Source organism: Ranitomeya imitator, chromosome 4, assembly GCF_032444005.1.
Source record: "Ranitomeya imitator isolate aRanImi1 chromosome 4, aRanImi1.pri, whole genome shotgun sequence".
Classification (NCBI taxonomy): domain Eukaryota; kingdom Metazoa; phylum Chordata; class Amphibia; order Anura; family Dendrobatidae; genus Ranitomeya; species Ranitomeya imitator.
The window spans coordinates 23,784,155-23,928,333 of record NC_091285.1 but is presented as its reverse complement, the minus strand read 5'-3'; the positions used below and the strand labels follow the sequence as shown (position 1 = coordinate 23,928,333).

General features: G+C 46.2%; 5 protein-coding genes and 1 long non-coding RNA gene across 10 annotated transcripts in view; 2 read left to right on the top strand and 4 right to left on the bottom strand.

The window, feature by feature from the left end:
* Positions 1–35,786, bottom strand: part of SCUBE1 (signal peptide, CUB domain and EGF like domain containing 1) — a 224,751-nt gene extending 188,965 nt beyond the window's left edge. For all 4 annotated transcript variants that reach the window (XM_069763370.1, XM_069763371.1, XM_069763373.1 and 1 more), the window contains exons 1-2: positions 35,645–35,786; positions 27,232–27,354 (exon numbers count right to left, since the gene is read on the bottom strand). In XM_069763370.1, the coding sequence (XP_069619471.1) occupies positions 27,232–27,354; positions 35,645–35,735 (214 nt within the window). In that variant the 5' untranslated portion in view covers positions 35,736–35,786. The remainder of the gene's footprint in view (positions 1–27,231; positions 27,355–35,644) is intronic.
* A 40,934-nt stretch (positions 35,787–76,720) lies between these two features.
* On the bottom strand, positions 76,721–79,741 carry LOC138673912 (uncharacterized). 2 transcript variants are annotated; one of them, XR_011320368.1, is made up of 2 exons: positions 79,640–79,741; positions 76,721–77,318 (listed from the first exon to the last, which is right to left on the bottom strand). It is a non-coding gene; the product is annotated as an uncharacterized lncRNA (long non-coding RNA). The 2 variants fall into 2 exon arrangements; XR_011320367.1 differs by having other exon boundaries at positions 79,636–79,729.
* A 10,755-nt stretch (positions 79,742–90,496) lies between these two features.
* Positions 90,497–122,538, top strand: TTLL12 (tubulin tyrosine ligase like 12). Its single transcript, XM_069763366.1, has 14 exons — positions 90,497–90,673; positions 98,125–98,306; positions 98,782–98,980; positions 99,818–99,977; positions 100,065–100,198; positions 100,408–100,484; positions 101,213–101,329; positions 102,231–102,425; positions 104,812–104,923; positions 106,295–106,446; positions 107,767–107,848; positions 108,186–108,254; positions 108,682–108,820; positions 121,402–122,538. Exons 1-14 carry the CDS (start codon positions 90,512–90,514, stop codon positions 121,551–121,553), a joined length of 1,932 nt encoding a protein of 643 aa, XP_069619467.1. The 5' UTR covers positions 90,497–90,511; the 3' UTR covers positions 121,554–122,538.
* Positions 122,539–124,063: 1,525 nt separating this feature from the next.
* On the bottom strand, positions 124,064–128,374 carry LOC138675277 (translocator protein-like). The gene is made up of 4 exons (XM_069763364.1): positions 128,230–128,374; positions 127,547–127,742; positions 126,279–126,417; positions 124,064–124,625 (listed from the first exon to the last, which is right to left on the bottom strand). Exons 1-4 carry the CDS (start codon positions 128,255–128,257, stop codon positions 124,455–124,457), a joined length of 534 nt encoding a protein of 177 aa, XP_069619465.1. The 5' UTR covers positions 128,258–128,374; the 3' UTR covers positions 124,064–124,454.
* Positions 128,375–131,814: 3,440 nt separating this feature from the next.
* Positions 131,815–137,229, bottom strand: LOC138675278 (translocator protein-like). Its single transcript, XM_069763365.1, has 4 exons — positions 137,128–137,229; positions 132,921–133,103; positions 132,365–132,503; positions 131,815–132,204 (listed from the first exon to the last, which is right to left on the bottom strand). Exons 2-4 carry the CDS (start codon positions 133,097–133,099, stop codon positions 132,034–132,036), a joined length of 489 nt encoding a protein of 162 aa, XP_069619466.1. The 5' UTR covers positions 133,100–133,103; positions 137,128–137,229; the 3' UTR covers positions 131,815–132,033.
* Positions 137,230–137,461: 232 nt separating this feature from the next.
* MCAT (malonyl-CoA-acyl carrier protein transacylase) lies at positions 137,462–143,203 on the top strand. The gene is made up of 4 exons (XM_069763363.1): positions 137,462–137,989; positions 138,115–138,202; positions 141,197–141,414; positions 141,956–143,203. The coding sequence occupies exons 1-4, from the start codon at positions 137,564–137,566 to the stop codon at positions 142,370–142,372; spliced, it is 1,149 nt and encodes a 382-aa protein (XP_069619464.1). The 5' UTR covers positions 137,462–137,563; the 3' UTR covers positions 142,373–143,203.
* Positions 143,204–144,179: the final 976 nt, after the last annotated feature.

Below are 144,179 nucleotides of genomic sequence, written 5' to 3'. Positions count from 1 at the left end.
ATCCTATATACACAGTATATATGCATAATGCAGGAAATTTTATTGATAACCCACTATTTATAGAGCAGCATACAATCAATTTATCACTTCACATTGGTTGCTGTATATATTTACCTTACACAGCTGCAACATATTCTATAGAGTGGTACACAACAGCCCCTATCCTCTATAGGATTTCCCTAGATAAAAACACTCTTATACTAGAGTCAATTCAATCAAAGTACCACGAAGGTTTTGGAGTGCTACCCAAAACAAAAATCACACCAAACCTGGTCAAAATCAAATTAATGACCTGTGTCAATCAATATAAAATTTGCTTCCCTTTCTAACCAAGCAAAAAATAATTTCCCAAATACACTTAGGTGAGTGATTCTCACTATTAAAGAGGACCTCTCTCATTGGATTTTTGTTATTTCAATTACTTCCAGTGATTGGCGCTGCTCCACTGTTTCCGAAACAGTTTTTCTTTTTCTTCTGCGCCCCTCCATTCCAAAGTTATGCCCCATGGTAACAATGGTAGGCGCGGCTATGTTTCTATTGGCCAGCACCAGATGACAAAAAGGAAACGCCCACTGAGAAGATCTACACGCTCAGTTGGGGAAAAATTTACCAGTATTGGCGGGGGGCATAACTTTGGAACAGAGGGACACAGAAGAAAAAGAAGAACTGCTCCAGAATTAGTGGGGCAAAAGCAATCAGAGAAGGTGCTTAGTTATAATGAAAAAAATCAAGTGAAAGGTCCCCTTTAATTAAAAAATTCTAAGTAAAATGTTTATCGTTGAGAAGTCTTTCTCAAAGGAAACAATATAGAAATAATCAGATGTATATACATTCATACACCCTTGCAAATCTTGGTATATAATATACACTAGAGAAAAGAAAAAAAAAAGTTGAATTCCAGCTCCTTAAAACATGACGTTTATTGTATCCAAATAAAAAATCCAAATGTCCATGGTGTGCAACCTCCCACCGGTAAGTGCCTGGGATAACAGAGATAAACGGCTACGCGTTTCGATCGGAGTGATCTTTATCAAAGCCCATATAATATACACTGACTGGCATGTCAAGCTCTGTCCATGGTACTGACGGAACTGAGGGTATTAAGGAGCCAAAAATTTTTTTACAAAATTTGTCTGAGCATGACAAGAACAGGTGTAAATAATAAATCAAATTCAGACAGGTTTGGATGAAATTATCACAAATTAATCTGGCAAAGTTGATTTTTTTTTTTACCTCTCAGCTTCTTCAAAAATGTATTTTTGCCCCTCAAAACTTCAATACTCAAAAATTCAGTACATCATCATGTTGGAAGTATTAAGATTTTTTTTGTAATATAATTAAGACCTATAAATTTTGGGGCATGGTACAGTTATTTCAAGGTTCATTGGTATGGTTTTTGCTGGTGGGGACAATAAAGAGGGTGAAAGGAGACTTATAGGCCAGGTAATGCTTCATGGGCCAATGGAAAGATAGGTAATTTGCTTACAGTAACCTCAAACCTTTTTGTCGTCATTTTTATGGGGTAAAAATTGGCAAAAGAAAAAAAAAAAATTGCATTCAAAATTTCATCCTGCAACATTTCCCATGTAGGAACAGCACCCCCTAGCTGCCATTATATCGTGAATTTATAATGTAAATTGATAAAATGTGCTAATTAATCCTCTTAATTTAGACATTGTCAACTTTCTTTCATTTTTGGAGAAGTAATTTCGCTTTTATTGCACTTAAAACTGGCAATACGGTTATCTAATCTGGTCACCTAAAAAAAGCAAATAAAGAAAACGAGGTAAAAGTAGGTAATAAACTACTTGTGTGTTCACATTATTGCACTGGTTCATCAACTTGTTATTTTTTTGTATTTTGCAACACTGAACTCAAATTCCATTGTCTGTGCCAACCATGCCTGGCACCCAGAAATAAACATGACCTGCTTACTGCCATGAAGAAGAGCCCCAGTTCTGTTTCATACCTCCCAATGGAGGTCTAAGGGGTAATGTTTTTTCTTGTGGAGAGTGACAAGCCAAGCCTGGCATGTCAGAGTGAGGAGACTTATAGGCCATGCATGTTCCTCTGGGAATTTAAATATGCAAATTGTCTCTTCGATGGGAAAGACAAGGACTGGTGTCTCTTTCCATCAGTGCCATAATAGCTACAAGGGCATCAGTGTTCCTAATTTTTTGTACAGATCAAAACAAGATACAAAACAAGATAGAGGGCCACAGAAAAGAGAAACAGCATCATCCAGCTCATCGATAGCGGTCTCTCGGCCAAGAAAATTGCCAAACTGCATCATGTGAGTGCCACGACAGTTTGGAGAAAATGAAATTAAGCCGGCCCATCAATTCAAAAGCCAAGAAGTGGACAGCAAAATATCAGAGTCAAGAAAATGAAATGAAGCCGGCCCATCCATTCAAAAGCCAAGAAGTGGAGAGCAAAATATCAGAGTCACCAAGTCGGCTCATCACAAGGTCTATTGCTTCTGGTGTGAAAAACACGGCAGTGGAGAAGGCTCAAATGCTTCATAATAGTGAGATCACAGACGTCTATGCAAAGCACCGTGCGACGCACGTTATACAATTCTGGAATGGTGGCTAGAAAAAAGGTCAAGAAGCCTAGACAATATCGTCATAAGAAGCGTCTGCTCAAGTTCACAAAAAGGTATGAAAAGTCGAAAGTAGAAGATTGGAAACAGGTGATTTGGCGTGATGAGACGAAAGTCAATAGACCAGGCTCTGATGGGAGCAAATGGGTCTGGAAGAAACAAGGGGAAAAGGGGATAACAGATCAAAAAATTGAAAAGGAACTGTCAAGCTCGGTGGAGGAATCCTGAAGATATGAGGTTGTTTCACAGCCAAAGGCGTTGGGATACTTGACCAGGATCGATGGTGGTCACAATGCTGAGCTATATGTAGGTATCCTACAAGATGAGTTCCTTCATACACTTGAGTACTATGGTTATGAAAAATATGACATTGTGTTCCAGCAGGACAACGACCAGAAGCATGCGTCGAGATTGGTGAAGAAATGGTTCAATGACAATGAAGTAGAGCTGCTGGAATGGCCACCACAGTCCCCAGACCTCAACGCAATCAAACACTTATGGGTAGAATTGAAGAATCTGATTTCAGTCATGACATGCTTGAATCTGATTGAGTTGTAAGCCAAAAGGTGAACTTACAAATTACGAACAAAATAATAAAAATTAAAATGTAGATTTTTTTTTTTAATTTTTTTAGGAGCAAACCAGGACCTGCAGTGACATGACAATCTGCATAACTAAACCATATGCTAAATATCTGCAAGTCAAATTTATGTATGAGATAGCCAAGATAATTGTCTCACGCTCGAAGCAGTAGAGAATGGTGAGATATGGAGCCCAAATGTCAAAAGTTCTAAACATTGTTACCCTTTTGCTCATCACTGTATATACACACACCAGTTTGTCTCCTATGTGATATATATACAGCAGTCTCAGTGTCTCCTATGTGATATATAGACAGCAGTCTCGGTGTCTCCTATGTGATGTATATACAGCAGTCTCAGTGTCTCCTATGTGATGTATATACAGCAGTCTCAGTGTCTCCTATGTGATGTATATACAGCAGTCTCAGTGTCTCATCTATGATATATATATATACAGCAGTCTCAGTGTCTCCTATGTGATGTATATACAGCAGTCTCAGTGTCTCCTATGTGATTTATATACTGCAGACCTCCCCCTGCTTAAAAGCTATAAATGTTATGTGACTCGACTCCAAACTGATGGATGCAAACCTGGAAGAGCCTCACATGCCTCCCCAAAGAGAAGCAGCTTCAGCCATCACATTAGTGGCAAATTATTTAGAATTAGTTGATAATTTTGTATGGCTCATGAATGAAAGTATAGATATCTAAATAGCCAATAAAGGTTCCCCACCCCTGCCATGGAGGCTAAAAGTTTCTTAATATTTGTAAAAAAAATAAAAATAAATAAATGTAAAACAAGAATTGCTAAATATTACAATGCTATTTTTATAACTTTCAGCATAAAAAAAAATATCGTTTGGTCTAAAACTGGCAGCCGAGACAGTACTGGTGGTTCCAGTAAAGTGTGACTGGTCTGCCCATTAGGAAACACTACGACCACAATTACAACCTCAGTGAACTTCCTTCCACCCCGTCTGGTGAATCATTCGCCCCTTTGGGTCCCCAGCTCGGGTGATTTATATCTCAGCTTCCCAATATTCAAAGCTTATTGCTATCCTGAACATCCAAGAGGACCAAGTCTGCAATTATGGGCGCACAATCGCCAACGTGTCGCTGCCAAATAATAGATTTTTAAGTATTTGAAAGCATTGAACTTGCAAGAAAATGAGAATCAATTACTTGACACAAAGGGCGGCTGTTTTTGTAGGCAGCGGCCCCCGAGATAATTTGTTTTTCTGTATTATCCTTTACCATAAGAAAAGTGCTTTATATTGGGAGGTTTTCCTGCGCTGCCATATCCAATTATTGGTCTTCTAACTCTCCGCAAAGCTCTGGATGAAACCAGACTCCAAAATACTCAGCTTTTCTCCCCTCTAAGTGAACCGCAGAAGTAATATTTAACCGTCCTTCCCCCAACTACACCGAGCTCAGCTCTTCGGGTGCCAGGTTAGGAAACTTTGCTATATTTGCAAACTGTTGGGCAATCGGACGTGAGACATTTTTGTCATTGTTTCAAAATAATTTTGTTATTGCTCATTTATTTAGAAATTAACCAGAGCTCATTTATTTCTCCTCCTCTCCCTCCAACTGCCTTCAAGCAGCAGGTTGATGTCTGTTTTGGGTAATACCGGTTTTGTTAAAAGGGGCTCTGTAAAAAAATAAATACAAAATTTTTTTATATAATATTAATCTCATAGCTTTGATGCAGATCAAGAAAAAAAAAAAAATCAGCAGGTAAACAAGTGTTTAATTCTACAGCAGCGCCACCACAGGGGGATTTAGGTATTACCCAGTGAGACCAAGGAGCTGGTACTAACGACGAGACAGAGGGCAAGAGAGCGAGACAGAGGGCAAGAGAGCGAGACAGAGGGCAAGAGAGCGAGACAGAGGGCAAGAGAGCGAGACAGAGGGCAAGAGAGCGAGACAGAGGGCAAGAGAGCGAGACAGAGGGCAAGAGAGCGAGACAGAGGGCAAGAGAGCGAGACAGAGGGCAAGAGAGCGAGACAGAGGGCAAGAGAGAGAAACAGGGCAAGAGAGCGAGACAAAGGGCAAGAGAGCGAGACAGAGGGCAAGAGAGCGAGACAGAGGGCAAGAGAGCGAGAGAGGGCAAGAGAGCGAGACAGAGGGCAAGAGAGCGAGACAGAGGGCAAGAGAGAGACAGAGGGCAAGAGAGAGACAGAGGGCAAGAGAGAGAGGGCAAGAGAGCAAGACAGAGGACAAGAGAGCACACGCGCGAGCAAGGGAGCACACGCGCGAGCAAGAGAGCACACGCGCGAGCAAGAGAGCACACGCGCGAGCAAGAGAGCACACGCGCGAGCAAGAGAGCACACGCGCGAGCAAGAGAGCACACGCGCGAGCAAGAGAGCACACGCGCGAGCAAGAGAGCACACGCGCGAGCAAGAGAGCACACGCGCGAGCAAGAGAGCACACGCGCGAGCAAGAGAGCACACGCGCGAGCAAGAGAGCACACGCGCGAGCAAGAGAGCACACGCGCGAGCAAGAGAGCGCACGCGCACGCAAGAGAGCACGCGCACGCAAGACAGCACGAGCACGCAAGACAGCACGAGCACGCAAGATAGCACGAGCACGCAAGACAGCACGAGCACGCAAGACAGCACGAGCACGCAAGAGAGGACAAGCACGCAAGAGAGGACAAGCACGCAAGAGAGCACGAAAGACAGAGCACGCGCACGCAAGACAGAGCACGCGCACGCAAGAGAGCACGCAAGAGAGCACGCGCACGCAAGACAGCATGAGCACGCAAGACAGCACGAGCACGCAAGACAGCACGAGCACGCAAGAGAGGACAAGCACGCAAGAGAGGACAAGCACGCAAGAGAGGACAAGCACGCAAGAGAGCACGCGCATGCAAGACAGAGCACGCGCACGCAAGACAGAGCACGCGCACGCAAGACAGAGCACGCAAATCAGAACATGCGCACGCAAGTCAGAACATGCGCACGCAAGTCAGAACATGCGCACGCAAGTCAGAACACGCGCACGCAAGTCAGAACACGCGCACGCAAGTCAGAACACGCGCACGCAAGACAGAGCACGCGCACGCAAGACAGAGCACGTGCACTCAAGAGAGAGCATGAGATTGATAGAGGGCAAGAGAGACCGCAGAAGAGAGAGCACGTGCATGCAAGAGAGCACGAGCACGCAAGAGACCACAAGCACACAAGAGAGCACGCGCACGCAAGAGAGTACGCGCACGCAAGAGACAGCATGCGCGCGATAGAGGGCAAGAGAGCACATGCAAGAGAGAACGCAGAAGAGAGAGAGCACGTGCACAGAAGAGAGAGAGCACATTGGTCGGAAGAGAGAGAAAGCACGCGAGGCCGGAAGAGAAAAACAGTGCACGAGAGCAGAAGAGAGCGCACGAGAGCAATGGCAAGTTGGTGACAATCGCAGCATGATGCGATTTTACATGCACGTCAAATACACTTGAGAAAAAAACGGTGATGGAGCTGCCTCATAGATTAACAGTGGGCGAGGTGTTCTCGCATAGCACTCAGCAGTATTCTGCGGTAGTGTGACTCCGGCCAGAGAGCGAGAGAATGAAATGACAATTGAGTATGAGAGAATTAATGTTTACCCCCGCAAAGCACCATACACATAGATTAGTCTCATTTAGGGCTTGTGCAGACGACTATTTTTCGGTCCGAGTGCGATCCGACAAAATATTGGATCACACTTGGACCAATGTTATTCTGTGAGGCTGTGGATATGTCCAGCTTTTATCCTTATGTATAGGAATAATCTATTCATAAGACAAAAAAAAATAAATACACCAATTGGAAATATTTTCCACGTAACATTCTGTCTACAGTATAAAACAGAACAATCAGACGGCCTTTCTAAATCCCACAGAGAAATAACGAACCTAAAAAGATGTCAGATTACTTTAAATAAAATAGCAGCAATGAAATAGAAAAAAAAAAAAAAGGAACAAAACCTGAGAATCGTTAAATGCCCTCCAGATATTCACGTTCTAGTTTGATGTCTCCCGTCGCGGTTCAAAGAGGAGTAAGCCCATTGGTTTAATTATTAATTAGGATGGCTGTCAGGATAGCGAGCAGATGCTAATTACTGGGTCAAGATCTTTATTTCAGATTTCAAGATTTGGCTCTGTGGCCAAATACTTGAGTTGTTTATTAACCCATAAAGAAATCCGGAGGGCAAACCACAGTGCGGAGGGCAAACCACAGTGCGGAGGGCAAACCACAGTGCGGAGGGCAAACCACAGTGCGGAGGGCAAAACACAGTGCGGAGGGCAAAACACAGTGCGGAGGGCAAAACACAGTGCGGAGGGCAAACCACAGTGCGGAGGGCAAACCACAGTGCGGAGGGCAAACCACAGTGCGGAGGGCAAACCACAGTGCGGAGGGCAAACCACAGTGCGGAGGGCAAACCACAGTGCGGAGGGCAAAACACAGTGCGGAGGGCAAAACACAGTGCGGAGGGCAAAACACAGTGCGGAGGGCAAAACACAGTGCGGAGGGCAAAACACAGTGCGGAGGGCAAAACACAGTGCGGAGGGCAAAAGACACAGAGTGGCTTAGAACCGCATCATATATTTTATGTGTTTAGTTTTCAGACAAAACCAGGATGGAGTGCAAGTTTCATATGCCTCATATGAATAAAGTATTTTGTGGGTTATCTGGATAATGGGAATCTGGATAGTGGGAAAACGTCACACCTCATAGCTTAGACACAGGGATAGGGATAGAAAGCCATAAAAACACCAAAGAAACTGTTCGGATAGTCCCATTTCTCAGGATGCAGCGCAAGTTTCATATGCCTCATATGAGAAAATGTATTTTGTGGGAATCTGGATAATGGGAATCTGGATAGTGGGAAAACGTCACAGCTCATAGCTTAGACATAGAGACAGGGATAGAAAGCCATAAAAACACCAAAGAAACTGTTCAGATAGTGTCATTTCTCAGGATGCAGCGCAAGTTTCATATGCCTCATATGAGAAAATGTATTTTGTGGGAATCTGGATAATGGGAATCTGGATAGTGGGAAAACGTCACAGCTCATAGCTTAGACATAGAGATAAGGATAGAAAGCCATAAAAACACCAAAGAAACTGTTCGGATAGTGACAGCACAGCAGGGAGACCAGCTACTATCCATTTACCCATAGCCAGGCATGTTAAGGTTGCCTTGATAATTCTGTTAAAGAATTTGAAGGGATTTTGATACAGTGCTGGGAGACCTCAGAGTGTCCTACACATCATTTAGACAAGTGTTGAGCGGTGCTTTCAATTTGTCGTGAATCTAATATCTGGAAAAAAAAATGTATGAATTTCGAAAGTGTCTCATTTCTGCCAGCGAGATCAATACAAGACCTAAAAAGCAAAGTGTAATGTCGTCCAAAAAGTTCTGAACAATCTGATCTTTGTCTTTCAAGAGTCATTTGGAGGGGAGGTATGAAGTTGACCACACTTTGGCCAGGAGGTCTTAGGATGCCACCACCAAAGCACAGCCTGGGCCAACATATCTAGCAAGCTTTTAGGAGTAAGACGAACCCAACAAAAGCAAATCTGGGTTTCCACGCTCTATGAAGACCAGACTTGTACGATATCAGAGCGTGTAAACTAGAACACAACGCGTCGACCTCGTCGAGTCATCTGAACGCAAAGGCACATAAATGTCCATTGGAAGTAAACGTCTTAGACATACAACTGTAACTATTAACCTGACCACGTAACATGAATTCCACACAAGTTTGCTACAACCCGCAACTTTGAAGTGACCGTTCTAGACCTGGTGCTAAAGTGTACTTCAAATATATAAAGCCTTCCCGAGACACATTCCAGCTGATGAATAGATAGAACTAGGCGCAGTAAAAGAGGCCTAAAAACAAACAAACTAGAACTAAAAATGCTAAAAAAAATAACTTCTTAACTCTCAGAGCAACACTTCTTCTAAATTCAGACTCCCATGTATTAATCGGATCTCTACCGATCCAACAGTGATCATCTACCGTGGTGGGAGGATCCTGTATCTGCGTGCCATGCAGTGGGACTAAAGACCCAAACCGTTGGCGAGCGGTCTGCACCCCTTAATCTGATCCCAACTGATGTGTATGGGGGGGGGGGGGAAGAGGGGAAAATCACACGACTCTTCCGGAATTGAGGCGAGATTTGGTTTGGATGGTTGAATGGTAAAGTCAATTGGCCCACATTAATCATTGCTGTTTCTCCACTTTTTATTTTTTTTTATTACATTTTTACTTTTTTTTTTGTAGTTTTGAGCCTTATTTGCTGTAGATTCTGCACCACTTTTTAAATTGTATGTATTTTTTATTGTTTAAGTGTTATTTTTTTTTTTCCAGGCAAGTGTGCTTATTCAAAATGTTTTAGACGCACTCATGAAACACGACTTTTACCATTTTTTGGGGGGGCACATCTCATTCCAGTTCAATTTTACACAACTTGTGTGATTTTCGAAAGGATTTGCGACATTTAGATGCTAAAAAGGGGCAAAAAATGGCTATAAAAAACATTCTGGGGCCAAATTTATGATCCGTCTTCGTCAATATGAAGAATTTGGAATACAAAAAAATAAGTCAACTGATATCACAATACAAAAATAGTAAAGTGACTTCCATATATCGCAAATGAGGAATCGGGTCCTCAATCGTTTGGTTTTCAGGGATGATAAGCCACTGTCAGGGTTATCAGGCAGCAGCTTTCTCCTCCCTTCCACCATCAAAAAAAACTGTGCCCGAAACAACCCATCCAATCCACAAAGGCAAAGAAATCAAACCATAGATGTCAATAAATGATGGGTAATCATGAGAAATTACACATAGAAAAAGTACTTAACCCATGAAGCGAAAGGTGCAAAAAGCCATGGAAAGTCCTGACATCAGTTGAAATCTATTAGCAATTAGAAAGAATTCCTGCCACTTAATGCCAAATAATATCAGCTGGTTCAACTGATGGCCTATAGAAAGGTGTCTCATCACCAAAGTGCCACGCAAGAAATATCTCATAATGGGTAAAATCAGTGAACTGTCTCAAGATCTTCACAACCTTATTGTTGCAAAACATACTGATGGCATTGGTTACAGAATAATTACTAAACTACTGAAAGTTCCAGTGAGCACTGTTGGGATCATTATCCAGAAGAGGAACGAACATCATTTCACCATAAACCAGCCACAACCATGTGCTCCCCACAAGATTTCAGACAAAGGAGTGAAAAGAATGAGAAAACTTGTACAAGAGCCAAGGACCACCTGTGGAGAGCTACAGAAAGATTTGGAGTCAGCAGGTACTACTGTTTCAAAAGAAAAGTATAAGTAATGCGCTGAGCCTCCATGGCCTGTATGTAGGCTCACCATGCCAGACTCCATTGATGAACAAAAAGCATGTTCAAGATCATTTAAAGTTTGCTCAACAACATTTAGACAATCCTGTAAAATACTGGGAGAATATAGTCTTGTCAAATGAGACCAAAATTGAACTCTTTGGATAACAGAATACATACCTTTTTTGGAGGCCAAAAGGCACTACATATCACCTCAAAAACATCATACCAACAGTGAAGTTTGGAGGTGGGAACATCATGGTCGAGGGATGTTTTTCAGCATACGGAACTGGCAAACTTCATACGATGGAAGGATCAATGGACAAATGTACCGAGATATTCTTGATAAAAACATGATGGCAGCTACCAGAATGATGAAGATGAAATGAGGGTGGACATTTCAGCAACACAACGATCCCAAACACACAGTTAAGGAAACGTTCAACTGGTTTCATAGAAAGAAAATAAAGCTGCTATAATGGCCCAACAAATCACCGGACCTGAATCCAATAGAAAATGTATGGCAGGAACTAAATGTCAGAGTTCAAAGAAGGAACCCATTGGACCTCCAGGATTTAAAGAGTGTTTGAGTGGAAGAATGGGCCAAAATCACACCTGAGCAATCCCTGCGACTAGTTTCTCCATACAAGATTCATCTTGAAGCGGTCATCACTAACAAAGGCTTTTATACAAAATATTAAGTAAAGGTCAGCAATCAAGTTCAAAACTTTTTCCCTGTGTCATTTCTTTAAATAAAATCTCAATGATTTTTTTTTCATACACGAACCAAAAACGGAACCACTGGTGAGGAAAAAAAGGCCATCCTTAAATGGATTGCAGTTGTACACAATCTGTGCCAAATCCCCCATATGGGGACTCTAGGATTCACGCAACTTTTCCAGGCCCCTGATTATCAGATATACCAATCTATCAATTCTGGAGATCATCTTAAAAGGGAACCTTGCATGAAGATTTTACTAATCAAACCAAGTTTTATCCCTGATTAGGTCATGTGACAACAATAAAAATGATACAGGTTTTGTAGTAATCGGAGGTGCCAAAGCTGAGAAATTGAGTTTTCAAGCCACATGCAAATTAGACTGGAAGTGCACTGCGGGGGCGTGTTGATGTAATATGACACACCCCCAAGGTACTGCCAGACTAATTTGTATGAAACTTCAAAGCTCGATTTCTCAGCTCTGGCATATCGAATTACTGCAAGACAGGTATCATTTTTATTGCTGTACTGGGACCTATGCAGCTGTACTACTAGTTTCAGTAGTAAAATCTTCCTACTAAAGTCCACAAGCTTTGAAGAACCTAGGTCATGAATTACTCATTTTCATATACAAATTTGCCAAATGTATTCTGAGGTCCCGAGCCTGTAGGAACGCGCTGCAGCTGCATTACAGGAACATTTTCCTGCGCTGTATTTGCCTGGTTGAAATGATGAATTAATCATTGACCACGGAAGCTTTCAGTTGCTATGGGAGAAGTTACTAATTGCCCAGGCATTAAAACCTTGTAGAAAAAACATTAAAGGTCAAAGAATTTAAGTAGAGGCCAAGCACCATATAAAGTCTGATAAATGACTCCGAATAAAACGTGAACTTCCCTGTTTGCGTAGAAAAAGCCTCTTTCCTACCGGACTTCACACCTAAACAAAAGGGAAAGTATGAAAGGGTGACTGTCGCCGGCTCCACACCAAAATTCCACAATCCCCATGTTTGTGGTCACGATTATGTGATGGTCCAATGTTATGTCCCGGAGGGTCACGTGACCGGTCATTAAGGTCATTTTCGCTGACCCTTTTTGGAGGACCTAAATCAAAATATTCAGTGCAAGGGTGAATAGAAGAGCATGTAATATTGAAAAAGCTCAGATTAGAGGGATTGGGTGGTGAAATAAATTACCCAAAAATTAACTTACCACCACCAGATATGTCAACCAAGGCCAGCCATTCACAAGGGGATATTTGCATAGATTGAGGTGCTCTTCTCATGGCTAAATATATACAGATACCCATTATTAATATGGGTGGCGAGACGAGGGTGGACGGTCAGATGCAGCTCGGGGGCGAGACGAGGGCGGACGGACAGGCGCAGCTCAGGGGCGAGACGAGGGAGGACGGACAGGTGCAGATTGGGGGCGAGACGAGGGCGGACGGACAGGCGCAGCTCAGGGGCGAGACGAGGGTGGACAGACAGGCGCCGCTCGGGGGCGGACGGACAGGCGCCGCTTAGAGGCGAGACAAGGGCGGACGAACAGGCGCCGCTCGGGGGCGAGACGAGGGCGGACGGACAGGCGCCGCTCGGGGACGAGACGAGAGCGGACAGACAGGCGCAGATTGGGGGAGAGACTAGGGTGGACGGACAGACGCAGCTCAGGGGCGAGACGAGGGCGGACGGACGGACAGGCGCAGCTCGGGTGCGAGACGAGGGCGGACGGACAGGCGCAGCTTGGGTGCGAGACGAGGGCGGACGGACAGGCGCAGCTCGGGGACGAGACGAGGGCGGACAGACAGGCGCCGCTCGGGGCGAGACGAGAGCGCACGGACAGGCGCAGATCGGGGTAGAGACTAGGGTGGACGGACAGGTGCAGCTCAGGGGCGAGATGAGGGCGGACGGACAGGCGCAGCTCGGGGGCGAGACAATGGCTGACGGACAGGAGCCGCTTGGGGCGAGGGGAGCCAAGGGCTGACGGAGAGGTGGCGCTCAGGGGAGACCGAGCATGTGGTGACGTGCCACAGAAGACTCAGTATCAGGCGATGCACCACTCATGGAAGACCCAGTGGATGGCGTGGTGACTCGGCATGGGGTCCAACAGCAGAAGGTGAGACGCTACAGAAGAGGGCATTCGCTACCATTACGATAATGTACGATACACTGAAGTATCACAGGGAAGTTATAGCATTGCCTTGAAAAAAAAAAATCTAATTAATCAATGTCATTAAGCGAAATCCTGCAAATACCAGCCTCTCAGGAAAACCTAGACGTCAAATTCCTCGCCGTCTCCATGCAAAATACCTCTGCAGTCATCTCAGCTAAGTAATGTTATTCATTACAAGTACTTAACAAATAGGCCCATAAGCCGCAGCCGGACCCAGACAGGTAAAAATAACTCACAATTAACTGAGTGTTACCCCAACCTGGGAGTTGCTTATAAAAACCAACATTGGGAAGAAAAAAAAAATCAGCGCCATTTTCCACCCACAGCCAATCAGATGTTGTTGCTCACTTTCACCACGTATCAATAAAGAACAACGTATCTAAAAGTAAAAAAAGTTTCCCAAAGCGACCAATCAGACGACAGCTTTTGAATTTACCCCATACTTGGGAAAATGAAAGCTGCATCCCGATTGGTTGCTATGTGCAGCTTCTTTCCAGATGTGGTTGGTTTCTAAGGGCAAGGCCAATTATCAGAAATTATAATTATGCGTAAAAAGGGATTAATAGCCTAAAACATAGTCATTGTATAATGGAAAATTCTGCAAAATTTAATAACAAGGCATATTAAAAAGATGCAGAAGCTTTATAATAAAATTAGCCTTTATTTACAATAAAGAGAGAAGAAAAGCCTTTTAGGGTACGTAAACACGATGTCTTTTTCAAGCATATGAAAACCTTCAAAAGAATGCACGACAGCTCATGCTGGCGATTCAGGTGCTCCACGTCAACAGAGCAGCTCTTCTGGGCTGCTCTGTCGACCGGGTGCAACTGCTGACATAATGCTGATTGACATTTGGTTCCCCGCAGTTGGGCAGTGGAGAGCCTGCTGTCAATCAGCATTATTTCGTCAGCCACTGAGCAGAGCGGAAGAGAAATGGCTACCCTGTCGACGTGACGTCAGTGGAAACAGCAGGATCGCCGGCAGGAGTGGTTAATTTTTGCTCTGTGCCGGCAGATCACCACCAGGCACAACAGGCAGATAAGTCGCAATTATCGGCCTATTAGTTCTAAGGCCCAGAGTTAAAAAAAAAAAAAGAAGAGACATGTCTATTCTTCCGTGCCAAGTAAAAAATACAGTCTTTATTAAGGTAAACTAAACAAAGTTTAGACAAATATGGTAGAAGGCGAATCACAAAGTCAATAAGAAAGTTCAGGTCACTACTTTAACCAATAATGGGGAAATGTTCCAACACCCACATGACCAAAAAACCCTATATATGTAGTGCTAGGTATATTCGTATCACATGGTCCCATAGACTATACTATATCAGCTGTGTACTACGTGCTCATGAGACCAAGATAACATCTGTTAGCCAGTAACACTTACATTAGGGTGGTCCGTTACGTGTGGTTATCCCCAAAGCACCCCAACGCGCGTTCCATCCCTTCGTCAGGAGGCGAACGCTGGAGAGGAGGGGTGAGTGTCTTAAATAGGGAGGGTGGCCAATGAAAAGCTTAGTTTCGTTTTACATAAACATACTGGTCATCACGGAGTTCACTTCCGGTATTTACCGCGCGTGCGCCGCTGATATCATCCATAAATGGACTCCATGACGTCCCCTCCCCTCCAGCGTTCGCCTCCTTACGAAGGGACGAAACGCGCGTTGGGGTGCTTTGTGGATAACCACACGTAACGCACCACCCTAATGTAAGCGTCACTGGCTAACAGATTTTATCTTGGTCTCATGAGCACGTAGTACACAGCTGATATAGTATAGTCTATGGGACCATGTGATACGAATATACCTAGCACTACATATATAGGGTTTTTTGGTCATGTGGGTGTTGGAACATTTCCCCATTATTGGTTAAAGTAGTGACCTGAACTTTCTTATTGACTTTGTGATTCGCTTTGTACCATATTTGTCTAAACTTTGTTTAGTTTACCTTAATAAAGACGATATTTTTTACTTGGCACAGTATACTGGATTTTTTCTTGAGGTTATTTAACGTTTATCAGTTCTTTTGTGCCCTGGTTACGGGGAGGGATTTTGTTGCTATGTCTATTTTTCCGTCATTTTTTGTATGGAATACGCTGGGTACTGTACAATATGAGTTAATGGGAAAACTAAAAAGATGCTCGGATGTCTTGAAAAAAACGCACAAAAAACGTTAGCAGTTTCTTAATTATTCTATGGAGTTAAAAAAATAGAAAAAAAAAAAAAAAAAAGACTAGAAAAACGACAGCAATAAAAGACAGGGGGGAGACAGCTAGCAGCACAAATCATCAAGAAAAAAAAACGACAAAACAACGACAAAAAAACTACACAAAAGATGCTTCAGGGTAAATAAAAACAAGAGTTGGGTTGATTTCACACTTGCTTTTTAAAACGCATGCGTTTTAACGCATTTACATGCGTTTTTTCATGCGTTTGCGTTTTTTAAACGCATGCAGATAAATGTGTGACAGCTGCCAATCATCAAAATAAAGTAAAAAACCCACTATAAACAGAAAGAGCTAGGGTTAGGGGTAGGGATCCTAACCCTAACCCTACCCCTAATTCTAACCCTTCCCTAACCCTACCCTTAGAGGGTTAGGGGTAGGGTTAGGGGTAGGATCCCTTTATTAATTTTATGGTGTGGGGTGGTTTATCAGTGTGTTTTTTTTGTTTGTTTTTTTAAATAAAAACGCATGCGTTTTTTAACGCATGCAAACGCATGTGGTTAAAAATGCATGCGTTTACATAGACAGCAATGCATTTTTTTGCCGCAAAAAAACGCATGCGTTTTTTTGCAGCAAAAAAAAAAAAAAAAGAACGCCGCTAAAATTACTACATGTTGCATTTGCGGTGGCAAAACGCATGCAAAAAAAAAACGCATGCGTTTTTAATGTTAAGTATAGGGGGGAAAAACGCATGCTTTTTTTGCGTTTTTTACTGCAAAAACGCAAAAAAAAAAAAACGCAAATGTGAAACCAGCCTTATTCCCAACTTGGATAGTTATGGTAAATCCACAGCATATGCCATTTATGTCTGATAGGTGTGGAATATTTAATGCAATAACACACAATTTAGTTAAGTATTTGTTCATCTACCAACCAGCAACAATTCTGACTCTCACAGACCTGTTAGTTTTTCTTTAAGAAGCCCTCCTACTCTGCACTCATTACCTGTATTAATTGCACCTGTCTGATCTCGTTACCTCTATAAAAGACCCCTGTCTACACAATCACACTCCAACCTCTCCACCATGGCCAACACCAAAGAGCTGTCTAAGGACACCAGGGACAAAATTATAGACCTGCACAATGCTGGGATGGGCTAAAGGTCAATAGGCAAGGAGCTTAGTAAGAAGGCAACAACTGTTGGCACAATTATTGGAAAATGGAAGAAACACAAGATGACTGTCAGTCTTAAATGGTCTGGGGCTCCATGTAAGATCTTGCCGGGTGGGGTAAGGGTGATTCTGAGAAAGGTCAGGAATAAGCCCAGAACTACAAAGGAGGACCTGATCAATGACCTGAAGAGAGCTGGGACCACAGTCACAAACATTACCTTTAGTAACACACTACACCGCATGGATTACAATCCTGCAGGCAACCAAGGTCACGCCAGCACATGTCCAGGCCCGTTGAAGTTGGCAAATGACCATCTGGATGACCAAAAGGAGGCATGGGTGCAGGTCATGTAGTCAGATGAGACCAAAATAGAATTTTTGGTATTAACTCCACTCGCCGTATTTGGAGGAAGAAGAAGGATGAGTACAACCCAAAGAACAATATTCCAACCGTGAAGCATGGTGGGGGAAACATCATACTTTAGTGGTGCTTTTCTGCAAAGGAGACAGGACGACTGCGCCGTATTGAAGGGACGACAGATGGAGTCATGTATCGTAAGATTTTTGGCCAACAACCTCCTACCCTCAGTAAGAGCATTGAAGATGGGTGGTGGCTGGGTTTTCCAGCATGACAATGACCCGAAACACACAGCAACTAAGGAGTGGCTCCGTAAGAAGCACTTCAAGGTCCTGGAGTGGCCTAGCCAGTCTGTTGCCCAGCGACAGCCCCGAAACTTGAAAGATCTGGAGAAGATCTGTATGGAGGAGGGGGCCAATATCCCTGCTGCAGTGTGTGCAATCCTGGTCAAGAAATTACAGGAAATGTCTGACCTCTGTAAATGCAAACAAAGGTTTCTGGACCAAATATTCAGTTATGTTTTATTATTGTATCAAATACTTATTTCATGGAATAAAATGCAAATTAATTATGTAAAAATCATACAATGTGATTTTCTGGTTTTTATTTTTAGATTCTGTCTCATACAGTAGGTGAAGTGTACCTATGATAAAAATTACAGACCTCTTCATTCTTTGTAGGTGGGAAAACTTGTAAAATCGGCAGCGTATCAAATACTTATTTTCCCCACTGTATTTCAGTGCACATTTAATTGCAAGCATATAAGTGGCGGATCGGGTGTTCAAACCCCCACCGATCGCTCGAAAACCCACCCTTTCCAGAGAGGTGCGACAGGAGGACACATTTCCTGTCTCTGTGCACTCCTGTTGAGTGAGCAGTGCACCTCTTGGAGAGGGGATTGCTTTGAGTGATTAGTTTGGGGTCTTCGGGCCTGTGCATCAATAACGAAGCCTTTATTTATCATCAACAAACTTTTCCGCTTCCCCATTTTTCATCGGCATAAACTGCTTTTCATATCTGGCACTTGACTTTTTGGGCCCTATAGCGTTTATGGTCCTGAATTTGCCCAGGATGGTCATGAAGTGTCTGAAACGATCCCAGAAAATGTCAACATATTCCTATCCGAAAAGGTGCAGGGTTACGTAAACCCCACCCAAAAGTGGGTGTTCCCATGTGGAAAGACGTGGGACTTAACGGCAACATTTTTCTAAAGATCCACTGACACAAGAGGAGGTGCTACTTGAAGCCGCTGGGCCCCAATTTCCAAATTTGTTACTGGGCCTCTATAATGTACACAAAATTTTGCTCCATCTGTTCATAAAGCCCAATAAAAAGTCACGTCTCAATAATTTACCACAACATATTTAACCCCTTTCTGCCATTAGACGTACTATTGCGTCCATGTGGGGTGGGCTTTACTTCCCAAGGACGCAATAGTACGTCATATGCGATCGGCAGCGCTCACGGGGGGAGCGCCGCCGATCGCGGCCGGGTGTCAGCTGTTTATCGCAGCTGACATCCGGCACTATGTGCCAGGAGCGGTCACGGACCGCCCCCGGCACATTAACCCCCGGCACACCGCGATCAAAGATGATCGCGATGTGCCGGCGGTACAGGGAAGCACCGCGCAGGGAGGGGGCTCCCTGCGGGCTTCCCTGAGCCCCCCGCAGCAACGCGATGTGATCGCGTTGCTGCGAGGGTCTCACCTCCCTCCCTGCTCCCTCCAGCCCCGGATCCAAGATGGCCGCGGATCCGGGTCCTGCAGGGAGGGAGGTGGCTTCACAGAGCCTGCTCAGAGCAGGCACTGTGAAGCAGCCTGCACTCCTATCAGATCAGTGATCTGACAGAGTGCTGTGCAAACTGTCAGATCACTGATCTGTGATGTCCCCCCCTGGGACAAAGTAAAAAAGTAAAAAAAAAAAATTTCAAATGTGTAAAAAAAAATAAAAAAAAATATTCCAAAATAATGAAAAAAAAAAAAAAAATTATTCCCATAAATACATTTCTTTATCTAAATAAAAAAAAAAAAACAATAAAAGTACACATATTTAGTATCGCCGCGTCCGTAACGACCCGACCTATAAAACTGTCCCACTAGTTAACCCCTTCAGTAAACACCGTAAGAAAAAAAAAAAAAAAACGAGGCAAAAAACAACGCTTTATTATCATACCGCCGAACAAAAAGTGGAATAACACGCGATCAAAAAGACAGATATAACTAACCATGGTACCGCTGAAAACGTCATCTTGTCCCGCAAAAAAACGAGCCGCCATACAGCATCATCAGCAAAAAAATAAAAAAGTTATAGTCCTGAGAATAAAGCGATGCAAAAATAATTATTTTTTCTATAAAATAGTTTTTATCGTATAAAAGCGCCAAAACATAAAAAAATGATATAAATGAGGTGTCGCTGTAATCGTACTGACCCGAAGAATAAAACTGCTTCATCAATTTTACCAAACGCGGAACGGTATAAACGCCTCCCCCAAAAGAAATTCATGAATAGCTGGTTTTTGGTCATTCTGCCTCACAAAAATCGGAATAAAAAGCGATCAAAAAATGTCACGTGCCCGAAAATGTTACCAATAAAAACATCAACTCGTCCCGCAAAAACCAAGACCTCACATGACTCTGTGGACCAGAATATAGAAAAATTATAGCTCTCAAAATGTGGTAACGCAAAAAATATTTTTTGCAATAAAAAGCGTCTTTCAGTGTGTGACGGCTGCCAATCATAAAAATCCGCTAAAAAACCCGCTATAAAAGTAAATCAAACCCCCCTTCATCACCCCCTTAGTTAGGGAAAAATTAAAAAAATGTATTTATTTCCATTTTCCCATTAGGGCTAGGGTTAGAGTTAGGGCTAGGGTTAGGGCTAGGGTTAGGGCTAGGGCTAGGGTTAGGGCTAGGGCTAGGGTTAGGGTTAGGGCTAGGGTTAGGGCTAGGGTTAGGGCTAGGGTTAGGGCTAGGGTTAGGGCTAGGGTTAGGGCTAGGGCTACAGTTTGGGTTGGGGCTAAAGTTACAGTTAGGGTTTAGATTACATTTACGGTTGGGAATAGGGTTGGGATTAGGGTTAGGGGTGTGTCAGGGTTAGAGGTGTGGTTAGGGTTACTGTTGGGATTAGGGTTAGGGATGTGTTTGGATTAGGGTTTCAGTTATAATTGGGGGGTTTCCACTGTTTAGGCACATCAGGGGCTCTCCAAACGCGACATGGCGTCCGATCTCAATTCCAGCCAATTCTGCGTTGAAAAAGTAAAACAGTGCTTCTTCCCTTCCGAGCTCTCCCGTGTGCCCAAACAGGGGTTTACCCCAACATATGGGGTATCAGCGTACTCAGGACAAATAGGACAACAACTTTTGGGGTCCAATTTCTCCTGCTACCCTTGGGAAAATACAAAACTCGGGGCTAAAACATATTTTTTGTGGGAAAAAAAAAGATTTTTTATTTTCACGGCTCTGCGTTATAAACTGTAGTGAAACACTTGGGGGTTCAAAGTTCTCACAACACATCTAGATTAGTTCCCTGGGGGGTCTAGTTTCCAATATGGGGTCACTTGTGGGGGGTTTCTACTGTTTAGGTACATTAGGGGTTCTGCAAACGCAATGTGACGTCTGCAGACCATTCCATCTAAGTCTGCATTCCAAATGGCGCTCCTTCCCTTCCGAGCTCTGCCATGCGCTCAAACGTTGGTTTCCCCCAACATACGGGGTATCAGCGTACTCAGGACAAATTGGACAACAACTTTTGGGGTCGAATTTCTCCTCTTACCCTCGGGAAAATACAAAACTGGGGGCTAAAAAATAATTTTGGGGGGAAAGATTTTTTTTTTTAATTTTCACGGCTCTGCGTTACAAACTGTAGTGAAACACTTGGGGGTTCAAAGCTATCACAACACATCTAGATGAGTTCCTTAGGGGGTCTAGTTTCCAAAATGGTGTCACTTGTGGGAGGTTTCTACTGTTTAGGTACATTAGGGGCTCTGCAAATGCAATGTGACACCTGCAGACCATTCCATCTAAGTCCTCATTCCAAATGGAGCTCCTTCCCTTCCGAGCCCTCCCATGCGCCCAAACAGTGGTTCCCCCCCACATATGGGGTATCAGCGCACTCAGGACAAATTGGACAACAAATTGTGGGGTCGAATTTCTCCTTTTACCCTCGGGAAAATACAAAACTGGGGGCTAAAAAATAATTTTTGTGGGAAAAAATTTTTGTTTTATTTTTACGGCTCTCCATTATAAACTTCTGTGAAGCCCTTGGTGGGTCAAAGCGCTCAGCACACATCTAGATAAGTTCCTAAGGGGGTCTACTTTCCAAAATGGTGTCACTTGTGGGGGGTTTCTACTGTTTAGGTACATTAGGGGCTCTGCAAACGCAATGTGACACCTGCAGACCATTCCATCTAAGTCTGCATTCAAATGGCACTCCTTCCCTTCTGAGCCCTCCCATGTGCCCAAACAGTGGTTCCCCCCACATATGGTGTATCATCGCACTCAGGACAAATTGGGCAACAAATTTTGGGGTCCAATTTCTCCTGTTACCCTCAGGAAAATACAAAACTGGGGGCTAAAAAAATAATTTTTGTGGGAAAAAAATTTTGTTTTATTTTTACGGCTCTGCATTATAAACTTCTGTGAAGCACTTGGTGGGTCAAAGTGCTCACCACACCTCTAGATAAGTTCCTTAGGGGGTCTACTTTCCAAAATGGTGTCATTTGTGGGGGGTTTCAATGTTTAGGCACATCAGTGGCTCTTCAAACGCAACATGGCGTCCCATCTCAATTCCTGTCAATTTTGCTTTGAAAAGTCAAACGGCGCTCCTTCCCTTCCGAGCTCTCCCATCCACCCAAACAGTGGTTTACCCCCACATATGGGGTATCCGCGTACTCAGGACAAATTGTACAACAACTTTTGGGGTCCAATTTCTTCTCTTACCCTTGGGAAAATAAAAAATTGGGGGCAAAAAGATAATTTTTGTGAAAAAATATGATTTTTTATTTTTACGGTTCTACATTATAAACTTCTGTGAAGCACTTGGTGGGTCAAAGTGCTCACCACACCTCTAGATAAGTTCCTTAGGGGGTCTACTTTCCAAAATGGTGTCACTTGTGGGGGGTTTCAATGTTTAGGCACATCAGTGGCTCTTCAAACGCAACATGACGTCCCATCTCAATTCCTGTCAATTTTGCATTGAAAAGTCAAACGGCGCTCCTTCCCTTCCGAGCTCTCCCATCCGCCCAAACAGTGGTTTACCCCCACATATGGGCTATCAGCGTACTCAGGACAAATTGTACAACAACTTTTGGGGTCCAATTTCTTCTCTTACCCTTGGGAAAATAAAAAATTGGGGGCAAAAAGATAATTTTTGTGAAAAAATATGATTTTTTATTTTTACGGTTCTACATTATAAACTTCTGTGAAGCACTTGTTGGGTCAAAGTGCTCACCACACCTCTAGATAAGTTCCTTAGGGGGTCTACTTTCCAAAATGGTGTCACTTGTGGGGGGTTTCAATGTTTAGCCACATCAGGGGCTCTCCAAACGAAACATGGCGTCCCATCTCAATTCCAGTCAATTTTGCATTGAAAAGTCAAATGGCACTCCTTCGCTTCCGAGCTCTGCCATGCGCCCAAACAGTGGTTTACCCCCACATGTGGGGTATTGGCATACTCAGGACAAATTGTACAACAATGTTTGGGGTCCATTTTCTCCTGTTACCCTTGGTAAAATAAAACAAATTGGAGCTGAATTACATTTTTTGTGAAAAAAAGTTAAATGTTCATTTTTATTTAAACATTCAAAAAATTCCTGTGAAGCACCAGAAGGGTTAATAAACTTCTTGAATATGGTTTTGAGCACCTTGAGGGGTGTAGTTTTTAGAATGGTGTCACACTTGGGTATTTTCTATCATATAGACCCCTCAAAATGACTTCAAATGAGATGTGGTCCCTAAAATAAAATGGTGTTGTAGAAATGAGAAATTGCTGGTCAACTTTTAACCCTTATAACTCCCTAACAAAAAAAAATTTTGGTTCCAAAATTGTGCTGATGTAAAGTAGACATGTGGGAAATGTTACTTATTAAGTATTTTGTGTGACATATCTCTGTGATTTAATTGCATAAAAATTCAAAGTTGGAAAATTGCGAAATTTTCATAATTTTCGCCAAATTTCCGTTTTTTTCACAAATAAACGCAGGTTATATCAAATAATTTTTACCATTGTCATGAAGTACAATATGTCACGAGAAAACAATGTCAGAATCACCAGGATCCATTGAAGCGTTCCAGAGTTATAACCTCATAAAGGGACAGTGGTCAGAATTGTAAAAATTGGCCCGGTCATTAACGTGCAAACCACCCTTGGGGGTAAAGGGGTTAAAGAGTATTTACAACCAAAACGTAAAAACGACAACAACAAGAAAAAACAAACAGCCACCTATCAAGTAAATTAAAAGTTTGTTCATTAAATTATTTGCTTTTTTCAGTTCAGCTGCGGCGGCCATTTTAGAGACAGTAGAAACAGGAAGTGCAGCCATATTGGCCTTCAGCAAGAAATTAGGAAAGTAGAAACAGGGAGTGCAGCCATATTGGCCGTCAGCAAGAAATTAGGAATGTAGAAACAGGAAGTGCAGCCATATTGGCCGTCAGCAAGAAATTAGGAATGTAGAAACAGGAAGTGCAGCCATATTGACCGTCAGCAAGAAATTAGGAAAGTAAAAAACAGGAAGTGCAGCCACATTGGCCGTCAGCAAGAAATTAGGAATGTAGAAACAGGAAGTGCAGCCATATTGGCCGTCAGCAAGAAATTAGGAATGTAGAAACAGGAAGTGCAGCCATATTGGCCGTCAGCAAGAAATTAGGAATGTAGAAACAGGAAGTGCAGCCATATTGGCCGTCAGCAAGAAATTAGGAATGTAGAAACAGGAAGTGCAGCCACATTGGCCGTCAGCAAGAAATTAGGAATGTAGAAACAGGAAGTGCAGCCATATTGACTGTCAGCAAGAAATTAGGAAAGTAAAAACAGGAAGTGCAGCCAAATTGGCCGTCAGCAAGAAATTAGGAAAGTAGAAACAGGAAGTGCAGCCATATTGGCCGTCAGCAAGAAATTAGGAATGTAGAAACAGGAAGTGCAGCCATATTGGCCGTCAGCAAGAAATTAGGAATGTAGAAACAGGAAGTGCAGCCATATTGGCCGTCAGCAAGAAATTAGGAAAGGAGAAGCAGGAAATGCAGCCACATTGGCCGTCAGCAAGAAATTAGGAAAGTAGAAACAGGAAGTGCAGCCATATTGGCCGTCAGCAAGAAATTAGGAAAGGAGAAGCAGGAAATGCAGCCATATTGGCCGTCAGCAAGAAATTAGGAAAGTAGAAACAGGAAGTGCAGCCATATTGGCCGTCAGCAAGAAATTGGGAAAGTAGAAACAGGAAGTGCAGCCATATTGGCCGTCAGCAAGAAATTAGGAAAGTAGAAACAGGAAGTGCAGCCATATTGGCCTTCAGCAAGAAATTAGAAAAGTAGAAACAGGAAGTGCAGCCATATTGGCCTTCAGCAAGAAATTAGGAATATAGAAACAGGAAGTGCAGCCATATTGGCAGTCAGCAAGAAATTAGGAATGTAGAAACAGGAAGTGCAGCCATATTGGCCGTCAGCAAGAAATTAGCTTCTCAGAATACTTTTAAAAATCGATCAGCAGGTTTTAATGAAAAAACAAAAACAAAATGACAAATTACCAAAATGCTAATTCAAGGGTTACCGGCAATATAGCGGCACTTCCTGTTGGTCCTTTCACTAAAATGGCCACCACATGTGAATTAAAAACAAATGCTAATTTCTCTGTCGGTAAAGAAAATCTAATCGTCAAACTTTGACCACTGCTGTGACTTCTGATTTACTAATACATGGGTAATTTTACATTTTGGGTAAATATTCCCCTTTAAAAAAGGGATGTCTAGGAGGATTTACAGAATATTTTGGGACAAAAAAAGGAATTCCCTAATGTAGTTATCCCTGGAAAAGCCTAAAAACTACTCCTGATTGAAATGACTTACTGTTCTGTTTGGTTCAATGTGATACATCCTGCTCCTGCTTCCCTGTTGCTTTATATGTGACTTTGACTAAGATTTTTAAGGTGGTATCAATTTCTTTTAAGACAGTATAAGTATCTAGGGGGACAGTATTATATTTTTTAGGTTGCATAATCTTGTTTAGGTGAGGTATTTTTTTCAATTACTATTTTAAAAGCGGTACTAGGGCCTCTAAGTGGGAACTAGGGCTGCTAAGGGGGAACTAGGGCCTCAAAGGGGGAACTAGGAAAGCTAAAGGCGGAACTAGGGCCTCTAAGGCGGAACTAGGAAAGCTAAAGGCGGAACTAGGGCCTCTAAGGCGGAACTAGGAAAGCTAAAGGCGGAACTAGGGCCTCTAAGGCGGAACTAGGACAGCTAAAGGCGGAACTAGGGCCTCTAAGGCGGAACTAGGACAGCTAAAGGCGGAACTAGGGCCTCTAAGGCGGAACTAGGACAGCTAAAGGCGGAACTAGGGCCTCTAAGGCGGAGCTAGGGCCTCTAAGGCGGAACTAGGGCCTCTAAGGCGGAACTAGGGCCTCTAAGGCGGAACTAGGGCCTCTAAGGCGGAACTAGGGCCTCTAAGGCGGAACTAGGGCCTCTAAGGCGGAACTAGGGCCTCTAAGGCGGAACTAGGGCCTCTAAGGCGGAACTAGGGCCTCTAAGGCGGAACTAGGACAGCTAAAGGCGGAACTAGGACAGCTAAAGGCGGAACTAGGGCCTCTAAGGCGGAACTAGGGCCTCTAAGGCGGAACTAGGGCCTCTAAGGCGGAACTAGGGCCTCTAAGGCGGAACTAGGGCCTCTAAGGCGGAACTAGGGCCTCTAAGGCGGAACTAGGGCCTCTAAGGCGGAACTAGGGCCTCTAAGGCGGAACTAGGGCCTCTAAGGCGGAACTAGGGCCTCTAAGGCGGAACTAGGGCCTCTAAGGCGGAACTAGGGCCTCTAAGGCGGAACTAGGGCCTCTAAGGCGGAACTAGGGCCTCTAAGGCGGAACTAGGGCCTCTAAGGCGGAACTAGGGCCTCTAAGAGGGAACTATGCCTTGCAATTCCGTGTTATTTTTTAAGGCGACATATCTTTTAAGGCAGTAATATATCTTGTAAGGTAGTGTCATTTTTTTTAAGGTGGTATATTTCTTTTAAAGTGGTACTCTATTACGGAGGACGGTACTATATCTTGTTAGGCAGTGTCATTTTTTAAGGTGTATATATTTTTATTAAATCAGTACTATATCTTGTAAGGAGATACTATATTCCAGAACGTAGTATAAGTTAGTACTGTTGTCTGGAAGGCAGTACTATATCTTGATAGGCAGTGTCATCTTTTAAGGTGGTATAATATTTTTTTGTAAGGTGGTACTATATCCCGGAAGGCGGTGTTATTTTTTTTTTTTTTTTTTTTAAAGGCAGTGTTATATAGTCTGGAAGACAGTACTACATCTTGTTAGGCAATGTCATTTTTTTAAGGTTTATGTTTTAAGGTCGTAGTATATCCTCCGAAGCAGCACTATATCTTGTTAGGCAGTATCATTGTTTTTTTCTTTGTTTTTTTTTTTTTTTAAAGGTTATATATGTTTTGTTTATTTATTTATTTATTTTTTAAGGCGTTCTATATCCTAAAAGACAGAACTATATCCTGCAAGGCAGCATCAATTTTTAAAGAAGAAATAATATACGGTATGTCATTTTGCTTAAGGTAGGAAAATATTTGTTAAGGCAGTATATATTTTAAGGCGGTATCATTTTAAAGGTTTTTTTTTTTAAGTCATTTCTTAAGGTGGCTCCACAAGATGCATTATTTTTTTTTTTTTTTTTTCAGGTCATTGTGCACGTTTTTTTTTTCTCCAGGATTGGCATGTATGAATGGGTGACTTCTACAAGAAGTATCTGTACTTTAGAACAATTATCAGACACAGCAGGGACCCTCAGCCAATAAACACCAGGACTGGAGGGCAAGCAGCTGTAAATCTGCATTAATCGGTTCAGGAATTCAGCTATTTACGAAGATTTAACAGTGCAAACAAATAGGAACCCCGGCCAAATACTTCTTCTTCTTCTTCTTCTTCCTCCTCCTACCTTCACATTGCTTCCCCTCGCCCTTGTACCCAGGCTTGCAGATACATTTGTAAGATTTTGGGGTATTCTGGCAGATGGCGTCAATGTGGCAATCGTCCGTGCCCTCTGCACACTCGTCACTGTCTGCAATGAAGAAGGGGTTAATTAATGATGGGAACACTGGAATCAATGGGGGGGGGGGGGGGGGTTCACTTTTTTTTTTCTCTCCTACTATTGTTTCAGATAAAAAACAGATGCCGGCGAGCGGCACAGGTGAAATAAAGGGGTCTTGTCATAGCCACACGTAGAAAAATATCATTAGATGATTAAAGGAAATGGCGAGATTGGCCAGTCTGCGGACAATTACAGGACGACATGACAAACACAGCTCACGGAAGCAATTAAATAGCAGATCTACAGACAGATGTAACAGAGTTGAGTTTGTTACGGTCACGGTTATCATTTACTAATGCGGCAAAACGGGGAATTCGAAAACCGGCTCGGCTGTAGCAAACAAACTCAACTCTGCTACACCTGTGCTTATGTCTACGGACGCAGAGTTTGGCATCACAAGGTTTCATCACTTATCAGGACATGATACATCCAATAGCGTAACTTAAAAAGAAAAAGAAAAACAGATAAAGTCAGCTCTGCTATACGGGTGTGACGACATCCGCGTCCGTGTGAAAACAATGGCGGCGGGCCCTCTTCTCTGTCAGAGTCTCGTACGCGGCCATTCAAGTCTACGGGCGCGCAAAAGAAAAAAATGGATTCCGTACAGAACATCCGTCTTGTACCCGATTTTTACTGTATCCCATCAGGCAGATTCTAAGATGTTGATGTATTTAAGAAAAACAAAAACAAACGTCACATCGGCGGAAAATACGGACGAGTTTTCAGACATTCGCCCGATACCGGCCTTAATTTGCAAACTCAGCTCCGTGATGGATGAAGAGATAGATAGATAATACATATAATAGATAGATAGATAGATAATAGATAGATAATAGATAGATAATAGATAGATAATAGATAGATAATAGATAGAAGATAGATAATAGATAGATAATAGATAGATAGATAGATAGATAGATAATAGATAGATAGATGATAGATAGATGATAGATAGATAATAGATAGATAGATAATAGATAGATAGATAGATAGATAGATAGATAGATAATAGATAGATAGATGATAGATAGATAATAGATAGATAATAGATAGATAGATAATAGATAGATAGATAGATAATAGATAGATAGATGATAGATAGATGATAGATAGATAATAGATGAGATAGATAGATAATAGATAGATGATAGATAGATAATAGATAGATAGATAGATAATAGATAGATGACAGATAGATGATAGATAGATGATAGATAGATAATAGATAGATAGATAGATAATAGATAGATAGATGATAGATAGATAATAGATAGATAATAGATAGATAGATAATAGATAGATAGATAGATAATAGATAGATAGATGATAGATAGATGATAGATAGATAATAGATAGATAGATAGATAAATGATAGATAGATGATAGATAGATGATAGATAGATAGATGAGATAGATAGATAATAGATAGATGATAGATAGATGAGATAGATAGATAGATAGATAATAGATAGATAATAGATAGATAGATAGATAGATAGATAGATAGATAGATAATAGATAGATAATAGATAATAGATAGATAGATAGATAGATAGATAGATAGATAGATAATAGATAGATAGATAATAGATAGATGACAGATAGATGATAGATAGATGATAGATAGATAATAGATAGATAGATAATAGATAATAGATAGATAGATGATAATAGATAGATAGATAGATAGATAGATAGATAGATAGATAGATAAATGATAGATAGATGATAGATAGATAATAGATAGATAGATAATAGATAGATAGATAGATAATAGATAGATAGATGATAGATGATAGATAGATAATAGATAGATAATAGATAGATAGATGATAGATAGATAGATAGATAATAGATAGATAATAGATAATAGATAGATGACAGATAGATGATAGATAGATGATAGATAGATAATAGATAGATGATAGATAGATGATAGATAGATGATAGATAGATAGATAATAGATAGATAGATAATAGATAGATAGATAATAGATAATAGATAGATAGATGATAATAGATAGATAGATAGATAGATAGATAGATAGATAGATAAATGATAGATAGATGATAGATAGATGATAGATAGATAATAGATAGATAATAGATAGATAGATAATAGATAGATAGATAGATAATAGATAGATAGATGATAGATAGATGATAGATAGATAGATAAATGATAGATAGATGATAGATAGATAGATGAGATAGATAGATAGATAATAGATAGATAAATGATAGATAGATGATAGATAGATGATAGATAGATAGATAATAGATAGATAGATAATAGATAATAGATAGATAGATGATAGATAGATAATAGATAGATAGATAATAGATAGATGACAGATAGATGATAGATAGATGATAGATAGATAATAGATAGATAGATGATAGATGATAGATAGATGATAGATAGATAGATAGATGATAGATAGATGATAGATAGATAGATAATAGATGATAGATAGATGATAGATAGATAATAGATAGATAGATGATAGATAGATGATAGATAGATAGATGATAGATAGATGATAGATAGATGATAGATAGATGATAGATAGATGATAGATAGATGATAGATAGATAATATATAGATAATAGATAGATGATAGATAGATAGATGATAGATAATAGATAGATAGATAGATGATAGATAGATTAGATAGATAGATAGATAGATATATAGATAATAGATAGATGATAGATAGATAGATGATAGATAGATAGATAGATAGATAGATAATAGATAGATGATAGATAGATAATAGATAGATAGATAGATAATAGATAGATGATAGATAGATGATAGATAGATAGATAATAGATAGATAGATAATCGATAGAGAGCTGAACAGACCATTGGTGCAATCAGTGCAGTTACACGGGGGCCCCAGTGATAAGGAGGTCACTACCAACTCCAAAGCTTAAGGTGCATTATCATGAGCTATAGGACTGTAAAGGGCTCATGTCTCTGTCCACAAACAGAGAGAGAGTGCGAGAGCGAAACACAGAGAGAGTGAGAGCGAAACAGAGACAGAGAGAGAGTGACAGTAGTCTTATCAACTCTGCTACATCTAGATAGGCAGATTCTTATGGTCATCTATCTAGCTGTAGCAGAGTTGATGTAGTCATTTACCTGTCAGAATCTATAGTTGCACAGGATTTTATTGTACGGTGCACAAAGGAAACCACTGAACGACGGATTCCACTTTCCTGCTTTTAGATACATAGGAGATAGAAAGTTACCGTAATCTGTGGGATTCACGACAGTCTAGATAGATGATAAACAGAAAGATGACAGATGATATCAGATTGATTGATAACCACAATAATCTATCTAGAAAAGGCAGAGTGGAGCTCATCATACAAAAGTGTTTCCTTGTACTATACTATAAAAATCTACGCAAACCATAGATTCTTACGTTTCCATCACATCGTCAACTCTGCTACATCCAGACAGATCTATAGACTGGCAATCCGCAGGATGTCAGGTCCAGAAAAGCGCAAACCGAAATTCAGCTCTGCTCCATCTACATAGACAGGATAATGACCGGCTCAGCTCTGCTCCATCTACATAGACAGGATAATGACCGACTCAGCTCTGCTCCATCTACATAGACAGGATAATGACCGACTCAGCTCTGCTGCATCTACATAGACAGGATAATGACCGGCTCAGCTCTGCTCCATCTACATAGACAGGATAATGACCGACTCAGCTCTGCTGCATCTACATAGACAGGATAATGACCGGCTCAGCTCTGCTCCATCTACATAGACAGGATAATGACCGGCTCAGCTCTGCTGCATCTACATAGACAGGATAATGACCGGCTCAGCTCTGCTCCATCTACATAGACAGGATAATGACCGGCTCAGCTCTGCTACATCTACATAGACAGGATAATGACCGGCTCAGCTCTGCTCCATCTACATAGACAGGATAATGACCGGCTCAGCTCTGCTCCATCTACATAAACAGGATAATGACCGGCTCATCTCTGCTACATCTACATAAACAGGATAATGACCGGCTCAGCTCTGCTCCATCTACATAGACAGGATAATGACCAACTCAGCTCTGCTCCATCTACATAGACAGGATAATGACCGGCTCAGCTCTGCTACCTCTACATAGACAGGATAATGACCGACTCAGCTCTGCTCCATCTACATAGACAGGATAATGACAGACTCAGCTCTGCTCCATCTACATAGACAGGATAATGACCGACTCAGCTCTGCTCCATCTACATAGACAGGATAATGACCGACTCAGCTCTGCACCATCTACATAGACAGGATAATGACCGGCTCAGCTCTGCTACATCTACATAGACAGGATAATGACCGGCTCAGCTCTGCACCATTTACATGGACAGGATAATGACCAACTCAGCTCTGCTCCATCTACATAGACAGGATAATGACCGACTCAGCTCTGCTCCATCTACATAGACAGGATAATGACCGGCTCAGCTCTGCTCCATCTACATAGACAGGATAATGACCGGCTCAGCTCTGCTCCATCTACATAAACAGGATAATGACCGACTCAGCTCTGCTACATCTACATAGACAGTATAATGACCGCCTCAGCTCTGCTCCATCTACATAGACAGGATAATGACCGGCTCAGCTCTGCTCCATCTACATAGACAGGATAATGACCGGCTCAGCTCTGCTCCATCTACATAGACAGGATAATGACCGGCTCAGCTCTGCTCCATCTACATAGACAGGATAATGACCGGCTCAGCTCTGCTCCATCTACATAGACAGGATAATGACCGGCTCAGCTCTGCTCCATCTACATAGACAGGATAATGACCGGCTCAGCTCTGCTCCATCTACATAGACAGGATAATGACCGGCTCAGCTCTGCTCCATCTACATAGACAGGATAATGACCGGCTCAGCTCTGCTCCATCTACATAGACAGGATAATGACCGGCTCAGCTCTGCTCCATCTACATAGACAGGATAATGACCGGCTCAGCTCTGCTACATCTACATAGACAGGATAATGACCGGCTCAGCTCTGCTACATCTACATAGACAGGATAATGACCGGCTCAGCTCTGCTCCATCTACATAGACAGGATAATGACCGGCTCAGCTCTGCTACATCTACATAGACAGGATAATGACCGGCTCAGCTCTGCTCCATCTACATAGACAGGATAATGACCGGCTCAGCTCTGCTCCATCTACATAGACAGTATAATGACCGGCTCAGCTCTGCTACATCTACATAGACAGGATAATGACCGGCTCAGCTCTGCTCCATCTACATAGACAGGATAATGACCGGCTCAGCTCTGCTCCATCTACATAGACAGGATAATGACCGGCTCAGCTCTGCTCCATCTACATAGACAGGATAATGACCGGCTCAGCTCTGCTCCATCTACATAGACAGGATAATGACCGACTCAGCTCTGCTCCATCTACATAGACAGGATAATGACCGGCTCAGCTCTGCTCCATCTACATAGACAGGATAATGACCGGCTCAGCTCTGCTCCATCTACATAGACAGGATAATGACCGGCTCAGCTCTGCTACATCTACATAGACAGGATAATGACCGGCTCAGCTCTGCTACATCTACATAGACAGGATAATGACCGGCTCAGCTCTGCTCCATCTACATAGACAGGATAATGACCGGCTCAGCTCTGCTACATCTACATAGACAGGATAATGACCGGCTCAGCTCTGCTCCATCTACATAGACAGGATAATGACCGGCTCAGCTCTGCTACATCTACATAGACAGGATAATGACCGGCTCAGCTCTGCTACATCTACATAGACAGGATAATGACCGGCTCAGCTCTGCTCCATCTACATAGACAGGATAATGACCGACTCAGCTCTGCTCCATCTACATAGACAGGATAATGACCGGCTCAGCTCTGCTCCATCTACATAGACAGGATAATGACCGGCTCAGCTCTGCTCCATCTACATAAACAGGATAATGACCGGCTCAGCTCTGCTACATCTACATAGACAGTATAATGACCGACTCAGCTCTGCACCATCTACATAGACAGGATAATGACCGGCTCAGCTCTGCTCCATCTACATAGACAGGATAATGACCGGCTCAGCTCTGCTCCATCTACATAGACAGGATAATGACCGGCTCAGCTCTGCTCCATCTACATAGACAGGATAATGACCGGCTCAGCTCTGCTCCATCTACATAGACAGGATAATGACCGGCTCAGCTCTGCTCCATCTACATAGACAGGATAATGACCGGCTCAGCTCTGCTCCATCTACATAGACAGGATAATGACCGGCTCAGCTCTGCTCCATCTACATAGACAGGATAATGACCGGCTCAGCTCTGCTCCATCTACATAGACAGGATAATGACCGGCTCAGCTCTGCTCCATCTACATAGACAGGATAATGACCGGCTCAGCTCTGCTACATCTACATAGACAGTATAATGACCGACTCAGCTCTGCTCCATCTACATAGACAGGATAACGACCGGCTCAGCTCTGCTCCATCTACATAGACAGGATAACGACCGGCTCAGCTCTGCTCCATCTACATAGACAGGATAATGACCGGCTCAGCTCTGCTCCATCTACATAGACAGGATAATGACCGGCTCAGCTCTGCTCCATCTACATAGACAGGATAACGACCGGCTCAGCTCTGCACCATCTACATAGACAGGATAATGACCGGCTCAGCTCTGCTCCATCTACATAGACAGGATAATGACCGGCTCAGCTCTGCTACATCTACATAGACAGGATAATGACCGGCTCAGCTCTGCTGCATCTACATAGACAGGATAATGACCGACTCAGCTCTGCTACATCTACATAGACAGGATAATGACCGGCTCAGCTCTGCTCCATCTACATAGACAGGATAATGACCGGCTCAGCTCTGCTACCTCTACATAGACAGGATAATGACCGGCTCAGCTCTGCTACATCTACATAGACAGGATAATGACCAACTCAGCTCTGCTCCATCTACATAGACAGGATAATGACCGGCTCAGCTCTGCTCCATCTACATAGACAGGATAATGACCGGCTCAGCTCTGCTCCATCTACATAGACAGGATAACGACCGGCTCAGCTCTGCTCCATCTACATAGACAGGATAACGACCGGCTCAGCTCTGCTCCATCTACATAGACAGGATAATGACCGGCTCAGCTCTGCACCATCTACATAGACAGGATAATGACCGGCTCAGCTCTGCTCCATCTACATAGACAGGATAATGACCGGCTCAGCTCTGCTCCATCTACATAGACAGGATAATGACCGGCTCAGCTCTGCTCCATCTACATAGACAGGATAATGACCGGCTCAGCTCTGCTACATCTACATAGACAGGATAATGACCGGCTCAGCTCTGCTCCATCTACATAGACAGGATAACGACCGACTCAGCTCTGCTCCATCTACATAGACAGGATAATGACCGGCTCAGCTCTGCTACATCATGACAGACCCCAGTGACTCGCAGAGACCCCCGCCTCTGAGTGACACAGCCCCCCCAGTACCCCTGAGGCGGCTGATTGATGCCTCTTATGTCAATACTTAGATCCATCTTCCTGGAAATTCAGATTTCATTGATTCTTTCACAATTTGGCGCAGTCTCCACATCTGGGGCTCAGGGAGATCGCGGCAGATCCCCCCCTACATAAATAAGCACAATGTGTCGCCTCCATCTCCTCCAGCCGCTAAAGTCAATATAATTATCATACAATCTTTTCCTTTAAGGCCAATTACAATTAGCAGATTGCAGGAAAAGAAGGTGGTGGGGTGTTGGGGGGTGTTAGGGGGTGTTGGTGGGGTGTTGGGGGGATCCTTGTTTCGGACAGCGCAGGTGTTATGGAATTAAATGCATGCGGTTAATATAACAATTTAAGGGGGGATTTAAAGGTGGGGGGGTCCAAAATTAGTAAATAGTCATGATATCAGCTCACTTAGAAAAATTAAAAATTTAAAGGGGAAGTTCATAGTTGTATCCTGAGAGTTGGGATCAGGGCTGTGACAGTTATTAAAGGTAATTGCACATGAAAAGTTGCCAGGAGGGAGAATAAGCAGCAGAGAGGGGGAGATTAGGGGGAGAAAGTTTGCAGAAATGATGCACAAGGGAACAGCAGCCGGCAGAGACCTGTGGGAGACCAGTGCCGGCTCCATCCAGCCCCAGAACGAGAGGAAAGTTTAAGGGGAAAGTGTCCGGCGGCTCCTACCTGGGGCTCCGCTGCCTCCGGTGAAGCTGTCCCGGTGAACAATAGTGACCAGCAGGCAGAGGTACCACCATGTGCAGCCCGCAGCCCCCATGATCCCGGAGCCGGCACCAGCTGATGTTACCAGGGAAGAGCCACGCTCGGCACTGCCAGGCTAGAGGCGACACGGAGCCACCGAGTGACAGCCGCGCGCTGATTGGCTAAGGCGCACAAGGAAAGGGCTGAGATTAAAGAAAACCAGCCAATCGGTAGTAAAGAAGGGAGGGGCTGGAGGAAACCACGCCTCTTATGACCAGTAGTTCTCTTTTAAGCGCTGATGCTTCAGAGGAAAGAGTTGTTCAATCAATGTTCCCTGAGCGGAGCGGACCCGGGGTGACCGGTACTGATTCTGGGTGACCAAAGCTGACCCGGGGTGACCGGTACTGACCCGCTCTCGCCAGTACTGATTCTGGGTGACCAAAGCTGACCACTACTGACCCGGGGTGACTGATACTGACCCAGGGTGACCAGTACTGACTCTGGGTGACCAAAGCTGACCAGGGGTGACCGCTACTGAGTCTGAATGACCAAAGCTGACACGGGGTGACCAGTACTGACCCGGGGTGACAGATACTGACCCACTGTAACCAGAACTGACCCGGGGTGACCAGTACTGACTCTGGGTGACCAAAGCTGACCCGGGGTAACCAGTACTGACCAGGGGTGACTGGTACTGGCCAGGGGTGACCGCTACTGCTCCGGGGTGACTGATACTGATCCGCCGTGACCAGAACTGACCCGGGGTGACCAGTGTGGACCCAGGGAGACCAGTACTGACTCTGGTTGATCAGTACTGACCAGTGGTGACCGGTACTGACCAGGGGTCACCGGTACTGACCAGGGGTGACTGGTACTGACCCGCCGTGACCAGAACTGACCCGCCGTGACCAGAACTGACCCGGGGTGACCAGTGTGGACCCAGGAAGAACAGTACTGACTCTGGGTGACCAAAGCTGACACGGGGTGACCAGTGCGGACCCAGGGAGACCAGTACTGACCAATGGTGACTCGGTGTGACCAGTGCGGACCCTGGGTGACCAATGCTGACCCAGGGTGACCAGTGTAGACCCGGTGTGACCAGTACTGACCTAGGGTGACCAGTACTGACCTAGAGTAATCAGTACTAATCTAGGGTGACCAATGCTGACCCGGAGTGACCAGTACTGAACCAAGGTGACTAGTACTGAGCCTGGGAGACCAGTGCAGACTCGGTGTGACCAATATTTAACCAGGGTGACCAGTACTGAGCCGGAGAGACCAGTGCTGACCCAAAATTGCCAGTGCAGACCTGGTGTGACCAGTGCTGACCCGCAGTGACCAGTACTGACCTAGGGTAACCAGTATTGACCTAGGTTGACCAATGCTGACCCACGCAGACTAGAGCGAACCCGGGGAGATTAGTACTGACCCGAGGTGACCAGTACTGACCTAGGTTGGCCAATGCTGACCCAGGGAGAACAGTGCAGACCCAGGGAGATCAGTACTGACTCTGGGTGACCAAAGCTGATCTGGGGTGACCAATGCTGACCCGGGGTGACCAGTGCAGACCCAGGGAGATCAGTACTGGCCCTGGGTGACCAATGGTGACCCGGTGTGACCATTACTGACCTAGGTTGACCAGTGCTGACTCTGGGTGCCCAGTGCGGACCCATGGAGATCAGTACTGACTCTGGGTGACCAAAGCTGATCCAGGGTGACCAATGGTGACCCGGGGTGACCAATGCGGACCCAGGGAGACCAGTACTGACCCTGGGTGACCAATGGTGACCCGATGTTACCAGTACTGACCCGGAGTAATAAAAGTACTGACCCGGTGTGCTAGTGCGGACCCTGGGTGACAAATGCTGACCTGGGGTGACCTGTATTGCCCAGGGTGACCAATGCTGACCCAGGGTGTCCATTGTGGACGCTGCGTGACCAGTACTAACCTAGAGTAACCAGTACTGACCTAGGGTAACCAGTACTGACCTAGAGTAACCAGTACTAACCTAGGGTGACCAATGCTGACCCAGAGTGATCAGTGTTGACCCAAGGTGACCAGTACTGAGCCTGGGGGACCAGTGCTGACCCAAAATGTCCAGTGCGGACCCAGTGTGACCAATATTTAACCGGGGTGACCAGAACTGAGCCGGGGAGATCAGTGCAGACACGGGGTTACCAGTACTGATATAGGTTGACCAATGCTGACCCGGGGAGACCAGTACTGCCTTACGTAGACCAATGCTGACCCACCCGGAGAGACCACTAGTGAACCAGGGTGACCAGTAGTGACCTAGGTTGACCAATGCTGACCCAGGCAGACTAGAGCGGACCCGGGGAGACTAGTACTAACCCGAGGTGACCAGTACTGACCTAAGGTGACCAGTACTGACTCGCGGTGACCAGAACTGACCTAGGTTGACCAATACTGACCCGGGGTGACCAGTGTGAACCCAGGGGGACCAATACTGACCTAGGTTGACAAATGCTGACCCAGGGAGACCAGTACTGACCAGAGGTGACCAGAACTGACCTAAGTTAACCAATACTGACCCAGGGTGACCAGTGTGGACCCAGGGTGTCCAATACTGACCTAGGTTGACCAAGGCTGACCCAGGGAGACCAGTACTGACCCGAGGTGACCAGAACTGACCTAGGTTGACCAATACTGACATGGGGTGACCAGTGCAGACCCAGGATGACGAACACTGACCAAGTATGACCAAATGAGGGAAAGAAGCAATGGCAGTGTCCCTGGTGGTCTAAAATAGTGAAAGAAGTAATGGCAGGGTCCCTGGTGGTCTAGGGAGTGAAAGAAGTAATGGCAGTATCCCTGGTGGTTTAGAGAGTGAAGAAAGGAATGGCAGCATCCTTAGCGGTCTAGGGACTGAGGGAAATAATACCAGCATTCCTAGTGGTCTAGGGTGTGAAGGAAGCAATGGCAGGAGTCCTGGTGATCTAGGGAGTGAAGGAAGTAAAGGCAGCATTACTGGTGGTCATGGGAGTGAAGGAAGTAATATCAACATTCATGGTGATCTAGTGAGTCAAGGAAGTTATGGCAGGATCTATGGGGGTCTAGTGAGTGAATTAATGGCAGTGGCCTAGGAATTAAAGAAAGCAATGGCCGCATCTCTGGTGGTCTAGAGGAATGAAGGAAGTAATCGCAGTATCTCTGCTGGTGAAATAAGTGAATGATGTAATGGCAGTATCCCTGGTGGTCTAGTGGAGGGAAGGAAGTAATGGCAGTATACATGGTGGTCTAATGAGTGAATGACGTAATGGTAGTATCCCTGGTGGTCTAGAGCAGTGAAAGAAGTAATGGTAGCATCCCTAGTGGCATAGAGGGGGGAAGGAAGTAATGGCAGCATCCCTGATGGTCTAACCAGTGAAGGAAGTATTGGCAGCATCCCTGGTGGTCTAGGGACTAAGATTTTTATAACATTTTGACATGAATGGGAGCTGAACTGCAATGCCAAAAAAAGACACTACACAGTGTACAGAGCTGGGCTGTTTTGGCTCTTCAAACATCTAAAAATTTCCGAGGGCTGCATGATCTGATAGCAGCTGATCGGTGGGAGTACCGAGTATCACCCCCCCCCCCCCCCCCATCATGCATTCATTCCATATCATTATTTCCTAAACCTTGTGAAGAGTTCACCTTAAAACTTGTGGAAAATTAGCTGGCTCCATATATGAGTGATCCCTTGTTGACAAAGTCAAAGAAGGCCATCAGTCCACTTCGCAAAATAAACATAAATAACATTGCTTTAGCTCGCCCATGGGTCCCTCAAGCCTAGTGAGCTCTGATGTTTCCCCAAATTTGCTTGATGTAGATGCCAACCCTACAGAATCAAGACATCCTTCAAAAGGAATCTCCTGAATCTCCAAATATATATTTGTTGGATTGGCTTATTACCATGAAAAATGTTATGGTTATATAGAATATCGGTGGTAACATTCAGTTGCGAAACCTGGACAATAAAGAAACAAGACAGAAGAATTGACGCCTTCGAAATGTGGTGCTGAAGAAGATTGTTATCAATCCCTTCACTGGCTTCCTATCGCCCAGAGACTCCAGTTCAAAACCCTCACAATGACATACAAAGCCATCCACAACCTGTCTCCTCCATACATCTGTGACATGGTCTCCCGGTACCTACCTACACGCAACCTCCGATCCTCTCAAGACCTCCTTCTCTACTCCCCTCTCATCTCTTCTTCCCATAACCGCATCCAAGACTTCTCCCATGCTTCCCCCATATTCTGGAACTCTCTACCCCAATACATCAGACTCGCGCCTACCATAGAAACCTTCAAAAAGAACCTGAAGACTCATCTCTTCCGACAAGCCTACAGCCTGCAGTGATCTTCAACCTACTGAACAGCCGCACAGCCAGCTCTTCCCTCTCCTAGTGTATCCTCACCCACCCCCTGCCGACTGTGAGCCCTCGCGGGCAGGGTCCTCCCTCCTTATATACTCGTGTGCCTTGTTATCTGCTCATGTTTAATGTATTTGTCTATATTTGCCCCGTATTCACATGTAAAGCGCCATGGAATAAATGGCGCTATAAAAATGTATAATAATAATAATAATAAAATACCATAGAAAGCAAGAAGAACAAACAAATCAATTTTGGAACAAATCAAGCCAGACATGACACTCAATGCAAAGATCACCAAGCTATGACTTTCTTTGGACTCATCATACAAAGACAGAAATTACTATAGTAAGACATCATGGTCAGAAGAATAGAAGGAACAAGGCGAAGAAGAAGATCAGCAACCTGATGGCTTGTTACTATCAAGATAATGGCAGAGAAGACCCTCGTGGACCTATCTAGGCTTGCATAAGATCGATCTTCCTACAGTGGTCATCCATCAAGTCGCCATGGCTTGAGATCGAGCTGAAGGCCATTAAATAATAGAAGATCGGGCATAGTAAATTCTGATGTCTTCCCAAGTTTGCTTGGTCCACATGCCAACACTACATAAACAAGACATCCTACAAAAGAAATCTCCTTAATCTCAAATAAATATTTTTTGGACTGGGCTAATTACCATGAAAAATAAAAATGTGAACGGTTAATGAGAAGATTGGGAAGTTATGCAGGTTCACCACCACAAATGTACTGAAATAGTCCCTAACAGTGTCACTGACAAAGTCCTGGGAGACATTATGGCATTTATTTAGGAAGAGAGTAGTAACCTGGTCTCTTGACTATCTATTGGGTTTTAAGCACAGTTTGATCTAGAACAGTGAAAACTTAACTTGCTCTAGGTTACTAAAGATATCTACAATCATGAGAAGATGGCCCTTACCTCTAATCGATAAAGGGTCAGAGAAACCAACTTCTTCTGGAGAAGCAATTTTATGTGAGTCCTTCTTGAAGTCTCGGCTGAAAGTGTGTAGATTTTGCCATTTCGACCATCGACCCTTGACTCACATCAACGAAGCGTTGATGTTTTCTCTAACGGTATGTAGTGTGTCAGGGACAAACATGCTCTTCTATAATGCTATAGAAGGTTTCAGTATTAATGTTGTAGGTGACTTAAAATGTGCTTTGATAAAGTGTTATGTGTTATTGTATTAAATAGTGGGACAGTAAAAGGTTTGGAAATTAGGATATGGTTTAGGAATGAGATAAAGTGTCAGAGTAAGAGATTAGATGGAGAGAGAGAGCAGTAATTGGAGGTCTGAGGGCACGAGGAGCACGGGCTGTTCAGCAGCAAGAGAAGGTCAAGCATAAACCTGGAGTGGACATTCCTGGAACGTCCGGGACCTATGGTCCAACTGAGGCACTTAGAAGCGTGCCTCAATATCTTCCTAGGAGAGGAAGTCAGACAGGGAATCGTATAAGGGAGTTGAGACGGGACTAATGGAAGCTGCAGAGCCGGATGGAGTAACCCAGGGGCCAGAGAGGAAAGGGATAGCTCAGGGAGAGCGAACAACGGACATCAGAACGTGCTGTGGTTGAAAACTGAAAAGTTTGTGCCCAATACTGCATGTTTCAATATTATGAAAATGGACAGTTAAGTAAACTTCTTTATGATAAAACATATTTGATGTCCCCTAATGTGTGTGCGGAGGTTCCTGACGTTGAAGAACTGGAGAAGGCAGAGGCCTGAGACCAAAATCTGAGTGATACGAACTACACGCATAGCACAGGAGAATCAGGACACTGTATATACAGTGCCTACAAGTAGTATTCAACCCCCTGCAGATTTAGCAGGTTTAATAAGATGCAAATAAGTTAGAGCCTTCAAACTTCAAACAAGAGCAGGATTTATTAACAGATGCATAAATCTTACAAACCAAAAAGTTTTGTTGCTCAGTTAAATTTTTATAAATTTTAAACATAAAAGTGTGGGTCAATTATTATTCAACCCCTAGGTTTAATATTTTGTGGAATAACCTTTGTTTGCAATTACAGCTAATAATCTTCTTTTATAAGACCTGATCAGGCCGGCACAGGTCTCTGGAGTTATCTTGGCCCACTCCTCCATGCAGATCTTCTCCAAGTTATCTAGGTTCTTTGGGTGTCTCATGTGGACTTTAATCTTGAGCTCCTTCCACAAGTTTTCAATTGGGTTAAGGTCAGGAGACTGACTAGGCCACTGCAACATCTTGATATTTTGCCTCTTGAACCAGGCCTTGGTTTTCTTGGCTGTGTGCTTTGGGTCGTTGTCTTGTTGGAAGATGAAATGACGACCCATCTTAAGATCCTTGATGGAGGAGCGGAGGTTCTTGGCCAAAATCTCCAGGTAGGCCGTGCTATCCATCTTCCCATGGATGCGGACCAGATGGCCAGGCCCCTTGGCTGAGAAACAGCCCCACAGCATGATGCTGCCACCACCATGCTTGACTGTAGGGATGGTATTATTGGGGTCGTATGCAGTGCCATCCAGTCTCCAAATGTCACGTGTGTGTTTGGCACCAAAGATCTCGATCTTGGTCTCATCAGACCAGAGAACCTTGAACCAGTCAGTCTCAGAGTCCTCCAAGTGATCATGAGCAAACTGTAGACGAGCCTTGACATGACGCTTTGAAAGTAAAGGTACCTTACGGGCTCGTCTGGAACGGAGACCATTGCGGTGGAGTACGTTACTTATGGTATTGACTGAAACCAATGTCCCCACTGCCACGAGATCTTCCCGGAGCTCCTTCCTTGTTGTCCTTGGGTTAGCCTTGACTCTTCAGACAAGCATGGCCTCGGCACGGGAGGAAACTTTCAAAGGCTGTCCAGGCCGTGGAAGGCTAACAGTAGTTCCATAAGCCTTCCACTTCCGGATGATGCTCCCAACAGTGGAGACAGGTAGGCCCAACTCCTTGGAAAGGGTTTTGTACCCCTTGCCAGCCTTGTGACCCTCCACGATCTTGTCTCTGATGGCCTTGGAATGCTCCTTTGTCTTTCCCATGTTGACCATGTATGAGTGCTGTTCACAAGTTTGGGGAGGGTCTTAAATAGTCAGAAAAGGCTGGAAAAAGAGTTAATTAATCCAAACATGTGAAGCTCATTGTTCTTTGTGCCTGAACTACTTCTTAATACTTTAGGGGAACCAAACAGAATTCTGGTGGGTTGAGGGGTTGAATAATAAATGACCCTCTGAAAAGACTTTTCACAATTTAAAAAAAAAAATAAACAAAGAAATAACATTCTTTTTTTGCTGCAGTGCATTTCACACTTCCAGGCTGATCTACAGTCCAAATGTCACAATGCCAAGTTAATTCCAAATGTGTAAACCTGCTAAATCTGCAGGGGGTTGAATACTACTTGTAGGCACTGTATGTGGGGCGACAGGGTGTTGGAACACAGCAGTCCCTTGCCCTTGACTACCACCCTATGCACCTTACAACTACTTCAAGATAACACAGGTCCTCAAAATTTGGGTTTATGAGGTTTTTTTCAAATCCAATGACTGATTGTTATGTTTTCTTATGCTCTGATTTAAAAAAAAAACAACACTTATTTTTAACCATCATGTATGGATTTTGCACAAAACGTGTGAAATTACGTACAAGCCAGATAACCAAAAAAAATCTTTATTGTAGTCCAAAATGTACACAATATTATAGATACAAAAATATTGAACTTTCATTCTGCAACTTTATTGAAAATAAATTATTGTGCCTTTTCCTTTTCTCTTCAAAGCTTCTCTTGATATCTTTTCTCTTATAGAAGGCCTACGTATCTTCTCTTTGAAGCATCCAGCAGTAGTCCCCCATCCATGTAGTTTGGTATCATAATTCCATCTCCTTGATATCCTAATGAAATCTTTCTCATTGCTCTTCGCTAACAGCACCAAGGTTTTCAGCAAAGTAGTCCAAATGGAAATGTAAAAAATGTAACCTCAAATTCATCAGCCAACGGAAGGCTTTGAAACGTTTCAGCATGTTCTCCACGATGGACTTAAATTTTGGATCTTTGTTGTTAGCTAGAAATTTCTTCACAACTTCTTTTAAAAAATCCCAAGCTTTCTATTTTGTTTCGAATATGTCATCCTTCACGATTTTCCAAATATCCGAAAATGCCTTCCTTCAGCTTTGCTTCGGGCACTCCCTGAAACTTGGAACTTAAAAGTCTCTCCTTTCAGTGGAGCTTTCAAAATCGCCTTCATCAGTCCAGGTTTAATGTGGAGTGGTGGCAGGAGAACTTTAGTGGGATCAACTAAGCTTTCTTCAACTATGTTCTTGAGTCCAGGTTACAAAGATGTTCTTGTTGGCCACTTTTTTGGCTCCAGTGATCAGTCCTTTTCGAGCTGTCCCACTCACACAAAAAACACGGTAATTTGTGTATCTTGTTGCCTAAGGAGCAAAGAGAGAACTTTCAGATCACCACATATTGACCATCCTTGATGCTTGTCGTTAAATTTCTTGAGAAATCTAAAGTCTCATAGCTTTCCTTCAAGTGCACAGAATGCCCTACAGGCACTGAAGCATACTTGCTGCCATTGTGCAGTAGCACAGCTTTCAGACTTTTTTTGCATGAGTCAATAAAGTCTCCACTCTCTCACATTGTGCTCAATGTTAAATTTTTCCATCAGCCCAGGAATATCACTGCAATACACTGGAGCACCATCTTGAGAATAGTATGGAAGGAATTCCTTTTCTCCGCTTCTGTACCATGAAAAACTGGTACCAGGAGCTAGCAGTTTCTCCTTTAACCTAGAGCCTAAAAGTTCTTCAGATGTTTACGAAGGTCAAACTCGCTGACTAAATTATTTAATTTCAGCTGTGAAAAAATCTGTGGCTCTTTGGAACTAGTTTGAAAGTCTTCGTCAGAATCCTGCTCTTCATTTTCTGAATCATGTGTATCTTCAAGTTTCTCCTGAGGTGAAGGGACAGGTATTCCCGGACCGTGAGGCACAGGGCGAATCGCTGACAGGCGGTCCGGATATATAATATCCTTCTTATTTTTAAGGTTGAATCCCTCCACGTTGCACGTACAAAAGTAGCAGTCATCACTATGATTTTGCAGTTCCCTCAAGATCATAGGCATACCAAAACGAAAGCTCTCTTTCTGCCCTACTGTCGTAGTTCTTCTACACAAGCAGAACACACTACATATGGAGCCCACGACTTGTCCTGATCACCTAGTTTTACACCAAAGTACGCATAATACACTTTTCCAACAAAGTCTGTAATGTTCCTTCGCTGTTTCTTTACTACAAAACTACTACAAATATAGCAAAAGTTGTGAGGTGAATTACAACACCCGTGTGTAGCCATTTCGAACACGTTGTTAGAAACTGAAGCTTGATCCACCACAACCACTAAATACTGAAAGGAATGGTGGTAAGTGCACCTCCACACTCTTATGAACTGTGTGTAAGGGGGACGACAGCACCGCGGGTACCTGCTTGCCGGGGCCGGAACTGTTGAGGCTGCGTCCCTTGTTTCCGTGGGGAAGCATTAGCAAGCCGGACCTTCATCCTGACCAAGGGGGGTGGGGATATAAAACTGGAAAGCGCACGCAGCAGAGCAGTTTGGCGCCAACCTAGGGCAGCGTGCAGAGAGGTGAGCGGCGCGCTCTGCTTCCCATTCTCCCACCGAGCACCAGCGCTGCGGCAGCCCCCATCGACTGCAGAGGGGCCGCTTCATGACCATGAGTACAGCGCACGTGCCGCAAAGAGAGAACCGAGTACTGGATAGACTTGTGTAACCCACTTTACCAGCATATACTTTCCCACTCACGGGAGACCCTGATTTAGCCAGTGTATATTTGCAGAGGCACGATGGGCTCCTACAGTGCTGTGGCCCACACCCTTGTCAGTCACTGCAGCATAAGGACTAGGCTCAGCGGAAGGTAGCAGAGACTGACTGCTACTGCTAGAAGGCGGGGCATTGTTGCCCACAGGACCCCATTGGAAAAGACACCGCGCCAGCCGTTGCCGGCGCCATTAACTTCCCAGCAGGAGTCACAGATTGAGGAACTTCTGATACAAGTGTTTCACAAAAACTGCTGTTACCTGATTCTTTATTCTTGAACTCTGCATATCCTTTGCAAACTGAACCATTTATTCCCTCATTTAACCCTTTACCTCCCTGCGTGGAGTATTCCCCTGTTATTAAAGTTGCTAACCCTTGCTCTGCCTCCTGTCCGTCACTGCATCCTGAGCACCTACTTACATCTGACTAAAAGAAAATCTGCCTTTGCTCCACATAGCAACCAATCACAGTGCAGCTTTCAGTTCTTATACTCCTGAGGTAAACTGAAAGCTGTGCTCTGATTGGTTGCTATAGACACCACCACACTGTGACTAAAAAAAAAAACCAATCTGTCTTTACTGCTCATAACAACCAATCACAGCACAGCTTTCATGTCTTATACTGCTGAGGTAAAATGAAAGATATGCTATGATTGGATGCTGTGGACACCACCATACTCTTTGGAAGCTGGGTTTAGAAACAGCGTCCATTAATATCTAACCAATCTAATGACACCAAAATGATCCACCAAAGGTCAAGCAAATGGGGTCAAAGTACGGTGCAAGAAGAAGCCTATGGAGTCAGTGTTTGTGAAAAAACTGTACACGATGGAATTTTTTCAATATTTTTACTGAGTTCAGCAAATAAAAGTATATAAAAATCACCTCTTTTCAAACAATTTTACCCTTGTGCACCTGTGTAATCATTGTAACGGAAAGGAAGCCCAACAGGTGAGAAACAAACTGAGAAGGAATCACTTTGGTTTGAAAAACTGGTCCGCCATTTTTTTCTTGCTATGTGGCCGCACGCTCCGCTTCTGAGTGCCGGCGGCAGTGCGGGGTATTAACATGCAAGACTCGGCCGTATTTCTCGCATGTGTGATCCCGGCCTTACTTGCCTGCGACTTCTAGTTACCCGCAACCTGTCAGTGATCTCCAGGACTTTGCTTGTTTGTCTGCAGCTTCCAGTAGCACCACTACTTGTCATTGATCTCCAGGACTTCACCTATTTGTCTGCAGGCTTCCAGTAACCTTGCTTCATGTCCGCCTGCGGATTCCAGGACGTCTCCTGTCCGCTTGCGGATTCCAGGACTTTTTTAAGGCTTTTAGTTTGTCTTTGCAATGTGTCCATCTGTGGCTACCAGGACGTCTCCTGTCTATTTGCTTCTTCAAGGACTTTATTAAGACTTTTAGTTTGTTTTTGCTACGTGTCCACCTGCATCTTCAAGGATGTCTCCTGTCCGCTTGCGGATTCCAATACTTTAGTTTACCTTTGCTACGTGTCCATCTGCGGCTTCCAGGACATCTCCTTTCTATTTGCTTCTTTTAGGACTTTATTAAGACATTTATTTTGCTTTTGCTATGTGTCCGCCTGCGACTTCCAGGATATCTCCTGTCCGCTTGTGGATTCCAAGACTTTATGTTTGCTTTTGCTAAGTGTCCGCCTGTAGCTTCCAGAACACACCCTTCTTGCTGCACCGATGCCGTGGTCCGTGTGCCTGCCCAGACTTTGGGCTTAAAGGATCCACCTTACCCAATAAGCCCGCATTGTCTAACAGGGCGTTTTGCTCAGTAAAACACTAAACCACATCAATAAAGTGAAACACTACTAAAAATAGACTTGTGGATAATTGTGTAGACGCTACATCAGAGGAGATCCACAAATTTAAGATCTTCTAAAGGCAAACAATTATTCTTGAGGACCAACTTGAAGCAAGAAGATAAACTATGCAAGTTATCTCATATTAATATCTAAACGGTGGAAGGATTGACTCAAGGCACCCCCACCAGTCAGCTGAATGAAGGGGCCACATCGCTTGCCTGGTGTTGGCTGTGCCTGGTACTGATGCTTAAGTCCCACTCAAGTAAATAGGAGTGAGATGTAGTACCAGACACAAAATCAAAAGTATGACATCACATCTATGAAAAATGGCTTGTGCCGCAGCCCACATCAAGATGATCAAAGGGGGTGCTGGGAATCAGACCCCCGAGAATAAGATTTTAATCTAGACTATTATCCAGGTAGCACCAAGATGTGCATGAAATTAGGTCTTCATTGGGCACATGAGCATTGTTTGTCCAGTAACTATCTCATTTTTGTGCCGGAGTCCACTTTGGATAAAGTTGGACATCTGGTTTTGCCATGTTCTTTCAGCATATCGTTTGTAGTGTATAGGCAATGGGGGAATTTGTTTTTTACGCTCCTCCACCGAATGATGTAGGCACAGATAGTACTTCTGCCCCATCTCTCCTTAGTAAATGATGTAGGCACAGATAGTATTACCTTCCTCTCTCCTTGTAAACAGCATAGGCACAGATAGTGCTGCCTCTCTGTCTCTCTTAAATCATGCAGGCATAGAGAGTGCTGCATTCCGGCCTCTCTTTGTAAATTATGTAAGCACATATGTTTTGCCTCCCTGTCAATCCTTGTAAAAAAAATATAGGTTCAGATGATACTGCCTATCTCCCTGTCCGTGTAAATTATGTATTAACAGTGCTTTCCTTTCTCTCTTTGTAAATGGCGTATGCACATCTGTTGTGAATTCTGTGGCAGAGCTCCCTCCTGTGGTCACAAGTGGTACTTCGGCTGATTCTCTCTGTGAGCTTCTGTTGGTGGAGGGAAGTGTTACTGCGGCTTCTGAGTTTCCTCCTTCAGGTGATCTGGTGAGGTCGTTAGGTGCTTCTCTACTTAACTCCACCTAATGCTTTGATCCTGGCTTCCTGTCAATGTTCCAGTGTTGGACTTGCTTTTCCCTGGATCATTCCTGTGGCCTGCTGCTCTGCATAGCTAAGTTCTTCTTTGCTATTTGTTTGCTATTTTTTCTGTCCAGCTTGTCTAATTTTTTGCTGGAAGCTCTGGGACACAAAGGGTGTACCTCCGTGCCGTTAGTTCGGTACGGAGGGTCTTTTTGCCCCCTTTGCGTGGTTTTCTTTAGGGTTTTGTGTAGACCGCAAAGTTACCTTTTCTGTCCTCGCTCTGTTAAGAAAGTCGGGCCTCACTTTGCTGAATCTATTTCATCTCTGCGTTTGTCTTTTCATCCTAACTCACAGTCATTATGTGTGGGGGGCTGCCTTTTCCTTTGGGGTATTTCTCTGAGGCAAGGTAGGCTTTTTTTCTATCTTCAGGCTAGTTAGTTTCTCAGGCTGTGCCGAGTTGCATAGGCAGAGTTAGGCGCAATCCACGGCTGCCTCTAGTGTTGTTTGGAGAGGATTAGGGATTGCGGTCTGCAGAGTTCCCACGTCCCACGTTCTATGATTTTGGGTTATTGTCAGATCACCGTATGTGCTCTGACCTCCATGTCCATTGTGGTACTGAATTGCCTTTCATAACAGTACAGGAAGCCAAAAGTACTAATGATTCTCAATAGAGGGAAAAAAGAAGTTCTGAGACCATTTTTTTGTTTCTTTGCACTGTGTTTTGCCTTTTTTTTCCCCTAGACATTTGGGTGGTTCAGTACACAGGTGTAGCGATGGACATTAGAAGTCTGTCTTCATCTGTGGATCAGCTCTCGGCAAGAGTACAAAAGATTCAAGACACTATTGATCAGAAATCTATGTTAGAACCAAGAATTCCTATTCCTGATTTGTTTTTTGGAGATAGAACTAAGTTTCTGAGTTTCAAAAATAATTGTAAATTATTTCTGGCCTTGAAACCTCGCTGCTCTGGTGATCCAGTTCAACAGGTTTTGATTGTTATTTCTTTTTTGCGCGGCGACCCTCAGGACTGGGCATTTTCTCTTGCGCCAGGAGATCCTGCATTGAGTAATATCGATGCGTTTTTCCTGGCGCTTGGATTGCTGTACGATGAACCTAATTCAGTGGATCAGGCAGAGAAAAATTTGCTGGCTCTTTGTCAGGGTCAGGATGAGATAGAGGTATATTGTCAGAAATTTAGAAAGTGGTCCGTGCTCACTCAATGAAATGAATCTGCGCTGGCAGCTATGTTCAGAAAGGGTCTCTCTGAAGCCCTTAAGGATGTCATGGTGGGATTTCCTATGCCTGCTGGTTTGAATGAGTCTATGTCTTTGGCCATTCAGATCGGTCGACGCTTGCGTGAGCGTAAATCTGTGCACCATTTGGCGGTATTACCTGAGCTTAAACCTGAGCCTATGCAGTGCGATAGGACTTTGACCAGAGTTGAACGGCAAGAACACAGACGTCTGAATGGGCTGTGTTTCTACTGTGGTGATTCCACTCATGCTATCTCTGATTGTCCTAAGCGCACTAAGCGGTTCGCTAGGTCTGCCACCATTGGTACGGTACAGTCAAAATTTCTTCTGTCTGTTACCTTGATCTGCTCTTTGTCATCGTATTCTGTCATGTCATTTGTGGATTCAGGCGCTGCCCTGAATTTGATGGACTTGGAGTATGCTAAGCGTTGTGGGTTTCTCTTAGAGCCCTTGCAGTGTCCTATTCCATTGAGAGGAATTGATGCCACGCCTTTGGCCAAGAATAAGCCTCAATACTGGACCCACCTGACCATGTGCATGGCTCCTGCACATCAGGAGGTTATTCGCTTTCTGGTGTTGCATAATCTGCATGATGTGGTCGTGTTGGGGTTGCCATGGCTACAAGCCCATAATCCAGTATTAGATTGGAAATCCATGTCGGTGTCCAGCTGGGGTTGTCAGGGGGTACATGGTGATGTTCCATTTCTGTCAATTTCGTCATCCACCCCTTCTGAGGTTCCAGAGTTCTTGTCTGATTACCGGGATGTATTTGATGAGCCCAAGTCCGATGCCCTACCTCCGCATAGGGATTGTGATTGTGCTATCAATTTGATTCCTGGTAGTAAATTCCCAAAAGGTCGACTGTTTAATTTATCCGTGCCTGAGCATGCCGCTATGAGCAGTTATGTGAAGGAATCCCTGGAGAAGGGGCATATTCGCCCATCATCGTCACCATTAGGAGCAGGGTTCTTTTTTGTAGCCAAGAAGGATGGTTCGCTGAGACCTTGTATAGATTACCGCCTTCTAAATAAGATCACGGTTAAATTTCAGTACCCCTTGCCATTGTTATCTGATTTGTTTGCTCGGATTAAGGGGGCTAGTTGGTTCACCAAGATAGATCTTCGTGGTGCGTATAATCTGGTGCGAATCAGGCGAGGAGATGAATGGAAAACTGCATTTAATACGCCCGTGGGTCATTTTGAGTATCTAGTGATGCCATTCGGACTTGCCAATGCTCCATCAGTGTTTCAGTCCTTTATGCATGACATCTTCCGAGAGTACCTGGATAAATTCCTGATTGTGTACTTGGATGACATTTTGATCTTCTCGGATGATTGGGAGTCTCATGTGAAGCAGGTCAGAACAGTTTTTCAGGTCCTGCGTGCTAATTCTTTGTTTGTGAAGGGATCAAAGTGTCTCTTTGGTGTGCAGAAGGTTTCATTTTTGGGGTTCATCTTTTCCCCTTCTACTATCGAGATGGATCCTGTTAAGGTCCAAGCCATCCATGATTGGACTCAGCCGACATCTCTGAAAAGTCTGCAAAAGTTCCTGGGCTTTGCTAATTTTTATCGTCGCTTCATCTGCAATTTTTCTAGTATTGCCAAACCATTGACCGATTTGACCAAGAAGGGTGCTGATTTGGTCAATTGGTCTTCTGCTGCTGTGGAAGCTTTTCAAGAGTTGAAGCGTCGTTTTTCTTCTGCCCCTGTGTTGTGTCAACCAGATGTTTCTCTTCCGTTCCAGGTCGAGGTTGATGCTTCTGAGATTGGAGCAGGGGCTGTTTTGTCGCAGAGAGGTTCTGATTGCTCAGTGATGAAACCATGCGCTTTTTTTTCCAGGAAGTTTTCGCCTGCTGAGCGAAATTATGATGTGGGCAACCGAGAGTTGCTGGCCCTGAAGTGGGCATTCGAGGAGTGGCGTCATTGGCTTGAAGGAGCTAAGCATCGCGGGGTGGTATTGACTGATCATAAGAACTTGACTTATCTTGAGTCTGCTAAGCGGTTGAATCCTAGACAGGCTCGTTGGTCGCTGTTTTTTGCCCGTTTTGACTTTGTGATTTCGTACCTTCCGGGCTCTAAAAATGTGAAGGCGGATGCTCTGTCTAGGAGTTTTGTGCCCGACTCTCCGGGTTTGTCTGAGCCAGCGGGTATCCTCAAGGAAGGAGTAATTGTGTCTGCCATCTCCCCTGATTTGCGGCGGGTGCTGCAAAAATTTCAGGCTAATAAACCTGATCGTTGTCTAGCGGAGAGACTGTTTGTCCCTGATAAGTGGACCAATAAAGTTATCTCTGAGGTTCATTGTTCGGTGTTGGCTGGTCATCCTGGAATCTTTGGTACCAGAGAGTTAGTGGCTAGATCCTTTTGGTGGCCGTCTCTGTCGCGGGATGTGCGTACTTTTGTGCAGTCCTGTGGGATTTGTGCTCGGGCTAAGCCCGAATATCGTTTCTGACAGAGGTTCCCAGTTTGTTTCAAGGTTTTGGCGAGCCTTTTGTGGTAGGATGGGCATTGACTTGTCTTTTTCCTCGGATTTCCATCCTCAGACTAATGGCCAGACCGAACGAACCAATCAGACCTTGGAAACATATCTGAGATGCTTTGTTTCTGCCGATCAGGATGACTGGGTGTCCTTTTTGCCTTTGGCTGAGTTCGCCCTTAATAATCGGGCCAGCTCGGCTACCTTGGTTTCGCCATTTTTCTGCAATTCTGGGTTCCATCCTCGTTTCTCTTCAGGACAGGTTGAGTCTTCAGACTGTCCTGGTGTGGATACTGTGGTGGACAGGTTGCAGCAGATTTGGACTCATGTAGTGGACAATTTGACCTTGTCCCAGGAGAAGGCTCAACGTTTCGCTAATCGCAGACGCCGTGTGGGTCCCCGACTTCGTGTTGGGGATCTGGTTTGGTTATCTTCTCGTCATATTCCTATGAAGGTTTCCTCTCCTAAGTTTAAACCTCGTTTCATTGGTCCGTATACGATTTCTGAGGTTCTTAATCCTGTGTCTTTTCGTCTGACCCTTCCAGATTCTTTTTCCATACATAACGTATTCCATAGGTCATTGTTGCGGAGATACATGGCACCTATGGTTCCATCTGTTGATCCTCCTGCCCCGGTTTTGGTGGAGGGGGAATTGGAGTATATTGTGGAGAAGATTTTGGATTCTTGTGTTTCTAGACGGAAACTCCAGTATCTGGTTAAATGGAAGGGTTATGCTCAGGAAGATAATTCCTGGGTTTTTGCCTCTGATGTCCATGCTCCCGATCTTGTTCGTGCCTTTCATGTGGCTCATCCTGGTCGGCCTGGGGGCTCTGGTGAGGGTTCGGTGACCCCTCCTCAAGGGGGGGTACTGTTGTGAATTCTGTGGCAGAGCTCCCTCCTGTGGTCACAAGTGGTACTTCGGCTGATTCTCTCTGTGAGCTTCTGTTGGTGGAGGGAAGTGGTACTGCGGCTTCTGAGTTTCCTCCCTCAGGTGATCTGGTGAGGTCGCTAGGTGCTTCTCTACTTAACTCCACCTAATGCTTTGATCCTGGCTTCCTGTCAATGTTCCAGTGTTGGACTTGCTTTTCCCTGGATCATTCCTGTGGCCTGCTGCTCTGCATAGCTAAGTTCTTCTTTGCTATTTGTTTGCTATTTTTTCTGTCCAGCTTGTCTAATTTTTTGCTGGAAGCTCTGGGACGCAAAGGGTGTACCTCCGTGCCGTTAGTTCGGTACAGAGGGTCTTTTTGCCCCCTTTGCGTGGTTTTCTTTAGGGTTTTGTGTAGACCGCAAAGTTACCTTTTCTGTCCTCGCTCTGTTAAGAAAGTCGGGCCTCACTTTGCTGAATCTATTTCATCTCTGCGTTTGTCTTTTCATCTTAACTCACAGTAATTATGTGTGGGGGGCTGCCTTTTCCTTTGGGGTATTTCTCTGAGGCAAGGTAGGCTTTTTTTCTATCTTCAGGCTAGTTAGTTTCTCAGGCTGTGCCGAGTTGCATAGGCAGAGTTAGGCGCAATCCACGGCTGCCTCTAGTGTTGTTTGGAGAGGATTAGGGATTGCGGTCTGCAGAGTTCCCACGTCTCAGAGCTCGTTCTATGATTTTGGGTTATTGTCAGATCACTGTATGTGCTCTGACCGCTATGTCCATTGTGGTACTGAATTGCCTTTCATAACACACATCCTGCCATTCTTTTCTCGTAAGACATGCAGATATTAGGAAGTAGAGGTGTTGCGCATAGTCCACCTTGAAGATCTGTAAAGTGATAAAAAACATTATGATGTGTTGTATGGCTAGTAACTTGCATTGGTAGTAATGACGTTTTGTTCTGCCCAGTACCAGGTAGTTGAAAGGGATAGTGGGAGTTAATAACCGGGACTAGCCCATAGGCGAGGAGATAAGTGAGGGCACAACAGAGAGTTTCCGGGTAGAATGTCAGATAGGGACGAGTCTGCAGCAGTAGCAGACCTGAGGTCTGACTGAGAAGCAGAAGTGCGTGCACTGGGTGTCCTGTAGCAAGAGAGAGACCAAGTGGAAAGAAAGAATCTATAGACAAATGGGTCAAGAGTGAAAGAGAAAGAAAAGTAAGAACTATCGAGACCGGAGGCAGAAAACCTAGCGCGACGGAACGGTGTTGTCTGTCAGTTGGGTAACAGAACAGAGAAAGAAGGATAAACGAGATGAAGAGAAATGCCCAGTGTGGTGGTCCAGAGAGGTGTTAATGCCCAAAGCTTAGGGGAGAAGGATGCGGAACCGTGGGTGGAAGTATAGCACTCTTGCTTGCTGGACTTTAGTGCTATTATTGGGGACAAGAAGGCTTCTGGGAGAGAGTGCTGGATTGTGTTGAGTCAGAAGAGCTAAGTGAAGAGCGAAAGCGACTCCAGAAGAGGGAGGAAGAAGTGTGTGATAATGTTCTATGAAGATGAACGCCTACTACCTACCAAATAGAACGGCACCATGCGGTCTGCAAGGGAGTATCATCACCATCACAGCTAAAGTCCACACACCCAGCCAGGACCCCCATTTTCATGTAGTGTGCTAGAGCGTGAGACACGAGTACCTTGTCCGTGGCTACCGGCGCATGTCATGTTACATAGACAAACATAGTACCGACTCTCTGTCTCTCTTTGTAAATGATATAGGCACACTACTGTATCTCTATATACTAAAGTATGCACAGATAGTACTGCCTCCCCATCTCTAATTGTTAATCATATAGGCACAGATAGTACTGCCTTCCCATCTCTCCTTATAAATTATGTATGTACAGTTCGTACTGCCTAACTCTCCTTCCTTGTAAATGGGCAAAGGTACAGACAGTATTACCTCTCTGCCTATTTGTGAATGATGTGCACACAGAGAATCCTGCTTTGCAGTCACTTTTTCTAGATGATGTAGGCACAGATAGTGCTGCCCCACTGTCTATCATTGTGAATGATGTAGGCACAGACAGTACTGACTCCCCATCTCTCCTTGCAATTGATGTGGGTAATCATAGCACTGCCTCTCTGTCTCTTTCTTTGTAAATGATGTAGGTACAGAGAGTACTACCTTCCAATCTCTCCTTGTAAGTGATTTAGGCACAGATAGTACTAAATCCATGTCTCTCATTGTCATTAGTATAGTCACAGCTAATACTCCCTACCTCCCTGTCCTTGTAAATTAAGTAGACACAGATAGTGCTGTATCCCCACCTCTTTTTGTAAATAATGTATGCACAGATAGTACTTCTTCCCCGTTTCACTTTGTAAATGGTGTAAATAAAGAGGTACAGATGACAGTATTGCTTCTATCTTTCTTCGTAAATGATGTAGGCACCTTCCTTTTCATATAAGGTATTAAAGTAGGAACAGATAGGGTGACCAGATGAGCAAAAAGTGGTCAGACCCCTAGATTCTGCAACACAGCAAAGAAACAAAGAACTAATGCCGGTGCTCCCAGGACAAGAGGACCCAGGGTTGAATTTCCAAAATCTAACGGGGCACACTGAGCTGAGGTCTGGTCCATGGACAACTGGAATTGAGGACAGCCAGGCTTGAAGCTCTGGAGGCCATGGCCCTTCATTTCACAAATCCTGGCAACAACAGGGCACACTGAGCTGAGGTCTGGTCCATGGACAACTGGAATTGAGGACAGCAAGGCTTGAAGCTCTGGAGGCCATGGCCCTTCATTTCACAAATCCTGGCAACAACAGGGAACACTGAGCTGAGGTTTGGTCCATGGACACCTGGAATTGAGGACAGCCAGGCTTGAAGCTCTGAAGGCCATGGCCCTTCATTTCACAAATCCTGGCAACAATGGGGCACACTGAGCTGAGGTCTGGTCCATGGACACCTGGAATTGAGGACAGCCAGGCTTGAAGCTCTGGAGGCCATGGCCCTTCATTTCACAAATCCTGGCAACAACGGGGCACACTGAGCTAAGGTCTGGTCCATGGACACCTGGAATTGAGGACAGCCGGGCTTGAAGCTCTGGAGGCCATGGCCCTTAATTTCACAAATCCTGGCAACAACGGGGCACACTGAGCTGAGGTCTGGTCCATGGACACCTGGATTTGAGGACAGCCAGGCTTGAAGCTCTGGAGGCCATGGCCCTTCATTTCACAAATCCTGGCAACAACGGGGCACACTGAGCTGAGGTCTGGTCCATGGACACCTGGAATTGAGGACAGCCAGGCTTGAAGCTCTGAAGGCCACGACCCTTCATTTCACGAATCCTGGCAACTGATCATGAAGACTGCCTTCATCAACTTATCTTCAGAGGAACCCAAAAATTTGAAAATGGGGTCATCAAAACATCAAATCCTTAATTTTTTTCCAAAAAATATTTTTATTTCCTGCGTTACAAAAACACAGCATAGACAAGGGTCGAAGCAATAGCATTTCTTCTATCTGCAGCGAAGAAGGAGTTAAGACGATGGCATTGTCTGCCCGCTCCTTTCTTGTTGATTCAGTGGCTGCCTCCGAGACAGAAATGGTAACTCTCAAACTGAAGGAAAGAAAAGCCTTTTGAGGAGACGCTATCCAGCGCAGGACCAACTAGGCAGCGGGTCACCCTGAGCAACCAACCAAGTTTTTTTTAATTCAACTATGAGAAAACTTTTTTCTATTCTTTGCCCCCCTTTCTCCTTCCCCTTCCTTTTTTTCCCTCTTTTCCTTTCTGGTTACTTTAGATCTGTACTGACCGGTTCATCCAAAGAGGCGGTTGTGAAATGAAAGTGCGAGAACATATCCTACAGCCAAAGAGTCTCGAATTGGGAATTTTAGAAAATTTTAATTGGGGAAGGGAATTTTCCAATTTTCTATAACAAATTTGTCATCTAATTTTTTTTTTTATGATAAATAAACCTAAATGAATTTTGAGCAAAATAAAAAATTGTCTTTTTTTTTTTACCCTTCTGGCATCTTTTTAGGGCAAAAAGTATAATTTTCTTCTAAAATGTTTGTGTGAAAATTACAGGTGTTTGGAAAGTCACTCCAACGAGGGACTGGAAGACGTTTGCGCCAAAAAATTTGTGATTTTTTTTTTGTAAGAAAGTTGTAATTGATGAATCAGTCAAAATATCTGTGAACCCCCAAAAACTTCACCCTTAATGAAGAACCTAAAAAAAAAGTGAACACATATAAAATAGACTTTAAAAAAAGTTACAAAATAAAAGAAGAATAAGACGCAAATGAAAAACAGGTGAAAAACTCCAAAAACTGGAGCCCAAAAAAGCACAAATTCAATATTGAACTGGACCCAAAGATGCTAACTTTTTGCATTTTTCACTTTCATTATTAATTTCTTATATAATACCTGATATTTGGTGCAAACGTTGGGGGGATAGGTTGAAGGTAAGGGCATTGGTAGCAAAGTGGGTATAGAAAATTTGCCAGGACTGTCCCAGGTATTTAGACAAAGTCCTAGTAATTTGGGGGTTTCTGAAATCCCACTTGAAAGTGGACAATACTGTAGGGAACATACTTTCACTGCTGAGCCTATAACATCGCACACAATCATGTGTGCCGATCTATATATCATAGAGCGCCATCTTATGGCAGCCAGTAGTCATTACAGTTTCCTTAAATTTGCAGGATGTCCATGAACCTGATGTCAATTGCTGCCTAGCAAACTCAAGAAGATATTCATTTCAAAGCTTGAAGGGCAATGCCGATATTTGCTTTCTTATACAGTTGCAATCAGAATTATGCATCCTCCAGTGCAAATTTGGTTTGTTGGCAAAATTTAGAAACTTTGCAATAAATCAATAAAAGAACACTGTAAATAGCTGAACCCAACAAGTAGAACAAGTGGTGGTTTCTCCATATTCAGCACAAAATGCCACTTTTACTGACTACTGCAGTCTCCAAATTACTCATCCCCTTAATAATAAGAGTCTTTAGTGCTTAGTAGATTACCTCCGGCTGTTGTAACTAGCTACAGATATGGATAGGTCATCGATATGATTAAGAGAAGAGCTCTTTGACCTACGCAAAGAAGGAAAAAAGGAAAAAAATCGACAAAGGCATTGACTGCTCCTAGACTTCACAAGTTCAAAGTTATAGGAACACCAGCTACACTATACGGATAAGGCAGAAAGAAGAGGCTGGTACCGGCTGCCACCAGATTCTCCATGAGGCAGGTGGTCAAAAAATCTGGAGTCACTGCAAAAAAACCTTCAGCAAGATTTGGTGGCAGCAGCCACTAAGATTTCAGTTTGCACATTAGAGTGTACGAAACCCTGAAGATCTCCATGCCCAGACTCCTAGACATCACCTCTACTAACTCAAGAAAAGTTGTATTGTATGGAATATATTGAAAACCATATTAGTTACCACAGAAGTTTTGTAATACTTTTCTGTGGAGCAATTAACCAAAACTGGAAGTTTTGGGGTTTATGGATCAGTGCTGTGTCTGTAGGAGGAAGAATGAAGTATATGCTGAAAAGAACACTGTTGATAGTGAAGCATGGTGGAGACTTGGTGATATCTACAGTGAAGCATGGCTGAGACTCGGTGATATGCATGGTGGAGATTCTGTGATATCTACAGAGAAGCATAGCAAAGACTCGGTGATATCTACAGTGAAACATGAAGGAGACTCAGTGATATATATACAGTGAAGCATGGTGAACACTTGGTGATATCTACAGTGAAGCATGGTGGTGGCTTAGTAATATCTATAGCAAAGCATGGTAGTGGCTTTGTGATATTTACAGTGATATTTACAATGAAGTATGGAGGTGGCTGAATGATACCTACAGAGAAGCATGACAGTGGCTTAGTGATGCCTACAGTGAAGCATGGCGGAGACTCGGTGATATGCATGGTGGAGATTCGGTGATATCTACAGAGAAGCATAGTAAAGACTCAGTGATATCTACAGTGAAACATGAAGGAGATTCGGTGATATATATACAGTGAAGCATGGTGAACACTTGGTGATATCTACAGTGAAGCATGGTGGTGGCTTAGTAATATCTATAGCAAAGCATGGTAGTGGCTTTGTGATATTTTCAGTGATATTTACAGTGAAGCATGGAGGTGGCTGAATGATACCTACAGAGAAGCATGACAGTGGCTTGGTGATGCCTACAGTGAAGCATGGCGGAGACTCGGTGATATGTATGGTGGAGATTCGGTGATATCTACAGAGAAGCATAGCAAAGACTCGGTGATATCTACAGTGAAACATGAAGGAGACTCGGTGATATATATACAGTGAAGCATGGTGAACACTTGATGATATCTACAGTGAAGCATGGTGGTGGTTTAGTAATATCTATAGCAGAGCATGGTAGCCAACATAGTAGTATATAGCAAAGCCCACATAGTAGTATACAGCACAGCCCACATAGTAGTATGTTATGATCTGGTGGCCTAGGAGCAGCATGAGACGGACTCTGGAGAAGGTGGTCCCTGTACTGATCTCAAACCCTGAACCTAGCAGCACAACTAGAAGTAGCCGTGGGGGGTACCTAACACTCCCTAGACCCCTCGGCACAGCCTAAGATCTAAATACCCCTAAAGACAGAAACAGGAAACCTATCTTGCCTCATAGAAAATCCCCAAAGGATAGATAGCCCCCCACAAATATTGACTGTGAGAGGAGAGGGAAATAACATACGCAGATATGAAATCAGATTTTAGCATAGGAGGCCATACTAGCTAAAAAGAAAGAATAGAACAGAGTACTATGCGGTCAGTATAAAAACACTAGAAAATATCCACCGCAGAAAATACGGATCACCACATCTGACTAAAGACATGGGGGTATATCTGCATCTCCAGAGAAATAGCTAGGCTGCAAAAAATCCTTCACAGACAAAGCTGGACAAGACAAAAACATGAAAAAGCACAGAACTATAAGGTCCACTGCAGGTGGACAGCAAAAACAAAGCCAGGACTTATCTTTGTAGAAAAGCACAGCAAACTGGAGAGACCAGCAGGGAAGTGAATCCTTCCAGAACAATGGACAACTGGCACTGACTAAAGGATCCTGCAAAGCTATATACCCCAGTCAGCCCTGCAATTAGTAGATACACCTGTCCACTCCTGCAGTCCAGGCACAACTGCATTACCCTCTACAACCACCGGAGGGAGCCCAAAAGCTGAATTCACAACAGTAGCATATAGCGGAGTCCACACAGTAGTATACAGCAGAGCCCACATAGTAGTATACAGCACAGCCGCCCACACAGTAGTATATAGTAGAGCTCACATAGTAGTATATAGCAGAGCCCACACAGTAGTATACAGCACTGCCCACATTGCAGCAGCACAGCCCACATAGTAGTATATAGCAGAGCCCACACAGTAGTATACAGCAGAGCCCACATAGCAGTATACAGCACTGCCCACATAGTAGTATATAGCAGAGCCCACATAGTAGTATATAGCAGAGCCCACATCTCTCCTCCCCCCTAGAATGGCCCCACAGTCCAGTAAAAAAAACACTCTCACCTCGCCTCGTGCCTGCGGTGCTCCCTGCTCCTGTCTCGGCGGCTGCCGCTGCACTGCCTGGGACACAGTGAGTGCGTTCGCACCCGCAGTGTGAGGCAGAGCGGGGAATGATGGGAGAGGGGGTGTCAGGTGACGCTCTCTCCTCCATCATTGCATTCAACTGTACCGGCATCATAGACGCCGGTATAGTTGAATGCGGCAGCGGCGGCGCTGGGGGGGAGGGTGAGTCGGTGCGCAGCGGCCCACTACTGGCATTTGCCAGAACTGCCCGATGGCCAGTCTGGCCCTGGGTCCAGCTCATCCCAAACCATCTTGATTGGGTTCAGGTCTGGTGACTGTGGAGGCCAGGTCATCTGGCGTAGCACCCCATCACACTCTTGGTCAAATAGCCCTTACACAGCCTGGAGGTGTGTTTGGGGTCATTGTCCTGTTGAAAAATAAATGATGGTCCAACTAAACACAAACCATATGGAATAGCATGCCGCTGCAAGATGCTGTGGTAGCCATGCTGGTTCAGTATGCCTTCAATTTTGAATAAATCCCCAACAGTGTCACCAGCAAAGCACCCCCACACCATCACACCTCCTCCTCCATGCTTCACGGTGGGAACCAGGCATGTAGAGTCCATCCGTTCACCTTTTCTACGTCGCACAAAGACACGGTGGTTGGAGCAAAGATCTCAAATTTGGACACATCAGACCAAAGCACAGATTTCCACTGGTCTAATGTCCATTCCTTGTGTTCTTTAGCCCAAACAAGTCTCTTCTGCTTGTTGCCTGTCCTTAGCAGTGGTTTCCTAGCAGCTATTTTACCATGAAGGCCTGCTTCACAAAGTCTCCTCTTAACAGTTGTTGTAGAGATGTGTCTGCTGCTAGAACGCTGTGTGGCATTGACCTGGTGTCTAATCTGAGCTGCTGTTAACCTGCGATTTCTGAGGCTGGTGACTTGGATAAACTTATCCTCAGAAGAAGAGGTGACTCTTGGTCTTCCTTTCCTGGGGCGGTCCTCATGTGAGCCAGTTTCTTTGTAGCTCTTCATGGTTTTTGCAACTGCACTTGGGGACACTTTCCAAGTTTTCCCAATTTTTCAGACAGACTGATCTTCATTTCTTAAAGTAATGATGGCTACTCGTTTTTCTTTACTTGGCTGCTTTTTTCTTGCCATAATACAAATTCTAACAATCTATTCAGTAGGACTACCAGCTGTGTATCCACCAGACTTCTGCTCAACACAACTGATGGTCCCAACACCATTTATAAGGCAAGAAATCCCACTTATTAAACCTGACAGGGCACAACTGTGAAGTGAAAACCATTCCCGGTGACTACCTCTTGAAGCTCATCAAGAGAATGCCAGGAGTGTGCAAAGCAGTCATCAAAGCAAAAGGTGGCTACTTTGAAGAACCTAGAATATAAGACAGATTTTCAGTTGTTTCACACTTTTTTGTTAAGTATATAATTCCACATGTGTTAATTCATAGTTTTGATGCCTTCAGTGTGAATTTACAATTTTCATAGTCATTAAAATACAGAAAAATCTTTAAATGAGAAGGTGTGTCCAAACTTTTGGTCTGTACTGTACCTACAGTGAAGCATGGCGGTGGGTCGGTGATACCTACAGTGAAGCATGGGGGTGGCTTGGTGATACCTATTGTACAGCATGGTGGTTTGGTGATCCTCTGGGGCTGCTTTCCTTCCTCTGGCACTGGATTGCAGCCTTCAGACACGGAAAGGCAGCCACTCAACTAAATGATGGCAGCTGTTCATTGCATAAATGGTGGCCACTTGTACCTGGGACCTGTCCTAGTGAAGGTAGACTCCATTATCCCCAGTCCCCCTCCTGGTTGAGGAGGTCTATAACTATTGTTATTACAGTATCTCTTTTCTTAATTTTGGTGTGGATGTTGTGTTGTATCGCATTCAATAATTCCCTGCAGACTAGGAAGACAAAATAGACACACAACTCCTCCTCCATCTCCTAAATCATCCACGATGGCATCACCCATAGACTTTCTGTTTCCGATATGACTTGTTTGTGTCATATAACGAGGCCTCGCTGCTTACATTAACATTGCATCAAGGACACAGAGCGGCAGTCATGTCAATAACGGAGCGAGGGCGTCCATTAATCAGGAGGAAGTGTTGGAGAAGTTTGGCCATTTTCCCCGCTCTACATTAGTGAGTGGATCATTAAACGTGATCAATCAATAACCATAAACTGTAAATTATCTTAATTGCTGGCGTTGAGCGGAAAAAAGTTAAGAACAACTGAACATTATGAAAAAGGCAAAGTCACAATACACTGGCAGATGAATTACATCAGGAAGATAAAGCTTAGGTCAATGATAACAACTTGGAGCCGTGTCGATCGGTTTAAGCATCTGAAAATCTGAAAAAGGCATCATCAATAAATATAAAAATATAAGTGACACTGATACATATTATTGACATAGATCTAAAAAATGTGTAACATTGTGTTACTTTACTGATCCTGTACTGATCCTGAGTTACATCCTGTATTATACTCCAGAGCTGCACTCACTATTCTGCTGGTGCAGTCACTGTGTACATACATTACATTACTGATCCTGAGTTACATCCTGTATTATACTGCAGAGCTGCACTCACTATCCTGCTGGTGCAGTCACTGTGTACATACATTACATTACTGATCCTGAGTTACATCCTGTATTATACCCCAGAGCTGCACTCACTATTCTGCTGGTGCAGTCACTGTGTACATACATTACATTACTGATCCAGAGTTAAATCCTGTAGATCTTTTATTATAAAAATTAAAAACATAACAATAATAATAGCAGAAAACATAACAAAAATATTAGCCAGAAAATAAACAGTATACTGAACACTGGTCCAGCCGCTCATTCTCTCCTCTCACACATATTATACAGTATATACAGAACAATAACTACTTTGACCTTCTGGTCCGGTCACCAAACAAAAATAATAATAACAAATAAAATAAACAATGGCAAACAAAAACTATATACATTAACTTTTTTTTTTTTTTTTTATAATTTTTTTAAAATAAAATAACTACAAATATATACAATACTAAGATATCCTCCATTCCCAACCCCCCGCACTGACCTGAGAGCTGGTCCTGCGTCTCATGCCTCAGTCCATGTCCAACGTCCATAGGCCAGATCAGGCAGTGCCAGTTTTTCCCCAAACAACCCAGTGTCCTATAGTCCCACAAGATAATCCCACCTCCCCCCTTTTCCCACCACCCAACCTAACACCTACACCCAATTCTATATCCCTATATACAATATATACATTATATACAGCAGCACACACCACAATAATTACAAATCACGAAGCCCAAGTTTGGCGCCTGCAGCCCTACATCACTGTATGATGATCAAACAAAACAAAAATCTACAGTGTCAGCATCAGCCCACCACCAGGAAAGGAGATGACCAGACTAAGGCACACTAAAAGAAAAGCCCCTCCAGAGGAGAGCGGCCCTCCGTGCGCCCAATCTCCCATACTCCAGAGAGCGCACCTTCACCAGGTCACCGAATATGGTCCTAAACACATCTTCCACTGGGAGGATTTTTCGTTGCGTCGATACTAAGCACCGTGCGTTCCACGTGTGATACTTAACCACTGCGCTAACTAGAAATAAGGTGCAGCGGTCCCGACCACCAAAGTCTCCGAATGCTCCATAGGCCCATTCCGCATAGGAGAGACCGGCCAGCCGAGACCAGCCAATGAAGGCGCCCACCCTGTTGTACACCTCTGTGTTGAAGGGACAATGAAGCAGGAAGTGGTCCATGCTTTCCAGCAAGGTACCACAATGCTCCCGAGGACAATTCCTGTCCTCAGAGCTCCTACACTTCAGATTGTCCCTCACACACAGTTTCCCATGGAAGCAGCGCCAAGCCAAGTCCCAAAACTTCGAGGGGATCCTGATAGAATTCAAAAGATGTAAACCCACCCCAAGATCCCGACTTGGGCAGTCCCTGAGTGCCAGAGGCCTCTGGAAATGGGTCAACAGAACCCTATTGTCAAGGAGTTTCCTTGGCAGAGTCCTGATCTCCCACATTCCCAGACCCCACCGACGAATTACCTTCAGAACCAAGGTAGCGTAAGCCGGAAGATGTCCATGCGGTGTGCGAAGATCCTTCACTTGCCCTCCTGTCTCCCATTCCTGGAAGAAAGGCTGAAACCATTCCCTACAGGAGAATACCCACGGAGGAGCCCTCTCTTTCCAGAGGTTTGCGATATTGATCTTAATGAAGGTATCCACAAGGAATACCACAGGGTTGACCATACCCAACCCTCCTAGTCTCCTCGTACGGTAAGTAACCTCCCTCTTGACCAAGTTCAGTCTATTCCCCCATAACAGTTGGAAGAACAAACTGTAGACCCGAGTCCAGAGAGATTCCGGCAAGATGCATACACTGCCCAGATAAATCAGTAAAGGGAGCAGGTAAGTTTTGATCAGGTTTACCCTTTCCCTTAGGGTCAAAGACCAACCCTTCCATTGGTTCACCTTCTGAGTGGCGATCTCTAGCCTGCTGTCCCAATTTTGTTTGGGGTAATCCCCCTGGCCAAATTCGATGCCAAGGACTTTTGCAGAGACTTTGGGTCCTGGAAGGGTGTCCGGGAGATCAAAACCAGGATCTCCTCCTCCCAGCCAGAGACTCTCACACTTATCCCGGTTGATCTTGGACCCGAATGCCTCCGAGTAGCGATCTACCTCTGACATCAGCCACCCTGCCTCCTCATGAGAGGAAACAAACACAGTGACATCATCGGCATACGCCACCACCCTCAGAGTGGCTTCCGGTGCTGCCCGGTCCATTCCGATCCCGGCCAACGGTCCACGCTCCACCCTCCTAAGAAGAGGGTCAATCGCAAACACATAGAGCAGCGGGCTCAAGGGACAACCCTGGCGAACACCGGACCCAACCTCAAAAGAGCTGCCAATCCAACCATTCACAAGTGGGAAACTCTCTGCCCCACTGTACAAGGTCTTAAGCCAATCAACAAACCCCCCGGGCAGGCCATATCTCAGAAGGACGGACCAGAGATATTCATGATTAACCCGATCAAACGCTTTTGCCTGGTCCAGTGACAGCATGTACCCCTTCCAGTGACCAGCCCTTCCCTGCTCCACTGCCTCTCGGACACTGAGCACAGCACTAAATGTGCTGCGGCCTGGAACAGAGCAATGCTGGGCCCCCGAAAGGAGTCGGGGTGCAAATTTCACCAGCCGATTAAACAGCACCTTTGCCAGAACCTTCCTGTCTGCATTGAGAAGCGCTATGGGACGCCAGTTCTCAATGCAAGATGGGTCCTTACCCTTTGACAAGATGATCAGAGCAGACCTCCTCATTGACTTCGGCAGAGTGCCCGAGGAAAGACACTCATTGAATACCTCAGTCAAGAGGGGAACCAAAACATCCTTAAAGGTCTTATAGAATTCAGATGTTAAGCCATCTGGACCAGGCGATTTTTTGGGGGCAAGCCCTTCAATCGCCAACTGAACTTCCTCTTCACTGATCATTTCTGTCAAAACGTCAAGAGAGGGGTCTACCCCTGGTTCGGGGACAGCTTCAGCCAGGAAAGCCGACATCTCATCCCAATCAAGATCCCTCTTCCCCAAGAGGTGTGAGTAGAAGGATCTGACAACCTCCAGGATCCCTGATCTGGATCGCCTCAGGGACCCCGTAGTGTCGACCAGTCCTGTAACCACTTTACTATTCACTGACATCCTGCAGTTTCTGTAAGGGTCGGGCGAGCGGTACTTCCCGTAATCCCTCTCAAAAACCAAAGATGCGTGTCTATCGTACTGACACCTCATAAGCAAAGATTTCACTTTGGAGATCTCCTCGCGGCTACCTCCAGTTGAGACAAGATGCTCGAGTTTCCTCCTCAGACCCTGATACAGACGGTACCTGCTCAGACTCCTGAGGCTCGAGAGCTGGCGGAAGAATCTCGCCACCCTTTCCTTAAACATCTCCCACCACTCTGACTTACTACTTCAAAGATCCAGTAATGGTACCTGGCCCTGAAGAAATTCCTCAAAGGACTGTCTTATCTCCGCTTCTTCCAAGAGAGACGAATTGAGCCTCCAAAAGCCTCTTCCCATCCGGAGGGTCTCTGTAACATTCAGAGAAAACAAAATTAAACAGTGGTCGGAGAACTCCACCTCAACAACAGACACTGCTGAAGAGACAGCTTCCTCCTTTAAATAAAACCTATCTATTCTGGACCTACAGTTACCTCTGTGATAGGTGAACCCCTTGTGGCCTGGGGTGTGCCGAATGTGGACATCCACCAGGCGAGCCTCACTAGCTATACTATTAAGGGCGACGCTATCATAAGTCAGCTTGTCTCTGGAACCTCCTCTATCTCGGGGCCTCGTGACAGCATTGAAGTCCCCTCCAAAGACAACCTGCCGACTTGTAAAAAGGTAGGGCTTGATCCTCATAAAGAGACACTTCCGGTCCCACTTAGATTGGGGACCATAAATGTTGATGAGCCGGAGCTCTTGTCCCTTCATGAGGACATCTAAGATCAGGCACCTCCCCATTTCTAACTCAATAACCCGTCGGCATTCCACCGGTGCGGTAAAAAGGACCGCCACTCCGCTATACGGCTCGGCCGCAAGAGACCAATAGGAGGGCCCGAGTCTCCACTCCCTCTTAGCTTTAAACACATCTGCCATGTTTGGCAGCCTGGTCTCTTGCAAAAAGAAAATGTCAGCTTCAACCCGCCTGAGAAAATTAAAGGCCGCAAATCTAGCTGTATTTAACTTTATGCTGGCGACATTAATGGACGCCAGCGTCAACGAAGTGGGTACCGCCATCACTGGTGATTGAGTTAGATGGCTTTCTTTTTCCCACTCCCCTTATCCTCTGCCTCAGAGGAGGAATCCTTCCCCCTCTTTAATGACAATGAGGTATCCATTCCCACGTGTTTTTTATTTTTTTCGTCCTCATCTCCGGACTCTGGGCCAGTCCCTCCCTCCAAGGATCTTACATTCCCAGAAGGAGGAGACTCGGCGTCCCCTGTGAGCCCCGCCAAAGCCAGAACCTCACCCTCAGCTTCCTCCTCAGAGGAAGAGATGTTTTCAAGGGCTTGGAACCGGTTAGAAAGACCAACCAGAGGGGAGTCGGTTTTTCCTTCCTTAGGTACTTTGGTCAGAGCAGGAGAAGATTTTTTATCTCCCTTCTTTCTCTTCTTTTTGGTGCCGAGCTTACGCTTGTCCTCTGGCCACTGCCTATTATCCTCATCCATACTTTCATAATGGGAGGACTCTGAGGCAGTGGCACTTTCCTCCCTGTGGATCCTCCTGACCTCCTCATCCAACTCATCATCCCTTGGGGCCTCAGCAGCAAGACTGGCGTCCAGGACAGCGGCCGCCTTAGTAACACGAGGCTCGCCCAGCTCCCTATCCTGTCTGCGCTTGTCTAGATGCCTTAGCTGTGTAGGCGTCTTTTTATTGCTTTTCTTCCTTGGCCCCTCAGCTCCCTCACCCCTGCTAGTCCCTTCCCCAGCAGAATCAGCCTCACGGTTTTCTCCCACCGGGGTCACGACTGTGTTAGGGAAGGAGCGAGGACAACGGCTGAATGGGTGACCTAACTCACCACACAGGTGACACCTAATCTCCACACAAGATGCAGCAAGATGGCCGATATCCCCACACAATGCACACTTCTGCACAGTGCAGTTTGCGCTGAAGTGTGTGGGGTCGCCGCACTTGTGACAGAGCTTCGGTTGCCCCTGGTAGAAGACCAGGATACGATCCCTACCCAGGAAGGCAGATGATGGTATGTGGGCAACCGTACCACCTGAACGCTTAAGTTTTACCATAAACGTCCAGGCCCCTGACCAGATACCAAACTCGTCACGGTTTTTCTTTGGCATTTCTACCACCTCTCCATACCGGCCAAGCCACGTCATGATGTCATAACAAGAAAGTGACTCGTTACAAGTCATCACGGTCACTTTCTTGACTTGGTTTTGGCGAGACACCACCTGAACGGCAAAGTCTCGCCAGCCGGGCTCATTTTTTGTCAACTCATAGTTCGACCAGAAGAGCTCAAGCCCCTCCGGCCGAACAAAGCTGACATCAAAATTAGGTGTGGAATAGGGATGTATCAAGGCGTAGATGTCAATCGCACTGAAACCCATCCTCAGCAGGAGCTCCACAACTTTAGACCTTGGAGGACATGCATCACTGCCCCTCCACTGAAGACGGACCACATTCCTACGCACACTACCCAGCCCGGCTGTTGGGAGGGACCACACTGTATCCCCCCCTCTTTGCTCTCGGAAGGCCCCGAGGCCATGCCTCTCTATCCAGGAGGATAGATCAACCTCTCGGCCCTCTACTATTAGTGATCTCTCCCCCCTCTTTAGAGCCTCCAGGAGACGCCGTTGCAACATGCCGTCCCCAGAGCCCGGAGACGAGGAGGATGCCCTATTTCCCCCGGAGGTGACAGCGGCATAACTCCTGACAGGCACTGCCACCACCGGGGGGGCAACCGGACCAGTGACCACATCCACACCAACAGCATCACCATTACCAAACTCCATAACCCCCTCACCATCTACCAAACCAGCAACCACACCACTAGACAAAGAGTTTTCTGCATCCATACCCACCACCACATTCACTCCTGCTGGACCAGTGACAACAGGGGGTGACACTTTGGCCTCCGCATCATCAGGCACAAGGGGCTGAGTCTCCTCCACAGAACTGGAGGTGACCTCACCCCTGGTTTTTTGTGTGCCCTCCGCATCATCAGTTGATATTTTCCGCTGCTTCATGGTTGCTACCAGGCGTCGTTGATCTTTAGCTGCTGTGGGGCACCGCTGATCCTTAGCATCAGGATCTTGTTGACCAGCGGCACCAACACAAAATAGGACTTTGGGAAGACCGGAACTCCCAGCCCCGGTAACCCCCTCACACTGCCGCCGCCCCTCAACTAAGTGATCAGCGGCAACAGTATTCAGGGGCACCGAGGCTACCGGAGCTGCCCCCGACACCGGGCCGCTCCCCCTCCCACTGAGGAGCGGACCACAGTATCGTGGCCTGATCGTATGCCCGCCGCCGGGCCGCCCTCACTGTCCAGCCTTTCGACTGATGCACCTGCTGCTACGTCCCCGCTACTACAAGCAGAGACGGAGCTCTGCGCCTCATTACTGTGCTCTGTAATCTCCCCGCGCCTTTGCACCGGATCCACAGCAGAACCCGGGCTGGGCTGGGCAACGGGGCTTATACAGCGAGGTAACCCTGCAGCCGACTCAGGGGGTACAGGGAGGGGGGCATATACATACAGTTAGGGCCAGAAATATTTGGACAGTGACACAATTTTCGCGAGTTGGGCTCTGCATGCCACCACATTGGATTTGAAATGAAACCTCTACAACAGAATTCAAGTGCAGATTGTAACGTTTAATTTGAAGGGTTGAACAAAAATATCTGATAGAAAATGTAGGAATTGTACACATTTCTTTACAAACACTCCACATTTTAGGAGGTCAAAAGTAATTGGACAAATAAACATAACCCAAACAAAATATTTTTATTTTCAATATTTTGTTGCAAATCCTTTGGAGGCAATCACTGCCTTAAGTCTGGAACCCATGGACATCACTAAACGCTGGGTTTCCTCCTTCTTAATGCTTTGCCAGGCCTTTACAGCCGCAGCCTTCAGGTCTTGCTTGTTTGTGGGTCTTTCCGTCTTAAGTCTGGATTTGAGCAAGTGAAATGCATGCTCAATTGGGTTTAGATCTGGAGATTGACTTGGCCATTGCAGAATGTTCCACTTTTTGGCACTCATGAACTCCTGGGTAGCTTTGGCTGTATGCTTGGGGTCATTGTCCATCTGTACTATGAAGCGCCGTCCAATCAACTTTGCAGCATTTTGCTGAATCTGGGCTGAAAGTATATCCCGGTACACTTCAGAATTCATCCGGCTACTCTTGTCTGCTCTTATGTCATCAATAAACACAAGTGACCCAGTGCCATTGAAAGCCATGCATGCCCATGCCATCACGTTGCCTCCACCATGTTTTACAGAGGATGTGGTGTGCCTTGGATCATGTGCCGTTCCCTTTCTTCTCCAAACTTTTTTCTTCCCATCATTCTGGTACAGGTTGATCTTTGTCTTATCTGTCCATAGAATACTTTTCCAGAACTGAGCTGGCTTCTTGTGGTGTTTTTCTGCAAATTTAACTCTGGCCTGTCTATTTTTGGTATTGATGAATGGTTTGCATCTAGATGTGAACCCTTTGTATTTACTGTCATGGAGTCTTCTCTTTACTGTTGACTTAGAGACAGATGCACCTACTTCACTGAGAGTGTTCTGGACTTCAGTTGATGTTGTGAACGGGTTCTTCTTCACCAAATTAAGTATGCGGCGATCATCCACCACTGTTGTCATCCGTGGACGCCCAGGCCTTTTTGAGTTCCCAAGCTCACCAGTCAATTCCTTTTTTCTCAGAATGTACCCAACTGTTGATTTTGCTACTCCAAGCATGTCTGCTATCTCTCTGATGGATTTTTTCTTTTTTTTCAGCCTCAGGATGTTCTGCTTCACCTCAATTGAGAGTTCCTTTGACCGCATGTTGTCTGCTCACAGCAACAGCTTCCAAATGCAAAACCACACACCTGGAATCCACCCCTGACCTTTTAACTACTTCATTGATTACAGGTTAACGAGGGAGACGCCTTCAGAGTTAATTGCAGCCCTTAGAGTCCATTGTCCAATTACTTTTGGTCCCTTGAAAAAGAGGACGCTATGCATTACAGAGCTATGATTCCTAAACCCTTTCTCCGATTTGGATGTGGAAACTATCATATTGCAGCTGGGAGTGTGCACTTTCAGCCCATATTATATATATAATTGTATTTCTGAACATGTTTTTGTAAACAGCTAAAATAACAAAACTTGTGTCACTGTCCAAATATTTCTGGCCCTAACTGTAGCTTACCGCCTCCTGCAGCTTTGGCTTGGTGGTTTTCTTTGCCTTTTTCTTCTGGCCCCCAGGTGCCTCCTCTGGTAAATCATCACCAAGATGGAAGTTCTGAAGGCACACTGGGGACTCCAGCAGCTTGATCTCTGCCATTAGCGCCCCTCCCTGGCCGATGTCACTATCCTCCCCAGAGCCAGCAGAACTGCGACGAGATGTCATTGTCGCCTGTCCTGCAGGGACCTTGCTGCACGTGGCCTGTGAGTGACTAAGCAGGCTGCCAGGTGGAGCTTTCTGCTGGTCATCCTCATCATCATCATCATCCACCTGGCTCTCAGGCTGCAGCCCCATCTGCCTTTGCTCTCTGTTATCAGCCATTTCTCTGAATCGGTCTTCATTTATAAGCTTTTCTTTAAATGGTCCACTTTTTTCTAGAATAAATGCTTTTCTTACCTCCAGGTCATTAATTTCAAGCTTCAGAATCTTTACCTCCGCCTGGAATTGCGTCTTCCTGGGTCTGGAGGCTCCTGCAGCTTTAGCGCTTGTGCAGCGCAGCTCCTCCCGGAGCCTCCTCAAGGTCTTGCTAGCATCTTCATACTCACGGAGGTGGCTCATGACCCGGGAGGCATAGGTGGTCACAGACTCCTGGGGACCCTGCAGCGCCCAACCCTCCTCGGTGAGGTCGGCCTCACCTCCGTGAGCACTCAGCTTTCCTCCGGAAGGGCCGCCATCTTGCACGCTAGCAGGCTTCTCCTCCATGGAAGCCTTGCGGCTTCTCTGGGTCTCTGCAGACCTGGGGGGAGTAGGAGCCACATTGCTGCAACTCCTGGTGGAGCGTCTCACCCCCGAATCCTCGGATGTGCAGGCTGGTCGCTGGTTCCTTCTGCCCCCCGCCAGCCTGGTCCGGGAAGCAGAAGCCTGGGACTTGGCTCCTTCACTCATCCCAGGAAACCCACTCCCTCCCTGGGTAAGAGAGAGAGCAGGTCCCCGGGTGGAGAGGTGGTGGTTCTCTGGAGCTCAGGAGCACACAGCAGGTTCAGCAGCGACCGCACCCACAATCAGCACAATGAGCAGCAGCTGAGCAGAGCTGCACCCACTATCCTGCTGGTGCAGTCACTGTGCACATACATTACATTACCGATCCTGAGTTACATCCTGTATTATACTCCAGAGCTGCACTCACTATTCTGCTGGTGCAGTCACTGTGTGCATACATTACATTACTGATCCTGAGTTACATCCTGTATTATACTCCAGAGCTGCACCCACTATCCTGCTGGTGCAGTCACTGTGTACATACATTACATTACCGATCCTGAGTTACATCCTGTATTATACTCCAGAGCTGCACTCACTATTCTGCTGGTGCAGTCACTGTGTGCATACATTACATTACTGATCCTGAGTTACATCCTGTATTATACTCCAGAGCTGCACCCACTATCCTGCTGGTGCAGTCACTGTGTACATACATTACTGATCCTGAGTTACATCCTGTATTATACCCCAGAGCTGCACTCACTATTCTGCTGGTGCAGTCACTGTGTACATACATTACTGATCCTGAGTTACATCCTGTATTATACCCCAGAGCTGCACTCACTATTCTGCTGGTGCAGTCACTGTGTACATACATTACATTACTGATCCTGAGTTACCTCCTGTATTATACCCCAGAGCTGCACTCACTATTCTGCTGGTGCAGTCACTGTGTACATACATTACATTACTGATCCTGAGTTACATCCTGTATTATACTCCAGAGCTGCACTCACTATTCTGCTGGTGCAGTCACTGTGTACATACATTACATTACTGATCCTGAGTTACATCCTGTATTATACTCCCTCCAGAGCTGAGCTCACTATTCTGCTGGTGCAGTCACTGTGTACATACATTACATTACTGATCCTGAGTTACATCCTCTATTATACTCCAGAGCTGCACTCACTATTCTGCTGGTGCAGTCACTGTGTACATACATTACATTACTGATCCTGAGTTACATCCTGTATTATACTCCCTCCAGAGCTGCACTCACTATTCTGCTGGTGCAGTCACTGTGTACATACATTACATTACTGATCCTGAGTTACCTCCTGTATTATACCCCAGAGCTGCACTCACTATTCTGCTGGTGCAGTCACTGTGTACATACATTACATTACTGATCCTGAGTTACCTCTTGTATTATACCCCAGGGCTGCACTCACTATTCTGCTGGTGCAGTCACTGTGTACATACATTACTGATCCTGAGTTACATCCTGTATTATACCCCAGGGCTGCACTCACTATTCTGCTGGTGCAGTCACTGTGTACATACATTACATTACTGATCCTGAGTTACCTCCTGTATTATACCCCAGGGCTGCACTCACTATTCTGCTGGTGCAGTCTACATACATTACATTACTGATCCTATATTATACCCCAGAGCTGCACTTTGTTTTCTAATGTTCCCCATGTCCTATAACATAAAACAAGCATAATTCAGTTTTTCTGCCCCTTTTACACCCTCAGATCGACCGAACAAAGCATCTCACTTTTTTTTTTTCAGGCCCAAATGTTATACTTGGTGCCCAGAATTCCCCGTCCCCTTCCCCCCTCTCTTCTAAAAGTTTGACCAACAACGTGAAGGTAGAAGTCTTTGAAAAAGAACAACATTCATCAAACAGCTCATTAGTGCCACATCATAAAAAGAAAGGCCTTAGGCGAGTTAAGGGTCTCCATGAAAGTAGCCTGGAAAAAAAAAATGAAATAAAAAAAAAAAAAGAACTGTGCTGTCTGCTTACATCCAAGAAAAGAAGAAAAAAAAACATGAAAAACCGTGTAAATGCTCCCAACTAAAGGCCAGACTCCATTCAGCCTGGAGAGAAAAGCCCCTCTCAATCCTCCTACTGTTGACCATATAATAAAATCAGAGGAAACGCTTTTGATGTCGCTTGGCACATACCACATGTGAATTGAGGGGCAATGGACTGGTTAAATTGCTATTTACATTTCCAGCTGTTTTACCAGCAATTTCCCCAACTTAATGGCCATTTAAGCTTTTTAAACAAGAAAATAGCTATTCTGCTCTGTGGCTATTTCATCCCCGCACGCCTATTGTGGCTTCCTCCCATCCCCTCTCGGCCGCTGACCCTTTTGACACTGTGTCCTCTCTCCCGCATTAAGAGATCCCATCTTTGATTCTCTAGGTCCAGGCCTCCTGGACGGCTTAATCCATAATTATCCTGTTAAATATGGCTAGGAATGGAGCCAAAGACAAAATAAAATACGGTACTATTTATTCCTGCCGGCTGGGTCTATAAAATGCGTTGCGTGAAACAAAAAAAAGGGAAGAACTTAAATCGCCCTACTACTGGTCTCAGTTTTTCGGGACGTCTAGGTGACAATCATTGTGGCCGCCGTTAGAGTTCCTTCTTGAGTGATTCGCGCTTACGATGTGTCTTCGGGAAACATTTTAAACGCGTCGTCTGTATTCTTTTTCAAATAAATTATTTTATTTTGGATTAAATAAAATAAAAGTTTGGACACTGCCATATCGTGGCACTCCTAGATCAGGTGGCGCTTGATCTACTACTGTCGAAAGAGGATCTTCCTCCCCCTAAATAGGGGCAGCTCCTACGCATACTAATGTTGTGCCTAATGGATATGGGGCTAAAGGGAAAATATAAGTTTGTCCACTGCCATATTGATAGGACGGGTGGGGCCCTTTGATCAGTTGATCTACTGCCGATGGAGTATCTTCCTTCTCCGGTGGCCAAAGAGGAGCAGCTCCCACCCGTACTAATGTTGTGCCTAATGCATATGAGGCTAAAGAGAAAATAAAATACAATTTATTCCTGCAGGGTGTTATGAACTGGTGGCCTAGGAGCAGCATGAGATGTACTCTGGAGAAGGTGGTACCTGTACTGACTGCAGACCCTGAACTTAGCACCGCAACTAGAAGTAGCCGTGGGAAGTACCTAACACTCCCTAGACCCCTCGACACAGCTTAAGAACTAACTTCCCCTAAAGATAGAAACGGGAAAACTATCTTGCCTCAGAGAAAATCCCCAAAGGATAGACAGCCCCCCCACAAATATTGACTGTGAGAGGAGAGGGAAATGACATATGCAGACAGAAATCAGGATTTAGCAAAGGAGGCCATTCTAGCTAAAAAGAAAGAATAGGACAGAGTACTATGCGGTCAGTATTAAAACACTAGAAAATATCCACCACAGAAAATACAAATCTCCACATCTGACTAAAGACATGGAGGGTATATCTGCATCTCCAGAGACACAGCTTGGCTACAAAAAAATCCTTCACAGGCAAAGCTGGACAAGACAAAACATGAAAATGCACAGAACTATAAGGTCCACAACATGTGGACAGCAAAAACAAAGCCAGAACTTATGTTTGTTGAAATGAACAGCAAAACAGGAGAGACCAGGTATGGATGTGAGTCCTCCAAAAACAATGGACAACTGGCACTGACTAAAGGATCAAGCAACACTAAATAGCCCAGTGCAAATTGCAATTAAGTGGACACACCTGATAAATGCTGCGATCCAAAGACAGCAGCACTACCACTCATAACCACCGGAGGGAGCCCAAGAGCAGAATTCACAACACAGGGTGTGTGTATGGAATGAGTTTCTGTTGTAAATAAAAAAAAAGTGTAGAACCTAAATAACACTATGACTGGTAGTGGTTTTTCGAGATATCTGGTTGACAATCAACATGGCCACCATTAAGAGTCCCTTCTTGAGTGCTTTGCACTTAGTTATAGGTTGCACCTTCGTAAATATTCGAAAAGCGCCATCTGTATTCTTTTAAAATTATTTTATTTTGGATGAAAAAAAAGTTTGGACACTGTCATATCGATAGTACAGGGTGGTGTTCTTAGATGGAGTGGTGCTTGATCTACTTCTACTGTCGATGGAGTATTTTCCTTCCCGAGTGTGCCGAAGACGAGCAGATCCTACGCATACTAATGTTGTGCCTAATGGATATGGAGCCAAAGGGAAAATAAAATATAATGTATTCTTGATGGCCGGGTCTATGAAATGCGTTTCTGACATTAAAAAAAGTGAAGACCTTGGATCACCCTAATACTAGTCTTAGTTTTTCACGACATCTAGGTGATGATCAATGTGGCTGCCAGTAGAGTCCCTTTTTGAGTACTTTGTGCTTACATTGTGCCTTCTAAAAGATCCGAAATGCGCTGTCTTTATTCTTTTAAAATACAGTATTAATTTTGGATTACAAAAAAAAAAATTCTCCACTGCCATATCAATAGCACCGGGTGGGGCCTTTAGATCGGCTGGAGCTTGATCTTCTATTGCAGATGGAGGATCTTCCTTTCCTGGTGTGCTGAAGAGGAGGAGCTCCTACTCTTCCAATGTTGGGTATAATGGATATGGAGCTAAAGAGAAAATAAAATACAATTAATTCCTGCCATCTGAGTCTGTAAAATGCGTTTCTGTTGTTAAAAAAAAGAGATCCTAAATCATCCTATGACTAGTCTGGGTTTTTCGAGACATCTGGTTGACGCGAGTGCTTTGCACTTAGTTATATGTTCTGCCTTTGGAAAGATTCGAAACGCGTAGTCTGTATTCTTTATAAATTATTTTATTGTAGATAAAAAAAGTGTGGCCACTGCTATATCGATAGGACCGGGTGGCAGCCTTAGACCGGGTTTTGCTTGATCTACTACTGCCGATGAAGTATCTTCCTTCCCAGGTGTGTCGAAGAGGAGCAGCTCCTACGCTTTTGGAGAAAGTACTAATGCTCTTCCCAATGCATATGGAGCCAAAGAGAAAATAAAGTACAATCTATTCCTGCTGGCTAGGCCTACAAAATGCATTTCTTCCATAAGGAAAAAAAGTGAAGACCTTAAACCACTGTATTCCTAGTCTTTTTCTGGACATCTAGGTGACAATCAATATGGCCACCGTTAGAGAGCCTACTTGATTGCTTTGTGCTTAGTTATATTCTGTACCATCAGAAACTTTCAGAATGCAAAATCTGTATTCTTTTAAATTAACTTGTTTCATTTTGGATAAAAATACAGTTTTTCCACTGCCATATCGATAGGAGCGGGTGGCGCTCTTAGACAAGGTGGCACTTGATCTACTAAGGTCCACAGGGAATCGTGTGCCTAATAGGTAGCACTACTGCTCAAGGTGAGCCCCATTGCCATGGATAGATCAACAACACTTTTGACTGAACTTACTACCATAGTGGAGCGCTCCTATATTTTCTGTTTTCTCTAACTTTCGGAAACTAGCTGATAGGTAAGGTAAGTGCCTAAGGCCTAAGACGCAAGAAGAGAATGTTAGGCTCACCTAGTGAGTAGGATCCATTAACCCTCAGATCCAGGTGGGCACAAGGACCCCAGGATTTGGTGTAGCAGGCAGGAAGGCAAGTGTGGAGCAAGGACTTGAGACCACAGGAGCACAGGTGCAGAGAGAACGCAGGCAAGTCCAAAGAAATGAAGGTAGCAGGTATGCCAGGTCACAAGGCATATGTGGGCCAAGACCTGATAAAGGAGCATGGCACAGACAGAACGCAACACTATGAGTCTTAATACAAAGACACTTGTGTGTCTCGGTTCTTAAATAGGCCTTGGCAGATAATGCCATGGAGGCACACCAAGCCACCTGTAAAACCCAATGTGAAGCACAGCAAAGTGCAGTGGCAAAATGTGAAGGTGGTGAAGCCCTGCCGAGCCGAGGCAAGTGTGTAACAGCGAAGTTCAACTCGGGTTCTCAGCAAGAGATGTACGGATGTAAGGTGGAGAGAAGCAGGTTGTTCTGATGGCGCAAGAATAAAGGCAGGAATCGACGAACGTCAAATAAAGTATGAATAAGCATGTCAACAAAACATATTTGAGAATCTCTACTTGAGGCCACTTCACCTGAGCACTATGTTATTGACCTTATTAGACTTATACACTCATAGCCAGAGTCTATCGCGCAGTTCTTAGTCTCTTGCACAGTGCCTAGGTTGCTATGCCCATGGTACATATCCTCTCTGCAGCTCTGTGGCCATCACTCAGCTTACTTCTGCAGGGTAAATGCATTTCGATCAGGTGCCAGATTGCCTGCCTCAGCGGGCCTCTCCCACTTTCTAGCCCTCTCTCTGCAGTGTCGATTGACATCTGTATATCGTTGCGGTTTTGCAGGCCATCTTTTCTCTGCAGGCCAACACTGTGACATAAACTAGGGAGCTTTCCTCCACTTTAAAGTTCTCAGAGGTGTTCTACTCGGCTTTCAACTAGCTTGACTGGTATGGTCCAGAGAACCCAATCCTCATACCCAGCTGGCACCAGGTACCTACTATCCAGTCCAACTTTCCTGGCAACAGGAGGGGAGCCTCCAACTCTTACCTACTGGACTTCTGCTCTCCTGTAGGTTTTGGCCATGCTCTTCCTTTGAAAGGTCACCACAACACCCTTTTCTTCAGGGGTATCAATTAAAATGCCTAAACTGTCTGTAAGGGCGCCACCTCTGGTTCTTGAATATTTACCCCTTCTTTTTCTTTTGAGTGAGGAGCTGGTCATCATTACTATCTATCATCAGGAGCTGGCAACTATTCCCTTCAGCAGCGCACTCTGGCATCTTACAGACAGCGATGCCTCAGCCCTGTTACTCAGAACTGCCTCTCTTCTGAGGAGGAGGCTCAGGCCTCAGTAGCCATTGTTAGTCCCAAAAAGGAACTGCTTTCTTAGAACAACTTACTTACTCGCCCACGCTCCTGCGGTGTCTGCTACCTCCCAGGACCTTCGCATGGCACCCAGGTCTCTTGAGAGTGTCCTTAAAAAGGCAGCATTCGCTTCCAAAAATGTCCCAAGCCAATAGCTGGGAGGCGCCTGATGAATAGGGAGACACCTCTCTATTGGGAGGTGCCTTAGCAACTCTAGTAATCAGTGCGTTAGCTGCTATCTAGTTTTAAAGTTCCTGTACCTGTTCTCCCTGAACCTGATCCTGTCTGCCCTATCTGATCCTGTCTGTCCTACCTGCACCTGATCCTGCCTGCCCTGTCTGAACTTAATCCTCTCCGTTCTGTTGTAACCTGTCCCTTAGGCCATCCTGAGGATACCAAGTCCAGAGCCTGATCCGTCTTGTCCACACCTGTACCGCTACCCTCACCTGTCCAGTTTGAACCAGCACCTGTAACCTTTTATCCAAGTCCATCCTGTGCTCTTGAACTTATCCTATCCTTTTCTGATGCGGTCGGTACCTGTTCTGTCTACCAGCCGCACGTCCCCATGTTATTCAGTTTCTGGTCAGTCCTGCTTTCTTGCCCTTTGGGGGTCAGCTGCTGTGGCTCTGGGTCTGTACTGGCATGGCACCTGGCATCCACCTAGGTTCAAGTCTAACCAAACCATCAGGGGCTCCAGTGAAGAACCAGGTGGTCGCTTTGTTATGCCCCTCCAGGCTTTTCCTCGACCATGGCACAGTGGTTCCGCAACCACGTGCATAACACATGTTTTGTTACTGCGAGACATTTCATGCAGTGATCATCTTCTGGAGCTTAATCATTTATTCTGCATGAGAAAGCAGCACAGATCTCACCTGTGTTTCCATGCTGCATACTTCCATTCAGACACCAGACCCCAACATTGCTATCTCCCAGCTCAGAAGCAGAAAGCCTCACACAGTTGTCAAAACAGTGAGACAGCGGAGAGCCCAACTTCATTCTCCTTTTCCTAAAGGATCAGAACTATTATCACTAAAATTCGAGTTTTCGGATGTGCTAATTACAAATATTTGAGAAAGGTATTATATTTTGGTCTCCTTTTACATCAAGAAGTTTTCCAGTAGGTGGTAAGTCCACTTTAATTTCAGCTGATTGTAATCATGATACTTCAAATTCTATTCTAAAGTTTTTCTAATTTTTTTGCTTAACTAAATGCCTTTTGGACAGAGAAGTCCTTCATAGGTATTACTTGACAAAATCACAGTCAATACCTCCGGGGCATAAAGTACTAAAGCCCCATCACAAGTTTCTGAGAACTTGTTTGCTCATATTGCAGTTGTGGAGACCACATCCTCGTGCTGGTTGTCACAATCACTTTAGATGGAGATGACAGTGACTTGTAATGATCTGCTCCTATAGTATGAACACCTTTGGTCATGGTAGCAGGCTGCTTCCAACAGCTAGATTCCTGAACTGCTGTGGCTTGGCTGGAGAAGCCGAGGCCATATATTTATAGTCTTCTGGATTTTGAAGGATCAAGAACACTCAGATTTATTTTTCACCTTTATCCAAATCTGTAGTAGCCAAGTAGATCCACAACTCCAGGTAGACTTCATGTCTGATTGCCAAGGCCATGGATCTGGAGCGCCCCCGTAGGGCAGTGGGGTACTCGGAGCCGGGCCCTTCGGTTCTCGAGAGGATGTCACGGTGGCTGACCCGGTCCGTGGCCCTAAGGACGTCCGTTATAAATGGGAAAAGGTCTTTAAAGAGATAATGTTCGTGACGCCACCTGTGGTATTCAGTCAGGGTAACCGACGCTGCTTAGGGGTCCGCTGGGGTGATGTTATGGCAGATAGATGGTATACCTTCCCACAGGTGAAGTATGTCCCCAGGGCTTCCCAGAGTGTAGATGGTGGATGATGTAAGGTGCAGTGAAGAACGAGGACACAAGGTTGCAGTCTCTTTACCTTTACTGAAGGCTTCAGCGTCTTCAGTCCAGAGCACCAGATCACAGGGCAGGCAGATTCCGGCCGGTCCGAAGGCAAATCCAGAGGCCCCTTATCCAGGTGGAAATCAGTAGTCTTCCTCTAGCGCCTGAGTGTTGTAGTACTTCCCTGCTGTGCGTCTCGGTAAGGTCCTCACAACTGTTGTAGATGTTATGTCTCTTTCTCTCTCTGTCCCCCAGATGGATAGGATAGGACAAACCCGTATGACTGATGGCCTGAGGCTTTTTACAGGGACTCTATCACGCCCCGGCCCCCACAGTTGCCACCGTGCCTCCTAGGTATAAGGTCAGGCAACTAATATGGAACTAGCTGTCTTGCCGGTCTCTGGAGCCAGGCTTGGAAACGATGACTCCCTCGGTGTTCCGGCTACCGGCTTCTGCGCCTCAGAAAGGAGGCAGCCTTTTACAGGGCAGAACTCCTTCTGGTTTCCTCTCCTTTTTGCTATGACCTCGTTTCTCACTCTCTGCAACGCAATTCCCTTCAATGTCTCTTTCTTTGGATGCTGCCGCACGTGGGGCAGGCACAGCTCCGTGGCCCTCTGTCTAGGCCTCTGACAGGATCCCACCCCCGTCAGGGACCCACTACCTGAGCAAAGCCCAGATAGCAGCTCACTGGGTCAAGCCCAGCCAGCGTCCACCAGACTGGTGCTGCCTGGGTGAAACCCAGCTCGCTTCTCTTTACTTCCTGTCCAGCCCATCAGTTTTACCTGATTGTGAGGAGTGCCCTAATAGATAGGAGCATAGCTCCCCCTGGCAGACTGGAGTGTGAAGTGTGTTGTGTGGTTTATGATACCTGGTAAAGTGATCTCCTTTATTGTCTTCAGACGTAACATCACTCCCCCTGGTGGAAGAATGACATTACTGCAACGACCAGGACCCTGGGGCGCTGCACTCCCCCCTGTTAAATCCAGTACTCCGGGACTGGGAAAGGAAAACAACAATACATTAGCAAAAAGACATGCAAATTTTTGAAATGCTATAAAACAAGTTAATTTAACTTTGCTTCCCTTTATGGGAGGTGAGAACACTTGAACGTTGCAAACAAGAACATATTTCCATTATGCGCGTGACTTCAAGTCAAATAGGAAACAATTATTAACTAGCTATGAAACACGATTACCTGTACAGGTATACTATCTGCTAAGTGCAAGTACCCTCTAAGGGTATACTATAAAACCTCAAAGTGCAAATCAACATTTTCTTTATTCTTCTACACATGCAGGACTATCTTTCAACCCCCACGGGCTCACTGCATCTTCCTTCAATTTATTCTACCTATCATTCATCTTAACCTCAATTTTATTCAAAGTACATCATTTCAAACTATGTCCTATTCTACATACTAACGGCTATAAACAACCACAGAAAATTGAAGTATACTACCGCAGATTAATCCATAAAAGCATCATTTTATTTCAAATGTTTTAAAAAGAAAACACTATAGTACAAACAATAAAGATATAAATACAGAGATATCTGAATACAAGGAAAGGGTGCACCACAACACCCACTATCACATCACAAAGGAGGGATGAAGGAAATAAATCCAAAGGAGGGTGCTAGTCAGTCCCTGTAAATACTTATTGGGATCTAAGGTGCCAGTGCTCAATATCCCTCAGGGCATTACAGACTTCTATTAATGCTGCATATAAGTATCAGGAAAAAACTCCCATGATCTAGTGACCTATCGTCCCCATATATGCAGCTAAACTCCTCCACATGTAACAGTCTTACCCTTCTCCGTCTCCATAGATAATAAAACACGCCCCAACTACTAACGGCTATGTAAACGTTATTACTATCTAAATTTAAATTAATTCTTTCTCTTTATTGCATTAACTCACTATCCATCACATTACTTCTACAATATATCAACTTTTTTTAGCAAAGTGCAATGAATATACATTCCCTTTAAGGGCAAAGTCAAGTCTTTTTCTGAGGTAGTGCAAACAATCACATCATCAATATTCAAGTCAATTTAAAGGTGACGTGATGCGAGGGACCCGTGATGAACCCCCAGCGTTGGTCTTGGGCGGGCTACAAGACTTGTATCCTGGTCTGTATCAGAGTTCTCATCTGTTACTGTATTGACGTCATTGGTTTGTCTCTCGTGGATTGTCAGATCATGCGCAGCAATGGAGGTCTGCGTCGCTTGATGATGGGTATTTACTGCAGCAGAGGTAGCGGCTGCTGCAAGATCAGTCACTGGAACGGAGTCAGTAGCGATGGCACGAGCAGTCACTGGAGTGGTGTCGGTCATCAGGGCAGGGTCATTCTTCATACCTGCTTCAGATGCGGTCCCTGGCAGACTGGAGTGTGAAGTGTGTTGTGTGGTTTCTGATAAAGTGATCTCTTTTATTGCCTTCAGACGTAACATCACTCCCCCTGGTGGAAGAATGACATTACTGCAAGACCAGGACCCTGGGGCGCTGCAGATCCCTTACCAGAAGTCCTCAACTTGACTCACAAAGCCACCAAGATGAAGCCATTCCAGATATTACAAAATTGTCTTGTCTCCTCTGGAAATCTTTTATCACTGGAATCTAATCCACTGTGAAAGTTTTTCTGCATTTTGGGATGTTCTTTCACCAATCCTTTGGTTTGTTCCATGAGAAACCATAATCTATTGCTTCTGTTAGCGGAGTTCTCCCAGAAGTCATACCCCTCGTTAATGTCTCATTGACGTTGCACATACAGTAGGGGACCTCCACAAGATCACATCTTGTTTTTCTGTGTTGCAAACATCCACCAGCCTTTTACTAGTTTTGAAGACTATGTTGGCTTCATAGATAAACATCAGCCTTCGACTGGAGCTCAAGCCAGATTTCTTCTTGAGAGCTTTGATAGTTCCTCTGTCGTCTGACTGCCTTCACCCTAAAGAGTGGGACGAGACATTAGTGGCTTACCCCTAAGATTTTGCTGACATCTTCCTTAGGCATCAGTTGTAAACTCTGTGACCGGACCAATTGAGTTAGTGCCACACCTCCATGATGAAGGTCACATCCATTATCTTTACCGATTAAAGATATATCTTGCAACATTAAACAAAATTTGTGGAATTTCCTGCTGTATCTGGGAACTTCTTTGAAGGAAAAACATAAATTCCTGTGAACCTGTATCAATTATTAGAGACTTTCAATGAAAAGTTTCAATGAAGAATGAGTAGCCTCTTCTATTGATTTTGGAACTCTTCGATGGAAGTCAGAAAGTCTTCGCCAAGCTTGAGCCGAGAGGGACCTACATGGCGATCCAAGTCCGTGATGATGAAAAAGAGAACAAAGCCTTCAATACTTGCGAGAGTCACTCTAGTTATGAAGGAACTTGAGTTTTCCCAAATCTGGGAAGTCGGACTGACCTAAAGTATGGCCACTTCTGCCTACTTGACTGTGAATTCTGCCTCATTTCTTGAGACGGCAAAATGTGGCATCTGTTCATCCATGCCTCAATCTTTGCCAATGAAGACTTCTCCGGGAAAGTGACCTGGAGATTCCCTGTGGGAAAATCCACATCTCCTCACTTGGGTTAAGGGTGAAGAACTCTCAACCCTTTTAATTCTGCTGCCCGGATAAGCCCACGTCTGCCCTTCTTCAGTCATGGATGCTCCCAGAAATTATTCAAGTGGGAAAACTGGTAGCCAAGCCCTCCGAAAAGTCATTGATTGGTTAATTGGGTTGTGTGGGGTTCATTTTTATTTCCCTGTAGACGTAGAAGATAACAAACGGGGCAATACACACCCTCCACAGGTCCAGCGCTGCCTCTTGTCTTTATTGATTGGTTGCAGTGGTCACATGAGATAGGGTTCTGATGTAATCCCTGCAGCTGATCAACAAAAATTAGGAAAATGGTTTAAAGGGGTTGTACTATAAATAACATAGATCATCCCACCGGTCAGAAAAATGGGAATCCCTAAGTCTGCTGTGGGAAAAGAGAGCTTGTGTTACTGAGCATGTGCGACCACACGAACTATCTACAGGAGCGGTGGTCGCACATGCTCACTACAACTTTACTCAAATGGAGGACCTCGGTTCTCAGGATCAGTGAGGGTTTCAGCAGCCAGATCTCCAGTGATCATACACCCTGTGGATAGAGGATAAATGTTGTTTATGGTACAAATAAAAAAAATCCCTAGTGGTCCTTAAAGGGGTTGTTCCTTTTTTGAAAAATGACGGTTTTCTCACCCAACCCCAGATACACTACTAAGTATCCACCACTGATCCCGGTGTCTATTACTGTTTGCAGCGTTGATGACACAGGCAGTCAGTGAGATCACAGGCGCTGCAGACAATCTGTGAGATCACAGGGATTCCTAGATACTTGATGACAAGAGTGGACCTACCACTATGAGGATAACCAGAAGGCACAAGGCTGTTGTTCCTGCAGCCTGTAGTGCTGCCTTATTTCCACCAGATGGTGCTGCAGGTGCAGTAATATAATATACTGCTAAATCAGATGCTGCAGAATGACTGGAGGACTTCTATACTGGGGTCTTGTTGTTTATATATATATACAGCACACACAGCAGTACTGAGGGCATGAAATACGTTGCACACTGTTGTTAGGGCAGTCTAATAGGGCAGGGCAGACACTGAGAAGCCGCACATCCCCTGGGCACAGTTACTGTTTACCCAGGTGTGCACAGGCGTGGCACATTTACCGGGGAGGGCAGAGCTGAGCACTGATTATGTGGGGAGGGCAGAGCCGGGCACAGGCTGTATGGGGAGGGCAGAGATGGGCACAGGCTGTAAGGGGAGGGAAGAGATGGGCACAGGATGTATGGGGAGGGAAGAGATGGGCACAGGCTGTATGGGGAGGGCAGAGATGGGCACAGGATGTATGGGGAGGGAAGAGATGGGCACAGGCTGTATGGGGAGGGCAGAGATGGGCACAGGATGTATGGGAAGGGCAGAGCCGGGCACAGGCTGTATGGGGAGGGAAGAGATGGGCACAGGCTGTATGGGGAGGGAAGAGATGGGCACAGGATGTATGGGGAGGGCAGAGATGGGCACAGGCTGTATGGGGAGGGCAGAGCCAGGCACAGGCTGTATGGGGAGGGAAGAGATAGGCACAGGATGTATGGGGAGGGCAGAGCCGGGCACAGGCTGTATGGGGAGGGCAGAGATGGGCACAGGATGTATGGGGAGGGCAGAGATGGGCACAGGCTGTATGGGGAGGGAAGAGATAGGCACAGGATGTATGGGGAGGGCAGAGATGGGCACAGGCTGTATGGGGAGGGCAGAGATGGGCACAGGCTGTATGGGGAGGGCAGAGCCAGGCACAGGCTGTATGGGGAGGGCAGAGATGGGCACAGGCTGTATGGGGAGGGCAGAGCCGGGCACAGGCTGTATGGGGAGGGCAGAGATGGGCACAGGCTGTATGGGAAGGGCAGAGCCAGGCACAAGCTGTATGGGGAGGGCAGAGACGGGCACAGGCTGTATGGGGAGGGCAGAGACGGGCACAGGCTGTATGGGGAGGGCAGAGTCGGGCACAGGCTGTATGGGGAGGGCAGAGATGGGCACAGGCTGTATGGGGAGGGCAGAGATGGGCACAAGCTGTATGGGGAGGGCAGAGATGGGCACAGGCTGTATGGGGAGGGCAGAGCCGGGCACAGGCTGTAGGGGGAGGGCAGAGCCGGGCACAGGCTGTATGGGGAGGGCAAAGCCGGGCACAGGCTGTATGGGGAAGGCAGAGCCGGGCACAGGCTGTATGGGGAGGGCAGAGATGGGCACAGGCTGTATGGGGAGGGCAGAGATGGGCACAGGCTGTATGGGGAGGGCAGAGATTGGCACAGGCTGTATGGGGAGGGCAGAGCCGGGCACAGGCTGTATGGGGAGGGCAGGGCCAGGCACAGGCTGTATAGGGAGGGCAGAGATGGGCACAGGCTGTATGGGGTGGGAAGAGCTGCGCACAGGCTGAATTGGGGAGGGTAGAGATGGGCACAGGCTGTATGGGGAGGGCAGAGATGGGCACAGGCTGTATGGGGAGGGCAAAGCCGGGCACAGGCTGTATGTGGAGAGCAGAGACGGGCACAGGCAGTATGGGGAGGGCAGAGATGGGCACAGCGTGTATGGGGAGGGTAGAGATGGGTACAGGCTGTGTGGGGAGGGCAGAGCCGGGCACAGGCTGTATGGTGAGGGCAGAGATGGGCACAGGCTGTATGGTGAGGGCAGAGATGGGCACAGGCTGTATGGGGAGAGCAGAGCCGGGCACTGGCTGTATAGGGAGGGCAGAGCAGGGCACGGGCTGTATGGGGAGGACAGAGCCGGGCACGGGCTGTATGGGGAGGGCAGAGCCGGGCACGAGCTGTATGGGGAGGGCAGAGTCGGGCACGGGCTGTAGGGGGAGGGCAGAGCCGGGCACGGGCTGTATAGGGAGGGCAGAGATGGGCACAGGCTGTATGGGGAGGGCAGAGATGGGCACGGGCTGTATGGGGATTGGGGAGGGCAGAGATGGGCACGGGCTGTAGGGGGAGGGCAGAGATGGGCACAGGCTGTATGGGGAGGGAAGAGCTGGGCACAGGCTGAATTGGGGAGGGCAGAGATGGGCACGGGCTATAGGGGGAAAGCAGAGATGGGCACAGGCTGTATGGGGAGGGCAGAGATGGGCACGGGCTGTAGGGGGAGAGCAGAGATGGGCACAGGCTGTATGGGGAGGGCAAAGCCGGGTCACAGGCTGTATGTGGAGAGCAGAGCCGGGCACAGGCTGTATGGGGAGGGCAGAGATGGGCACAGCGTGTATGGGGAGGGCAGAGATGGGTACAGGCAGTGTGGGGAGGGCAGAGCCGGGCACAGGCTGTATGGTGAGGGCAGACATGGGCCCAGGCTGTATAGGGAGGGCAGAGCCAGGCACAGGCTGTATGGGGAGGGCAGAGCCGGGCACAGGCTGTATAGGGAGGGCAGAGATGGGCACAGGCTGAATGGGGAAAGCAGAGATGGGCACAGGCTGTCTGGGGAGCGTAGAGCCGGGCACAGGCTGTATAGGGAGGGCACAGCCGGGCACTGACTGTATGGGGAGGGCAGAGCCGGGCACGGGCTGTATAGGGAGGGCAGAGCCGGGCACAGGCTGTATGGGGAGGGCAGAGCCGGGTACTGACTGTATAGGGAGGGCAGAGATGGGCACGGGCTGTATGGGGAGGGCAGAGCTGGGCAGTGGCTGTATAGGGAGGGTAGAGCCGGGCACTGACTGTATAGGGAGGGCAGAGCCGGGCACGGGCTGTATAGGGAGGGCTGAGCCGGGCACAAGCTGTAGGGGGAGGGCAGAGCCGGGCACGGGCTGTAGGGGGAGGGCAGAGATGGGTACAGGCTGTGTGGGGAGGGCAGAGTCGGGCACAGGCTGTATGGTGAGGGCAGAGATGGGCACAGGCTGTATGGTGAGGGCAGAGCCGGGCACAGGCTGTATGGTGAGGGCAGAGATGGGCACAGGATGTATGGGGAGGAAAGAGCCGGGCACAGGCTGTATGGGGAGGGCAGAGCCGGGCACGGGCTGTAGGGGGAGGGCAGAGATGGGTACAGGCTGTATGGTGAGGGCAGAGCCGGGCACAGGCTGTATGGTGAGGGCAGAGATGGGCACAGGATGTATGGGGAGGGCAGAGCCGGGCACAGGCTGTATGGTGAGGGCAGAGATGGGCACAGGATGTATGGGGAGGGCAGAGCCGGGCACAGGCTGTATGGGGAGGGCAGAGCCGGGCACGGGCTGTATAGGGAGGGCAGAGTGGGGCACAGGCTGTATGGGGAGGGCAGAGCCGGGCACGGGCTGTAGGGGGAGGGCAGAGATGGGTACAGGCTGTGTGGGGAGGGCAGAGCCGGGCACAGGCTGTATGGGGAGGGCAGAGCCGGGCACGGGTTGTATAGGGAGGGCAGAGCAGGGCACGGGCTGTATGGGGAGGGCAGAGCCGGGCACGGGCTGTAGGGGGAGGGCAGAGATGGGTACAGGCTGTGTGGGGAGGGCAGAGCCGGGCACAGGCTGTATGGTGAGGGCAGAGATGAGCACAGGCTGTATGGTGAGGGCAGAGCCGGGCACAGGCTGTATGGTGAGAGCAGAGATGGGCACAGGATGTATGGGGAGGGCAGAGCCGGGCACAGGCTGTATAGGAGGGCAGAGCCGGGCACGGGCTGTATAGGAGGGCAGAGCCGGGCACGGGCTGTATAGGGAGGGCAGAGCCGGGCACGGGCTGTATAGGAGGGCAGAGCCGGGCACGGGCTGTATAGGAGGGCAGAGCCGGGCACGGGCTGTATAGGAGGGCAGAGCCGGGCACGGGCTGTATAGGAGGGCAGAGCCGGGCACGGGCTGTATAGGGAGGGCAGAGCCGGGCACGGGCTGTATAGGAGGGCAGAGCCGGGCACGGGCTGTATAGGAGGGCAGAGCCGGGCACGGGCTGTATAGGAGGGCAGAGCCGGGCACGGGCTGTATAGGGAGGGCAGAGCCGGGCACTGAGTGTATGGGGAGGGCAGAGCCGGGCACTATGGGGAGGGCAGAGTCGGGCACTGGCTGTATGGGGAGGGCAGAGCCGGACACTATGGGGAGGGCAGAGTCGGGCACTGGCTGTATAGGGAGGGCAGAATCGGGCACTGACTGTATAGGGAGGGCAGAGTCGGGCACTGACTGTATAGGAGGGCAGAGCAGGGCACAGGCTGTATGGGGAGGGCAGAGCAGGGCACAGGCTGTGTGGGGAGGGCAGAGATGGGTACAGGCTGTATGGGGAGGGCAGAGCCGGGCACTATAGGGAGGGCAGAGCCGGGCACTGGCTGTATAGGGAGGGCAGAGTCGGGCACTGAGTGTATGGGGAGGGCAGAGTCGGGCACTGACTGTATAGGGAGGGCAGAGCCGGGCACTATGGGGAGGGCAGAGTCGGGCACGGGCTGTATAGGAGGGCAGAGTCTGGAGCCGCCTCCCATAAGCCGCTTCCCTCCCGCATGCTCAGAGCTGTCCCCGCAGACAGCATGGCGGAGCCCGGAGCTCAGCAGCAGCAGGACGGCGGCTTCTCGGAGTTCGTGGCTCTGCACCAGGCGGCGCTGCTGGCCTCCGGCGTGCCCCGGGTGTACTGGCCGAGCCTGCACCGCAAGCTGGAGGGGGAGGTAGGCGGCTCCGGCCTCGTGTCCCCGGACACATCGGGGGCTGCGGAGCGTGAGGGGTTAATACTACTGCTGGGTGATTGATGGCTGTAGGGGGCGTCTGAGGGAGGGAGCGCCCCCAACACAGGGGGGTAAGGGGTAACAGGTGGGTGCCATCATGGAGGGTCCGTGTGGTGGGTGACAGCTGCGCCCCATAACTGCCACAGAGGGCAGACCCGGACTGTAGGTAGGTGATTACACCAGACACAAACTGGGCAACATGGGGCAGAGTAGTGAGGGGTCAGTCACTCTCTCCCTGCCCTCCGTGGGTAGCGCGGGGTCTGTCGCTCTCTCCCTGCCCTCCGTGGGTAGCGCGGGGTCTGTCGCTCTCTCCCTGCCCTCCGTGGGTAGCGCGGGGTCTGTCGCTCTCTCCCTGCCCTCCGAGGGTAGCGCGGGGTCTGTCGCTCTCACCCTGCCCTCCGAGGGTAGCGCGGGGTCTGTCGCTCTCTCCCTGCCCTCCGCGGGTAGCGTGGGGTCTGTCGCTCTCTCCCTGCCCTCCGCGGGTAGCGTGGGGTCTGTCGCTCTCTCCCTGCCCTCCGTGGGTAGCGCGGGGTCTGTCGCTCTCTCCCTGCCCTCCGAGGGTAGCGCGGGGTCTGTCGCTCTCACCCTGCCCTCCGAGGGTAGCGCGGGGTCTGTCGCTCTCTCCCTGCCCTCCGCGGGTAGCGCGGGGTCTGTCGCTCTCTTCCTGCCCTCTGCGCGTAGCGCGGGGTCTGTCGCTCTCTCCCTGCCCTCTGCGCGTAGCGCGGGGTCTGTCGCTCTCTCCCTGCCCTCCGTGGGTAGCGCGGGGTCTGTCGCTCTCTCCCTGCCCTCCGTGGGTAGCGCGGGGTCTGTCGCTCTCTCCCTGCCCTCCGTGGGTAGCGCGGGGTCTGTCGCTCTCTCCCTGCCCTCCGAGGGTAGCGCGGGGTCTGTCGCTCTCACCCTGCCCTCCGAGGGTAGCGCGGGGTCTGTCGCTCTCTCCCTGCCCTCCGCGGGTAGCGTGGGGTCTGTCGCTCTCTCCCTGCCCTCCGCGGGTAGCGTGGGGTCTGTCGCTCTCTCCCTGCCCTCCGTGGGTAGCGCGGGGTCTGTCGCTCTCTCCCTGCCCTCCGAGGGTAGCGCGGGGTCTGTCGCTCTCACCCTGCCCTCCGAGGGTAGCGCGGGGTCTGTCGCTCTCTCCCTGCCCTCCGCGGGTAGCGCGGGGTCTGTCGCTCTCTTCCTGCCCTCTGCGCGTAGCGCGGGGTCTGTCGCTCTCTCCCTGCCCTCTGCGCGTAGCGCGGGGTCTGTCGCTCTCTCCCTGCCCTCCGTGGGTAGCGCGGGGTCTGTCGCTCTCTTCCTGCCCTCCGTGGGTATCGCGGGGTCTGTCGCTCTCTCCCTGCCCTCCGTGGGTAGCGCGGGGTCTGTCGCTCTCTCCCTGCCCTCCGTGGGTAGCGCGGGGTCTGCCGCTCTCTCCCTGCCCTCCGTGGGTAGCGCGGGGTCTGTCGCTCTCTCCCTGCCCTCCGAGGGTAGCGCGGGGTCTGTCGCTCTCACCCTGCCCTCCGAGGGTAGCGCGGGGGTCTGTCGCTCTCTCCCTGCCCTCCGCGGGTAGCGTGGGGTCTGTCGCTCTCTTCCTGCCCTCTGCGCGTAGCGCGGGGTCTGTCGCTCTCTCCCTGCCCTCCGAGGGTAGCGCGGGGGTCTGTCGCTCTCTCCCTGCCCTCCGCGGGTAGCGTGGGGTCTGTCGCTCTCTCCCTGCCCTCTGCGCGTAGCGCGGGGTCTGTCGCTCTCTCCCTGCCCTCCGTGGGTAGCGCGGGGTCTGTCGCTGTCTCCCTGCCCTCCGTGGGTAGCGCGGGGTCTGTCGCTCTCTCCCTGCCCTCCGTGGGTAGCGCGGGGTCTGTCGCTCTCTCCCTGCCCTCCGTGGGTAGCGCGGGGTCTGTCGCTCTCTCCCTGCCCTCCGTGGGTAGCGCGGGGTCTGTCGCTCTCTCCCTGCCCTCCGTGGGTAGCGCGGGGTCTGTCGCTCTCTCCCTGCCCTCCGTGGGTAGCGCGGGGTCTGTCGCTCTCTCCCTGCCCTCCGTGGGTAGCGCGGGGTCTGTCGCTCTCTCCCTGCCCTCCGAGGGTAGCGCGGGGTCTGTCGCTCTCTCCCTGCCCTCCGAGGGTAGCGCGGGGTCTGTCGCTCTCTCCCTGCCCTCCGTGGGTAGCGCGGGGTCTGTCGCTCTCTCCCTGCCCTCCGTGGGTAGCGCGGGGTCTGTCGCTCTCTCCCTGCCCTCCGTGGGTAGCGCGGGGTCTGTCGCTCTCTCCCTGCCCTCCGTGGGTAGCGCGGGGTCTGTCGCTCTCTCCCTGCCCTCCGTGGGTAGCGCGGGGTCTGTCGCTCTCTCCCTGCCCTCCGTGGGTAGCGCGGGGTCTGTCGCTCTCTCCCTGCCCTCCGTGGGTAGCGCGGGGTCTGTCGCTCTCTCCCTGCCCTCCGTGGGTAGCGCGGGGTCTGTCGCTCTCTCCCTGCCCTCCGTGGGTAGCGCGGGGTCTGTCGCTCTCTCCCTGCCCTCCGTGGGTAGCGCGGGGTCTGTCGCTCTCTCCCTGCCCTCCGTGGGTAGCGCGGGGTCTGTCGTTATGGCCAATGTCACATAATAGTCTTCCAGTGACACCAGACGCTGTTTCTCCTCCTTTGATTCAGATGTCTTTGACCTTGAGACCTTAGAACCCGATTAATAATAGAATTTGCCAACTCGGGCGATGGGACGATATCGGATGGGTCTCACCCGCCACATAGATGGAGGGAATGTGGGAGAGCTGCGTGCTATAGCGCTGAGCACCAGACGGCCTTTATTGTCATCTTACCCCTAAGTCTAAAATAGGAATGTGACTCCTGGGAGTGTTTATATGTCATCAGACTGCAGCGCGTCCAGCACCAGGTCCTGGCATGTTACCTGAGCCCGCAGCCCTGGCACCTCTCATACTGCAGATGTGTCATGTAAGAGGGCGGCACAAATACATCAGGGGTTACGTAAATTATGGCTGAGATTACAACCCCTCCCGTTGATTTAAGGAGACAAGCACCTTTTATCATACAGTCAACCTGCGAGAATGACGTTACCTCCTGTATTGTACCCCAGAGCTGCACTCACTATTCTGCTGGTGCAGTCACTGTGTACATACATTACATTACTGATCCTGAGTTACATCCTGTATTATACCCCAGAGCTGCACTCACTATTCTGCTGGTGCAGTCACTGTGTACATACATTACATTACTGATCCTGAGTTACATCCTGTATTATACCCCAGAGCTGCACTCACTCTTCTGCTGGTGCAGTCACTGTGTACATACATTACATTACTGATCCTGAGTTACATCCTGTATTATACCCCAGAGCTGCACTCACTATTCTGCTGGTGCAGTCACTGTGTACAAACATTACATTACTGATCCTGAGTTACCTCCTGTATTATACCCCAGAGCTGCACTCACTATTCTGCTGGTGCAGTCACTGTGTACATACATTACATTACTGACCCTGAGTTACATCCTGTATTATACTCCAGAGCTGCACTCACTATTCTGCTGGTGCAGTCACTGTGTACATACATTACATTACTGATCCTGAGTTACATCCTGTATTATACCCCAGAGCTGCACGTACTATTCTGCTGGTGCAGTCACTGTGTACATACATTACATTACTGATCCTGAGTTACATCCTGTATTATACCCCAGAGTGGCACTCAGTATTCTGCTGGTGCAGTCACTGTGTACATACATTACATTACTGATCCCGAGTTACATCCTGTATTATACCCCAGAGCGGCACTCAGTATTCTGCTGGTGCAGTCACTGTGTACATACATTACATTACTGATCCTGAGTTACATCCTGTATTATACCCCAGAGCGGCACTCAGTATTCTGCTGGTGCAGTCACTGTGGACATACATTACATTACTGATCCTGAGTTACATCCTGTATTATACCCCAGAGCTGCACTCACTATTCTGCTGGTGCAGTCACTGTGTACATACATTACATTACTGATCCTGAGTTACATCCTGTATTATACCCCAGAGCTGCACTCACTATTCTGCTGGTGCAGTCACTGTGTACATACATTACATTACTGATCCTGAGTTACATCCTGTATTATACCCCAGAGCTGCACTCACTATTCTGCTGGTGCAGTCACTGTGTACATACATTACTGATCCTGAGTTACATCCTGTATTATACTCCAGAGCTGCACTCACTATTCTGCTGGTGCAGTCCCTGTGTACATACATTACATTACTGATCCTGAGTTACATCCTGTATTATACTCCAGAGCTGCACTTACTATTCTGCTGGTGCAGTCACTGTGTACATACATTACATTACTGATCCTGAGTTACATCCTGTATTATACCCCAGAGCTGCACTCACTATTCTGCTGGTGCAGTCACTGTGTACATACATTACATTACTGATCCTGAGTTACATCCTGTATTATACTCCAGAGCTGCACTTACTATTCTGCTGGTGCAGTCACTGTGTACATACATTACATTACTGATCCTGAGTTACATCCTGTATTATACCCCAGAGCTGCACTCACTATTCTGCTGGTGCAGTCACTGTGTACATACATTACTGATCCTGAGTTACATCCTGTATTATACCCCAGAGCTGCACTCACTATTCTGCTGGTGCAGTCACTGTGTACATACATTACATTACTGATCCTGAGTTACATCCTGTATTATACCCCAGAGCTGCACGCACTATTCTGCTGGTGCAGTCACTGTGTACATACATTACATTACTGATCCTGAGTTACATCCTGTATTATACTCCAGAGCTGCACTCACTATTCTGCTGGTGCAGTCACTGTGTACATACATTACATTACTGATCCTGAGTTACCTCCTGTATTATACCCCAGAGCTGCACTCACTATTCTGCTGGTGCAGTCACTGTGTACATACATTACATTACTGACCCTGAGTTACATCCTGTATTATACTCCAGAGCTGCACTCACTATTCTGCTGGTGCAGTCACTGTGTACATACATTACATTACTGATCCCGAGTTACATCCTGTATTATACCCCAGAGCTGCACTCACTATTCTGCTGGTGCAGTCACTGTGTACATACATTACATTACTGATCCTGAGTTACATCCTGTATTATACCCAAGAGCGGCACTCAGTATTCTGCTGGTGCAGTCACTGTGGACATACATTACATTACTGATCCTGAGTTACATCCTGTATTATACCCCAGAGCTGCACTCACTATTCTGCTGGTGCAGTCACTGTGTACATACATTACATTACTGATCCTGAGTTACATCCTGTATTATACCCCAGAGCGGCACTCAGTATTCTGCTGGTGCAGTCACTGTGTACATTCATTACATTACTGATCCCGAGTTACATCCTGTATTATATCCCAGAGCGGCACTCAGTATTCTGCTGGTGCAGTCACTGTGTACATACATTACATTACTGATCCTGAGTTACATCCTGTATTATACCCCAGAGCGGCACTCAGTATTCTGCTGGTGCAGTCACTGTGGACATACATTACATTACTGATCCTGAGTTACATCCTGTATTATACCCCAGAGCTGCACTCACTATTCTGCTGGTGCAGTCACTGTGTACATACATTACATTACTGATCCTGAGTTACATCCTGTATTATACCCCAGAGCTGCACTCACTATTCTGCTGGTGCAGTCACTGTGTACATACATTACATTACTGATCCTGAGTTACATCCTGTATTATACCCCAGAGCTGCACTCACTATTCTGCTGGTGCAGTCACTGTGTACATACATAACATTACTGATCCTGAGTTACATCCTGTATTATACCCCAGAGCTGCACTCAGTATTCTGCTGGTGCAGTCACTGTGTACATACATTACATTACTGATCCCGAGTTACATCCTGTATTATACCCCAGAGCGGCACTCAGTATTCTGCTGGTGCAGTCACTGTGTACATACATTACTGATCCAGAGTTACATCCTGTATTATACCCCAGAGCGGCACTCAGTATTCTGCTGGTGCAGTCACTGTGTACATACATTACATTACTGACCCTGAGTTACATCCTGTATTATACTCCAGAGCTGTACTCACTATTCTGCTGGTGCAGTCACTGTGTACATACATTACATTACTGATCCTGAGTTACATCCTGTATTATACCCCAGAGCTGCACTCACTATTCTGCTGGTGCAGTCACTGTGTACATACATTACATTACTGATCCTGAGTTACATCCTGTATTATACTCCAGAGCTGCACTCACTATTCTGCTGGTGCAGTCACTGTGTACATACATTACATTACTGATCCTGAGTTACATCCTGTATTATACCCCAGAGCTGCACTCACTGTTCTGCTGGTGCAGTCACTGTGTACATACATTACATTACTGATCCTGAGTTACATCCTGTATAATAACCCAGAGCTGCACTCACTATTCTGCTGGTGCAGTCACTGTGTACATACATTACATTACTGATCCTGAGTTACCTCCTGTATTATACTCCAGAGCTGCACTCACTATTCTGCTGGTGCAGTCACTGTGTACATTACATTACTGATCCTGAGTTACATCTTGTATTATACTCCAGAGCTGCACTCACTATTCTGCTGGTGCAGTCACTGTGTACATACATTACTGATCCTGAGTTACCTCCTGTATTATACCCCAGAGCTGCACTCACTATTCTGCTGGTGCAGTCACTGTGTACACACATTACATTACTGATCCTGAGTTACATCCTGTATTATACCCCAGAGCTGTACTCACTATTCTGCTGGTGCAGTCACTGTGTACATACATTACATTACTGATCCTGAGTTACATCCTGTATTATACCCCAGAGCTGCACTCACTATTCTGCTGGTGCAGTCACTGTGTACATACATTACATTACTGATCCTGAGTTACATCCTGTATTATACCCCAGAGCTGCACTCACTATTCTGCTGGTGCAGTCACTGTGTACATACATTACTGATCCTGAGTTACCTCCTGTATTATACCCCAGAGCTGCACTCACTATTCTGCTGGTGCAGTCACTGTGTACACACATTACATTACTGATCCTGAGTTACATCCTGTATTATACCCCAGAGCTGTACTCACTATTCTGCTGGTGCAGTCACTGTGTACATACATTACATTACTGATCCTGAGTTACATCCTGTATTATACCCCAGAGCTGCACTCACTATTCTGCTGGTGCAGTCACTGTGTACATACATTACATTACTGATCCTGAGTTACATCCTGTATTATACCCCAGAGCTGCACTCACTATTCTGCTGGTGCAGTCACTGTGTACATACATTACTGATCCTGAGTTACATCCTGTATTATACCCCAGAGCTGCACTCACTATTCTGCTGTGTACATACGTTGCCTATCTTGCATTCCTATTGGGGGTGAGTTACCCGGGTCGTCCTTATTTACCTTGCAGATCTTTGATGCGGGGGAGATGTTTGGGATAATGCAGGTGGAGGAGGCCGAGGAGGAAGAGGATGATGAAGAACGGGACGAAATTGAAATAGAACTGAAAAAGAAACCGAATCCGGGGAACGAACCATCATTCAAAGTAATTGTCACCAATGAGCACGGGCTGCGAGCCACTGACCCGAACTGGTGCGTTTATGGAATAGGTGGGCTGGGTGCTTTTAAAGGGGGTGTTTTGCCAAGACAACTGCTGCGTTACTAGTGTGGATGGACATTATAGCGGGGGGGGAGGGGTCCTCCGCGGTCAGTGCTGAGAGCCGATCAGGAGGACTCTGTCTTCCACCATGTTTTACTATTTGTTTGAGTGGCCTACATGTAATACCACATTTCCCCAGCAGTGGCCGCTGCAGAGAGAAATGTGTGGCTTAGAGTAATTTTAGGGAACCTCCCACTTGACTAAATTGAAATAAACTTTATTAGTAGTTAGATATTTTCCAATATATTCTTTAATTTGATTATACATTAACCAGAACTAGGAGTCAGACTGAGTGTGATGTCAGAATCAGACTACGCAAGGTTTGTTTGTAGTCTGTTACCACGGAAACGTATAGTTCTACACAGAAACTGTGCTCAAAACAACTGATTTTTGTTCCTTGTTTTACAGCATTTTTTTGATTGACCACGCGTGGACTTACCGCGTGGAGCACGCTCGGCACCAGCTGATGGAAGTCCCCGGCCTCCTTCATCGTATGGCCAACCTTATGGGCATAGAGTTTCACGGAGAAGTCCCGGACGTGGACGTGGTGGAGATGGTCCTGAAGGAAATGTGGAAGTATAACCAGACATATCGGCTCTCTCATGGGGTAAGGTGACGCCATACTTTACCTTTAAGAACTTAAAGGAAAGATGACTTTTAGTTTTTATCAGTAATTGAGGTAGCTCTATACTTGGCTTTTAAAGGGATTGTCCAGATCTTTGCCTTTTTATGGCCTACATTTAGGGTAGGTCTTGAACACCAGATCGGTGGGGCACCTCCACTGATCAGCTTGTAAGCAGGTTCTGCATTGGCTGGATGTAAATGTACAGCTCCATACACCATGTAGTGGCCGTTCTCAGGTACTGCAACTCGGATCACTTTAATGGGAGCTGAGCGAAATATTCTCTTCCGGTGGACGTTGTGAAACTTCCTTCCCTGGTCTTCTGTGGGCAGATCAATGGTGGCCCAACTCTCACCTCGGTGAATGGGCATAGGTACCGAGATTCACCCATACATATCCCAAGGATATGGCTTACTTAAAGGGTTTTTCCCAATATTGGAGAGGTATTTCCACTGTTGCAGCCTTTAAAGAGGACCTATCATGAGGTCAAACATGTCCACTTATTGTTATTTTATTCCCGCTTCTTCCCTGAGAATCCCGTTCTTTGTTTTTTTATAATCCGACATACGGTTCCAGAGATGTGAGACTTTGTTGTTTCCTGATTTTTATGACGGTTACCTCATGGGCGTTGCTACCTTAAGACACGCCCCTGAGGATCTTGTTAGACACGCCCCCGAGGTAAAGTAGTGCTTCATAAAAAGACCCATATCTCTGGATTGGAATGGCGGATTTTAAAAAATCAAAAAACTATTTGCACAGGGGAGGAGCGGGAATAAAATGTGAGCAAAACCTACCTCTTCAAGCATACATTTCTCTTCGTAGTCCGCAGAGGAAAAAGTTCCCGTCTGGTACATAATGGACGAATTCGGATCCAGAATTCAGCACTCGGATGAGCCAACATTTGGTACCGCTCCCTTTTATTACATCCCCCAACAGCTGGCATACACCATACTTTGGCCCCACCGGGACCTGAGCAATGGAGGTAAACTTATTCTCACTTTCACATAATTTTCAAGATCTCTCCTTGCTGTCAATGAATAAAAACTTTTTTTTTTTTTTTTTAAATCAGAGGAAGTATCCCGTGACTACGTGTATGGAGAGAGCGATCCTTTGTTACGGAGCTGTCTTCTCTTACCTTGGCAGTCCATTGATCATACCCACATAAACCACCAGACCCCGGAGCCCTCCGATGCCCACTATCAGGTGAGATCAGTGCCGATCGGTGGATCTATGCCGACTCTAGTCATATTCCCGGTGCTACAAGCAGAGGCAAATAATCGTAGGGTGGCGATGACTTGTCGCCCCCTAGTGGTATCACCCCTGTACTGCAGTTATTATCTATCTGCACTGCTGACTTTATTACTATGGTTGGATCTTTTTTTTTTATATATATATACTTTTTTTTTTTGTAGGCTATTTTTACTGAAAATAAAGAATCTCTGCCTCTTCCTGTGGAGCCGCCGTTACCGGACAAGAGTAAAATTTTTAAGTAAGTGTTCTGTAATATTGGCGACTTATTTCACACAGGGGCAAATTAAAAAAAAAAAAAAGTTTGGAAAACTATGTAATATGTTTATAAAGTGAACTGACCGAGTGATGGGAAGGAAGGAGTCCATGTTCAGACTGAGAGCCCCCCCCCCACTTACTATGTGCTTGTAACACTGGCTGGCGGCTCTCCCGAGCATGAAGGCTTCATGTATCTCTATGCCACTGCCTTCCGATCCTCGTCCGATTTATGTGGCTTTCCGACTGCGCCTTTAAGGTAATCCATTAAAGGCAAAGTCCTTATAATTCGGTTTCAGAAAAAAAGCTTCTCTCCCAGGCTACAATTTGTTTAAAGAAGACAAACGGTGCTTTACTCACTCTCCCCAAGTCCAGCTTTGAGTTCGGTGCTGCTCCCGGTGTCGTCTGGGCTGCTGTCACATTGACAATGCTGCAGCCAATCGCTGAGATCAATGGTCCTGCCCGAGTTGAGAGCACAAGCAGCTCGCTGAGCCCAGTGATTGGCTGCAGCGCCATGGATGTGACATCAGCGCTGCAACCAATAAGAAACATCGGGAGCAGCGGCGGAGACTGGAAGCTGCTGCCAGACGACGGGGGTTCCCTGAAACTGGAAATCCCCTTTAAGGCCCCCGTTCACACTAGATATCGGCGTGTTCGTAATCCTTTAAATTGGCAAAGAAATTCCATCAATATAATCCCTGTGATTGTTTTCAGAGTTTACACCGATATGCAGCAAGTGCTGACCGGCGTGGACCACCCGAGATTTGTGTTCACCGACAACGAGAAGGAAGCCGACATCCTCTTCAACTTCTCCCACTTCAAAGATTATCAGTGAGCGTGCCGAGGGTCGTCCTCGCAGTCATCTCCCACCTCTTAAAGGGATTGTCCATAATTAGAAATTCACTGTTGCTTCATCCAAAAACAGCGCCACACTTATCTACAAGGTCACATGTGGTATTGCAGCGCAACAATATTAGCTTTTATGACCTGCATTACCAGACTAAACCGTTGCACTGTTTCTGGAAGAAAGCAGCCATGTTTTGTGATTTCATTTTTTTTATATGTTCTTATATAAATATATATCTTAATATCTAAAAATTATATATATATATATATATATATATATATATATATATATATATATAATGTTATATACAAGTGTGTGTATGTGTATGTATGTATGTATATATATATATTTACGTTATCTACAATTAATATATAGTTTTTACATATATTTACTAAAATAAAAACAAAAAAAATATATTTTAAGATATATCTTAATAATTTTTAAGATATCTAAAATATACATATAATATAATATTTTTTAATAGTATGAAATAAATTACAGTATTAATATATATTCACACTCCCACTTCTAAATTTAAAATACGGATGTTCCACTGCATCTAAAAGAGTAACTTTGGACTAAAATTACTGTGTTCTCATCTCACGCAGATACTATAGCAAGAATTTCCCGCAGTGACCACTAGAGGGAGCCTATGAGATTACTGCATGCAGGTTTATTATTGCTTTCAATGGAAACTCGGCTGCAGCTCCCTCTAGTGGTGGCCACAAGTAGTCATAATTTTGTAAGTTAAATTTGTCAATTCTAAGTACCGTATTTGGAGATTTGTAGCTGAAAAAACAAAGCACTAACTACTGAAAAGGATAATTTCCCATGCTTTTGTTGTGAGGTATGATATATATATGCCATATTCTTGGCTCATTCCAGGACGCTCAGCAGGGAGAGACCCCATGTCCTGCTCAATCAGTTCCCATGTGAGAATCTGCTGACTGTGAAGGATTGCCTGGCGTCCGTTTCTAGAAGGATCGGAGACGCGGAAGGTCCATTATGGCTGCCACGCACCTTTAATCTGAAGACAGAACTCCCGCAGTTTATCAGCTACTTCAAGCAGCGAGAAGAGAGGTATGGCCGTGTATGGGGACTGTGCGTGTATGGGGGCTGTGCGTGTATGGGGGCTGTGCGTGTATGGGGACTGTACGTGTATGGGGGCTGTGCGTGTATGGGGACTGTGCGTGTATGGGACTGTGCGTGTATGGGGACTGCGTGTGTGGGGCTGTGCGTGTATGGGGACTGTGCGTGTATGGGGGCTGTGCGTGTATGGGGACTGTACGTGTATGGGGGCTGTACGTGTATGGGGACTGCGTGTATGCGGACTGTGCGTGTATGGGGACTGTGCGTGTATGGGGGCTGTGCGTGTATGGGGACTGTGCGTGTATGGGGACTGTGCGTGTATGGGGTCTGTGCGTGTATGGGGACTGCGTGTATGGGGACTGCGTGTATGCGGACTGTGCGTGTATGGGGACTGTGCGTGTGTGGGGTCTGTGCGTGTATGGGGGCTGTGCGTGTGTGGGGACTGTGCGTGTATGGGGGCTGTGCGTGTGTGGGGCTGTGCGTGTATGGGGACTGTGCGTGTATGGGGACTGTGCGTGTATGGGGGCTGTGCGTGTGTGGGGCTGTGCGTGTGTGGGGACTGTGCGTGTATGGGGGCTGTGCGTGTGTGGGGCTGTGCGTGTATGGGGACTGTGCGTGTATGGGGGCTGTGCGTGTGTGGGGCTGTGCGTGTATGGGGACTGTGCGTGTATGGGGACTGTGCGTGTATGGGGACTGTGCGTGTATGGGGACTGTGCGTGTATGGGGGCTGTGCGTGTATGGGGACTGTACGTGTATGGGGGCTGTGCGTGTGTGGGGCTGTGCGTGTATGGGGACTGTGCGTGTATGGGGGCTGTACGTGTATGGGGACTGTGCGTGTGTGGGGTCTGTGCGTGTATGGGGACTGCGTGTATGGGGACTGCGTGTATGCGGACTGTGCGTGTATGGGGACTGTGCGTGTATGGGGGCTGTGCGTGTATGGGGACTGTGCGTGTATGGGGACTGTGCGTGTATGGGGACTGTGCGTGTATGGGGGCTGTGCGTGTGTGGGGCTGTGCGTGTATGGGGACTGTGCGTGTATGGGGGCTGTGCGTGTGTGGGGCTGTGCGTGTATGGGGACTGTGCGTGTATGGGGACTGTGCGTGTATGGGGGCTGTGCGTGTGTGGGGCTGTGCGTGTATGGGGACTGTGCGTGTATGGGGACTGTGCGTGTATGGGGACTGTGCGTGTATGGGGACTGTACGTGTATGGGGGCTGTGCGTGTGTGGGGCTGTGCGTGTATGGGGACTGTGCGTGTATGGGGGCTGTACGTGTATGGGGACTGTGCGTGTGTGGGGTCTGTGCGTGTATGGGGACTGCGTGTATGGGGACTGCGTGTATGCGGACTGTGCGTGTATGGGGACTGTGCGTGTATGGGGACTGTGCGTGTATGGGGACTGTGCGTGTATGGGGACTGTGCGTGTATGGGGACTGTGCGTGTATGGGGGCTGTGCGTGTATGGGGACTGTGCGTGTATGGGGGCTGTGCGTGTGTGGGGCTGTGCGTGTATGGGGACTGTGCGTGTATGGGGACTGTGCGTGTATGGGGGCTGTACGTGTGTGGGGTCTGTGCGTGTATGGGGACTGCGTGTATGGGGACTGCGTGTATGCGGACTGTGCGTGTATGGGGGCTGTACGTGTGTGGGGTCTGTGCGTGTATGGGGACTGCGTGTATGGGGACTGCGTGTATGCGGACTGTGCGTGTATGGGGGCTGTGCGTGTATGGGGACTGTGCGTGTATGGGGGCTGTGCGTGTATGGGGGCTGTGCGTGTATGGGGACTGTGCGTGTATGGGGGCTGTGCGTGTATGGGGACTGTGCGTGTATGGGGGCTGTGCGTGTATGGGGACTGTGCGTGTATGGGGGCTGTGCGCGTGTATGGGGGCTGTGCGTGTATGGGGGCTGTGCGTGTATGGGGGCTGTGCGTGTATGGGGACTGTGCGTGTGTGGGGACTGTGCGTGTGTGGGGACTGTGCGTGTGTGGGGGCTGTGCGTGTGTGGGGGCTGTGCGTGTGTGGGGGCTGTGCGTGTGTGGGGGCTGTGCGTGTGTGGGGGCTGTGCGCGTGTATGGGGACTGTGCGTGTATGGGGACTGTGCGTGTATGGGGGCTGTGCGTGTATGGGGGCTGTGCGTGTATGGGGGCTGTGCGTGTATGGGGACTGTGCGTGTATGGGGACTGTGCGTGTTTATGGGGCTGTGCGTGTATGGGGACTGTGCGTGTTTATGGGGCTGTGCGTGTATGGGGACTGTCTGTGTATGGGACTGGCCAGGTAAGACAATGGCCAAGTAGGGGACTGTGCGTGTATGTCCATGTAGGGGACTGAGGGCTCAGGCGTTTTGGAAATTTGGTACTTTACGTTTCTCCTGCCGTTGTCTCTGCAGGGGAGAGGACAATCACTGGATCTGTAAGCCGTGGAACCTGGCCCGCAGTCTGGACACGCATGTCACAACCAACCTGTCCTACATCACCCGTCAGCGGGAGAGCACGCCAAAGGTTTGTCTCCAGCGCCGTCCCGTAAACCTCTCCTTCATAGGTGGATGCGTCATGGTGCTGGCCCCGGCCCAAGGAAAATCGGCTGCGGGCACTTTGGCGCCAGGTCTGTGTTTGCCTGCGACGCTCCCTCTCTCGCAAGATCCTTGTACAGGTAGATCTTCCTGTTAAAGGGATTTTTTTGCCTTTTTCTAAATTTATATATAACCCCAGTGTGGTGAGTTATCAGAAATGGCATATTCTCTGTTTCCTTCCCCTTCCAGTTGACTTGTGACCGCTGCAGCCAGTCAGCGGCCACAGGGATTGGCTGCAACTGTCATATCACGACCATGTTTTTTTTTTAAAAGCTGGAGGATCAATGGACTAACTGGGGCCATATATAACCTTAAAGGGGCAGAAAACCCACTTTAACACACCCGCTCATCTACATGGTTCACTGCGGACACCTAAAGCTGTAAATTGCTAGAACTGAGACAGGAGAAGCCCCCTACACCACCGTGTGGCCTGTAGGAAAGGCCCCCCTACACCACAGCGTGGCCTGTACGAAAACCCCCCCCTGCACCACAGCGTGGCCTGTACGAAAAGCCCCCCTACACCACGGTGTGGCCTGTACAAAAAGCCCCCCTACACCACCGTGTGGCCTGTAGGAAAGGCCCCCCTACACCATGGCGTGGCCTGAAGGAGAGACCCCCCCACGCCACGGTGTGGCCTGTAGGAGAGCCCCTTTACACCACAGCGTGGCCTGTAGGAGAGCCACCCCTACACCACAGCGTGGCCTGTAGGAAAAGCCCCCCTACACCACGGCGTGGCTTGTAGAAAAAGCCCCCCACACCACGGCGTGGCCTGTAGGAGAGCCCCCCCCACACGACGGCGTGGCCTGTAGAAGAGTACCTCCCACACCACGGCGTGGCCTGTAGAAGAGCCCCCCCCCCTACACCACGGCGTGGCCTGTAGAAGAGCCCCCCCCCCTACACCATGGCGTGGCCTGTAGGTTCCTGGGTTGGTTTCTCAGTCAGTTAAATCTATGGCGAAAATGAATCATTTGCAAAAGTCAAAATATTTTGTGCAATTTCACTTCATTAACCCCTCCCCTCCCATCTGTGTATTCACTAGTATTTTGGATGCCATTTTTATTTTTTTTATTTGTGCCTTTTAGCTCCAAAACTAATTTGAGACAAGGACAGCCCATTTTTGACTTTGTGAAAATTCATGAATTTTGAAGAAAAAAAAAAACTGCAACTAAAACCCCAGGATAAAAAACAAAAGTCACTTGGGATTCTTGTGTGATCCATTGTGCAGAAACAGAAACATTAAACTGTGTCCGCTAATAATGGCGCGTGCAGAGGGGAGATTACGTGCTCGTTCCTCCCACAGGTTGTGTCCAAGTACGTGGAGGATCCGGTGCTCTTCCATCGGGACGACGTCGGGAAGGTGAAGTTCGATATCCGCTATGTGCTGCTGCTCCGATCTGTGCGGCCGCTCCGGCTCTACACCTACAACGTCTTCTGGCTCAGATTCGCTAACAGGCAAGTCTGTCTCTTTTTTTTTTTTTTTTTTTTTCTCTCGCGCTCTCTTGCACTGTGTGTCTTGTTCTCTAGCGCACGCTCTCTGTGTCTTGCTCTCGCTTTGTGTCTCACGCTTTGTGTGTCTCGCTCTCTTGCCCTCTCGCTCTTTTGCTCTCTGTTGCGCACGCTCTCACACGCTCTCTCTCAATCTGTCATGCTCTGTGTGTCTCCCTCTTGCTGTCTCTTTGCTCTCTCTCGTGCTCTGTGTGTCTTTCTTATTCTCTCCCTCGCTGGTTCTCTCTCTTGCTGTCTTTTTTTTTCTCTCTCGCACTGTCTCTCTCTTGTTCTCTCCCTCGCTGTGGGTCTCTCTCTTGTTGGCTCTTTTGCTCTCTCGCTCTCTCTTGCTCTCTCGCTCTGTCTTTTTTCTCTGGCTCTCTCGCTCTCTCTTGCTCTCTTGCTCTCTCGCTCTCTTGCTCTCTCGCTCTCTCTTGCTCTCGCTCTCTTGCTCTCTCGCTCTCTCTCGCTCTCTCTTGCTCTCTCGCTCTCTCTTGCTCTCTCTTGCTCTCGCTCTCTTGCTCTCTCGCTCGCTCTCTCTCTCTCTCGCGCTCTCTCTCTCTCTCGCTGTGTCTTTCTCTCTCGCTGTGTCTTTCTCTCTCGCTGTGTCTCTCGCCCTGTGTCTTTCTCTCTCGCTTTCTCTTTCTCTGTCTCTCTGGTAATGGATAAATCCATCCTCGAGATTATTGTGCAGCGAGCGTTCCTCGGCAGCGCAGTTCTTGTGTATTCCTGACCTGTGCTGCCGAGAACAATGGCAGCCTGTGCGCACTGTCTGTTGCAATCTGCCCCGGAGCGCTCGGCCTCTGTGCCCCTTTTTTGTAGAAGACCGCCAACTGGCAGACAAGTAGCTGATGGTCGTCCGTCTTCTGCCGCCGGTCACTTGGTGTAGTTAGGTGTTATATCTATCTCAGCGGTTCGCACTGTTACCTTGCAGAGTCCTAGCAGGAATTAGCGACGGTCGCGCCTGGGCCTGGGCGGTCCCTTTGGCCCATACGAGAAGACCAGCACTATTAAAGCCCACTTCCATTACACCCAGTTTGTTCCTCCCAAAACCAATAATCTCATTTTATCTTATGTCCTTAAATATTAATTCAGAATTTAGATTGTGAGCCCCAATTGTCCCGGAGTGTGCAGATCGCGCCGATAGGTGCTGCCGGCCACTCGCCACCCACTAAATGGTGCAAAGATGTCTTCGCACTGCCCAATGGAGGCCGGGCTGAACCCCGCAGCATCAGTGCCAGGGAGGGGGCACAATCTTACAGACTATTCTCTTTTTTTTCCTGCCAGGCCGTTCTCACTCGATGACCTGGATGACTACGAGAAGCACTTCACGGTGATGAACTACGCTTCCAATGTGCAGCTGAAGCAGGTGACATTACCATACATGACCACAGAGGGGCAGCGCTCTCCCGTAATGGGGAAACTACAAGTCCCAGCATGTAACATCCCCCTCCCCTATGTATAGAACTGCTGCTCCTTCATTGGTCAGAGTCACCGGACTTGAACTTAAAACCATAAGGTTATTTTGTAATACTGCATTTATCCTGTAGGGGCGCTGCAGGCAAAATGAACGCTAGCTGCCAGCTTGATCGCTGTCGGGAATATAAAAAGGGTTTTGTTTATTTTTTTTTATTTTTATTTTTTTAAGCCAAGACCCTCTAATATCCCAAGTTACATCCTCTGCCTCTTTATCCTTTGTGTCGTAGATTCACTGTGATGAGTTTATCACCATGTTCGAGAAGCAGTATCCGGAGTATCCCTGGAAGACTATTGAGGTAAGTGATTTTTTTTTTTCTGATCCCTTTTAACCCCTTCATATATGACATACAGTTACGTCATATGTCGGGTGCGTAGTGCGGGCTCACAAGCTGAGCCTGCGTCTTTTCAGGCAGATGATGAATGATTTTTTTTCAGCCATCATGTACCTCTAATAGCCGCGGGTGGAGCAGAGCTCTAGCTACGCCTGTTAACCTGTTCATCTCTGACAGCGACGTTTAAAACGCGCCGGTATGGGGGAGCATCATTCCACCAGCCCACGATGTGTTCACGGGGCGCCGATGGGTTGCAATGACAGCTGGGGGTCTGCCGAAAGCCTCCGTGCCTGTCATTACGATCCTCCTGTGAAAGTGAGCCAGATCCATGAGATCATTGTTCAAATAAGATGAAGTGCTGACTTTTTGCTGCCTCTTGTTTTCTTATCAGGCTCAATTATTTAAGACTTTTGGAGAACTATTTCAAGCAGCGACATCCAAGCCAGCCCCCCTCGGGATCTGCGACTACCAGTCGTCCCGAGCCGTGTACGCCATAGATCTGATGCTGAAGTGGGACAAGGACAGTGAAGGTATGGCCGCGCGTTCCCTACAGTCTTCCTCTGAATTCAGTGCAATGTCCATTGATTTCAGAGGTACCTATGTAAATTATCAAGCGCTGGGGGTGGGCAATTAATATTTCCGAGGGGCCACATAACACCGTGACTGTTGTGGAGGCCGAACCAATAGGCAGAAAATAATTCTTCTCAGTATTTAATATTCACATATTAATTATAATTGTATCACTCAATAGTCAGCAGAATTAAGTATGCCGACATTTTCTATGTACAGTGTGATCCCGCACACGGCTCCCCTATGTACAATGTGATCCCGCACACGGCTCCCCTATGTACAGTGTGATCCTGCACACGGCTCCCCTGTGTACAGTGTGATCCCGCACACGGCTCCCCTGTGTACAGTGTGATCCCGCACACGGCTCCCCTGTGTACAGTGTGATCCCGCACACGGCTCCCCTGTGTACAGTGTGATCCCTCACACGGCTCCCCTGTGTACAGTGTGATCCCGCACACGGCTCCCCTGTATACAGTGTGATCCCGCACACGGCTCCCCTGTATACAGTGTGATCCCGCACACGGCTCCCCTGTATACAGTGTGATCCCGCACACGGCTCCCCTGTATACAGTGTGATCCCGCACACGGCTCCCCTGTATACAGTGTGATCCCGCACACGGCTCCCCTGTATACAGTGTGATCCCGCACACGGCTCCCCTGTATACAGTGCGATCCCGCTGTTATGTTTGCTAATGACAGGTGTTATGAAGGCAATCCAGAAACACAGTGTGCTTAGCGATCAGAGCGCACACCGTGATCTGACAAATACCCAAAAATACAAGAACGAGCTCTGAGACGTGGAAACTCTGTAGACTGCACACCTGATCCTATCCTAAACACAACTAAAAGCGGCTGTGGATTGCGCCTAACAACTACCTAGGCAACTCGGCACAGCCTAAGAAACTAGCTAGCCTGAAGATAGAAAAATAGGCCTGACTTGCCCCAGAGAAATTCCCCAAAGGAAAAGGCAGCCCCCCACATATAATGACTGTGAGTAAGATGAAAAGACAAAACGTAGGGATGAAATAGATTCAGCAAAGTGGGGCCCGATATTCTAGGACAGAGCGAGGACAGTAAAGTGAACTTTGCAGTCTACAAAAAACCCTAAAGCAAAACCACGCAAAGGGGGCAAAAAAACCCCACCGTGCCGAACTAACGGCACGGCGGTACACCCTTTGCGTCTCAGAGCTTCCAGCAAAACAAAAGACAAGCTGGACAGAAAAAAAGCAACAAAAAAGCAAAAAGCACTTAGCTATACAGAGCAGCAGGTCACAGGAACAATCAGGAGAAGCTCAGATCCAACACTGAAACATTGACAAGGAGCAAGGATAGCAGCATCAGGCGGAGTTAAGTAATGAAGCAGTTAACGAGCTCACCAGAACACCTGAGGGAGGAAGCTCAGAAGCTGCAGTACCACTTGTGACCACAGGAGTGAATTCAGCCACAGAATTCACAACAGTACCCCCCCCTTGAGGAGGGGTCACCGAACCCTCACCAGAGCCCCCAGGCCGACCAGGATGAGCCGCATGAAAGGCACGAACAAGATCGGAAGCATGAACATCAGAGGCAAAAACCCAGGAATTATCTTCCTGAGCATAACCCTTCCATTTAACCAGATACTGGAGTTTCCGTCTAGAAACACGAGAATCCAAAATCTTCTCCACAATATACTCCAATTCCCCCTCCACCAAAACCGGGGCAGGAGGCTCAACAGATGGAACCATAGGTGCCACGTATCTCCGCAACAACGACCTATGGAATACATTATGTATGGAAAAGGAGTCTGGGAGGGTCAAACGAAAAGACACAGGATTGAGAACCTCAGAAATCCTATACGGACCAATAAAACGAGGTTTAAATTTAGGAGAGGAAACCTTCATAGGAATATGACGAGAAGATAACCAAACCAGATCCCCAACACGAAGTCGGGGACCCACACGGCGTCTGCGATTAGCGAAAAGTTGAGCCTTCTCCTGGGACAAGATCAAATTGTCCACTACCTGAGTCCAGATCTGCTGCAACCTATCCACCACAGAATCCACACCAGGACAGTCCGAAGACTCAACCTGTCCTGAAGAGAAACGAGGATGGAACCCAGAATTGCAAAAAAATGGAGAAACCAAGGTAGCCGAGCTGGCCCGATTATTAAGGGCGAACTCAGCCAACGGCAAAAAGGACACCCAATCATCCTGGTCTGCAGAAACAAAACATCTCAGATATGTTTCCAAGGTCTGATTGGTTCGTTCGGTCTGGCCATTAGTCTGAGGATGGAAAGCCGAGGAAAAGGATAGGTCAATGCCCATCCTACCACAAAAGGCTCGCCAAAACCTCGAAACAAACTGGGAACCTCTGTCAGAAACAATACTCTCAGGAATGCCATGCAACCGAACCACATGCTGAAAGAACAAAGGCACCAAATCAGAGGAGGAAGGCAATTTAGCCAAGGGCACCAGATGGACCATTTTAGAAAAGCGATCACAGACCACCCAAATGACTGACATCTTTTGAGAAACGGGAAGGTCAGAAATGAAATCCATCGAAATATGTGTCCAAGGCCTCTTTGGGACCGGCAAGGGCAAAAGCAACCCACTGGCACGAGAACAGCAGGGCTTAGCCCTAGCACAAATTCCACAGGACTGCACAAAAGCACGCACATCCCGTGACAGAGACGGCCACCAGAAGGATCTAGCAACCAACTCCCTGGTACCAAAGATTCCTGGATGACCGGCCAGCACCGAACAATGAAGTTCAGAGATAACTTTACTAGTCCACCTATCAGGGACGAACAGTTTCTCTGCTGGACAACGATCAGGTTTATTAGCCTGAAATTTTTGCAGCACCCGCCGCAAATCAGGGGAGATGGCAGACACAATGACTCCTTCCTTGAGGATACCCGCTGGCTCAGATAAACCCGGAGAGTCGGGCACAAAACTCCTAGACAGAGCATCCGCCTTCACATTTTTAGAGCCCGGAAGGTACGAAATCACAAAGTCGAAGCGGGCAAAAAATAACGACCAACGGGCCTGTCTAGGATTCAAGCGCTTGGCAGACTCGAGATAAGTAAGATTCTTATGATCAGTCAATACCACCACGCGATGCTTAGCTCCTTCAAGCCAATGACGCCACTCCTCGAATGCCCACTTCATGGCCAGCAACTCTCGATTGCCCACATCATAATTACGCTCAGCAGCAGAAAACTTCCTGGAAAAGAAAGCACATGGTTTCATCACTGAGCAATCAGAACCTCTCTGTGACAAAACCGCCCCTGCTCCAATCTCAGAAGCATCAACCTCGACCTGGAACGGAAGAGAAACATCTGGCTGACACAACACGGGGGCAGAACAAAAACGACGCTTCAACTCCTGAAAAGCTTCCACAGCAGCAGAAGACCAATTAACCAAATCAGCACCCTTCTTGGTCAAATCGGTCAATGGTTTGGCAATGCTAGAAAAATTACAGATGAAGCGACGATAAAAATTAGCAAAGCCCAGGAACTTTTGCAGACTTTTCAGAGATGTCGGCTGAATCCAATCCTGGATGGCTTGGACCTTAACTGGATCCATCTCGATAGTAGAAGGGGTAAAGATGAACCCCAAAAATGAAACTTTCTGCACACCGAAGAGACACTTTGATCCCTTCACAAACAAAGAATTAGCACGCAGGACCTGAAAAACCATTCTGACCTGCTTCACATGAGACTCCCAATCATCTGAGAAGATCAAAATGTCATCCAAGTAAACAATCAGGAATTTATCCAGATACTCACGGAAGATGTCATGCATAAAAGACTGAAACACAGATGGAGCATTGGCAAGTCCGAACGGCATCACCAGATACTCAAAATGACCCTCGGGCGTATTAAATGCAGTTTTCCATTCATCTCCCTGCCTGATTCTCACCAGATTATACGCACCACGAAGATCTATCTTAGTGAACCAACTAGCCCCCTTAATCCGAGCAGACAAGTCAGATAACAATGGCAAGGGATACTGAAATTTAACAGTGATCTTATTAAGAAGGCGGTAATCAATACACGGTCTCAGCGAACCATCTTTCTTGGCTACAAAGAAGAACCCTGCTCCCAGTGGTGATGACGATGGGCGAATATGTCCCTTCTCCAGGGACTCCTTCACATAACTGCGCATAGCGGTGTGTTCGGGCACGGATAAATTAAATAATCGACCTTTAGGGAATTTACTACCAGGAATCAAATTGATAGCACAATCACAATTCCTATGCGGAGGTAGGGCATCGGACTTGGGCTCTTCAAATACATCCTGATAATCAGACAAGAACTCTGGGACCTCAGAAGGAGTGGATGACGAAATCGACAAAAATGGAACATCACCATGTACCCCCTGACAACCCCAGCTGGATACCGACATAGAGTTCCAATCCAATACTGGATTATGGGTTTGTAGCCATGGCAACCCCAACACGACCACATCATGCAGATTATGTAGCACCAGAAAGCGAATAACTTCCTGATGTGCAGGAGCCATGCACATGGTCAGCTGGGCCCAGTATTGAGGCTTATTCTTGGCCAAAGGTGTAGCATCAATTCCTCTCAACGGAATAGGACACCGCAAAGGCTCCAAGAAAAACCCACAACGTTTAGCATAATCCAAATCCATCAGATTCAGGGCAGCGCCCGAATCCACAAACGCCATGACAGAAAACGACGACAAAGAGCATATCAAGGTAATGGACAGAAGGAATTTGGACTGTACAGTACCAATGACGGCAGACCTAGCGGACCGCTTAGTGCGCTTAGGACAATCAGAAATAGCATGAGTGGAATCACCACAGTAGAAACACAGACCATTCAGACGTCTGTATTCCTGCCGTTCAACTCTAGTCATAGTCCTATCGCACTGCATAGGCTCAGGTTTACTCTCAGACAATACCGCCAAATGGTGCACAGATTTACGCTCGCGCAAGCGTCGACCGATCTGAATGGCCAAAGACAAAGACTCATTCAAACCAGCAGGCATAGGAAATCCCACCATGACATCCTTAAGAGCCTCAGAGAGACCCTTTCTGAACAATGCTGCCAGCGCAGATTCATTCCACAGAGTGAGTACTGACCACTTCCTAAATTTCTGACAATATACTTCTATATATATACTCCCTAAGCTAGAAGATCGTTGGGTACAGCCGGGACCAGCTGCTTCGAAAGCATCACCAAACCAGGGATTCAAGCTTCAGGAGGCTAATTTGCATATTCCAGGTGCCTTCTGGGAGAAGCGAAGTCTCCCTAAGCTAGAAGATCGTTGGGTACAGCCGGGACCAGCTGCTTAGAAAGCATCACCAAACCGCGCGCCTTAAGGCGCGCGAATTTTTGCCTGTAGGACATTATTGCAAGAGAGCTTGGCTGAGTAGATTACACAAGAAGGAAAACACACAGCAAGTCAGCAGGATCTAGGAGCAACATGGCAGATGTGACAACCTACATGGTGAGCTGCAGCATGTGCTACATATTCACAGATCGACCAGAAGAAGAATCCAATTTCACCTGTCAGAAGTGTAGACTAGTGGCCCTTTTAGAAGAAAAGGTGCGGGGTCTGGAAGAAAGAATAGCAACTTTGAAACTCATCAAAGAGAATGAAGACTTTCTAGACAGAACAGAAGCATCTCTACTGGTCACAGAAGGTGCAAAAAGTGTCAGAGAACCTCCAAAAGCAGATGAGTGGAAGCATGTGACCAAAAGAAGCAAGAAGACCATGGAGAAATCACCAACCACACAACTGAAGAACCGATATCAAATCTTTGTAGAGGATGAAGATGGCACACCTAAGACTGAAGCAATACCAGCAAGCAAAAAAGAAAAGGGCACACAGCAACAAGTGACAGCAAAAAGTACAGCCAAGAAGCAACGAAGAGTGGTGGTGGTGGGAGACTCACTACTGAGAGGCACAGAAGCAGCCATCTGCAGACCGGACATAACTGCAAGAGAAGTATGCTGCCTTCCAGGTGCGATGATCAAGGATGTGACCGATAGGATACCAAAGCTCTTCAGCTCCAAGGACGTCCACCCATTTCTTCTGATACATGTTGGCACCAATGACACGGCAAGGAAGGACCTACCGACAATCTGCAAGGACTTTGAAGAGTTGGGGAAGAAAGTAAAGGAACTGGATGCACAGGTAGTTTTTTCTTCTATCCTTCCAGTAGACGGGCATGGCACCAGGAGATGGAACAGGATCCTTGATGCAAACAACTGGCTAAGACGATGGTGCAGACAACAAGGATTTGGATTCCTGGACCACGGTGTGAATTATTGGTATGATGGACTCCTCGCCAGAGACGGACTACACCTCAACAAACCTGGGAAACACACATTCGCCAGAAGACTCGCTACACTCATCAGGAGGGCGTTAAACTAGAAGAAGAGGGGACGGGAAGAAAAACATTAGACTCGAACAAAGACGACCCAGGAAAACATACTCTGAAGGGAGGTAAGAACATTTCTAAAACAATCCACAGTGAGGAGATTGGAACAAAACAAAATCCTCTAAACTGCATGCTCGCAAACGCCAGAAGCCTGACAAACAAGATGGAAGAACTAGAAGCAGAAATATCTACAGGTAACTTTGACATAGTGGGAATAACCGAGACATGGTTAGATGAAAGCTATGACTGGGCAGTTAACTTACAGGGTTACAGTCTGTTTAGAAAGGATCGTAAAAATCGGAGAGGAGGAGGGGTTTGTCTCTATGTAAAGTCTTGTCTAAAGTCCACTTTAAGGGAGGATATTAGCGAAGGGAATGAGGATGTCGAGTCCATATGGGTTGAAATTCATGGAGGGAAAAATGGTAACAAAATTCTCATTGGGGTCTGTTACAAACCCCCAAATATAACAGAAAGCATGGAAAGTCTACTTCTAAAGCTGATAGATGAAGCTGCAACCCATAATGAGGTCCTGGTTATGGGGGACTTTAACTACCCGGATATTAACTGGGAAACAGAAACCTGTGAAACCCATAAAGGCAACAGGTTTCTGCTAATAACCAAGAAAAATTATCTTTCACAATTGGTGCAGAATCCAACCAGAGGAGCAGCACTTTTAGACCTAATACTATCTAATAGACCTGACAGAATAACAAATCTGCAGGTGGTCGGGCATTTAGGAAATAGCGACCACAATATTGTGCAGTTTCACCTGTCTTTCACTAGGGGGACTTGTCAGGGAGTCACAAAAACATTGAACTTTAGGAAGGCAAAGTTTGAACAGCTTAGAGATGCCCTTAATCTGGTAGACTGGGACAATATCCTCAGAAATAAGAATACAGATAATAAATGGGAAATGTTTAAGAACATCCTAAATAGGCAGTGTAAGCGGTTTATACCTTGTGGGAATAAAAGGACTAGAAATAGGAAAAACCCAATGTGGCTAAACAAAGAAGTAAGACAGGCAATTAACAGTAAAAAGAAAGCATTTGCACTACTAAAGCAGGATGGCACCATTGAAGCTCTAAAAAACTATAGGGAGAAAAATACTTTATCTAAAAAACTAATTAAAGCTGCCAAAAAGGAAACAGAGAAGCACATTGCTAAGGAGAGTAAAACTAATCCCAAACTGTTCTTCAACTATATCAATAGTAAAAGAATAAAAACTGAAAATGTAGGCCCCTTAAAAAATAGTGAGGAAAGAATGGTTGTAGATGACGAGGAAAAAGCTAACATATTAAACACCTTCTTCTCCACGGTATTCACGGTGGAAAATGAAATGCTAGGTGAAATCCCAAGAAACAATGAAAACCCTATATTAAGGGTCACCAATCTAACCCAAGAAGAGGTGCGAAACCGGCTAAATAAGATTAAAATAGATAAATCTCCGGGTCCGGATGGCATACACCCACGAGTACTAAGAGAACTAAGTAATGTAATAGATAAACCATTATTTCTTATTTTTAGTGACTCTATAGCGACAGGGTCTGTTCCGCAGGACTGGCGCATAGCAAATGTGGTGCCAATATTCAAAAAGGGCTCTAAAAGTGAACCTGGAAATTATAGGCCAGTAAGTCTAACCTCTATTGTTGGTAAAATATTTGAAGGGTTTCTGAGGGATGTTATTCTGGATTATCTCAATGAGAATAACTGTTTAACTCCATATCAGCATGGGTTTATGAGAAATCGCTCCTGTCAAACCAATCTAATCAGTTTTTATGAAGAGGTAAGCTATAGGCTGGACCACGGTGAGTCATTGGACGTGGTATATCTCGATTTTTCCAAAGCGTTTGATACCGTGCCGCACAAGAGGTTGGTACACAAAATGAGAATGCTTGGTCTGGGGGAAAATGTGTGTAAATGGGTTAGTAACTGGCTTAGTGATAGAAAGCAGAGGGTGGTTATAAATGGTATAGTCTCTAACTGGGTCGCTGTGACCAGTGGGGTACCGCAGGGGTCAGTATTGGGACCTGTTCTCTTCAACATATTCATTAATGATCTGGTAGAAGGTTTACACAGTAAAATATCGATATTTGCAGATGATACAAAACTATGTAAAGCAGTTAATACAAGAGAAGATAGTATTCTGCTACAGATGGATCTGGATAAGTTGGAAACTTGGGCTGAAAGGTGGCAGATGAGGTTTAACAATGATAAATGTAAGGTTATACACATGGGAAGAGGGAATCAATATCACCATTACACACTGAACGGGAAACCACTGGGTAAATCTGACAGGGAGAAGGACTTGGGGATCCTAGTTAATGATAAACTTACCTGGAGCAGCCAGTGCCAGGCAGCAGCTGCCAAGGCAAACAGGATCATGGGGTGCATTAAAAGAGGTCTGGATACACATGATGAGAGCATTATACTGCCTCTGTACAAATCCCTAGTTAGACCGCACATGGAGTACTGTGTCCAGTTTTGGGCACCGGTGCTCAGGAAGGATATAATGGAACTAGAGAGAGTACAAAGGAGGGCAACAAAATTAATAAAGGGGATGGGAGAACTACAATACCCAGATAGATTAGCGAAATTAGGATTATTTAGTCTAGAAAAAAGACGACTGAGGGGCGATCTAATAACCATGTATAAGTATATAAGGGGACAATACAAATATCTCGCTGAGGATCTGTTTATACCAAGGAAGGTGACGGGCACAAGGGGGCATTCTTTGCGTCTGGAGGAGAGAAGGTTTTTCCACCAACATAGAAGAGGATTCTTTACTGTTAGGGCAGTGAGAATCTGGAATTGCTTGCCTGAGGAGGTGGTGATGGCGAACTCAGTCGAGGGGTTCAAGAGAGGCCTGGATGTCTTCCTGGAGCAGAACAATATTGTATCATACAATTACTAGGTTCTGTAGAAGGACGTAGATCTGGGGATTTATTATGATGGAATATAGGCTGAACTGGATGGACAAATGTCTTTTTTCGGCCTTACTAACTATGTTACTATGTATATCATCCTGACCCTGGCACAAAGCCAGCAAATTTTTCTCAGCCTGATCCACTGAATTAGGCTCATCGTAAAGCAATCCGAGCGCCAGGTAAAACGCATCGACACTACTCAATGCAGGGTCTCCTGGCGCAAGAGAAAATGCCCAGTCTTGAGGGTCGCCGCGCAAAAAAGAAATAATAATCAAAACCTGTTGAATAGGATTACCAGAAGAATGAGGTTTCAAGGCCAGAAATAGCTTACAATTATTTTTGAAACTTAGAAACTTAGTTCTATCTCCAAAAAACAAATCAGGAATAGGAATTCTTGGTTCTAACAGATTTCTGATCAATAGTATCTTGAATTTTTTGTACATTTATAACGAGATTATCCATTGAAGAGCACAGACCCTGAATATCCATGTCCACACCTGTGTCCAGAATCACCCAAATGTCTAGGGGAAAAAAAAAAAGTGACCACAGAGCAGAAAAAAAAAAAAAAAAATGATGTCAGAACTTTTTCTTTCCCTCTATTGAGAATCATTAGTTTGGCTCCTTGTACTGTTATGTTTGCTAATGACAGGTGTTATGAAGGCAATCCAGAAACACAGTGTGCTTAGCGATCAGAGCGCACACAGAGATCTGACAAATACCCAAAAATACAAGAACGAGCTCTGAGACGTGGAAACTCTGTAGACTGCACACCTGATCCTATCCTAAACACAACTAAAAGCGGCTGTGGATTGCGCCTAACAACTACCTAGGCAACTCGGCACAGCCTAAGAAACTAGCTAGCCTGAAGATAGAAAAATAGGCCTGACTTGCCCCAGAGAAATTCCCCAAAGGAAAAGGCAGCCCCCCACATATAATGACTGTGAGTAAGATGAAAAGACAAAACGTAGGGATGAAATAGATTCAGCAAAGTGAGGCCCGATATTCTAGGACAGAGCGAGGACAGTAAAGCGAACTTTGCAGTCTACAAAAAACCCTAAAGCAAAACCACGCAAAGGGGGCAAAAAAAACCCACCGTGCCGAACTAACGGCACGGCGGTACACCCTTTGCGTCTCAGAGCTTCCAGCAAAACAAAAGACAAGCTGGACAGAAAAAAAGCAACAAAAAAGCAAAAAGCACTTAGCTATACAGAGCAGCAGGTCACAGGAACAATCAGGAGAAGCTCAGATCCAACACTGAAACATTGACAAGGAGCAAGGATAGCAGCATCAGGCGGAGTTAAGTAATGAAGCAGTTAACGAGCTCACCAGAACACCTGAGGGAGGAAGCTCAGAAGCTGCAGTACCACTTGTGACCACAGGAGTGAATTCAGCCACAGAATTCACAACACCCGCACACGGCTCCCCTGTATACAGTGCGATCCCGCACACGGCTCCCCTGTGTACAGTGCGATCCCGCACACGGCTCCCCTGTATACAGTGCGATCCCGCACACGGCTCCCCTGTATACAGTGCGATCCCGCACACGGCTCCCCTGTATACAGTGCGATCCCGCACACGGCTCCCCTGTATACAGTGCGATCCCGCACACGGCTCCCCTGTATACAGTGCGATCCCGCACACGGCTCCCCTGTATACAGTGCGATCCCGCACACGGCTCCCCTGTGTACAGTGCGATCCCGCACACGGCTCCCCTGTGTACAGTGCGATCCCGCACACGGCTCCCCTGTGTACAGTGCGATCCCGCACACGGCTCCCCTGTGTACAGTGCGATCCCGCACACGGCTCCCCTGTGTACAGTGCGATCCCGCACACGGCTCCCCTGTGTACAGTGCGATCCCGCACACGGCTCCCCTGTGTACAGTGCGATCCCGCACACGGCTCCCCTGTGTACAGTGCGATCCCGCACACGGCTCCCCTGTGTACAGTGCGATCCCGCACACGGCTCCCCTGTGTACAGTGCGACCCCGCACACGGCTCCCCTGTGTACAGTGCGACCCCGCACACGGCTCCCCTGTGTACAGTGCGACCCCGCACACGGCTCCCCTGTGTACAGTGCGATCCCGCACACGGCTCCCCTGTGTACAGTGCGATGCCGCACACGGCTCCCCTGTGTACAGTGCGACCCCGCACACGGCTCCCCTGTGTACAGTGCGACCCCGCACACGGCTCCCCTGTGTACAGTGCGATCCCGCACACGGCTCCCCTGTGTACAGTGCGACCCCGCACACGGCTCCCCTGTGTACAGTGCGATCCCGCACACGGCTCCCCTGTGTACAGTGCGATCCCGCACACGGCTCCCCTGTGTACAGTGCGATCCCGCACACGGCTCCCCTGTATACAGTGCGATCCCGCACACGGCTCCCCTGTATACAGTGCGATGCCGCACACGGCTCCCCTGTATACAGTGCGATGCCGCACACGGCTCCCCTGTATACAGTGCGATGCCGCACACGGCTCCCCTGTATACAGTGCGATGCCGCACACGGCTCCCCTGTATACAGTGCGATCCCGCACACGGCTCCCCTGTATACAGTGCGATCCCGCACACGGCTCCCCTGTATACAGTGCGATCCCGCACACGGCTCCCCTGTATACAGTGCGATCCCGCACACGGCTCCCCTGTATACAGTGCGATCCCGCACACGGCTCCCCTGTATACAGTGCGATCCCGCACACGGCTCCCCTGTATACAGTGCGATCCCGCACACGGCTCCCCTGTATACAGTGTGATCCCGCACACGGCTCCCCTGTATACAGTGTGATCCCGCACACGGCTCCCCTGTATACAGGGGGCCGGTTGTGTCCTGGGGGACCGCAGTTTGCCCTCGTTTGGTGTACAGCGAAGCGACACGGGGACACAAACCAAATTTTTTTTCAAAACCACGAACACAAAAAAAAAATCTCTCTAGCAGCCATGATGGTGCTGACGAGAGGAATCCTACTGCGATGTCATTTTTACCACACAGTGAACACTGCAGAAATGAATCCCAATAATGGAGAGCAATGAGAAGCACATGACTACGCTGGATTTGTTTGTAGTCTGTAACCATGGAGACGCATAGCTGTGCCTGAGAGCTGTGTACGCCAAACAGAAAATATCTATAAAAACTGAAACCGAATGGATGAACTGAAAAGCCGACGACCGTTCTCCTCCATGTGAGCTCAGATTGATCCCAAACCTCTTTTTTTTTTACTCCTTTTAGGTAAACGGATAATGCGGCCGCAAATTCTCGAAGTCAACTTTAACCCCGATTGTACCAGGGCCTGCAAGTACCATCCGACTTTTTTCAATGACGTCTTCAGCACTCTGTTCTTGGATGAAACCGACAATTGCCACATGACCGCCATCCTTTAATTCCGCTGGGAAATTAATCTTGATGCAACCAGCAGCAGCCATATCGAAGCCGTGACGATAATATCTGCGACTATACCACTACATGGCTCATAGGAATCCAATTATTACTGCTCTTAAAGGGGTTGTCCAGGATCAGATAAATGCTCTGCTCTATTTCTTGAAAGAGCGCCACTCCTGTCTATAGGCCGGGTCTGGTATTGCAGGTCAGCACCATTCTCTTGAATGCTGCAATACTTAGAGGTATTCCCATCTCCAACATCGTATCCCAATATGTAGTAGGTATAATAATATTAGCAAATACCTCCAATTAGAAATGTAGTATAGTTCTTCTGATTAGCTATGCCACTTACCCCATGTGCAGGACATTGCAGTAGCTTGGGTATCCATGGTTACGATCATTAACAACAAACTGTCACTCTGAGTGGTCATAACCATGGATACGTAAGCTACTGCAATGCCCTGCACATGAGGTAAGTGACATGGCTAATCAGGAGAACTATACTTCATTTCTTATTGGAGGTATTTTCTATTATTACACCTACTACATATTGAGTTAGGATCTTGAAGATTGAAATACCCTTTTAACACTACCATGGAGAAGAGTGGCGCTGTTTTTCTGGAAGAAATAGGCATTTTTTTTCTAATCTCATGTTAAGGTTCATTTTTTTTTTTTTCAGCTGCCATCACTTTAGGCTTTACCGAAAATGAGGAGACCCTGCTAAAATAAAATATCTATATGAGATGAGGTCTTTGCTGACATTTCTACCGTTTTTCTCTCTACCCTTTGATACGTTGCAGATTTTCAGCTGTTGTTTTGCACCGGGCAGTTGTATTAACCCGGAGAGTTCTCGGTTGCATGTCCATGGGTTCAGAACGGGGAGTGCCCATACTGTAAGCAATCTACCGGACTCCGCTTTTCACATTTACACTTGCTTGTTACTTTTTTTTGTTATATTTCAGAAAAATAAAGGTCACGTTTATTTCACTCATTGGTGGTTTGTTGTTTTTTGTTACACTACGTATGGTTGAGTCTTCCTCATCCGTCAAGGTATTTCTGCTTTGGCTAAGGTAGATACAGATAGGTAGAATTGCCATTTAGAAATCCAGGTAGGCAGTCATCTTTCACTTATGGTGCTGTAATGGCGGGCAAATGGTCATCTAGTTTTCGAAGAAACGTCTATGGAATAGACTTATGGCTCCCTGTGCTTCCAGCAGCCTCTGCGCTGGTTTTAAAGGCTTTCATAAACATGACTCACGTACCTGCTCACAGCACGCGACTTGGGGTTGCGCCTGCAAGGGTTAATCTATCTCCCCTCTCTGTCCAGCATTCAACCTCTGTCCTATGCTGTAATGGGAGCATAAATCACACACCGACCCAGGCCACACACCAACTCCTACACGCTGCCACCACTGACCGAACACACGGGCGATGAGTCCCGAAAATATTCTACTGTCTGCCAACCTGCAGGGTCACACACTTTAAGGCTATGGATTCTTTAGAACATACAAGGTTCAGCTTGTTAAAGTTGTATGCTTTAATACGAAAAGGTACAGTGCTTACAATAAGAAAAAAAAGGTATAAAAATATGGTAATAAAAAGACATACAACTATGCAAAACAGGAGAAAACTTGCAGAAATAGCTAGCTTTCTAATCTGCTTTCTGCTCCCTGAGGGGGGATGAAAATGGACTGGAACACATCAGCTCGGCTGCCCCTCAATCTGTGAACACGATTCTATGTATACAGGCCTAATTTATAGAGTCACCCTGGAGGTAAGATTTCTAGAACAGCCTCTCTGGTTGATATTATAATTGCTTTTTTTTCACTGGGCGATGGCCACTCCACCAATGAATTTATTATTTTCTCTGAAATTCTTTATGTAAAGTTTCCCACAGATAGTGTCAGGCTGTAAATGACATCTCTCTTCAAAAGAGCTAGAAGGTGTGAAATGTTTCCCTTTCCTGGTTCCCAGTAAGACCCCCTGGAGAGATTGGAGACAGCAGACTGCTTGGTCAGGATACCATATGCTGTGAGACCTGCAGTCTCAGGACAGATGTTAAATTATTGTTAGTCACACATATATCCCTATATACCTATACATATTCCACCACAATGATATAAGTGGCTGAACCCACTCGTATTGGACTATTCCCTGACATTGTAAGGTGTGAGCACCTAAAGACTCATCTGTCGGATAGATAAGGGTTGGACCGTTTGATTGTAGTCGCCTGATCCATTTGTTTTCGCTGCAATTAAGCCTGAAGTGAGACAGGAGCTTTCTCCTGCTTATATCCAGGCTGACCGCCAAGGCTCCTGACCTGGGCTGTTCTCTAGGGTATCTACGAGGCAGTTGCCTCAGATCAGAAAAGCCGACCGTCTATCCGAGTAGTCCGAAACGCGTGTAGAGAGGTGTTGAGGGTAGAGAAAGAGGCGGCAGGCTTCTAAGCCATAGACGTGAGACATTGAAGAGGTTGCCCAGCGCTGCTCACGTCCGAGATACAAGACTGAAGTTTTATTCTTTGCGATTCTTTATTAGTACAACTGAATTAGTGCAAAATGAAATATAAACTGTGTGCATTCAGTACAAAATGTAGATGCAAGGCATTAAAGGGGTAGTTAGGACTTGTATATTAATGGCCAATTCATAGGTTAGGTCACCAATATCTGATAGGTGGGAGGCCGATTATTGGGGGGTTCCTTCCGGGAATCAGCTGTTTGCGGCTACACAATGTAAAGCTCTAGAACGTCACAGCTCCGTACACTGTAGTAGCCGTGCTGGAACATTGCAACTCGGCTTCCATTCACTTCAATAGGAAACCCCTGGACAAACCCTTTTTAATCCAATGCAAAACAATACATTAATTTACCATTAAAGTTATGGAAGAACTCTGATCATCACTGCTATTTTGTCTTGTCTAGGTTGTCCTTCCAAAACCGATAGCTCCAGACAGTTTCTATTACCAACCAAGGAACAGTGGGGGCCATCAGGTAGGCGGCCGTCCTGTTAAAGGGGCACCAGACGACAACTGTAGCAGCTGCGCATGCGGTCATCAGAACGGAATGGAAAAATGCCTGTAGTAAAAAAAAAAAAAAAAATTATAGATGCCATACAAACTACCGAAATGACCATACATAACAACCAGCAATATGAAAGTGCTTGAGGTTTGTACCCATAAGTGGGCCAAACTATAAATTCCACCCGAAGCTTCACAATGCACTACAAGCAGTTTATAAATACACAGCATGCTGTAATGCTCTGCCTGTCCTGACTCCTTTCTATCATAGCTGTAATGCTCTGCGTGTCCTGACTCCTTTCTATCATAGCTGCGATGCTCTGCTTGTCCTGACTCCTTTCTATCATAGCTGTGATGCTCTGCGTGTCCTGACTCCTTTCTATCATAGCTGTAATGCTCTGCGTGTCCTGACTCCTTTCTATCATAGCTGTGATGCTCTGCGTGTCCTGACTCCTTTCTATCATAGCTGTAATGCTCTGCGTGTCCTGACTCCTTTCTATCATAGCTGTGATGCTCTGTGTCCTGACTCCTTTCTATCATAGCTGCGATGCTCTGCTTGTCCTGACTCCTTTCTATCATAGCTGTGATGCTCTGTGTCCTGACTCCTTTCTATCATAGCTCTAATGCTCTGCGTGTCCTGACTCCTTTCTATCATAGCTGTGATGCTCTGCGTGTCCTGACTCCTTTCTATCATAGCTGTGATGCTCTGCGTGTCCTGACTCCTTTCTATCATAGCTGTGATGCTCTGCGTGTCCTGACTCCTTTCTATCATAGCTGTGATGCTCTGCGTGCCCTGACTCCTTTCTATCATAGCTGCGATGCTCTGCGTGTCCTGACTCCTTTCTATCATAGCTGCGATGCTCTGCTTGTCCTGACTCCTTTCTATCATAGCTGCGATGCTCTGCGTGTCCTGACTCCTTTCTATCATAGCTGCGATGCTCTGCTTGTCCTGACTCCTTTCTATCATAGCTGTGATGCTCTGCTTGTCCTGACTCCTTTCTATCATAGCTGTGATGCTCTGCTGCTCCTGACTCCTTTCTATCATAGCTGTGATGCTCTGACTGTAACTCCTCGGAGTCTCTCGTAGATTCAACAGTTCTTCCTTGGACTACAAGGGACAAGCCAACAAAACCTGCCGTATACCGCGAACCCCCCAGGAGCCTCGTCGTATACCAGGAACACTCCACGAGATCCGCAGTATACGGAGAGCACCCCACAATACCTGCAGTGTTTCAGGTACACCCCATAAGACCCAACAATTTGGAGATGCTTTAATCCAGTCATCCAGCCATTACAATTTGACCTTTCTCGCTCACATGCTTACTCTTTCCCATTTTCCGTGGATCCAACAACTGACCATTCGCTTGATTTCTAATACATCCCACTCCTTAACAGGAGCTAAATCACGGGATAATCTGTGTTACGTGCTTTATTGGTCAGTGGCTATAATATTATGGCTGATCGGTGTGAGTGTTGTGCTTTGTTCTCCAGATGATGCTCTGCTGCAGCTACATCCCCCTCCTCTCCCTCCTCCCAGTCTTCCATTTACTGTTTCACTCTGCAAGGATCTTTTTAGTGATTGATCAATTACATAAATTTTGCCAAGAGGCACCGTGTGAGTCGTGTTACTCCTGTTCTTACTGAAAGGGTCTGTCCTAGTGACCGGACGCCAACTGTTCTCTGAATTTAAGACATTAATTTTGAGAATTACCAGTTTGAGTTTATGGGCACCAAAAAAAACTTGACTCCATGACCAGTTCAAGGCAAGGTACGTGGCATATACCCCTAGAGGTGCCACGGCGTCTTTTGTAAATCCTCCCAACTCTTTCCAAATCAAATAAGATCCGTATCTGAAAAAAAGATAAAAATTAATCAACATAAGAAGAATATTAAAAGAGAAAAATTCTAAAAAGACTTAGAAGAATAGTCCGGGAAGAAAATTTATATTGTCCGATTTGTTTTGTAGGGAGTAAAAGGGTTTTCCACCTTTTTCTATTTATTAACTTTGCTTGTCACAAAATGACCTGCTGACACCATTTCAGTGATTTTCTCATTAGTGCAGAGGAAAGTGTTAACAAGGACAAGGCAGCTGATAGCACTCTGTCATGGTGATTGAGTTATTAGAGCAGACTGGAGGCTGTAAGAGGGATCTCAATCCCATTTCTCAAAAAGAGACAAAAACACAGAAATTGTTAAAAACTACAAGCGTTGATGAGACAGTAGAATCATCAGATTAAATATCTAAAAACAGTGAAGCAGCAAAGTGTGAAAACCTAAATTTGTGTCAGTCTCTAAATATTTGACTATAACTGTATATAGAGTAGATAACACACAATAGGTGATGTCACAGCTCACCTCCTCCTCCTGTACAATGACTGATAACACCTCTTTATACAGTAGATAACACAGGATCCACCATTCACAATAGGTGATGTCACAGCTCACCTCCTCCTCCTGTACAATGACTGATAACACCTCTTTATACAGTAGATAACACAGGATCCACCATTCACAATAAGTGATGTCACAGCTCACCTCCTCCTCCTGTACAATGACTGATAACACCTATATATACAGTAGATAACACAGGATCCACCATTCACAATAGGTGATGACACAGCTCACCTCCTCCTCCTGTACAATGACTGATAACACCTCTATATACAGTAGATAACACAGGATCCACCATTCACAATAGATGATGTCACAGCTCACCTCCTCCTCCTGTACAATGACTGATAACACCTCTATATACAGTAGATAACACAGGATCCACCATTCACAATAAGTGATGTCACAGCTCACCTCCTCCTCCTGTACAATGACTGATAACACCTCTATATACAGTAGATAACACTGGATCCACCATTCACAATAGGGGATGTCACAGCTCACCTCCTCTTGTACAATCACGCAGTGTCCCTTTCAGTCTTTCTTTCCACAGTTGTGGATCCCACTCCAGTTTCACAACACACTCACCCCGCTGACGTATTTAAAGTCGCCCATACTGGTGGGAACACCCAGTTTGGAGGGGTCCATCTTGGTTTCCGCAGTGTCACAAACCAGGTTTTCATTTGCTCGTCTGTTCCAATCTGTCCAATGGTGCTCCCTACTGATGGGAGGATGGTGAACCCAACAGCTGGAAGCCAGGGGGGCGTCATGGCTGGGAACAATCCTGAAAAAAAAAAAAAAGACAGACTTTTTAACACAAGTTTGTGAAGGAAATGGCACAACTATCAATTCCTTCATTGATTGATTTGATTAATGGAATGTTCATGCCTGTGTTTTACATTTTGTGGCCACCAGGTGGCGCAGTAGAACTCATCTTATATAACTTCTTGCTAAGTAGTTGTATAACCAGATAGGAGCGACCAATCAGTCGCGCTGTACGGTCTGCGGTATACAGTGTCTGTCTGACAACTATATGGCGGTACTATTAGTTATCTTCTGCCCAAAAATAACAGATATTGCAGTAGTGATGTCCATATTTGTGCCCCTCTCACTGTATAAGTGTCCTCCCTTGTGGCCCCTCATACGTTATTAGTTTAGGTTCCCTTCTGGAGCCCCCGTACAATTGTAAAATTCCTCTTTGTGGCCCCCATCCGCGGCACTTGTGTTTCACGCCCCGCCACACTACATGAATATGGTGGTCTTGGCCTTACCTTGTCGATACCCCTCTGCAGACGGCATAGCGGAGAGGCCAGGACCAGACGTTAGGGAACGAATAGAGGGAGACCAAAGTCCAAAATTACACTTGTTTTTCCTGAACACGACCTTGATAAGAGCCGTGTACCCGAGATAAGAGTCCGTGTATCTCTTGCACTGATGTGAGCTCATACATATTGGTGGTATAATTATTCATACGCTCTATAATCATATTTTCGATGCCATTTTTAGGAACTATTACATTCCGAGCTGTTCAGTTTATAAGGATTTCTAATAAACAGCGCCACCCCTGACCACTGGTTGTGCATGGTACTGCATCTCTTCAATAGGGCTGTGTTACAACACCAGACATGACAACTCATGGTCAGGGGTGGCGCTGTTTCTAAAAGAAAGCAGTCACGTTTCCTTAATATTTAAGGGGATGTTCACCACTTATATTTTCCAAGTTTTTTCCAGTTAACTTCAGTCTAACTGGGAATAATTCACCATTGTTACAAAATGGGTCCAGCACACTACAATCAGTGTTTTATCAGCAGGAGATTATCACTTCAGGAGACTAGGTATCTCGTGCCTCCTAGTCCAACCACGCCCCCACCACTGATTGGCAGCCCGTTGACAGTGTACATAGGAAGCAGCCAATCGGCGGTGTGGGCGGGGTTATACAGGGCTCAGCATTCATCTACTGCAGAGAAAACAGGGTTTCTTTTTATCAAAACTACAGCAAGCAGCCCAGTAAGTGATACATCGCTTGAATCAGGGTCTCTGCCCCTACATCATGATGCTGTCAGATTACATAATAAAAACTTGCTGTTAAATTCTCTTTAATATAGTTTGAGTGAAGCAGAACAAATAATCCATGTGGCAAAAAAAAATATTTTTTTTTTTAAAGAACAAGACAGCCTAAAACTAAATATATCAACTTTCAAGACAACATGATAAAGTATTGGGGGTAAAACAAACAACAAAATCCTATCTCAAACCCCGCTGGCATAGAAAATATGACAAGTGCTAATAAAATCTATGCAAAATATAAAAGGTCCAAGATAATAAACCAAATAAATTATGAGAATAAATATAAAAATATTCATAAATATAAGCAAAAAGAACACTGCAAAAAAAGGCAAGGAGGATTAGAGGGTAGGCGAGAACACTACACGTTTCGCCAGGAAGGTGGCTTCCTCAGGGGTTCATCACCAGATAGTCAGCAGGTCCATTTTAGCCACATAATTATAAGAAAAGCATATTCAGCCGCATACACTACCAGGTAACGTTTGTGGACAGCGTGCGGAGGTTCGGCTGCAGCCTGCCCTTGCAGAGAATGTGATAGAGGTCACCAGATTGCAGAACAACATGATCAAATTACCTTAGTATCTAAAATATAAGCGCCCTAAGCGGTATTGTAGCTAATAGACTGGCACTATTAGAGCAGATCTATCTTCCATTAGTTCCATTAGCGTCTAGGCATCTCAAAAACAAAAACAACTACTATATGCCCAAGTCCTAATTCACACAATGTTGTGAACAAGTTACCATAACTACATAGTGATGTGCGAAATTAAAGTCATGTTTTGCTGCCCCATTCATCTACAGCATAGCGTAGGGGCAGAGAGCACGATTCCAGCGATGTATCACTTACTGGGCTGCGTGTTGTCATTTTGATAAAATCACAGTTTTCTCTGCTGCAGATTGCTGAGCTCTGCATAACCCCGCCCACACCACTGATTGGCAGAGTTCTACCCATGTATGCAAAAAGCAACCAATCAGTGGTGGGGGCGTGGCTGGACTACCTACAGCAGATTTACTAGTCCTCTAGTGATAATCTCCTGCCGATAAAACACTGTTTTTATCAAAACAACAGCAAGCAGCCCAGTAAGTGACACATCACTGGAATCAGCATATCTGCCCCTACATCATGCTTCTCTCAGATTAGGTGGCAAATACCTGATGATGGATTCCCTTTAATACAATAGCGCTGCCTAGAATACATAGAACGTTGGGGTTAGAGAATCTGGACAGTAATATTTGGAAGGTGCTGCATGAAATTATTGAACAAGCTTAAAATGGAGTGTCACCCCCAAAATGCTACTAATTAATGATATAGAGCACTTCTCTCTTATAAAAATTATACTAACTCTATACCTAATACCGGACCAGTGATTGTGAAAATAACTTTTAATCCATAGGTAACAGAGGAGCTTCGGTGCACTCATGGTGTGACTATGAGCTGGATGCACAGTTACACCCCCTCAATTTACATCCCAAAGACTGCCCTAGTTTGTGATAGGCAGCGCTCACTCCTAGAGCAAACACTGCTCCTTGCTGTGTCGGCCACGCTCGCTCAGTCGCTGGGTGCATTCTCCTTCCTGGCTCCTCCCTGCTGATGCCACTCGTACATACAACAAGTGCAGCGAACACCTGATAACACCTCTATATACAGGAGATAAACACAGGATCGAACATTCACAATATGTGATGTCACAGCTCACCTCCTCCTCCTCCTGAACAATGACTGATAACACATATACAGTAATCAGCCATTGTACAGGAGGAGGAGGTGAGCTGTGACATCACCTATTGTGAATGGTGGATCCTGTGTTATCTACTGTATATAGAGGTGTTATCAGTCATTGTACAGGAGGAGGAGGAGGTGAGCTGTGACATCACCTATTGTGAATGGTGGATGCTGTGTTATCTACTGTATATAGAGGTGTTATCAGTCATTATACAGGAGGAGGTGAGCTGTGACATCACCTATTGTGAATGGTGGATCCTGTGTTCTCTACTGTATATAGAGGTGTTATCAGTCATTATACAGGAGGGGGATGAGGTGCGCTGTGATATCACCTATTGTGAATGGTGGATCCTGTGTTATCTGCTGTATATAGAGGTGTTATCAGTCATTGTACAGGAGGAGGAGGAGGCGAGCTGTGACATCACTTAAAGTAAATGGTGGAGCCCAGTATAAAAGAGGTTATCAGTCATTGTTAAGCAGTAGGAGGAGGTGACTGGAAATTCTGGATCCTGTGTTGTCTATTTTATTTGGAGGTGTAACCTTCCATTGTAAGAACAGGTAATGCCAGTCTATGATAATGCCAAGCATCCAGTCTGAAAATTGCACTTTCCATAAAAACAAACCTGTACTCTTCTCATGACATATTCCCTTTAAATCTCTGAGCAGACTACAATTAATCCTTTTTTAGACTGGAAAGTTTCCTCACCTATATCTTTTATGTGTACCACGGTATTGGCGTTCAGAGATATATTAAGTATGCCAAAAAACAAAACCCCACCACAATGGTAACCCAAACGTAGGGCTCTACGGTCACATGGACTGAATATAATCCTAGTTGCTCACAGCTACCACTAGAGGGCGCACACTGCATACAGTTGGATTACTGCCTTGTGTATGCATTGAGCTCCCTCTAGTGGTGGCCCCAGACAGTATTTTATCTTCATATGCCATAATACTGCATGTCTAGGGGGCATATGGAGCTCTGGATCAATAAAACTGAGGTCCAACTGCTAAACAAATACATTAGGAAACAGAAAATGGAAAAAAAATTGTTCAGCTTAGCCACGTATGCATTATTTCCAATGTCCTTTATTTTGCATTTAGAAATGAGCACATGATTAAGGCACTAAAAGGATAAGATCGGGCATCATTTTGCCCTGGCACTGCAACATTATTAGTGTTCGGCTGGTGTACAGGCAAAAGACAAGTCCGATGCTAAAACGTGACCATCTATACATCACTTCATCCTCCATCTTGTCCGGATCGACCTCCGGCACCTAAATCCTCCTCACTCAGACTTGTCCTTGTTGTCCCGCCAAATGACGTAGTTCAGAGTAGAGGCCAACGACAACCAGGCAATGTAAGGGAACATGAGGTAGGCCGCCGTCTTACTGATCGGATACCAAGACGCGGTTGTAAGTACGACTGTACCAGTGAGGAGGACGATTTCAAAAAACCCCTGTAGAAAAAAAAATAAATGAAAAAAAAATGTAAAGGGGGACTCCACCAAACACAAATGTGCCCCCTTTCTATATTTCAATCTGCAAAGATCTGCCTTTGGGAGAACCCTGGTAAATAAAGACATACTGGTGCCCTCCAGATTATATAGCACCACTTACCCAACCAATTTTGTGGGCTCCAAAGAATATTGGGGTCCAGGCCCAGTTAAGAGCCAGCTGTCCCCCATACAGTCCTAAAGGAACCACAGCGTCTTCAGTGAATCCACCCAACTCTTTATAGATCAGATAGGAACCATAACTAAAAAAAAAAAAAAATTAAAATATATATTTATCCAGTTGATAAAACCTATTTTCATGTACACATATTGGGGGATTCTGAGTAACAGAGGGGGTCCAATGTGTAGAATCCTAATTTCCTGGTTGCAAAGAGCTTTTTACAATCTGGAGGACCCATCCAGTCCTATATTAACCATTGATTACAATAGGTCCTATGTAATTCTTTATTTCCCCTGTGGGGGCTCTGCAGGGAAACTAAACACTTATTGCTAGTTGTCTCTACAGATTAGTGTTGATCACTGATCAACTTTTGATAAAGGATCTTTCCTACCAAGATAGGGGAATCACATAGTAAAAAGCGGTGTCCGTTGGAATTAATGATGGTGGGATTTCAGTAAATCTCTTGGAATTTTTTTATCTTTTTTTGGATCGTACTTACCCCATAGACGTATACAGGGTTGTCCACACTGGTGCAAACATCCAATTAGGAGGCCGCCACGATGGTTTCGCCAGCGTCGTATACCAGGTTTTGACCTCTTTACGGGTAATGAGTCCTCCAAGTAGTCCACCCACATGGGGCAAAACGGTGAGACCGATGGCAGGAGCCCAGGAAGGCATTGTACTATTGAAAAGAAAAAAAAAACAAAAAAAAAAAAAAACACTGAACCGGACAGAGTTAAAACACTTCAAGTGCTATTATTAAAAAAAGTGTACGCAGCTCCTCTGCAAACCTATGCGTTACCTAGTCCACAATCAAACCCAGTATAGCCTGATCCTGAAGAAATATAGCACAGTTGGGAGAAAAAACAAACAAACCCAATGCCTGTCCATAAAGTTTAACTGAGATGTTTGGTTCTCTTTTCAATTTGTCCCCTGCAACCATAGAGACAGATACATTTGCACAGGAGCTGGAACACAAAACGGTAGATTTTTTTTTTTTTTTTAAATCAGGACTATTTGGAAAGCGGTTTTATTTCTAATTTCGGCTCCATTGGTAAACTTTTCTATTGACATACGAAGAGAAAGCCTCACTCTCACTTAAAGGGGTTGTCCACTACTGGACAACCTACCGGTAATTTGGTTTCCAGGTAGTCCCTCGGCACAGCACCACTGGAGATAGTCCTTCCTTGACTTAAAGCCCCGTCCCACTTCCACCCTCCAAAGTTTTTTCAAATTACCACCGAAGGATGGATGCAAATGGTCTATACAAGACCCTATAAGAGACCCTCGATCTCGAGCCATGGCGACATGATGGATGAATGATCTGCAGGAAGATCGATCTTGTGTAAGACTAAAAAAAGAACACAACGGAGGGAAAGTAATGGTGCTGTCCCGAGGGACTACCAGTAGGTCCAATTCCCTTTTTTCAGTACGTCCCTCTGGACAGCACCATAGAGAATATCTAACAAAAGTCCCCAGGGTGGGTACGGAAGCCCCAGTATATGGATAATGGGCCGAGTATTGGGGTGCCTACAGATTACTCATCTAGGAGCCCAAGGACGTGCATTACGAATCCTTAGATCTCTAGGCCTCAACTATAGGGCTGGATATTATTGAAACTAAGAAAAAATGCAGGCTGGCCGGTAACATCCCGCCATGACCAACACTGGGACCATCCTGAGAACCCCCGATAAGGAAGCGTGGAACATCACTCCGATGATACCGATAATAACGACACAGGGAGTTTGGAAGTGATCAAGCTATCAAATTTGGTCTCAGCCTGGAGAAAATGAAGGCCTAAGGCAACTTGTTGCGTTCCCGTATGGTCGGTGTGAGGCTAGTATTAGCCCAGAGGACTAGCCTTTCAACAGGGTCAGCTGGTAATGCTGAGAGCCCACCATGGAGGAAAGTGGCGTGACATCAGGAATACTGCTTTACTGCCGATGATGCACAGGTTGGCTCTTGGCTGAGGGACCTCTCTCAGAGAGGTGTTGGTCACAGACCACTTGACAGGGGGAAAGCAGAGACCCCCGATCCTGGGTGTACGGTTGGTGGATGCAGTGTGAACCCTAGAGCCCTCCATAGTGGGAATCGGCAAAGCCAGGAGCCACTTCCCGCTCTACTGACCTGGCTGAGGGACCTCTACCCAGCGAGGTATCAGCCCGGAAAGGGAAGGGAAGAGCTGGATCCCCTCCAATTCCCCTGATCCCCCCAAGTAAATCTTCAAGTTGATGAGCTCTGCTCTCCTACTACCTAAAGGCAAAAATTAAAAAAAAATTAAAAACCTCCATAAATTAACCTTTATACTATTCAATAATTGTTGTCCTTCTAGGGAGAAGAAAAACACTGTAGGGTGGAGGTGGGAGAGGCATTTTAACTTTTCTGCGATCCTGCCTCACAATAAGTGAAGGAAGGATGACCTCCATGGTGCTGTCTGGAGGGACCTGCTGGAACAAAAACAAAAAAAAAACAAAACACCTCCTTGACTGGGAGCGCCAGTTCTGTTTTATGCGCTCTCTAACCCACCATTCCATGTAGGAGAAAAATCAGCAACGTCTCACGTTCCTCTCCGAGACTCCTATTCATTTCTATGGAGAGGGGAGCCTCCATATTCCTGGTAAAGGAGGAACCAATCAGAGTTCTTGTTTCACGGTCCCAGAGCAGTTTACAAAAACTAAGCTGCATTCTGATTGGTTGCTATGGGCAGCAGAGGCATTTTTTCCCTAGAGATGCAGTAGGCCTCAGTCACACTGCCAGATTTTAGGCCGCAATATCCAGACCCCGAGTAATGCAAACCTAGAGCACCATAATATCCCAAGTTCACTGGAGGGGGATGTGGATCTCGAGTCACCTGAATGTGCCCGAAGGCCATTTTCACACATGCGAGTATTGTGTGGTTTCTGACAAGGGGCGTCTTCCCACATCAGCCCTTTATATACCAGAAGACTGGGCTTTCATCTTCAATAAAATCCCATAAACGCTCCTCCATTGTATAAGATGTCTCCTAACACACCCGTCAGTACACATTTATCTCGTACCAGCAGCCACGTTTTCGGATTTTTGCTGCCACAAGCAGATAAGACTCCAGCGTCGTCCACACCCTGCGTCCAGTCAAGACTCGCAGACGTCTTGTATTTTAGGGGCACTTTACACCGATTTGGCAGAATATGTCAAGAAATTGCAAAAGTAGCAACTCCATATAACACGCTGAGCAGAATTACTGCTTCAGGACAGCAAGTGCAAGATCTCCCTATTGATTTCAATGGGAAAGAAATGTAAAATACAACCTACACCACTTTTTTTTTTATAGAATAAAAAAAAAAAAAGTAAAAACTCCAAACCAAAAAAAACCTTCTAAAAAATGTAAAACAAGCAAAAAAAAACCTAAAAAAGTGAAAATAATCAAGCAAAACCCTCCCTCTAAAAATGCAAAAAATACCAAGCAAAAAAAAACCTAAAATACCAAGCAAAAAAAACCCTACAAATGTAAACATGCCAAGCAAATAAAACCTACAAATGTAAATATGCCAAGCCAAAAAAAGAAGAAAAAAACCCCCTGGGGGTGGGGTGAAGTAAAACGACACCTTTTACAGCCAAAACCTCCCCTCCCCCCACACAGACATGAAAATACCATTTCCCCATTGTCAGCCATAGATCATTATGGCTATTCTCCATAACTACTTCCACTCAGGTATCATGGGAGCGTCCAGTATACGTTGTGTAAGCCGAGGGAGTGGTTTACCATTTACTACGGGTGTGGAGCAGTTTTCATTGTTAAGATGTGCACGGTAATAATAATAGAAATAAAATAAAAAATAAAATAAATAATAATAATAATAATAGAAAACAAATGCAAAATAATACTATAAAAAAAAAAGCTTAAAAGTGTAATCTTCCAAAAATCTAAATAAAAAAATAAAAAATTAAGTACTTAAATAAAAATTATATACGGTATATCAATAAATAACACTGCATACACGCAAAAAAAAGGGGTTTTGGTAAACCGCCTAGTCACAATGGTCTTCAGCCATTCCATGATGATCTATTAAATATGAAGGGATCCCCACTATGCAATGCAATGCGTGTCATAACTACAACCCCCAACATGTCCAGGTTGTAGTGTGTAAGGGAAATGAAGAAGTATGCGGAGATGAGGTGTCATCCAGAGGGAGAGGGGGGTTTGGGAAAGTGACCCCTTAGGATCTAGGGCCAAATTAAATAAAATATTTTATAGACCTATAGGAAGGTTTCTTTTCTCTTTAAAAGCTTAAAAATTATGTGTGTGCATAATCAAATTATTATTGATTAATTATTAATATTTTTATAGATGGGACCTTTAAAACTTTTTTTAAAAAATATAGAATATCACATTTTTGCGCATTGCAAAAATGTATATATATATATATATATATATATATATATATATATATATATATATATATATATTTGTTAAACATGCATTGGTAGGACTTGTAGTTCCACCATAGCAATAGACAAGGTTTCTATTGCACTAATATATATATATATATATATATATATATATATATATATATATATATATATATATATATATATATATATATATATATTGTCTATTTCTACTGTGGAACTACAAGTCCCAGCAGTGCATGTTTAACAAATAAGCACAGTCTTATGTGCAATTGTGCATTGATAATAGTCAGGAAGGATTAGCTGGCTGCACTCACCTCTGCTGCTCCTGTCACCTCTGCTATATGCACCAGTGCAGGGACAGACACATATATTTTCAGGGGACTGCACGAGTCAGCTGACCAGTGGGCGGAGTCTAGAGGGAAGGAGGGAGATGCCCTCATCGGCCATCTTAGCTAAGGGCAAAAAAAAAAACACAAAAATGAACCTTAGTGCTATTGACTAATTGTTTAATGGGATTTACCGTCACATGAATTGCTCTTTCCATCCTAATATTGTTACAATGGTAGGAATATAGCGACGCGGAACGTTTGTGTCTGTGATGAATGTTCCCGGGGAGGGGGAAGCCTTTGGTGGTGCACGGCTCACCCGGAAGTGTCCTTGAGAAGTCAGCGTGACCCACGTGTTAGAGTGCAGCTTGTGTAGTCACGTGTTATCTGTCAGGGGGGACCCTGTGGGGGGTCACCAGCAGGCATGGGGGGCTCCTCTCTTCTCAGGTCGTGCATCTATAGGAGGCTGCTGTATAGTGGGCACAGGGCTGCCCAGTGTCAGAGGTGGGCGTCTAATAGTGAGAAGGAGGACATTGTCAGCTTACTGGCGGAGGCAGAGGTGGACAGAGAAGGTGTAGAAGAGCGCCAGCCATCCAGGTCGCCACTGGACAGCACGGTGGTCCTGTTCCCAGGGCAGGGCAGCCAGCAGGTGGGCATGGCCCGCGGACTCCTCCAGTACCCCAATGTCAGGGCCATGTTCCTGGCTGCCCACAAGGTGCTGGGTTATGACCTGCTGGACCTATGCCTCAAGGGCCCGGCCGAGATGCTGAATAAGACCGTGCACTGCCAACCGGCCGTGTTCATCACCTCCCTGGCCGCAGCCGAGAAACTCAGCCAAGAGGACCCTGAAGTAAGTACACCCCTCCCCATGCTGGGATTAGTAGTTCCGTAACCATTGGAGATCACTGCTAAGGATTTAGATCAATAGGTCATTGCGCATCTGTGTATTAATCATTTATCTTTCTCTTCCTCCAGGCCGTGGAGAACTGTGTGGTGACGGCCGGCTTCAGCGTTGGCGAATTCGCCGCCCTTGTTTTTGCTGGTGCTTTGGACTTTGCAGAAGGTAAGAAGATGGGAAAAGGAGCAAATTGATTGATTTTTGCCTTGTGTATCGCCTCCTACCGGTATCCCTTTCTTCTCCTTTGGGTATTCGGCTTCATAGGCTGACGCTGTGCCGGGCTGAATAGCCGGTGATGCAGGTAGGAGGCAGGATACAAGTCCGACGCAAGTTAGGCTATGTGTCCACGTTCAGGATTGCATCAGGATTTGGTCAGGATTTTTCATCAGTATTTGTAAGCCAAAACCAGGAGTGGAACAATTAGAGGAAAAGTATAATAGAAACATATGCACAATTTCTGTATTATCACCCACTCCTGGTTTTGGCTTACAAATACTGATGAAAAATCCTGACCAAATCCTGATGCAATCCTGAACGTGGACACATACCCTTACTGACCCGACTACAGCACCAAGGTCCTGCAAATTGTTTTGTTTATCTCTAGGAGATAAATGTCAGATTTATATCCTATAGGCTCGGCTGTTTACTCTGCTCCAATTTATATCTACGGACGATAACTGAGAATGATCACTGGGACCCCTATTTCTGAATAATTGGGAGCCTTGTAAAAGCTGAAAATAAAATAATAATAATAAAAAAAAAATAATTAAAATAAATATATATATATATATATATATATATATATATATATATATATATATATATATGACTCTCTGACTTTGAACCAGTTACAGAAGAAGTAGTAAGCAAGCTCCTTGCATCCTCTCGCCCGACCACTTGCACCAGTGACCCCATTCCGTCACATCTCCTCCAGTCCCTTTCCCCAGCTGTCACCTCTCACCTAACAAAAATATTCAACCTTTCCCTCACTTCCGGTATTTTTCCCTCCTCATTTAAGCATGCCATCATACATCCATTACTTAAAAAACCATCCCTCGATCAAAACTGTGCCGCTAATTATAGACCTGTCTCTAATCTTCCCTTCATCTCTAAACTCCTCGAACGCCTGGTCCACTCCCGTCTTACCCGCTATCTCTCAGATAACTCTCTTCTCGACCCTCTTCAATCTGGCTTCCGCTCTTTACACTCTACTGAAACTGCCCTCACTAAAGTCTCTAATGACCTACTAACAGCTAAATCTAATGGTCACTACTCCATGCTAATTCTCTTGGATCTCTCTGCAGCATTCGATACTGTGGATCATCAGCTCCTCCTCACTATGCTCCGCTCCATCGGCCTCAAGGACACCGTTCTCTCCTGGTTCTCCTCCTATCTCTCTGACCGATCCTTCACTGTATGTTTTGCTGGTTCCTCCTCCTCTCACCTTCCCCTTACTGTTGGGGTTCCTCAAGGATCAGTCCTAGGCCCCCTCCTCTTCTCGTTGTATACTGCCCCTATTGGACAAACAATCAGTAGATTTGGTTTCCAGTACCATCTCTATGCTGATGACACCCAATTATACACTTCTGCTCCTGATATCTCGCCTGCCTTATTAGAAAACACCAGTGATTGTCTTACCGCTGTCTCTAACATCATGTCCTCCCTCTATCTGAAACTGAACCTGTCAAAAACTGAACTCCTCGTGTTCTCTCCCTCTACTAACCTACCTTTGCCTGACATTGCCATCTCCGTGTGCGGTTCCACCATTACTCCAAAGCAACATGCCCGCTGCCTTGGGGTCATCCTTGATTCTGACCTTTCATTCACCCCCCACATCCGATCACTGGCTCGCTCTTCTTATCTGCATCTCAAAAACATTTCTAGAATTCGCCCTTTTCTTACTTTCGACTCTGCAGAAACTCTGACTGTTTCACTTATTCATTCTCGTCTGGACTATTGTAACTCTCTACTAATCGGCCTCCCTCTTACCAAACTCTCCCCGCTCCAATCTGTTCTGAATGCTGCTGCCAGGATCATATTCCTCACCAACCGTTACACCGATGCCTCTACCTTGTGCCAGTCATTACACTGGTTACCCATCCACTCCAGAATCCAGTACAAAACTACTACCCTCATCCACAAAGCACTCCATGGCTCAGCACCACCCTATATCTCCTCTCTGGTCTCGGTCTACCACCCTACCCGTGCCCTCCGCTCCGCTAATGACCTCAGGTTAGCATCCTCAATAGTCAGGACCTCTCACTCCCGTCTCCAAGACTTTACACGTGCTGCGCCGATTCTTTGGAATGCACTACCTAGGTTAATGCGATTAATCCCCAATCCCCACAGTTTTAAGCGTGCCCTAAAAACTCATTTGTTCAGACTGGCCTACCGCCTCAATGCATTAACCCAACGATCCCTGTGTGGCCTATTAAAAAAAAAAAATGAATGTGCAGTTAATAGCCCTCTGTGTCTGTACTGCTACATACTTAGGCTGATAACTGGTTCATGCAGCTTTACATGAACACCCGAGCCTTACACTATGGCTGGTCCGAATAACTATAGCATTTGTTACCATCCACCTCTCGTGTCTCCCCTTTTCCTCATAGTCTGTAAGCTTGCGAGCAGGGCCCTCATTCCTCCTGGTATCTGTTTTGAACTGTATTTCTGTTATGCTGTAATGTCTATTGTCTGTACAAGTCCCCTCTATAATTTGTAAAGCGCTGCGGAATATGTTGGCGCTATATAAATAAAAATTATTATATATATATATATATATATATATATATATATATATATATATATATATATATATATATATATATATAGCCATTTGGGCAATAAACATCACTTTTTTTTCTGGAAGTCTGCTGTGCCGTTTCCCCTTTTCTTTTCTATTATATATATTATTTCAGATAGGAGGAGGAGAAGGAGCATACCATGGTATGCTCCTTGTTCTCCTCCTATCTGATATGTATTGTGTGGAGCGGACTTATTTGTCTGGGGGTGCACTAATTTAGTACTCCTATATCCAGACTGTCAAAATGGTTTTGGAATTTTGCATATTATATATATTATTATTATTATTTTTTTTTTCCTTTTAATAACATTAATGATAAGATTTGACAGTTTTTACGCCTGGAGTACTGTTTATTGCAGCTCTCTATGCGGTGAAAGTCCGAGCGGAGGCCATGCAGGAGGCGTCTGACGCTGTACCAAGTGGGATGCTCTCTGTGGTTGGGACCCCTAAGACGAAGTATCACTTGGCCTGTGCTGAGGCTGAAGAGCACTGCAAGACTTTGGGCATAGCGGACCCCGTCTGCAGGGTGGCAAACTTTCTGTTCCCGAATGGCAAAGTCATTGCTGGACATAAGGAGGTGAGATTCTGCATGTGGCGGTTGTACTTATCGACTTGGTCATAGACCTAATTGATCTATAGAACCAAAGTGACGAGTGGGTCACCTCTATATTGGTTGTCAGAAGGGAGACAAGCGGTAATGTAAACGACTGACGGCTTATCTACAATGGGGTGCGAAACGTTGTAGAGGTTGAAATGATAAATCCTGGATCCTTCTTCTTACCCACATCGGTAAATATGAAGGATGTTGCAGGGCTTCTATGAACATTAAAGGGTTACTCTTGTTTTGGACATTTGTGGCATGTCTACCATGCTTGATAGTCTCACACATATGACAATAAGGCCCCATCTTGGGAGAGGTGGCTGCCGGACACGTGAGGCGCTTTCTACTCTCTTGAGGTTTTGACGTGGATTATCTAAGAAGAAATGTCCCTTTAACCGTAGCATAGTTCCTCTGCCCATCACAATAATAATTATGGCTACTTTATCCCCTTCCGTGGACTCTCTAAGCAGAACCGCGGCATAAGTTCATGATGATAATTTTACTACTTCTCTTCCAGGCCATTCAGTTCCTGCAAACCAATTCCAAAAAGTTCTCCTTCGCTCGGACTAAGTTGTTACCGGTCAGCGGCGCCTTCCACACCCCATTAATGGAGCCGGCTGTGGAGCCTTTACAGAAGGTCCTGAAGACTCTGAACTTTAAGCAGCCGCTGGTCAACGTGTACTGTAACGTAGACGGGAAGAGGTACCGACATGCCTCGGCCATGGAGGACCTTCTGTCCAAGCAGCTGGTCTCCCCTGTGAAATGGGAACAGACGATGCACGCCATCTACGAGAGGAAGCAAGGAACCAACTTTCCTCGCACCTTTGAAATGGGGCCGGGAGTTCAGCTGGGATCTATGCTCAGGATCTGCAACTTGAAGGCCTGGAGGTCTTATAAAAGTATCGATGTTTTTGAAAGTGAGGAGGTGAAATGATGCATCTGGACTTTTAATGGGCCGCTGAATGGCAGGGTACTGATTTGCTACCTAAGGCCATTTTAAAGGCTTCTCACGTAGCAAACTAGCACTCCGTCCTCCACTGACTGATTGCATACATTTACCTTCAGGGTGCATTGCCCACAAGGAGAATCGGTGCTCCCCTAGATGTAGGAAACTTGAGTGACACCCAAAATTCTGCTTGGCCTGGGTCCTATTAAAATTCCAGCTCATTAACGGTGACCCCTTTAATATGATAGCCAATACAGCGATCGGTTGATCGTCAGTGGTCCGACTCACGAGACCTTGGTTTTGTGTTCTTCCCGCCAGTGCTCGGCCTACTACACTATGCAATTACAGAATGGTCAGTGTTCTTTTTAACGGGGTACTTGGGTTTGGTAAAATCCCTAGTTGATAGAAGGGTCCCTTGGAAATAACCTGATTTTATTGGGGATCTATGAAGCATGACGTGTTGTAATGAGCTGCGATCTAAGAGTAGATCTGGTAGTAAGTGTTGTTTGCCCACAGTGCCCCCACTGGGGAGGAGAAGTATTGCACATTAATAATGATGTCTGTGTGGGTTCTCCAGAGTGAGAAGAGATGAGGATCCTGAATAGAGGACGTCCCTCTATTTATTGTTATTTAGATACTGTTTATTAACTCAAAATTACCTAAACGAGTATATAAAAATGTTTTTTTGTAAGTCTGACAACCCTTTTAATGTTGTGATCTTTTATCATTTCTCACTGCCCGCCTACAGGTCTCCAATTTTTGCTTCCATGCGAAGCTTTGTAGAGCTTCATCCTGTATTAAAGTCAAAGTTTTGTGTTATCCGTGTGTGAAAAAGGAAAGAAAAACGTCTGACGCTTTTATATCACAGGGTAAGGTTTAAATGTATGATCGCCGGGACCCCCGAGGATCACTAGAATGAGGATCCCACCCCATTCTGGAGGAAATTGAATGGAGCGGTGCTCACGCTTGCGCACAGTGTCTGCAATGGCTGTGCGAAGAGGTATTTACCCAATGGCGGACTCGGCCAGAGAACTAAGGGGTCTTTTAAAAAAGCTGCAGCAGTGACACCTGCTGGCATGAGTCAGTACTTCCAGTAATTAAAGGGTTATCCCCTATCCAAGTAAAGGAATCCGCTATCCATATCCTAGGGGGATAACTCGCTGTTCGCTGCGGGTCACCCCCCCCAGCGGTCTTAGGATCTGTGCCCTAGAATCCCCGAGACCGGGTTCTGCATATTTGGAAAATCAAGACAAGATGTAGTTTTCATTGGTGCCATTTTGGGATACATACATTATTATTATTATTATTTTTTTTTATCGCTTTTTATTTAATTTTGTTCATGAGGGGAGATGAAACCCCCCCCCAGCAATTATGATTTTTTTTTTGTGTGTGCCTGGGACATAACTGTACAGTGCATTGCGAGAAGCTACTTGCAATCTGGATGTACATTTGAATCCATTTACGGGAAGGGGTTTACGACCACAGCAAAGTTCAGCTGTACTTTAATGTGGTCTGCAGTCTTTAAATTATATATTGCGGTAGAGTTCAGAAAAAGACAGATTTGCATTACAAACTCCAATGTCAGAGCATGCTCGCTGATGGATTCTCTGTTAACTCATTAAGTACCATCCAAAGTAAAGAGAAACAGAGTCTGTAAAAGCCAAACAAAGTTTACTTTTTACAATAAACTTCTACAGTATCCTTCCTGGCTGATTATATCTTCGCATCTACGTCAGGATAGCTGCTTGTGTTTTTACATCATTGTTAGCTGGTTTCCATCAGAGCTCATTTCTCC

What these genes read in the sequence shown, in the direction of transcription:
- TTLL12 (XM_069763366.1), top strand. Translation starts at nt 90,512, where the DNA reads ATGCTCAGAGCTGTCCCCGCAGACAGCATGGCGGAGCCCGGAGCTCAG. An exon ending in CCTCCGATGCCCACTATCAG is followed by an intron (nt 100,199 to 100,407) that starts GTGAGATCAGTG and finishes TTTTTTTTGTAG; the next exon opens with GCTATTTTTACTGAAAATAA. An exon ending in ATCCCTGGAAGACTATTGAG is followed by an intron (nt 108,255 to 108,681) that starts GTAAGTGATTTT and finishes TTTTCTTATCAG; the next exon opens with GCTCAATTATTTAAGACTTT.
- LOC138675277 (XM_069763364.1), bottom strand. Translation starts at nt 128,257, where the DNA reads ATGCCGTCTGCAGAGGGGTATCGACAAG. An exon ending in ACTTTAAATACGTCAGCGGG is followed by an intron (nt 126,418 to 127,546) that starts GTGAGTGTGTTG and finishes TCTTTTTTTCAG; the next exon opens with ATACGGATCTTATTTGATTT. An exon ending in GTGCCCATAAACTCAAACTG is followed by an intron (nt 124,626 to 126,278) that starts GTAATTCTCAAA and finishes TTTTTACTACAG; the next exon opens with GCATTTTTCCATTCCGTTCT.
- LOC138675278 (XM_069763365.1), bottom strand. Translation starts at nt 133,099, where the DNA reads ATGCCTTCCTGGGCTCCTGCCATCGGTCTCACCGTTTTGCCCCATGTG. An exon ending in ACCCTGTATACGTCTATGGG is followed by an intron (nt 132,504 to 132,920) that starts GTAAGTACGATC and finishes TTTTTTTTTTAG; the next exon opens with TTATGGTTCCTATCTGATCT. An exon ending in GAGCCCACAAAATTGGTTGG is followed by an intron (nt 132,205 to 132,364) that starts GTAAGTGGTGCT and finishes TTTTTTCTACAG; the next exon opens with GGGTTTTTTGAAATCGTCCT.
- MCAT (XM_069763363.1), top strand. Translation starts at nt 137,564, where the DNA reads ATGGGGGGCTCCTCTCTTCTCAGGTCGTGCATCTATAGGAGGCTGCTG. An exon ending in TGCTTTGGACTTTGCAGAAG is followed by an intron (nt 138,203 to 141,196) that starts GTAAGAAGATGG and finishes TGTTTATTGCAG; the next exon opens with CTCTCTATGCGGTGAAAGTC. An exon ending in TCATTGCTGGACATAAGGAG is followed by an intron (nt 141,415 to 141,955) that starts GTGAGATTCTGC and finishes CTTCTCTTCCAG; the next exon opens with GCCATTCAGTTCCTGCAAAC.